The sequence below is a fragment of the Corvus hawaiiensis genome, chromosome 10 (genome assembly GCF_020740725.1).
Source record: "Corvus hawaiiensis isolate bCorHaw1 chromosome 10, bCorHaw1.pri.cur, whole genome shotgun sequence".
In the NCBI taxonomy this organism is placed as follows: domain Eukaryota; kingdom Metazoa; phylum Chordata; class Aves; order Passeriformes; family Corvidae; genus Corvus; species Corvus hawaiiensis.
In genome coordinates, this window is record NC_063222.1 from 4,732,575 (window position 1) to 4,854,470 (window position 121,896).

General features: G+C 49.2%; 9 protein-coding genes across 14 annotated transcripts; 4 read left to right on the forward strand and 5 right to left on the reverse strand.

The window, feature by feature from the left end:
• The first annotated feature begins 13,344 nt into the window (after nucleotides 1-13,344).
• On the forward strand, nucleotides 13,345-16,568 carry LOC125330894 (galactose-3-O-sulfotransferase 2-like). Its single transcript, XM_048314645.1, has 3 exons — nucleotides 13,345-13,450; nucleotides 14,134-15,052; nucleotides 15,729-16,568. Exons 2-3 carry the CDS (start codon nucleotides 14,291-14,293, stop codon nucleotides 16,566-16,568), a joined length of 1,602 nt encoding a protein of 533 aa, XP_048170602.1. The 5' UTR covers nucleotides 13,345-13,450; nucleotides 14,134-14,290.
• A 1,977-nt stretch (nucleotides 16,569-18,545) lies between these two features.
• On the reverse strand, nucleotides 18,546-21,674 carry LOC125330634 (aquaporin-12-like). The gene is made up of 3 exons (XM_048313936.1): nucleotides 20,876-21,674; nucleotides 20,328-20,444; nucleotides 18,546-19,453 (listed from the first exon to the last, which is right to left on the reverse strand). The coding sequence occupies exons 1-3, from the start codon at nucleotides 21,480-21,482 to the stop codon at nucleotides 19,272-19,274; spliced, it is 906 nt and encodes a 301-aa protein (XP_048169893.1). The 5' UTR covers nucleotides 21,483-21,674; the 3' UTR covers nucleotides 18,546-19,271.
• Nucleotides 21,675-26,295: 4,621 nt separating this feature from the next.
• PAK2 (p21 (RAC1) activated kinase 2) lies at nucleotides 26,296-68,474 on the reverse strand. 2 transcript variants are annotated; one of them, XR_007205644.1, is made up of 16 exons: nucleotides 68,389-68,474; nucleotides 47,550-47,761; nucleotides 42,400-42,500; nucleotides 41,768-41,918; nucleotides 41,167-41,198; nucleotides 40,698-40,805; nucleotides 39,302-39,434; nucleotides 38,763-38,826; nucleotides 38,272-38,320; nucleotides 36,503-36,615; nucleotides 36,220-36,337; nucleotides 34,256-34,355; nucleotides 31,562-31,758; nucleotides 30,764-30,901; nucleotides 29,237-29,827; nucleotides 26,296-28,621 (listed from the first exon to the last, which is right to left on the reverse strand). XR_007205644.1 is itself a non-coding variant. In XM_048313939.1 (15 exons), the coding sequence occupies exons 2-15, from the start codon at nucleotides 47,734-47,736 to the stop codon at nucleotides 29,741-29,743; spliced, it is 1,578 nt and encodes a 525-aa protein (XP_048169896.1). In that variant the 5' UTR covers nucleotides 47,737-47,761; nucleotides 68,389-68,474; the 3' UTR covers nucleotides 26,296-29,740. The 2 variants fall into 2 exon arrangements, 1 of the variants encoding a protein (XP_048169896.1); XM_048313939.1 differs by having other exon boundaries at nucleotides 26,296-29,827.
• Nucleotides 68,475-72,529: 4,055 nt separating this feature from the next.
• PIGX (phosphatidylinositol glycan anchor biosynthesis class X) lies at nucleotides 72,530-77,721 on the reverse strand. Its single transcript, XM_048313941.1, has 6 exons — nucleotides 77,638-77,721; nucleotides 76,980-77,043; nucleotides 76,422-76,554; nucleotides 75,414-75,627; nucleotides 74,141-74,241; nucleotides 72,530-73,103 (listed from the first exon to the last, which is right to left on the reverse strand). The coding sequence occupies exons 1-6, from the start codon at nucleotides 77,702-77,704 to the stop codon at nucleotides 72,960-72,962; spliced, it is 723 nt and encodes a 240-aa protein (XP_048169898.1). The 5' UTR covers nucleotides 77,705-77,721; the 3' UTR covers nucleotides 72,530-72,959.
• A 149-nt stretch (nucleotides 77,722-77,870) lies between these two features.
• On the forward strand, nucleotides 77,871-80,655 carry CEP19 (centrosomal protein 19). Its single transcript, XM_048313942.1, has 3 exons — nucleotides 77,871-77,974; nucleotides 79,289-79,477; nucleotides 79,762-80,655. Exons 1-3 carry the CDS (start codon nucleotides 77,881-77,883, stop codon nucleotides 80,121-80,123), a joined length of 645 nt encoding a protein of 214 aa, XP_048169899.1. The 5' UTR covers nucleotides 77,871-77,880; the 3' UTR covers nucleotides 80,124-80,655.
• Nucleotides 80,656-83,894: 3,239 nt separating this feature from the next.
• Nucleotides 83,895-89,683, reverse strand: NRROS (negative regulator of reactive oxygen species). Of its 2 annotated transcripts, none has more exons than XM_048313938.1 (4): nucleotides 89,464-89,683; nucleotides 87,027-87,137; nucleotides 86,445-86,568; nucleotides 83,895-86,210 (listed from the first exon to the last, which is right to left on the reverse strand). In XM_048313938.1, the coding sequence occupies exons 3-4, from the start codon at nucleotides 86,550-86,552 to the stop codon at nucleotides 84,252-84,254; spliced, it is 2,067 nt and encodes a 688-aa protein (XP_048169895.1). In that variant the 5' UTR covers nucleotides 86,553-86,568; nucleotides 87,027-87,137; nucleotides 89,464-89,683; the 3' UTR covers nucleotides 83,895-84,251. The 2 variants fall into 2 exon arrangements, with proteins under 2 accessions (XP_048169895.1, XP_048169894.1); XM_048313937.1 differs by lacking the exon at nucleotides 89,464-89,683 and adding an exon at nucleotides 87,842-88,319.
• A 7,254-nt stretch (nucleotides 89,684-96,937) lies between these two features.
• FBXO45 (F-box protein 45) lies at nucleotides 96,938-102,023 on the reverse strand. Its single transcript, XM_048314482.1, has 3 exons — nucleotides 101,733-102,023; nucleotides 101,094-101,450; nucleotides 96,938-99,409 (listed from the first exon to the last, which is right to left on the reverse strand). Exons 1-3 carry the CDS (start codon nucleotides 102,006-102,008, stop codon nucleotides 99,224-99,226), a joined length of 819 nt encoding a protein of 272 aa, XP_048170439.1. The 5' UTR covers nucleotides 102,009-102,023; the 3' UTR covers nucleotides 96,938-99,223.
• WDR53 (WD repeat domain 53) lies at nucleotides 101,378-107,334 on the forward strand. 3 transcript variants are annotated; one of them, XM_048314480.1, is made up of 3 exons: nucleotides 101,378-101,464; nucleotides 103,171-103,662; nucleotides 106,072-107,334. In XM_048314480.1, exons 2-3 carry the CDS (start codon nucleotides 103,186-103,188, stop codon nucleotides 106,657-106,659), a joined length of 1,065 nt encoding a protein of 354 aa, XP_048170437.1. In that variant the 5' UTR covers nucleotides 101,378-101,464; nucleotides 103,171-103,185; the 3' UTR covers nucleotides 106,660-107,334. The 3 variants fall into 3 exon arrangements, with proteins under 3 accessions (XP_048170437.1, XP_048170438.1, XP_048170435.1); XM_048314481.1 differs by lacking the exon at nucleotides 101,378-101,464 and adding an exon at nucleotides 101,815-101,900; XM_048314478.1 differs by lacking the exon at nucleotides 101,378-101,464 and adding an exon at nucleotides 102,156-102,227.
• A 6,007-nt stretch (nucleotides 107,335-113,341) lies between these two features.
• RNF168 (ring finger protein 168) lies at nucleotides 113,342-121,635 on the forward strand. Of its 2 annotated transcripts, none has more exons than XM_048314697.1 (8): nucleotides 113,342-113,464; nucleotides 113,770-113,881; nucleotides 114,392-114,735; nucleotides 115,783-115,859; nucleotides 117,005-117,181; nucleotides 117,848-117,972; nucleotides 118,258-118,345; nucleotides 118,841-121,635. In XM_048314697.1, the coding sequence occupies exons 3-8, from the start codon at nucleotides 114,435-114,437 to the stop codon at nucleotides 119,903-119,905; spliced, it is 1,833 nt and encodes a 610-aa protein (XP_048170654.1). In that variant the 5' UTR covers nucleotides 113,342-113,464; nucleotides 113,770-113,881; nucleotides 114,392-114,434; the 3' UTR covers nucleotides 119,906-121,635. The 2 variants fall into 2 exon arrangements, with proteins under 2 accessions (XP_048170654.1, XP_048170653.1); XM_048314696.1 differs by having other exon boundaries at nucleotides 113,343-113,464; nucleotides 113,770-113,840.
• Nucleotides 121,636-121,896: the final 261 nt, after the last annotated feature.

Consider the following 121,896-nt stretch of genomic DNA (forward strand, 5'->3'; position numbering starts at 1 on the left):
CAGGGCTGAGGGCCCCTCTCAGCTGGGGCTCCTCTCGAGGCTGAACAGCCCCAGCTCCCTCAGTGTTTCCTGGGCACGGAGATGCTCCAAGCCCTTCAGCATTTTTGTCATGCTCCATCAGACCCATTTCGGGTGCTCCAGGTCTCTCGTGTTCTGAACAGCCCAAAACTAGACAAAACTTAATGATGAGGGGAGGCTCATCCCACCTCTGCTGAGGAGAAGAGCCCATGGCACCCTGTGGTTGGGATGCCCACTTCTATTTCTTCTTCTGCAGACAGACCAGCAAATCCTCCCAGTAACATTTCTTTGGAGAAAAAGACATGGATAGTCTCAGGAATGGTTCAGATCCTGGATCCTACGAGGCCCTGAGGGATCTGGTCTAATATCAGTCACCCTAAAATATAGATATCTTTCAGCACCCAAGTGCTGCAGCCTCCAGAGGCTTCAAGGCGAAGCCCAGGTTTGTGAGGGATCACTGAATCTCTTGGAGGTCTCTGGCAAACAAACAAAACCAACCGAAAAGAAACAGCAAAGCCTGTTCCCCAGGTGAGCAGAGATGTGTTTGGTTGTTCAAAGGTTTCTGATAAGGTGACTGAGATTAAAGAACAAATAGAAGTATGATTAGGGCCAAAGTCCCAATCCCAACTCCAGCCAAAACCATACAGCCAGAGCAACAATGCACTCCTTGCCTAAAGCCATGCTTATCAGCCTTCCCACCTAAGAGGAGCCCTGCCCGGTGCTGGCACAATCTCTGCCTTGTCTCTGGGACAAGATCCCTGGGGTGGTGGGGTCTCACACAGCCCAGCAGCCACTGCACTCAACTCCCACCACGCTTTGCTCCCAAATTCCCAGCTGGATGCATTTGCTCCCTGAGCATCCTTTCAGAGAGCTGTTATTGATGGGCATGGCCCCAGGCTCACTTCAGTGTCCAGGAGAGCTGTTGGAGTTAATGGGAAATGGGCATGCCTTGCTCTCTTTGCTAAGTGTAAAATTAACTAAAGATCAATTTAGGTGGGTGCTGATGGAGCGCGGCTGCCCAGCGGCGGAAGGGGAGTCTCATGGGCTGATAGATTGGAGAACAACTTGGAATGCAAACTTGCACGTTGCTGATAAGGCAGAGTGCTGGAAACCCTGGAGAGAGTCATCCAGCAATTATCATGGGTCGGTCCGTGAACAGGTCTGTCTGGAAACTGGTCTGAAAAGCAAACAGAAAAGCTGCACAAAGGGTTTGCTGGCAGCGAGGGGACAGCTCGTCCCTCTCTCAAGTTCCTCTCCACTGGGAGTTTTGTGGGAATAACTACAGACCTAGGAAATTGGGGTGTCCCAGAACTCAGCTTCCCCAATCCGTCCCTGCATCTGGGACTGCCAGCTGACTCCTGCTGGGAAGGTACACATAGTCCTCATGTCTTTTCATCCCTCTTTGAGATCCAGCAACCTCCAAGCTGCCAGGGTACAAATGGTGTGGCCAAAGCGACCACGTGTTGGCAGAAAACGATGGAGATAAATCCTTCTTGAAGCAAAGTGCACGTGCAAACACACAAACACAATATAAATGTAAAAAGAAAAATTAAAGAATTAAATACAGGGAAAAGACATAGCTAAGCAATGTGAGCGGGGTCCTTGTGGTCATCCACAGGGAGGAACGGAACCCAGTCCCACATCAAGCATTCATTCCCTGTCTTATCCCAGTGGCAACAGCCTCCTTCCAGGTCCTCAAACTCTGGCTGCCTGCAGGAGGCAAAGGGACAAGTGCAGAGCCAGGAGACCTGGGCTCAGGCGCCTGGACTCTCACTCTGGGTGCAGCCAGTGCCACCCTGGTACTGCCCTGTGGGATGGCTCCTCGTCCCCTTGTACCAGCCAGGGTTCTTTGGAGTCTGCCCCAGCATCACAGCACTGCCACGAGGTCTTCCAGGCCCCTCTAATGTGAGCTCATGAGAAGCATTTTGACTCCTGGACCTTCCCAGGATAATTTCAACCCTGAATATGACTTTTCTGTATTGTTCCAGCTAATGGGTTCACTTACGCAGCATCGACTCCTTCTTTCTGATGTTTTTGTTTATTTTGCAGATGTTCTGCTTTGACTTCAGAAGCAAGGAGACATTTCCAGCAGGAGCTCCATCACTCTCCACTCCCTGCTAAGGAAACCTCTGCAGGCCACTCCAGACCCAGGAAATTCCCAGGGATTGTCCCAGTTGGCAAAGCCCTGCAGCAGTTTCATCTCGCCCAGGATCCCAGACTCTTCTCCTGACAAAGACACCTCCCTGGCTGCCTGTACCCTCCAGGCTGCAGCTGCCTCCCTTTGCCAACACTCACAAGGATGTCAGACTCCTCCTTAGCCAAGGAATTGTCCCAGGCAGCAACAGTGGCTTTTCTCCTGCTCCTCACTTCTGTCCTGCCATCCGAGCTCTCTCAAGAGAACAAAGAAGCTCTCTCAGGAGCTCCCCTGCTCCTGCCTGGAAGGTCCCTGTCACCTTTGCCAGGAGCCCTATTGTGCCACCCACCTGCAGGCGGCTGTTCACACCTTGGGGCTCAGCAGGGAGTGTTGTTGATGGCAAACAGAATCTGCCCTCAGCAAGCCCAAACAGAAACCGACACACAGCTCTCTGCCAGGTTTTTATGCTAGGGTGCTCCCCATCCAGCGGGAAATGGAATAAGGTGAGGATGAAGGGAGGCCGATAGCTGGCCAAGGTTACAGCGAGGCTCAAGCCCTTACAAACCCCAGGGCTCTCCCTTGTACCACCCATTGGTGGTCCAGCCCAGGGCTGGAAATCTGGCTCACAGGTCTGCTCTCCTCCTCACTGGAGGGGCAATCACATTCCCAGGTCACCTTCCCATGTGCTCCTCTTCACCTCAACCCCACCTACAAGTGCACCAGAGATGGCTGCTCTCCAGGTGCAGCTTGTCCAGCAATCCTGGGAAAAACCCACCAGCAGCTCCTCCGGGCCGTGGACAGGCCAAGCAGGAAAGCCATTGCATGAGAGTGGCAAGGTCCTGAGGGTCTTGAGGCCATGTCCTTGCTCATTGTCTTGCACAGGGACAGGGGACAGGAAGGGACTGGAGTCTTTGGGGCCCCTCAGCTGCCTTTTGCTGAGGTCAGCAGTGAACGTGCAGCCACCTAAGGAGGTGCCCAATCCCTCCTACAAGGGCACCTTGCTTCTCAAGAGACACAACTGCAAAGGTGCATTTACCTGCCTGTGTCCTGACCCCCACTCCAGCATCTGTGGGAGGAAAGAGACCACCAGGTGTAGTCCCAGAGGAGCGACATCCCCAGCGAAGCCCTCGGACACTGGTCCTGCCCAGGTCACAGTCCAGCACAGCCTCTGTAGGATGCAGGTGCAAGGTAGCAGCAGGATTCCAAGAGAGCTACTGAGGCCCCTCAGCTGCAGCCTCTGGCACAGGCAGCACACAGGCAGTGGAGAGCACACGTCATCCTTCCCATCACCACATTCCTGCAGGAACACACAAGTTTGCCTTTTGAGTTTTTCCTCCACAGGGGCTTCAAGTCATGCCCAAGGAGAGGCTGCAGACAGGAGTGGAGGATATCTTGAGCAGGATTACATACGGAAACTAGACCTCCATGGTGTCACTGTGGACAAACAGGTTTGTCCTTAAGGAAACAAGCGAGCTGAGCAGTGGCAAATCCCACCAGCGACCATCAGGCCAGAGGAAACAACCAAAGAGGAGCAAGATCAAGCCTGTCTGGACACCCTCATGCTGATGAGCCTCTGGATGCTCCCAAGCAAAGGTGCCCCATGCCCTGCAGCAATAGGATGTTCCCTGGAGATCCTGCATGGGGGATGCTTACAGACCCCTCAGCCATCCACCCCAAGCAGGCTTACCCAGCTTGGATTGCACGGAGCATGGCTGTGCAGAGGGAAGCACAGGGGAGAAGCCCTGACCCTCAGTCCCTGCATCACAGAGGATTTGATCCTTGCAAGCTCTTGCATGGCTCTCAGGCAGCCCCAGACTTCCAGGGAAGCTGCCAGCCTGGGCAGAGAGCTGGAGCCCAGGATGGGTGGAGAACATGAGAGCCCCACAGCAAACTTGTGGTTTTGATGAGGTGGACAGGGAGAGGCAGCGCCTGCCTGTACCAGGGTGAGGGGAACGGCTGCCTCCCTGCCAGCAACAGGGAAGGAGGGAGCTGGGCCCTGCTGTCCCTCCAGAGAGCTGAGGTCCAGCATGGAAGTGACTTATCCACCCTTTATGCACTTCCTGAGTCCTGTGGGCACGGGTCAAGGGAAAGCACACATGGCCAGAATCCTCTTCTCTGCACCTGGTCCTGCAGGCTGTGTGTGGCACAGCTTGAGCCACTGGCCCTCGTGTCCCACGTCCCAGCCACCCTCTCCACCTCCACACCACCCCAGGAGTCTGTGCCCAAACAGGAGAAGCACATGGTCCCTGCCAAACTGCCTGGGCCCCTGGTCACACAAGGGCATGGCTGATGCTGTGCAGGATGCTGCAATGAGCCTTGAAGGGCAAGGATGTGGCCAAAGGACCTCCATCGTGGAGGGCAGCCTGCCTGTCCTCCTTTGAGTTGTCTGTAGGAACCCAGAGTGCTGAGAATATTTCTCTGCCTGTTTTTAAGGGCTCTTAGCCCCCTGAACAACACTGTTTTAGCCTCCAACCTTGGAAAAAATTATCAACAGTCAGACAAGAACTAGAAAATACAGTGGTGTGAATTAGGTGATAGACTGCTATGTAAGATTGTCACAGGGTGAAAAATTTAGAGGTTTTTGGCTTCTCTTTGTAGTAAATAGATAAGAGTAAAAAATATCAAAATGAAGGATTGTTGTTGTTCTCTAAACCTCTTCTCCTTCTTCTACTACTCCATGTTCTGCAATAAAAGTAGTTTGGAATTACTGGATAGAGAATTCCCCAGCTCCTGGCCGTGTTACTGAATAATTGGTAGGAAAGTGAAAATAATGTACATTTTTAGTAACTATTGGTTAAACTATCTTTAAAAGGCTGTGTAAATCTTGATAGAGAGTCTTCACTCCTGCTTTTCTGTGCTCTATGCTATACCTGGGTCACACTAGTGGCTCTGTTCCTCTGATAAGACTTAATAAACAACTAACTGGAAGCATTGAAACTCAAGGAAAACTCTTGGTTTATCTTTGAAACTCCTTGCAAGGACTTTTAGAAAATTCTCTCCCATCAGGAGGGACTTGATTAACGGCACGGTTCAGTGTCAGTTGTCTTATGTTGTCCACCAGCCAACAAGAAGCAGACCCAGTTACCACCTTCCCACTGGGACTGGAAGCCAGTTGACTTCCTAGCAGGGCTGTCCTGTGCTGGTCATCCTGGCACAGCACAGTCCCAGCATGGGGAGTTGAGGACTTTGCTTCCCCTCATCACATTTACTGCTCCAGACACCACTTAACACATTGATGTCTTGCATGTGCCGTCCTCAGACTGGGCCCCCATGGCCCCCCAAGCCAGCAAAGGAGAGAGCTGGGCACTGCCACACGCCCAGCCCAGCGTGGATGGAGCCAGGCCGTGTTGGAGAGGACAAGCTCCCCGCCATGCAGGGGTGACCCAGCCATCACAGAGCCTCAGCAGCACCGACCCGGAGACATTGGGGTTACCAAGAGCTCGGCAGTCACGAGTCAGAGTCAACTCTGCCCCCAGCTTTGTCAAGAGGCAAAATCAGGACATGAGAAAGGAAAAGAAGGGATCAAAGTGCAATCCCAACAGCCATGGGTGAAACCAAGGAGTGGGGCGGGGACCCTGGACAGCCTGGCCACCACTCTGCATGACGTGGCAGTGCCTGGCAGGGGTGAAGGTGCCGCTCACCCTGTCAGAGGCCGGGCACTCCCTGGGGCAGGCACAGGGCTCTGGTGGGAAGGTCTGACACCGTCCCAGTGCCCCTGCTGGGGAGGGGCCGCTGGCTGCAGCACACAGTCCAGGCTTCAGGTGTTTGCTTTCCAGTCTCCTGGGCGGATGATAACCACCTGCTCCCCAGCCAAGGCTCCAGCTCACCATGCTGAAATTCAGAAGGTATTTGATCACGTAAGTGGAATCTTTTTATGTCTTAAGTAAAATACTATTTCCCTAAGTAAAATTCTCTTCCCATCCTACCCAGAGGTGATGTCCTTGCAGATCCCTCTGTGTTGGGAAACACAATGCTGATGGGAATGGGCAGGGCAGCATTTCTGCTCCACATCAATGCAGGGCAGTCTGGGGTGATGGGGCTTTTCCCGTCTGGTGATGCTCCAAGGGCAGCTGGAAAACAGCATCTTTTGTAAGGCCACAAAGGAAGGAGAGTGGCACAGACCTTGGCAGGGCAATAGGATGCTGGTCCCTCCTGCAGCGTCCCAGGGGAGGGATCACCAGAGGAGCGGGTGTGGAGCAGGAATGTGTCTCTGTGCAAGTCTTTCACATGGTCACCCCAGTGAGTGAGCTATGGTGAGGTGCCCTCTTCCACAGCCTCTGGTTTGGACAGGAGGGATGAGGGAAGGGCAAGGCTTGACCCTGCAGCAGAGCCCTTTGGCTGAGGGACAGCTGCAGTGTGAGAGGGCTCAGGGTTATTCCCAACCCAGCTGTCACGGGTAGGGTGGGCACTGACACAGGCAGGCAGTGCCATTGTGCCCTTGCTGTGCTACGTGAGCATCCTGCTGATCATTTTGCCCAATTTCTCATTTGCTGCCAAAAAATGGCTCCAGTGACTGGTCAGATGGAGCAGGCTGTGGCTGGTGTATGTATTGTGTACGTTAATTCCTTGTGCAACTTTGCACACTGCCTGGAGAATATCTGGGCACAGCAAAACAAGAAAATCTTTTTCTGCCACTCACCTGCCCAGTGAGCTCAGCCTCGGGACCTCCCAGAGCACTCACAGCCAGCTGGGACCCCGAGAGCCTGGAAACTTCCAGCCACAGACCCATCCTGGCTGGGGCATTTGTTTCTGTGTTGGACAGGGAAGGGGCACGGGTTGGAGGGAAGCTCTGCTTGGAGCAGGGGGGGAATAACAGAAGGGAAATCTGCAGTCTCGCTGAGAACAAGTGGCACCTGCTGCCAAGCAGCACCCCAGGCACCCTCTCCCCTGCTGGGGCTGGCACCGAGACACAGTGAGGGCACCATCCCTTGCAAAGATTCGACCATCAGTTCAGGTTGGGATTAAATTCCTTGAGCCAGCATAGGAGGATCCAGCTGCTCTGGCTCTTCCACTGAGCCCTTGCAGCCAAAGGCATCTTTGGGGTGCTGCATCCAACTCCGCACCCTGTTTGTCACTGCTGGAAGTGACAGCACACAGGCTCTGGTCTGAGGGGGCTCTTCAGCTGTAGCCTGCCTGCAGATGGAGACATCTCCAAAGACTCTGCAGGAGCTGGGCTCTCGCAGCCCAACCTGCCCTGCAGGGCTCCAAGTGCACCCTGGACACCTTCCTGGTGCTCTGGTCTCAGGTGTTTAACTCTGCCCTAAGACACACATGGCCCTGATCCCATCCCGGTGTGGAAATGGAGAGGAGGCTGTGCAGGGGTTACCCACGGAAGGCAGCTGAGCCTTGGGAAGGTTTGTTGCTCAGTTACATCTTACCTACCTGCTCCAGCCTCCAAGACAAGGGCTGCTTATGCACCATGTGCCATTAATTCAATGTTCTGCTGCCTTCAGTGCAACTTCTTGGCATCTTCAGTGCAAATTTTAGCACTGCCACTTTCTCAGCACACCCTCCTTGATGTCCATGTATCCCACGAGAGCCAGCCCAGAGGAAGGAAGGAAAGGCTCTGGCTTTGTGCCAGCCTGGTCAGCCCCAAGCAGCCCGACACGAGTTGTGCGTTCTCAGCTGGGTGGGTGTTCCACCAAAACAACACCTACCACAAAAGAGCCAAAGGACCTGGATCTTTCACAGATTCTCCCAGGCTGAAAGTTTAGGACCTCTGAGGAAGCAAGCCCGGAATTGTATCTGCACCAAATACAGATATGGGGGTGGCAGAGGGTGCTGCCCTCCCAGCACTGCCTGAGAGGAAGTTTTCCACCATTCTGCCTTTGTTACTGTGTGCTCCTGCAGATCCCCCCAAGAGTTTGTGTGTATCACTAAATATCACAGTGGTGCAGCTCTTCATTCCCTTCTTGCTGCTTGTCTTTCCATGGTCAGCCAGACAAAATTATGATCAGCCTTGCCTCGAGTGATGGGAGAGTTGGATCGAGTCTCCAACCAGATGCAGAGGAATCACTTCATTCTGGAGCAGCTCCTCCCTCACTGCCTTCTCCCTCTGTGGTCTCTCTGATCTTCCACATGGAGTTATTTCAACAAGCCTTTTCCTCACACCACCTCTGGGGCAGCCTCGGGTCTCTGCTACAACCCTCCCTCTTTAACACCTCTTGGCATTTTAAGCTCTGTTTAAGCATTTGGCATTTTTCTGCTCCATTATTTGTCACATCTGTTTATCTCTGACCTCACGAGAATCTCCTTGTGCTGCTGGCATGGCCAGGCAGTGACCCACACACGCATTTGCCACCTCCCATCTCACCTGAGCTCAGCAGTGTGCTCCTCAAGCAGCAGAGAGCATGGATCCCGCCAGGTTGCCATGGGGATGGGGGATGCTGTGATGCTGACAGGCAGTAATGACACCTTTTGAATCCTCAGTAGTACTGCCACAGCCTAAGAGCTCCCAACCTTTCAAGCCCCGAGTATTTTATACACTAAAATCCTCCTGGGAGGAGCTGAGAGTTTCAGCTCAGTAAAGGCACACTACTGGGAGCAGGGCAGAACCGTGTCCATGAGTGTCCAACCACTGCAAGCAGTGCTATCCTTATCAAACCACTACTTAATCAAGACAGCTGATGATTTTCCTGGAACAAATCCAGTTTCTCAATAGCAAACCTAAATTCCTGACCTGTACCAGTGGGATGCACGTGACCCCTTTGGACAGCCCACGTTTGTGTCACTGCTGCCTCACCAAGCCAGTTCTGCTCCCACGTGTCACAGGACTGCCTGGAGTAGGAGATGAAGCACCACGGAGATGAAGAAGCTCTGGGACAAGCAGGTCTGTACAGTCCCAGTCCCACTGTCCTGGCCCAAAGCTGACCACTGCAGGAAGCCAGCAATGCCAACAAAGCCGGGTTGGCTGCTGGAATGCGGCTTCCAAGCAGGCTCTGCCCAAATTTCTGCTCTCATTAATTCCTCCCATTTAGATCCTTGCTGTGGGTGACTCTCCCTCCCTGAGAGGGGAGAGCAGCCACGTGGGGCTGGCAGCCTGGACTTCCCCCACAGCAGAGCCCAGTCCCAGAGGGTTTAACCAGATCCTCAGTACAAATCATCTCCTGTTACACAACAATAAGCTTCCTGGGGAAAAACCAGCAGAATAATGGAACCATTCAGGTTGGAAAAGCCCTCTAAAATCATCGAGTCCAATCTTTCCCCCAGCACTGCCAAGGCCACCACCAACCCATGATTCCAAGTGCCACATCTGCTGGGACTGGACAACCTTTCTGTGAAAAAATAAAATACAAACAAATCATTTTTTCCAGGAAATTTAGTCCCTCGACCGATTCACTGATGATTAAAGCTACAATCAAGCTCCACAAGGGTTTGCAGCAAGCCCTACAAACAGTAGGAGCCCTGTGGCAGCATTTCCATGGCTTAAATACCACCATACACAACCCAAACCCTGACAGCACAATTCTGATGGCCTGAAGAAATCACACTGCTGTTGTAGATGTGGCCAAAATCAGACTAAAATCCAGGCACTGCTGGGGCCCCTATGGTGGCATCACATCTGCAGCCCCAGCTGGAGCCTGTGCAGATGGCAGTCCAACAGCAGAGCGTGGGGAGATGAGTGGGTTGAACCTGAGTTGATGGACAGTCTTTTAGACTAATGACGCTAATCACAATTTACATATTTAAACCTGCACGGAAAGGCGCGAGTTCCCTTTTTGTCGGAGCTCGCCGGCTGGAAGGTGGGGGGGGCTCCGAGCCTCCAGGCCCCGCCGTGCTGGGGCCACTGCCCCTTCCCCCTTTCCCAACACTGCGGCACGGACCCAGGGTCACTGGGGGGGACTGTCCCAGAGCCGCAGGCAGCTAAAACCAGCCATGGACAGCTCACAGCTAAACCCAGCCATGGACTGCCACACAGCTAAACCCAGCCATGGACTGCTCACAGCTAAACCAGCCATGGACTGCCACACGGCTAAACCCAGCCATGGACTGCTCACAGCTAAACCAGCCATGGACTGCCACACAGCTCAAACCAGCCATGGACTGCTCACAGCTAAACCAGCCATGGACTGCCACACAGCTAAACCCAGCCATGGACTGCCACACAGCTAAACCCAGCCATGGACTGCCACACAGCTAAACCCAGCCATGGACTGCCACACAGCTCAAACCAGCCATGGACTGCTCACAGCTAAACCCAGCCATGGACTGCCACACGGCTAAACCCAGCCATGGACTGCTCACAGCTAAACCAGCCATGGACTGCCACACAGCTCAAACCAGCCATGGACTGCCACACAGCTCAAACCAGCCATGGACTGCTCACAGCTAAACCAGCCATGGACTGCCACACAGCTCAAACCAGCCATGGACTGCTCACAGCTAAACCAGCCATGGACTGCCACAGCTAAACCCAGCCATGGACAGCTCACAGCTAAACCCAGCCATGGACTGCCACACAGCTAAACCAGCCATGGACTGCTCACAGCTAAACCCAGCCATGGACAGCTCACAGCTAAACCCAGCCATGGACTGCCACACAGCTCAAACCAGCCATGGACAGCTCACAGCTAAACCCAGCCATGGACTGCCACACAGCTAAACCAGCCATGGACTGCTCACAGCTAAACCCAGCCATGGACTGCCACACGGCTCAACCCAGCCATGGACTGCTCACAGCTAAACCCAGCCATGGACTGCCACACAGCTCAAACCAGCCATGGACTGCACACAGCTAAACCAGCCATGGACTGCCACACAGCTCAAACCAGCCATGGACAGCTCACAGCTAAACCCAGCCATGGACTGCCACACAGCTAAACCAGCCATGGACTGCCACACAGCTAAACCCAGCCATGGACTGCCACACAGCTAAACCCAGCCATGGACTGCCACACAGCTAAACCAGCCATGGACTGCCACACAGCTAAACCCAGCCATGGACTGCCACACAGCTAAACCCAGCCATGGACTGCCACACAGCTAAACCAGCCATGGACTGCCACACAGCTAAACCAGCCATGGACTGCCACACAGCTAAACCCAGCCATGGACTGCACACAGCTAAACCCAGCCATGGACTGCCACACAGCTAAACCAGCCATGGACTGCCACACAGCTAAACCAGCCATGGACTGCCACACAGCTAAACCCAGCCATGGACTGCCACACAGCTAAACCAGCCATGGACTGCCACACAGCTCAACCCAGCCATGGACTGCCACACAGCTAAACCCAGCCATGGACAGCTCACAGCTAAACCCAGCCATGGACTGCCACACAGCTCAAACCAGCCATGGACTGCACACAGCTAAACCCAGCCATGGACTGCTCACAGCTAAACCCAGCCATGGACTGCCACAGAGCTAAACCAGCCATGGACTGCCACACAGCTAAACCAGCCATGGACTGCTCACAGCTAAACCCAGCCATGGACTGCCACACAGCTAAACCCAGCCATGGACTGTCACACAGCTCAAACCAGCCATGGACTGCCACACAGCTAAACCCAGCCATGGACTGCTCACAGCTAAACCCAGCCATGGACTGCCACACAGCTAAACCCAGCCATGGACTGCTCACAGCTAAACCCAGCCATGGACTGCCACACAGCTCAAACCAGCCATGGACTGCACACAGCTAAACCCAGCCATGGACTGCCACACAGCTCAAACCAGCCATGGACTGCACACAGCTAAACCCAGCCATGGACTGCCACACGGCTAAACCAGCCACGGACTGTCACACAGATAAACCCATCCAGCGCAGCTTCTGGGGACAGGCGGGTCCTTCTCCTCTCCATGCAGAGCTGGCAGAGTCACCGAGAGCCGGCAGAGCCTCCTGTCTGCAGCCAGCACACTCCGTGCTGAACTGAAGAGGACACCACGCAGCCAGCAGCACAGAGGGAGCGAGGCTTTCTCCCCACCGTAAAGCCTGAACAAGAACACTCTTCAACACGGCGGCGTCAGAGTCAGAGAGCAAGAGAAAGTGAGTCCTGTGGGACGGAGCTGAGCATGGCGACGGGAGAAAAGAGGGCGGTGCCGCGATTCTGGCGCGGAGCTCAAAAACCTTCCTGCATGCCGTGGTAAGAAACTGTAATACCACAAACTGTTTGTCTCTTTGATCCATTTGAAGTACATGGGGGGATGGAGAATTCACGTGTGGCCCGTGAAGATTGTGAAGAGTGCCTATGCCAGGCTATATAGAAGCAGTGAGAGGCTGTTCGAGACTTGTGGCACAGAAAAGCCTTTGTGTGCAGGCCAAAATAACTTATCCTTAAAAAGATTAATAACCCCATGTGATGGCCCATGTTTTGTAGTGTGAAGGAACTGTGAAATTCTTCATGGGAGAGATGTTCTACACACAGCAGACTGTTTGTTTCCGGGCGGGTCTGCTATTGGTGGCAGTTTGGGAACCACGTGCAACTGAAGAAAACCCTTTTTTCCTTAAGCATAAGAGAGAGACTTTTCAAGAACTGGAACACTGCCTAACATCCCATGTTCTGTTATCCTTGGTGCGAGTTGGGTATAAGGAGAGAAGTGCTGGAAGGGGGGGGGGGGGGATTTGCTTTAATTTCTTGTTATTTCTCTTTACTTTTAATTCTATTAGTAATAAAACTCTTTCATTGTACTGCAACTGTTTAAGGTTTGTGCCTGCTTTGCTTTCTCCTAATTCTTATCTCACAGAAGGAAAATAAGTAAGTAATGAATATTTTGAACCAAAACCACTACACTTAATTGGTGTTTCCGCCCGGTTTCGAACTCAACCCGCTACAGGAGAGCAGGGAAAAAAGAGTTTTCTTGTCCGTGTTGATAAAGACAGGATCCTGATCCTTCTAGGCCAGGCAGGGCAGGGAACACACAGGCACTGCCCTGCTCCTGCTGCCTGGGGGGAGCTCGGGCTGCGTCCCTGAGCAGCCAAGGGAGCCAGTGGTTATCACTGTTTGCTTTTCAGCACAATATCTGTGGCCCATCTGGAAATTTCCACGAGGCTGCACTGCTCAGGCACTGCCTCGGAGGTTCCTTGGTTATCACTGCCTCTGCATCATTTCTGCCCCTGAAAATGTGACCTTATCTTAAATAAAGCTAATAAAAAAGCCTCAAGGCGCCTTTCCCTCCTGCCTCACACACACCAATGGGCTTGGCTGCTTCTCCCCACCAATGGTCTCAAACGTCTGTTTCCTTGCAGGAAGCTGAGTGCAATCTACAGGTGCCAGCCAGGTCGGCTCTGGATCTCCTTCAGCCTCCTCATCCTCCTCCTGGTCACACTTCAGGTTGTGGAGAAGCTGCAGTCTCCTGGGTAGGTCCTGAGCAGAATTATAAAACTGGAGCTCATCCTCCAGGCTTTCACTGGCCACTGAGGTGGGCTCAGAATCGCCCTCCTGAAAACCACCCAGCAGGGTCTTCCTTAGACAGGGAAGAAAATCCAGGTGACAGAGGATCCTCTGGGGGTCCCACATCTCACCCCCATGCCCTGGCCAGAGCTGAGCCCACCCTGGGGTCAGACAAGGCTGCTCTGGGCTTTGTCCTGGCTCACCACAAAACCCCACAGCCCTTGAGCCCAGTCCTCCCAGTCTGGGGTTATCTGCAATTGTTCCTCCAGCTCTTCTGCAGGCTACCAACTCTTCTCTCTCCTTGCCTCCTCTTGCTCTGCCCCTTCCACCAGGCCATCATGCTCCAGGAAGACAGAGACACTGCCACATCACTGCTGCCCTGTCCTTCTCTTCCTCATAGAATCGTTAAGGTTGTAAAGGACCCCCAAGATGATCAAGCCCAAGTTCTTGCACCCACTCCCACCCTCCAGGGCAGCAGTGAAGCCCCTACACCCATCAGCAATGCCACCCACCCCAAGAAAAGAAGGAAACACGTTTTGGGGTCACTTGGGGGGGGGGGGGCTCAGGGGGCTCTGTGGGCTGCAGAGGAGCTGCCTCTGCACTGTCCTCCCACCTCCTGCAGCTGAGTATTGTGCCCTCCCTGTCACAGGAGCTGCCAGTGTGAGCTGGAGCGTGGCCTGCAGCAGACCCCGGGCCACAAGCTCAGCTCTGCCCTCCACAGCCCCGACCTGCTGTGGGAGGAGGACTCCCCACAGGGGCAGAGGGAAGCTGTGCCAGACCCTGCTCCAGCTGAGGATGTTTTCAGGATGCACCTGTACTTCAGCAAGGAGACCCCTCCGGAAAGCAGCCAAGGGGAGCACCAGATGCAGCAGCCTGAGGAGAGCAGGGAGAAGGAGAAAGCCCATCTGTCAGCCACAGAGCTGAAACCCCAGCTTCCAGGCCTGGAAAAAGCAGCCAGAGAAAGTCCTTCTCCGAGCCCTCCCGGGAGGATCGCCGCAGTTTTGGCAGAAGCTGTCACCAGCAAGTTCATCGTCTTTGCAAACAGGCTGAGCACGGAGGAGCAGAGGGGAACGTCCCCACCTGGAATGGCGCAGGTGGAGGTACAGAGCCAGACTCAGCCTCGAGCCGTGGGTTCTCCCCACCCTGAGAGGGGCACCTCATTTACACAGCCCGTCCCAAACTCAGCTCAACCTCTCCAGGCAGAGGGTTCTTACAAAACAGACCTGGAGACAGCATTTTCCCCAAACTGGACAGAAGCCTTTAAGGCCCAGGAGGTGACACCTGGAGAAGGTCAGCAGGCTGCAGGGGTCACCTCTCAAGGGAAGACGTGCAAGCCCAAGACTGACATTGTTTTCCTGAAAGTCCACAAGAGCGCCAGCAGCACTGTCATGAACATCCTGTTCCGCTTCGGGGAGATGCACAACCTCACCTTCGCCTTCCCCCTCGGCGGGGGCTTCCAGCTCAACTACCCACACCACTTCTTGGCCAGGTTCGTGCAGGGCTTCTCCCCACAGAGCCCCCGGCGCTTCAACATCCTCTGCCACCACATGCGGTTCCTGCAGCCGGAGGTACGGGCAAACCCTTCAGAGGGACGAGTGGGGCAGGGCGACAGGGGCTCATGGGGCACAAGGAGGGGCACCTGTCGAGCACATAAACTCTGCAGGGATGAACTAAAGAGAGCCAGGATTGCCCACAGGTACCTGGCATGTCATTGGCATCTCCTGAGATGAGATCCTGCTCTTTTGTGAGCAGGTTTGATGAATCCCTTTGCTGTGACCCATGGCAAGATGGGAGACAGCATCTGTAGCAGGCAGCAACTCTCATCTCTTTCTTGTCTGGTGGGCCCTGGGACATGTCCTGCTCCCTGGACAGGTCCAGAGGGGACCAGCTGCAAGAGAAGAACAGCCAAAGGGCACCAGGTCAGGTCAGCAGTGCTCAGCATCCACCCCTCTGGATGCCACCTGAGGACAGGTGGGCATGGGGAAAGGGAAGAAGACGGGCAGTATCTCCATCCCAGCCCAGCCACGCAGCTGTGGCAGCCCATTGTGGGTAGCTCTGGTCACTGCTCTCCCCGTGTGACTCTTCTAAAGCTCCCCACAGCTCCTTTGATGAGCTACACCCTGAAATCCTCCCCAGCACCCACCATCTCCAGCCCCAGCGGGTGCCTCTGCTCACCAGCACTGTGGGCGAGAGGATCCCTTCTCCCTACCCCCCCTTTTAAACCCTTCTTCTTCTCCTCTGCAGGTGCAGAAAGTGGTGCCCAGCTCTGCTGTGTACTTCTCCATCCTGAGGAACCCTGTGCAGCTGATGGAGTCCTCCTTCGTGTACTACAAGGGAGCGTCGGCCTTCTCGCGCGTCCGCAGCCTGGAGGAGTTCCTCAGCCAGCCCTACCGCTACTACAACCCCACCAGCGGCGACCGCCACTACGCCAGGAACCTCATGACCTTCGATTTCGGCTTCAACCCCGACGGAGAGGTGTCCCCTGGGCGCGTGCAGCTCATGCTGAAGGCCATCGAGGCGTCCTTCGACTTTCTGCTCATCTCCGAGTACTTTGACGAGTCCATGGTGCTGCTGAAGGAGATGCTGTGCTGGGACCTGGACAGCGTCATCTCCTTCCCGCTCAACTCCAGGGACAGCAGCACCAAGTCCCCCCTCCCGGACAGCGTCGTGGAGAAGCTAAAGGCCTGGAACAGGCTGGACTGGGAAATCTACACCCACTTTAACAGGACCTTCTGGGAAAGGATCGACCGGGACATCGGCCGGGAGCGCATGCGGCGGGAGGTGCAGGCGCTGCGGGAGCGCCAGGCGGAGCTGGCCCGGACCTGCCTGCAGGGCACGGGCAGCGTGGTCCCCAAGGACATCAAGGACTCTTCCCTGCGGCCGCTGCAGCACGGCGCGGCCAGGATCCTGGGCTATAACCTCAAGGAGGGCTTGGATCAGGAGCTGGAGCGGACGTGCCGGCGGCTGGTGACGCCGGAGCTGCAGTACAGCAGCCTCCTGTACAAGAAGCAGTTCCCCCCGCAGCCCCCCGGGAACCTCCGGGCTTGGATCAGGAGCTGGAGCGGACGTGCCGGCAGCTGGTGACTCCGGAGCTGCAGTACAGCAGCCTCCTGTACAAGAAGCAGTTCCCCCCGCAGCCCCCCGAGAACCCCCGGGCGGACCGTGCCCCTTCCGAGGAGGCCACCCGAAACTGAGCCCCCCTGGCCCCTCCGGGCATCCTTCTCCATCCGCCCCTGCTGGGGACAGCGGGGCTCAGCCCTCCCGGCCGGGGGGCACCGGCGGGCTGGGGGTGCTGCCCACGCCAGCCCGGTCACCTCTGTCCGTGCACCCCTGAGCACAAGCTCTGCGCTCTGCGGGAGCAGGACGGGCTGGAGCAGGGGCTCGACAGGACTTTTCCAGAGGGGAATCCCCCCAGTCAGCAGCTGAAGCCTCAGCACAGCACCGGCTCCAGCAGCGAGGAGCAGATCCAGGAGAGCAGCCCAAATCTTCGGCCCCGCACCAGAGGCTGCAACAGAACAGGGCCAAGCTGTAAATCAGAGCTGTGGAGTTTGACTTACAGCTTGGCAATGGGTCTGTCTGTCTGTGCAGCTGCACCTCTCCCCTGCTCCGTTACCGTGCTGGAAAAGCAGCCTCTTAATTAAAAATAACAACATTCACTGTCACTCCTTAAATTCCCCTTATTTACATCAGTCTGCCCTGTAGATGACCTCCCCAAAAGCCACAGAAGCACACCCCAAACGTCTGAAAATGTCCTGAAAAGCAAAAGAAAAAAAAAATAAACAAAACCCCGAACCAAATCCCAAAAAACCCCAAACAACAACAACAAAAAAATCACCAAAAAAAAAACCCCCAACCAAGCAACCAAGCAAAAAAAACCAACCCCACCAAACTGGAAAATAGGGAGCCCCAGCATTTTTTTGCCCTGACTCTGTGCTTACAGGCTGCCTTTGGATGCTGCATTTATAGGATCAGCGTCCTACTCTGGAGCTGACACAGACACTGCAGTGTCAGACTCAAGTTCCACCCCTGTGTGACAGGGAGACACCTCATGAGCCTCTCTGCAGCCAGATATCCCAACCCACGAGTATCCTACACTCTGCCCGGGGAAAGATCCCACAGGAATGGCTCGTGGAGGGCAACTTGGCCTGACTTTTCTCATCCTACACTTCTCCTTGAATCAAAAGCAGAGCCAGCAAATCAGCTGGGAGGAATGGAGGCCTCATCTCTGTCTTTTCAGCACGGTTTCCAAACCAAAAGAGGTTCCAGAAAAATTGCCCAGGGGATCTGAGCATCCCAGGCTCTCCCTGGGGCAGGTGCAAAGAGCCTCAAAGGTTTCAGTTTCCACCCAAAGGCCTCCTGTTCAGTTTAGCCAGGAAAAAAGCCAGACTGTGCTCCCAGTCCCTTCCCAGGACAGTGCCAAGGGACAAGGAGAGGGCACCATTTGGGGAGTTTGCTCCACGGTTTTGGGGTGCTGCGTGTTCCATGAAGTTTCATCTCTGAGGCACATCCATGTATTGCTGTGTTGGTCCCTTCCCTCATTTCTCCTGTTGGGATGTGGGGTGGGCTCATGGGTTCAGAGGTCTGGGGTTCCTGGGGGACCTGCACATCCCTCCAGAGGGCAATCCCAGAGGAAATCAACTGGGATGGGCAGCCCAGAGGCCGTGCAGCACTCTGGGGTTGTCCTCCATGGACACAGCAGAGCGCAGGGAGGAGCAGGGCTGGACACTGGGTACCAAACCTGCATCTGACACTTCCACTCCAGGTTTTAATTGGGTGCCACTTCCTTATTCCCTGTTTGCACCTCAGGAAATAGGAGCAGGTCATTCCTGCTCAAGCTCCTGCCAAGATGACCCAGGGCAGAGACACTGGAACAGCCAGAGCATCACAAGGTCCTGTGCTCTTCCCTGAGGAGCGCCCAGCGTGCGGCTCCCATGGGGTGCCCTGGCCCCAGCACAGCCCGGGGATATCCCTGTTCCCAGCAGGTGTTTCCCCCCACACTCCCTCCCTTTCCTCACAGGAAGGACATCACTCACTCAAATGCCAACCACAGCGTTTATTTTAATTATTTTTTTCCACAAACTGTAATTTTACAGTTAGGAGTATTTCACGTAGACACGGAGCAGAGCCCAGGGATCCACTTGCTCAACCACAGCAGCTGCCTGGGTCTCTTTTTTTTTTTCTAACCACAGACCCTTTGTGCACCATTTCTTGATGTTTTACAGCACCAGAACCCAGGCTAAGCACATCCCCAGAGGAGCAGGGTCTCCCGTGGCCAGTGAACTCTCTTGCCTTGGAACATTTTTAATTCCTCTCCAAGACTTGCTGGGTTTAGCCTGTGCAGTTCAGGGACTTCAGGTCAAGTTTAACTCAAACCCCACCAATTTTTAACCAGTATCCATTAATACCTCGAAAGCTCAAAGCCTGTTTCCTTCCCATCCCAAGTGCCCAAGGCAATCACTGGTTTATACTTTGTTTTTAGGGCTGCAAGAGACCCAGTGGGGTTATTTCAGGCGTTGCACGATGCAATAACCCCCAGTTGCTCAAGCCTGCCCATGGCATGGCCCACAAGACAACCAGCAATTTGTGCAGAAGTGTTCAGAGTTTTCTCTCTGAGGCAGCAATGTGGGCCTGGAATATTTCAGGTTCTCCCAAAATTCCCAGAGGAGCTCGGGGGCTCAGGCATCCTGCAAGGGCTTCCTTTGTGATGCTTTAAGGACTGAACAAGCAGCAAAATCCTCCACACTGGGAAACCCTTTCCCAGGAAAAGGGCAGCCAGGACCCCTGGGCTCAGGCACAGGGCTCCGAGTTGCTCTTCCCAGCTTTCCTCTTCTGCTGGGGTTTGTCACTCTCCACCTGTGCTGTCACCTTTGCCTTGGGCACCTTGTATTTGCTCTTCTGGCTGTAGAGAAGGTTTTTCTGGAAGAGGCGTGGGATGTTGCCCTGGAAGAGCAGGAGGGCAGCGAGCATCCCTGGAATGAGAGCACAGACCCCCTCTGAGCGCTGTGTTGAGCATCTCCACCCTCCCCACGGCTCAGCAGCGGTTTTGGCTCCTTGTCACAACCTTCACCATGACCAAAAGGCAGCTCAGCACCACTGAAGTCCCCACCGAGACTGCTTTAAGGTGAATTTAACCACTGTGTCCTTAACATAATAAACAAGGCTTGTTTTGACCCAAAAGGGCCATCAGCCACCCCAGTGGTTTTCTGGCAGAGAATCATTAAGGTTGGAAAAGCCCTCTGAGCCCTTTGAGTCCCGCCATTCCCTCAGTGCTGCCAAGAGTCCATTAATCATGTCCCCAAGTGCCACATCCACATGGCTTTTAAACCCCTGCAGGGATGGTGTCTCCACCACTGCCTTCAGCAGAGTGTGCCAGTGCCTGACCACCCTTCAGGGAAGACATTTTCCCAATATCCAACCTAAACTTCCCCTGGGGCAGCTTGAGGCCGTTTCCTCTTGTTCCATTGCTGTTCTCTGGCAGCAGAGCCCGACCCCCACCTGGCTCCACCCTCAGGGACTTGTCTCCTCTCTCAGCACACATCCAGCTCCCCATGACCATCCTGGAGCTGAGGACAACCCCAAAGCATAACTCAGCCTGCCATTACCCTTCACTAAACCTCCCCTGGACTTTGGCTTCAGGGAGATTTCTGCCCCTGTACTGTGCAGAAGGTGCATTTTAAAAACATTGGATAGCAAAGAGATGACCCCAGAGACAGTGAGGCAGGATGAAAAATGACACTTGCCACTGGCAACCCCAAGTTCAGCCCTTTGCCAGAACAGTCCACGTTACACTGAGCACTTCTGCCTTGCCCCCATCCCAGCTCCTGCCTCCTGGGAAGATCTCACCTGCGAGGGGCCCCAGCCAGTAAACCTGGATGTAGTCCCAGAAGCTGTTCCCCGAGCAGTGGAAGGTGGTGGCTGTGGCCAGGGCAGGGTTGAAGATGGCCCCCGTGAATGGTCCAGCTGTGTGGGAAGAGAAACGTGGCCAACAGTCCCACCACATCCCTTGGAACGCTGACAGAGGGCTGGGACCCCTCCTGCCTGCCTGGGGCAGCTCTTGGACCGGGGAAATCCCACCCTCATCGTCCTGAGCTTTGTGGGAAGTGGAAAAAGCTCAGTGCAGGACCGAGGGATTGCAGTAGGGGACATTCCAGGGAAGTGATCCCGGTCTTGAGCTATGGCTGTGAGCTGACATTCACCTGCAGCCCAGACACCCTAAAGTGCCATCTTCATCCCACAGTGAATATTCCCCAAAAGAACAGAAAACAAACACCTCAGGAGCCTTATCAATCCCTACCTCTCCAGTCCTGGAAGATGAAAAAGGGGCTGTTCCTCCCCCACAAATGAGGTACTTTTCCAAACGACTTGGAAAAAGAAACACCGGTGCTGCTCACCTGTGTAGGTCAGGAAGGTGACAGTCACTGCCAGCGCAGGGACCCGGCACAGGGGGTGACTCTGTCGCACCTTGAGCAGGACAAGGTGGAACAGGAAGGAGCAGGAGCCTTCCACGAAGGCAGCGTGGGGCAGAGAGGCGCGGATGGAGGAGCTGCACTCGGGCGCGATCAGGTGCTGGATGAAATGCAGCTGTGTCAGCTCCCAGGACCAGTAGAGCCAGGTGAGAGCCCAGCCCGTCCCTGTGCCCACACCCTGGGCCAGCAGCTTGGCCGCCGTGGCTGCCAGGCTGGACTCGAGGAGCAGGAACTCCTGGAGAGACACGGTGGGGTTGGCAGATGCTCCATCAAAAGAGGCGCCGTGGACAGCGGAGAGGAGGAAGAGCAGCGTCAGGACCACGTCCAGGCCAAAGCCACCACCCCAGGGGCCAATATCCATCAGCATCCTCAGCTCGAGGCAGCTCATGCACAACTGGAGCGAGCCAGCAAATTCCCTGGCAAGGCAGCCGTGTGTTCCGGGGGACAGAAGCCTCTTGGAAAGCCACCTGAGCAGCTGGCACACCCCAACAACCAGGAAAAAAAAAGCAATGGAGACATTCAAGCCATCCATAGTGAAGGCTGTGCTGGGGGCAGCGTCTGGACCAAACCCGGGACGGAGCAGAGGAAGCTCCTGCACCTCTTTATAAAGCCAAGCCTAAGCAAACGTGGCACAGCCCGACAGGCCTGGGAAAGGCCACACGTGTGGCCCCCGCGGGGCAATGCCGGTGCCACGGGAGCTGCCGGACTCACAGCAGCTGCAGCAGCCACCAAGGTGTTTGTCTCAGCAAATCCCGGTGTTCTCTCCACCAGCACTGAGCCCCCAGCCGCCCCCCAGAGCTGACAGCTCTTCCAGAAGGAACAAAAAACTTCATTTTCTTTCTGCTTGGCTCCAATGCCTGTGGCTGCTCCATCTCTGGAAGTGTCCAAGGCCAAGTTGGACAGTGGGGCTTGGAGCAACCTGGGATAGTGGAAGGTGTCCCTGCCCATGGAGGGGGTGGAACGAGATCAGTTTAAGGCCCCTTCCAACCCAAACCATTCTGGGAATCCATGGTAAACAATCCGTGATGCATCTTCTGAGTCATTTCCCTGCTCTGCAGAAGTGCCACCGCCACCCTGAGCTCCCATTTCCCATCCCTTCAGGCAGAAGGGGCTCTCCTGCACCCCCAGGGCAGGCAGTGCTGGGGTAACCCAGCTCCTCTCAGTGCCCCGTCACACACAAAGAGCCAACAGCTTTGATTTGGGCCATTTTATTTCCCTCCCCTGCCATTTATATAAGAAATTACCAGGAAACACAGGTTTGAAGCACAGCACTTGAGCAGGGATGAGGCTCTTCATACAGTTCAAGCCATGAACAGCAGGAGCAGATGCTCCAAATCCATTGGAGCCTCTCCCCCAACAGCCTTGGACGGCAGAGAAGAAACACGACATCGTGGGGATGCCTGTGAAGGCCACAGCTCAGCCTCTCCCCCTGCACCACCGTCCCTCCTCTCATCTGCCTTCCCCCTCCTTTCCATCCCCAAGTGCCCACCCCAGAGTGGTTTTGGGAAGGGTCCCTGGCACTCACAGGGCTTGCTTTGCAAACCACGGGAGGTGTGGGCAAGGAGAGGGACCACGCTGCCAACTACCCATCACCCAAACCCTCCTCTCCTCCCCCTCTAGACTGCCCTGCTTTTGGTCAGCCTGCCTCAGAACCGCGCCAGTTTAACTCTTTTCACCCCAATTCTCCCTGCAGCTGACAGGACAAGCACCCATCTTTCACCTCAAATGAACAAATGACTTGGCTTGAATAACAGAAGATGAAACATTCTTGAAGAGTCTCATAAATTAGTAACTTTGTCCTCGTGAAATTGACCTCTGGCAGCAACAAAGTGCTGGCCAAAGCTACTCATCACTGCAGAACCAACCATAAAATACTTGATATCACAATCCACCTCATTTCACCTCCTTCTGTGTTTCTCAGGAACCACAGAGTTCCTGAGAGTAGAACCAGTAGAGTTTTCTCTTTAGAAATAAAACCTCACGAGGACCCAGCCTGAATCCAGCCCCTGGAAGAGAGCCACCAGATTATGGGACACAGACTGGTAAAACTGGGAAAGAAATTCCAGCATCTTTTCCTTTCCCCAGAAATGGATTTTTCCCTTCCTTTCAAGCATTGTAAGGGTTGGGCCTTAGGAAATAAATGTTCTAAGGTTTAAAAGCTATTTCCCACTCATTGCTTGTAATTCTGCCCATGGCACATCCTGCAGTTGTGGGACATTTAACCCAGGCTGGAGAGAGGAGCTGGGAGCTGTTGATTCCAAGGAGAACTATGGGATTAAACAATGCCAGGGGCTCGTTCCCTCATTTGTGTTAGTGCTGACAGCAGCCTCCACACAGGTTTGCAGGCCTGCTCTTCTAGGAACAAAAATGATCTAAAAATCCCAATATTCCCACCAAAACCCCCTTTTTTGTAGCTGGAACATCAGTGTCTCTCTAAACCAAACTTGCTTTCAGGGCTTAAAATGCAGATCTTTAAGTGGGGGGGGTGTTTAGCCACGGGACAGGAACAAGTTGGCACTTCCAGAGTTCAGCAAAATAAACACTCCCCAAAAACACTGAAGGGTCACAAGAGCTGAGCTCCCTCGCTATTTTCACCCTCCAAGAGGCAACAGCTACAGAACAAAAGAGTTACAAGGTTATTTAAGGGGAGTTTTAGCGGGCAGGGGGTGGATTAGAGCTTTCCAGGAGCTGTTCCCAGCTGCTGTCACAAGGCAGCAGGAACCCAGGGCAGGTTTCACTTTGTGGTCAAGCAGGGAAAAGGGTTCCAGGAGATCCAAGAGTTAATTGTGCTTCGTGAAAAGACCTGAATCCTTAGAATAAGCATTCACTGAGAGGAAAAAATAACAAAGATGGGTCATCCTTGACTCTAGAAAGCTCAAGGAGTTGCAGGAGGCATCTGTCCTGAGGAAGGTGTGGGCATGTCTCCCCTCCAGACCAGTCCAAGGAGCTGCCCTGAGTCCCATCAGTGCCCTCAGCGCTGATCCACAGTTGTACCAAGCTGGATTCACTGCTCACAACCCTCCAGGAAACACCAGGACCTGCAGCCCATGCACTGAGCCATCTGTGCCTTGACACAGACTGTCTGCTCTTCCCATCCCAGCCTCCTCTGCACTGACTCAACACAGCTCCAAAGCACAAGTCTGGGGGCCTGTTACGTGTCTGAAAGAGAATGAGCAACCCCTAACTTCCCACTGGGAAAATCCCATTAAAAAACCCAACCCATCGGTCCCTATGGGCTGTTTCAACACTCAGCTCAGCTGGGATTTGACATCTTGATGGATTGGACTTGATGATCCTAAAGGTCCTTCCCAACCTTACTGATCCCACGATTTTAAGTGATGATGTGCTGGAGGACATTCCCACTGCAGACACCAGCTGGGAAAAGCACAAGGAGCTGTGTCGGTGCTGCCCTGCTCCCTCCTGACAGGCTGCAGGTAGAGAACTCACAGAAAGTCATTGTTCTCACTTGGTGGTATTTCCCTCCCTCAAGGAAAAGAAACCTTTCCTTAGGTTGGATTCACAGTAGGGAAAACAGCTCTTGGAAGAATCTGCTTCCTCCACATATCTGGAGAGCAACACCCAGAGTTTGGCCGAGCTCAGCAAACTTTCACATCGCTTTCTCACGTGACTGAGGACGGCTGTTTTTATTAAAAATAACCTTGAGAGCAAAATGCAAGTTCTTTTAAAAAAGGGGGAAATGCAGCTGCACAAATCCCTGGAAGCAGGGATCTACAGACACCACCATGCACCAGCACAGGAGCCGCGGGAACTGCACTGATATCCAACAGTGCTCCTCAGGCACCACTGTGAAAACACCCTCTGCTATTGAGGATCCTCATTTTTCACCCACCCTGGTTTTCACCAGCGTGCTACAGGTGCAGTCCAAACAGCTGTGCTCAGCTTTGCAGTAACTCACTGCAGCCAAACAGCAGCCCTGAAAGGGACAAATTGCTGCCCCCAAATATACTGCATTTTAAATACCAATCTTGAATAAACTGATCTCAAAAAATGGGGCTGCCCTTGGGTTTAGTCTCGGGTAGGTACATGCAAGGGATGAGCAAGTTCACACAAGACTTTGGAGGATTTATCCAGGACTTGCAACTTTCAGCCGTGCAAGCCAAAATTAGCCAAAGCCCTGCTCTCCTTCAAGTACCAAAATCCTGATAATTCTGAGTTCTACTGAGCACCTTCTCCTCCTGTCCCCTCTTCCCCCAGAAATTAAATGCCAAATCACCAGTTTAAATGCACAAAGGGTCAATTACATGTACAGACAAAGATACTACAACGAATTGATAACCCTGAAGAGACAGGCTCCGTGCAAACCAACATTCTCATGTCTGGGTGCAGCAGCTGCTGGGCACAAGTGGTTTCTTCATTTCCCTCTGTCAGGGTATGAGCAAAGCCTGTGCAACATGCAAGAAAGGGGAAGAGCCCATTTCCCAGTAGCAGACAGGGAACACAGGGCACGGCGAGTCCTCACCATTCACGACTGAGGCAGAAACGTCACCCGGAACCAACTGACCCTCCTTGTCCTTGGCTTTAGCTGGACTGGCAGGCCAATATCCCACAGCCTTTTTGTAGGTTCAGTGGAAAACAGAAGTGGCTCTCTGCAGCCTTGGAGGCCAAGAGGCACCATGGATCTCATCCCAAGTCCTCGGAGAGCTGTTGGCACCCAGTGCCCTCACTGCCACGGTCAAACGCTGGTCAGCGGCGATGGCACAAACCCAGGAGCCAGATCTTCCCAGCAGGCAGCAGGACAGCTCAGCTCCCATGGATCCTGTGCCATAACCTTTATAAGCAGGATACTGGGTGGGACCCATGGTGCAATAAAGCAGAGCTGTTGGAACAGCTCCTGGATCATCACCACAGTGCCAGGTTCACTGGGCCCGTCAGTGCCACCCCAGTACTGGTGAGTGGATGGTGGAAGATGCGGCTGGGACGGGCCAGGCTGGTGTGTGCTCTGCTCCCTTGGCATGGAGAGCAAGGGACCTCTCTCCCACAGTGGGTGAAAAGGGTGTTCCAGAGCTGCTCTCCTCCCATCAGCGATCCAGAGGCTTTTTGGGAGGCACAGCCATCCGCCAGCAGCGCACAGCAGCAAGGAAAGCTTGTGGTGATCCCAAGGCTGGTACTGACACCGATGAATAATAAAACTTTACAAGAAACAGGCTGGTATAGCATAAAATTACATCCACCATCATTAAAGCATTCCTAAAAAGCTTAATTACAAATACATTCTGTTAATCTCAGGAAAACACCGACACGTGAACTCTTTCAGGTACTCTTGTCTTCAAAGGTATAAACTCATGACAGGGAAAAGGGGGGAAAAAACCCCAAATGTTTTTTAAAAGTTTATTTCTAGCCCTGAAAGAACAGTTATTAAACAAAGTCAACAAATACAGTAGTTAATATTGCAGTAACAATTAAATAACATAATGGGATTAAATTACACAAAAGGCAACATTAACATCTGAAGACAGTTAAAAAAATAAAAAGAAAGCTTGCACCTACTTCCATTCCCATCAACAGCATAAGGAACAGAGGGAAAAACAGACCAGAGAGATTTATTGACTCAATTCCAGCTGCAGAGACCCTTAATCACGTTTTTGCTCCCTCCCCAGCCCCTCTGACAATGGGACCCATCTGCTGTAGCCAAACCTTTGCACCTCCCTGCACGGAGAGCCAGGGGGGAAGGCTCCAATTAGTCTCATTAACACCTAAGGCAGGGCAAAGTGCACATTCCCACGGCTGTTTTTAACGAGAACTCTGGTTTGTTCGATGGTAACAACATCCCAGGAATCTCACATTCCCTGCACACCTGCACCTCAGCCACTGACACTTCAGAGGGATCACGTGCACAGCTGACCCCCACTCAGGATCTTGGGCGGGCACCCAAGAGGGATGCACAGGAATCCCCAAATTCGGATGCAACTCGTCCCTTCTCATCCTTTCCTCAAGCTCTGGCTGGTCTCCACCTGCCCCAGTGACACAGCAGAGCTGACAGCCCTGCACCCACTCAAGGACTCCACTCTGCTCCCACCAGGGAAAACCCACGGCTCGGAGCTTCTCACCTTGCAGACACCCTCAGAAAAGTGATGCCCGACCCTCCAGACACAAAAGCACAGCACAAAAACCTTCTCCTGCCTCTCCTCTCCTGCCAGCCCCACCCCTGATCCCCATGGAAACCACCCCACAGAACAGCTGCGTGGGGACAGGGAGATGCTGGCACTTCCCAGCCTCGGAGCTGAACACCCAGGTCACACACACAATTTGGGAATTTCGGGATTGGGCCAAGTTTTGTGCATTAGGATGGCTGAATCTTTGGAAATCGTCTCCTAAGCAGACTAAATTGGACAAATTTTGCAACAGATGTTTTAAACCGTTCTCATACACCAATAGAAGTGAACTAATAAGTTAAAATTACTTATGATTTCTTGTTTTCTATTAAAAACAGCTAAATTTATCTAGATTGTGCCATTAAAAAAAAACCCAACAAAACAAAAAGATGAAAGAAAGAAAAGCTCCCAGTTTAACTCTGGCACAAGGAGTTTCACCAAGTCCATTGCCAGCAATGGACAAACCATTGGTACAACAGGTTTTTTCCTCAGCCAAGCCTCCTCACTGCTCCATTTGACCAGAGAGCCAGGACACACTCAAACCAGGGTGATTACAGTGTCCATGACTCATAACAAACTTTTTTTCCAGGGAAATGCACTTGGATTTCCTTACCTGGAATGAGACACTTCCTTGGATTTAAAATTTTAAGCCATAACTGTTCTTACACTTGCAGCTAGAGAGATTTATCCCTGTGAGGAGCAGTTAAGATAATTCACCCAACACAGATTTTAACCATCACCCAGGAGCAGAACACAAGCTGAACCTGCCCAACAAGGCACCCTGGTGGCCCCACACGATCCCCAGGAGCTGTGAGACCCCAGCCCTGCTCCCCTACACTATCCCCCCAAACTGCCTCTGCTGTCCTGCCTGGCCACTCTCACCTGGAAGTTTGTTCTGTCATACCTTGGCTACCAGTCCCCAAAATGTCATTCTCTCTATATAGATACTGAAATTCTCTGAAAATTACTTCTATCCCCTGCCAGCAATGTTTGGGAAAGCGTGCAAAAATTTTTATTCAGGGTCCTCTGTCCACACCCAACCAATAGCTCTGTCTGTCCCAGGCCCTGCCCCGCTGGGAATGCAATACAATCCCACTAAAGTCATGGTTGTTCTTTCACAGACTCATTTGGCACATTGGTACTACTTGGCTCTTCCTGAAACACTTTTGGGGAGGTTGAAATGCATAGACTGTAGCACTAGAAGAGGCACAGGCTCTGCTAAACTCACCCCTGGCAACACCCCAAGAATTGAACCGCTCAGGATGTCGCTGTCCTTCAGAAGGAGGCACTTCTTGTTGTGTTGAAGGGTTGGCTGCAGCCATCCTGGCTGGTACAGTGTCCTTGGTGCCAAGGATCAGTGTGACACCAGCCAGTCCAACAGGCCACACGATGGCCTGACAGCACTGCTTCCCCTCTGCTTCATCTCACAACTTTGCCATGTCCAGGTGTTCATCATCTTCTCTTCAGATCACGGTTCCAAAATCCTGTATCGTCAGTGTCCTCAGATCTGGTTATTTGTTCTTCTGGTTTCATTAGTACAAATGGAGCACATACAAAACTGGAAAAAAATAGCTCTAATACTTTAAACTCTGACAACTCCATAGGTTGATGCATTATTTGCTTGGCAGGGGGAAGGGGGGGGGGGAAATTACAACATATACAAAAATGTATTTGATACAAAGAAGGGAAACGTAAAATAAAAAAAGTCAAAGGCACCAGCATAACTTCCAAAGCCCAAGTCAGAGCACAGATACATGTTTGTGAACCACCCACTGCACCAAGCACCTTATCCCTCAAGCTTCTGGCCAGCAAGTCTAACAGGGAAAAAAGAGCAGACAGGAAGACAGCTGGAATTTTTTCTTGCCCTGACTAGAACTGATCATTTGATCATAAATAAAGTATCTGACCCCAACCTACACATCCATAACCCACATCCAAAGACTTGACCGATCATTAGGTTCTACAAAGAGGCCACGTTTTTGATTTTAAGAAAATGTCCACAGAGCACAGGCATGAGAAACAGCTGAATACTTCTCTTCCCCCTCTCTCTCTCCTTACTCATTTTAAAAAGTGAAAACCATCCCCATACATTATGATTCCTTAAGTAACAGAGTTGTTGATTCTACAGTACAGCGACAGCTAATCCAAAAAAGCAATGAGGGGCAAGATGTACCTTCACATTCGCCACACCTGCCGTGAATCTGGTCACTGGGAGCTTCCCACAGGGATTGCAGGTAGAGGGGAGGAAGAGGAGAGTCAAAGAGATCAGCAGGTAAAATTAGTACTGCTCTCTGAAAGCTTGAATCTGTCATTCAAGTATTGAAAGTACCCAGAGGGTACAACGGGAGCTGTTACAGCGAAGTCGTTAAAACCCCTTAAAGCCCCGGGCACAGCAAGTGGCATTTCTGGGCTGTCTGGGAAACAAAAATCAGAATAAAAAAAACCCACAAAGGCCAATAATTCAGCCCTCAATTCCTTCTGGACCCCAGACAGGGATCTCTATAGAGTCGCCACAATGTATTTTGGGTGTCTTCTGGATGAGAGTTTCTTCCCTTTTGCAGATGTTTCCCACCCCCAAAAAACCCCTTCCCTCCCCCCCGAAGTGTAACAATTTCATATATTATAAAGATTTGTAAAATACAAACAAACAAAAAAGGAAGAAGGCTGTGGCAGGATGTTAGCGGTTACTCTTCATTGCTTCTTTGGCTGCCAGGATCAGTGGCGTCAAGCTGGACAGAGGTTTGGCCAGTTTCAAGAAGGGATGCTGCCAGGAAGACACAAACACAAGGAATCAGTGAAAGATATGCTTTTAAAAGTTTGATTTCCAGCAGGATTCATGTCTCCACAGAGCTAAGCAGGAATGACTCTGCATTTGAACTGCTGACTTGTTTCATGTGTTTCTCCTGATGGCTACAAGGACAAAATGATCCCAGGCTGGCTGGGCTCACACTGCCTTGCCCAATGGAGTTTCTCCTGGAATATCTCACTGTTTTTGGAAAATGTGAGTATTGAAGCTGCACTTGCAGTGAGCAAAACAAAGATCTAAACAAGAAATAGTCAGAGAAAGATAAGAAGCAGCAGCTGGCTTTACTGGGAAAGCCTCTGCATCATCTGCCTCAGATCTTCTACTGCTCTCCCCAGGAACAGCATCAGTGGGGATGATCACTCATTGTGTGAAGGAGTGGGATCACTCCTTCACACAATGCTGCCTTCAAGCAGATCCCATTTAACAAACCAGCTTTTTCCCAGTGCACAGAAAGTATTCAAAAATCAAAAATAAAAGGAGAAACGGTGGCACGATGGCAAGGACACTGCTCCAGCTGCTCAGCTCGCAGGGCAGAACCCTGGGGAGAAGGGAAACTTTTCTTTTCAAGGCTTGAACGCTGATGTCAGACCAGCAGATTATTTTATCTGGAGTTCTGATTCACAGCTGGACATTCACAAGTGTAAGTATGAAAAGCAGTGCAAATGCTATCAATGGCCACCTCCTGAAGGGAGTTGCTAAACTTTGGCAGTGGCAGAGTGAAGGCACAGATTATGATGGAACAACTTTGGAGTGTGTTATAGATCTCTCCTACCAACTGCTCTCACTACAGTTCACAGGAGAAAACACAGAAGAAAAACAAGGGTGCCAGTCTATGGTGTGGTTGACCTGAGTGTGCCTTCTGGACCTCACACTGTGAGAAAAGCTGAGTCTCACCTGTAGCAATTCTTTGGCTGATCCTCTTTTCTCCACATCCATCTCCAAACATCGGTTCAAGAAATCCCGGAATATCGGGGACAGTTTCTCGGGGTTCTGGAGTTCTGGGGTGCCATTAGTTGCTATCAAATATAAAGCCTGTAAAATGAAGAATAAGGTACAACCAAGCTTTAAAAGATGCCAAACTGACCTGCCTGGTGGCAAGCCCTCAGATGAGAGGGCTCTGCAGCCTACTTCTCCTCAACTTCAGAGAATGGAACTGTAAAAATGCCACAAGTGTAGGCAGTCATGACCTATTCTTGCTAGTAGCAAAATGATATTCAAGATCTTGTGGCAACAGATACTGACCCTAGCAAAGAAAGTATCAAGTTGTGACACAGCAGCACTTTCCATAACACCATGGATTTACTTTCCCTAAACTGTCACAGAGGCCTGAGGTCAAAGTCCTGTGTTTCAGTTACAGGGAGGCAAATCTTCTAAGTACCATCACAGAATCCCAGACTGGTTTAGGTTGAAAGGGGACCTTAAAGCCCATCCTGTTCCACTCCCTGCCTTGGGCAGGGACACCTTCCACTATCCCAAGTCCCATCCAACCTGGCCTTGGACACTTCCAAGGATGGGGAGTCAGGGTAAGGCTGACTGCAAATTCAAGACAGCTTTCTTCCTCTGGAGGAATTTTCTTGTACTGCTGAACCTTGTTGGTTTTTTCATTTCATTTTCTTTTTAATGCAGACACAATCAATAAACAATTACTGACAGTGGTGAACACCCAGTCCCAGCAACGCCAGGGCTTCTTACCCTCAGGGGGTTCTCGTTGAGGTACGGGGGCTCTCCTTCCACCATCTCGATAGCCATGATGCCCAGGGACCAGATGTCCACTTTGGGGCCGTAGGCTTTCCGTGTGACCACCTCGGGAGCCATCCAGTACGGAGTTCCCACCATGGTGCTGCGCTTGCTCTGCTCAGGGGTGATCTGGGCACAGAACCCAAAGTCGGCTGCAGGACAACACAAGTTGAAGAGGTTAAACTGGTGCATGCCAAGAAGTGGCTTTCCTAGAAGACTTCTCTATTGCTACACATATATATTTCATTGAGAGGGGCTTGGGGGCAGTTTCTTCTTTCCTCCCCCACAACATTCTCCATATTAAAAAAGCCAACGTGCAATGAAGATACAAAACCTGAAGGTGCTTAAGCAGGGCAGAATTCCATGGAGTGAAGACAAAGCTTTTGCCCTCTGGTTACAAGAATTACCCTGTAGAAGAATGGTGTTTTGCTCAGTCCTTCCTTCAAGAGTACCCAGAATGGTAACAGCCAAAATAAGCACTCAGGCAGAGCACAGGCAGAGAGTGTTCTGCACGTGGTGTGTTATACAGCCTGAACCAGAAGAAATACATCCACAATCCATGGCTTCTGCCCTGCTAAACAGATTGTACTTGTGCAGCTACTGAGGTCAACATTTCACAGCACTTTGGCCATCTATACAGGTACTACAGCTGACAGACATGGAAACAAGGCTCCAGGGAAGTGCAGTGCTAACCCCACTCAGCAGCAGGAACCTGGACAAACAAACCTTTCCACAAGGTAACTACCAAAGAGAACAACCACACTCAAGAAAACGAGAAAAGTCACCTATTCCTATAGCCTTCAGGTGCAGCAGCAATGCATGTCCCATCATGTTACTTTATCCAGCTGCAGCACTCCCACTTCCCAGGCATGTAAAGCATCAATAAGAACACAGTTAAGGCAGGAGACAGATATTACTTTATCATTGACACTAAGTTAGAGAAAGAGAGAGAGAGAGGGAGAGAAGAGAGAGAGAAATTTAAATTCCAGGGTGATTTTGGAAGTGTTATGCCAAGCAGTGCTAAGGAAAGAGCCAAGTCATGAAGTGCCAAGTTGTACCAAGACCATTTAACAAAGAACTACCCCACCCTGACAGTCAAAATGCTGCCTTAAAAAAAAAACCAAACAAACTCAAAACTAAACAAAAAAAATCAAACCTATAGGAGTCACCAAGCTCCTCCAGCACTTTTTGGCCTTATCAAGGTGTCACAGTCACCTCCCAGCACGGCCCATTTGCACAACCAGTCCAGCTGCAGTGTGTTCTCCTGACCTCCCAGCCAGGCCTCCAGCAGCAGCCACCAGCACAGAGGAAGAAGATGGGCAGGAACCCAGTTTCACCCACCAGCAGCATGTGTAGCTGCAGTGGTGAGACCTGTCCTGTCACCAGACTGCCTCAGAGAAGGAGAAGAGTTCAAAAAGAAGGTGCAGCTTCTCCCACTCTAAACTTTCGCTAAAGCAGTGTAATCACACAGCCCCAGAAGAGCTTGCTCAGCACTGATTATACCACCTCCCCTTCATACAGGGCATTTTTGCAGCTGACTCCTGTCCTCTGTGTCTCCTTCCTCCTCATCCTCCCCCGATCTGCTGGGGTGATGATTTTGGCTCAGCTGCTCACTCTGTCCTTTGGCCACTTTGCTTTGACACCTCCTTTGCAATTTTGATCCCTCTCCAGCTAACTCTTCTCGGCCACATCCTCTGCTCTAACTGTCCACTTCTCTTCAGCCTCTGAATCCACAGCTTGTGCACAGACACGTCACATCCTCAAAAAAAAACTCCGTGTGCAAGCGAGCAGCGCATCCAACAGTGCTGGTACACAAATCAGGTTGCTTGTAATCTTTCCTCACACTCCATCTCATAAACGAAATGAGACTGCAAACCATCTAGAATAAGGAATATTGCTAAGACACATTTTCATGGCACTTCAAATTCCTACTAAAAACACTTTTTACTTCACACTTTTTTGCCTTAACTCTTTGATTGTTACATGCTTTGTACATTCCTACATAGCAGAAAGGCAGATAATACACCTCATTCTCAACAGTCCTGACAGCTACCAGTGCTTTCACACCATTTTTATTTACACACACCAGAAAAGGATTTACTGCACAAGCCCATGCATGCATAACAATTACCTGAAAAGCAAGCAGTTTGGTTTGTCATGATTATATTAATGAAAGTGTACACTTCCAGTCCAAGAAAAGGTACAGAGTAAGAAGAGACTTCAATAAATGACCAATAATGCCCAATTTTCTTGTTAGTGGCCTTTTAATGAATGGGGCAAAGCATTAACATCAAGTCACAGCACCTTAACAAAGCAGTTTGCTGCAACTTTGCTCTTGCAATCATTCCCATTTTGCTTCACTGTCTGTGCCAGTTCCTTCCTATTTACCAACGTATTCATGGGGCCACAGGTTTGCTTCAACATCCTGCCTGGCCAACACGTTCACAGCCCCAGCCTGGGGGGCCCTCAGAGTATCAGTACCTGCTGTCCAACACACATTTTATAACAGAATTGATTTCTATTACTCGTAGCCAATACAAATCCACCTCCAATTTCCCTGCTAATTCTCCTTCTACCAATTTACACACTCAGAGCCAGAGACTCGTGGAAAAGGGAAAACAGAACATGAAACAATTGTCTGCTACTCACTTAGTTTAACTGATCCATCCATTCCTAACAGCACGTTGTCACTCTTTATATCCCTGTGGATGACCTGGTTGGCATGGAGGAACTCAAGCGCTTGCAAGCACTGGACAGGAGAGAAAAACCAACATTCAGCATCCAGAAACACAACTGCTGTATGTGAATACAAATTCAAAGCCATGTTCACACCCTCAGCCAGCTCTGAGTGCAAGAATAGAACAGTATTATTGAAGATAACCAGCAGAGGAAGCTCTTGGGCTAAAAAATTCCACTCTGGATTTCAGAAGGTCAAAAATTATTTCACCATGGAGTTTCCCTATCTTAACAAATGCATCCTTAAACTCCTCATCACCCAAGATGCTCTCAGAAATCCCTGAGGTTAATTTTGGTACATCCCACAGATTCAACAGTGGAACCATAAAGGATTAAGTGAGAGCTTTTTAGGCTGAGGTCTCAACAAGAGGAATTGGTGAGGCTTCATGCCCAACATCCACACAACTTCTACACTGAAGGCTGTAAAACATCTTCATTCTGAAAGGCACTAATACTGGTTTGTATTGTTTTCAGATGAAAACCTTTCACACTAAGTTTCTGCCCAAAACCATAATGAAATTTACTTTTGTTATTTGAGAATAAAAGGCAAAAGAAAAAAAGCCACATTTTTCTCTTTCCATCTAAGCAGAACATTTGCCATTTGCAGCCTGGCACAGATGTCCCCACTGAGCTTTTTTCATCTTGGTTTGCTTTAGCAAAGCGACACTGATTTGCAAAATTAAATGTATCTAAAACACTGGGCAGCAGAGTTTTGATGAAGTACAATAGCTCAGTATTTGATTTCTCTCTCAGAAAAGTTCATGACTGTCACAGTAAGTAGTTACTCTTTTGGTTCTCTGCTCCCAGCTCTGGTTTCTCTGGAAACCATTCCCTGTCCATACACGTTACTGTGCAAGTTTGCTTTCCCTCCCCTCCCTTGGGGTGAGTCACAAAAACACTCGTCATGCTGATGGAGTCAGATGGGCTTTTTAAAAGCCTCCCTTTCTCCTGCACAGCAGATAACACAGTTCTCCTTCTGCCACGATAAAAATCAAGCCTGAGCTGGATACCCTGGCACTTGCTCAGGGCAGAAACCACTGATAAGCTGTGATATCAGCTGCTTTTAACACTTTCATTTGAAATCTTACTGCAACCTCCCCGTTATTCCAACTACAACCTTCTGGAGCATCCTTTTCCTGAGAAATCCCTCAAGAAAGCTAAACTGGCACAGAACTACAGATGTCACACACCATGGGAATGACTGAAGTGGGAAAGGGATAGTCTGCATTCAGTTCATCTTTATTTTGGTACGTGTTTCTTAACGTACTCCTGTTTCAGCAGATCCACTTTCACACTGTGAGCAAACACAGTTCCCCTTCTTCCTTCTGGAAAACACTTCAAAGCTTTCAGGAGTTTTTATTTTACTTTTTTTCCCTTCTCCTTCGTACATTACCCATACATGAATATGCAGATTTTTTTTTTCTTCGTGCCTCTGAATGTTCTTTGTTAGTCCAAGTTAGAAAAGCCATTCCTTCCAGCTGCTAAACTTCTCTATTGCTCCTCCCTGAACTTTATTCATATTATTCTGTTAATAATAATCCACATTATTCATATCTTTCTGTTCACAGTGTCAGCAGGATAGGCCACCCCAGGTACTAAATCCACAGACTTTATTTGCTCCATCACCAAACATTCCCAAACACCCACCTCAAACACCACTGTAGCTCTTTTGTGTTACAACTTGCAAAGCCCCAGTTTTCTGAGTTAAACTAATTTTGTTATTTTCTGCAATTTTAATACTGATTTCTGCTCATGGTACCATTCATTCTTTACTCAATGGCTTCAGCAGTAATTGTGGCAATTAGTGCTAACCTAAAATAAAAATTAGGGGAATAGAGAGCACCCTTCATTCCTCCACCCAGCACCTCCACACTCACCTCTCTGCAGACAGCAGCAATCTGTGCTTCATCCATACACGTCTCTGTGACCACATCTGTTAGAGAGCCTCCAGCCAGATACTCCATCACCACAAACAATTCATCCCCTACGAGGTAACTACAAAGAGAAAACCAAAAGCATGTCCCTGTTGCCATCAGGGTGACAGTCTACAGACAGCCTCATTTGCTTCCAAGACCCTTAGGTAGAGGAAGAGCAGGTCTGTGTAAGGGATAACCTCCTGTAACCCTTGGGATGAGGAATCAGCCAGCTGGCTGCATTTACCTGTCCAGGAAGTTGACTATGTTGGGGTTCTTTAGCTCCTTCATTACCAAGATCTCATTAATTATCAGCTCCTTCTTGGGCTGTTTCTGCAAATTGATCTGTTTAATAGCCACCTGAATAGGGCAAAATAAAACAGCAATCTCAAACCTCAGTACCCAAACCTTTCAGTCACTCTTAATACAGTGAAAAGGCAGAAGGAATCCTGTAGCAACTCAAGAGAGAAAATGTGAGCCTTCCAATGCAAGGTGAGGCAATTTGTTGTTCTCTATTCTGACCAAATTGGTGTTTGGGTATAAGAAATGCTGAGAGGCAGAAAAAATTCCTCTCAAAGCCATTAATTCAATGAACTATCCCAGAGAGAAAAGGGAAGATAAAGACCCACCTTATCCAGGAAATAAGCTAACAAGGACAAATACTACAGTTTACAATGGAGAAGAATCATCCCAGCTCTGTTAACTTCAACACTCTGAGGAGGCAGTTTGGAGTTCTGCAAGACAACCTGCCCATGACTCCAAAACCAAACACAAGAACCAACACCAACCTGCAGAAATTATTGTTATATTGCCAAGGACATGAAAGGAAGAAATTCTCATCACTGTATGGCACAGAGTGACAAAGTAACTGTGATTGGAGGTGCAGCAGGTTGCTGAGGGTCTTTTGGGAGTTTGGAATGGAGACCTCAATGAACATATATTCCACAACCTCTCTTGAGCTCCTGTGTCATGCCTGATCATCCTGCCTGGGAGGGAAACCATTTCTAATATCTAACTCGAATTTCCCTTATGGCAATTTTTGTCTGTTCCCTCTGTCCTGTCGCTGTGTAGCTCTAAGAGGAGTGCTCCTCTTACTGATGAACAGACCTAACTCTATCCTCAGGCATGAAGCAGAGGAAACTCCAGCACTGCATGAAGGCTGCAAGCCATCAACTGCATGGCAAAGTGCAGAGGAGGTCAAAGAAAGGCCCTGGACCCCAAAATTCACTCTGCAGTCAGTAAGAGGACATGAAATACTGCAGTGTGTCGAGAGCAAACTAAGAGACACACACTGAGATGATGGCAAGGCTCGTGTTTTATCAAGATATGGTGCTCCACTGCAGGACTGCTGAATGTGGTTACTGCTGAAAGGGCATTTACTTATCAGTGACCTAAGGAATGCCTACTTGAGGATATTGAAAGGAAAATTTAGGAAAGAAAGAAAAGCATTGAAAGAAAATTAAGGAAATCTGATGTTAAATAGAGACAAATAATTCCTAAAATTCGAGTCCCAGAAGCCCTCTGGGTTGTCCCCCAAGACACAGCCACTGGATGACAAACATGCAGAGCATTGCTGATGCCACCAATTTCACTGGAGAAACGAAGGGATAAAGCAAAGAGCAGGACGTGGAGAAGACATTCTGACTACAACAGGGCATCACACAAGACAAGCTGCTACCCCAGAGACAGGCACAGCCAAGTGTGCAAAGGCTAAACAAAATTTCATTTCTCAAAACACAAGACACCAATGCCTGCAATTCTTGAAGGATAAACCATTTTCCAAACTCACATCTGGAACACCTCACTCCCTCTGCTTTTCACTGGAAAGACAAATCTCTATTTTTAGCTTTCATCATCTGATTACTGTAGAACAAGGCACACACTGTTACAAATGACTATGACAAACAGATCTGAGAGGTTGATAGCAGCGATGAGAGCCACTGAAGGAAATCAGTCAAATCATTCTAGCCACCTACAGAAGAACATTTAAACAAAAAATGAACACAGGAATCTTACCTCCTGCCCTGTTGCCACATCAATAGCTGTGAAAACTGTACCTGAAGCCCTGTGAAGAGAAAGAAAAATGTTACAGCAAGTTGCACTTCCCTGAGTAATGACATAAATGTGACAGTGAAGCCACAAACACAAAATTGTTTCAGTTTTCAATTCAAAATTTCCACCACTGTGTGACACCTTCACTGTTTATTTGCTTTACTCTTCATTGCCCAGAGAGGTCATGGCTGCCCCATCCCTGGAAGTGTTCAAGGCCAGGTTGGACAGGGTTTGGAGCAACCTGGGCTAGTGGAAGGTCTCCCTGCCCATGGCAGGGAGTGGAACTTTAAGGAATGGACTTTAAGGTCCCTTCCCACCCTAACTAGGGGGGGATTCTGTGATTTATCACTGCTGAATGGAAGCCAACGTCTCTCTGCCTGCACAGTAAGTGGTGTGAGGCAGAGAACAGCACCCTGCTGCTAACACTGGGAACAAAAGTTGGAGTCAATACTTACCCCTGCCCAATTTTTTCATATCTGGTGTATTTTTTCTTGGGATCTCCTATGCTTACAATAGTGCCTGAAAATAGGAAAAAAAAACCAATCAAAAAGTCAATCCAATTCCACTGTCCCCCCACAGCAGGGCTGGCCTGGCCAAGATACACCTGAGAGTGGGTCAGCTCAAGTAGCAAAGCTGGTGCCCCAACAGCCAAAGGTGCATGGGAGCATCAACAGGGTGAAAAATCATCATCAAGATGGTTATGGAACAAGCAACACCAGACACTGTTTTGTGTTACTATGGTTTGATTAAAGTTCAGCTGTGATACTGTGATGTGCATGTATGACACAAACCCAAACCTGTTGTACCACTGTTTTCCACCCCACAGGGCTCCAAGCATTACCAACCACCCGAGCCAATGCAGCGCTCTCAGCTGCTGCTGGACACAAAGCTACCCAAGCACTGCACTGCACACAAAGCAAGGGTGAGGGCAAAACTGGAATACAGTCCTCCCCCAGCCCTAAAGCCTTTGTTTATCTGAAATGAAGGCACCTACGTAGTTTTTCCATGATGTCTTCATCTGACATCTTGGTTTTCTTTTTCTGCTTATCCCCCGCTTTCGAGGCGCTGTCGGCGCAGGTGTCGCCGGCTGGGGCAGGGATGGGGTCAATGACAGAGCGGGTGTAAATCTGTAAGGGACACCAGAGACCTGAGCACCTGCTCTGCCATCACTGACCTTCAGATGAAACCCACCACAGCTCTGCAAAGATCCCCAAGCATCGTTTTACAACAGGTACGAGGCAGAAATCAGACCTGAGACACATTAAAGTTCCATAAATCAAGATGCTGGCAACATTACTGACCTCTGAAAGAGACCCAGGCACCTCCTGAACAGACTGGGTGCCAGCACATTCCACAGTGGGTTTCTCAGTTTTTTATCTGCTTATTCTTTAAAAGCCATACTAGCTAACAGAGCAGAAACCACTATTTAATACTGAGATCAACTTATACTAAGATCTAAAGGCAAAAGATTTGTGATTGCCATGAAAAGAAGGATGTGATTCTAAATTATTTCCCAGTTGTCCCCAATTTAAGGGGTTTTTTTAAGGGATTTAATTTCTTGGAGCTTTATTTAATTTCCTCCTGAGCTGTTCACAAACATACACAGCTACTCTAGAAATATCCAGCTGTGGACCTCTCACCTTTTAGATGTCTAAATCCCCCAAGAGTGGGAAATTATAAAGCAATATCCCTAGACAAATAAACGTAATTCACATTTGCACTCCTGGGAGAAGTGAGCAACAGAGAGGCAAAATGTACAGCTCCCACAGCCAAAAGAAGGAGCTGGAGTAAGTGGGATCCCTGGGACACCATGGATCCAAGGTGTGTAGATGAGGGCTACCCTAAAACTTCATGAACAACGTCTCAAGCATTTCACTGTTCCTGTAGTGCTGATGACTTTGTGAGTGAAAAAAGCTTTCAAATCTAAAATTTGCATTGGTTGGGGTTTAGGTGGTGTACCTGGAGAGGCTACCACACTGCAATCCAATCAAATACCACAAAGCAAATACATTACACCTGGATCACTGTGCTGTGCGAAGTTACACAAACTGCTTACTGGTTTTATTTAGGAATAAAAAGCCTCCTCCTCACATGTTGGGTTGAAGGATAAGCATAACTGGACGTCTTCAACACAAGCTGACAAAGAAATCAGCAAATTTCAATGATCTGAGAGGTCTTTTCCAACCTAAATGATCCTACGATTCTATTAACTACAGGATTTCTAATCCAACTGATATTCAGAAATGAGGTATTTTCTTAGCAAATTCAAACAACAGAAGTTTCCCCTAAAAACTTACAGCAGCTTGTTGCCCAAATTAAACACCTCCCTAAAAAGCAGAAGTTCTGTAATGCTGAGAAATGCAGGTCTGTCAGTTTTTACAGCTGCTCACCGATTTTGTGTGATCTGGCCGTGGAGCAATCACAGGAGGAGGAGCCTCTTCATCATCCTCATCATCATCTGCCACAGCTGTTGATGGTTCTGAACCTTTGGCATTGGTCTGCATTTTTACCAAAGTTTAAAAAAGACAGATAAACAAATTGTCTCCCCCACAGTATTAAAGACTTCATGTTTTTTCTTCATATTAAGATAAAAGAATTCTTACTGATGTCAGAATAACTTAAACCCCTCAGCCTAACCTTAAGTTATTACATTTTACTATGAGACTCAAACACTGTTGCTCCAGTGAAATACGTCATTGACCACCCGAATTTATGTTTTTATTCCACAAAAAAAATTCCTAATTTTTATACTTTTAATCTTTATACCGTTTAATACTTCAAGATTTGGGATATAACAAGTAGAGAAGACCTGAACTTGTATGCATCACAGAATATCCAAATAATAGCAAACACACTCACCGTTGGCGTTCCTGAAGGGAAACCGTCTTTTTCTAAACAGGACAAATAGCAGAATACATACAATCATCAGAAAGAAAATAATAATAAAAAGAGAACTTTGTAGAGTACAGGGTAAAAACGTTACAAAGCCTTACTACTCAGCTACTTTCAGAAAGAATTTGGAAGAAAAGTAGGTAAAACTGCACCTGTTTGTGGGACAGTCCTTCTCTCAGCCCCCCATCTAGGAGTCACAAATTATTCTGCACAGCTGATGTCACCAGCTGGTGACATCAAGTTCAGAGACAGCTGTGAGGAGCAAGGTCTCCAGCATGAAACCAGTTCATCCCAGTCCCAGAGCCCCAGCTTGATAAACACAGCCCATTCAAGTTCATTTTGGCTGCTATTCTGAATGATCCAGTTCCCTTTCTTCCCCTCTCCACTTAAAACAGGAAATTAACTGGACAACGCCAGTTTCCAGGCAGTTTTCAATCCATCTTTGTATATTTGTGCCTCATTGAAATGCACCTTGATTTTAGCACTTGAATCTTATTTATTGTTTTGACAGAGAGGAAGACTGTGCTCCAAATACCCAACTCCAGTGTCTTGCACACTTGGCTCTCACCTGGAGCAGAAAAACTCAGATATTTCTGTTTTGCTGTGTCTTTGGAGTCGTAGAATTTCAGCACATCTAGTACCGCCTGGGGGTTTTTCTTCTGTTCTAGCTTGGTGATATTTGAGGTCTGAAGCAACCGAGCCCATTGTTCTGGCATTCCCTGAAAAAACGGGGGATTTAAGCATCCTTTCTATACTCTAAAGGTTTTTAAAAAGCAAACCAAATTTCTTCCCTCTATAAAAGCATAACATGCACAGCCTTAAGCACACAAGCAAGTAGGATGGGGGGCCAAAGGTGAAAACACAGATCACAGTGCTGACACAACTCTTCCAGGTGTGCTGGGCCAGATGTGAGCGGTGGGAATACAGAAACACTCAACAGCTCCAGTGTTACCCACTAAAGACAGCAAACTGAAGAGGGTTTGTCAGGGAGGCCTCTCCCAGGTGACACAAAGCATCAGATGTGACAGTGGCACTGCAGAAGCACTAGCAGGTCACAGTGTGCTGTACAAACACACAGGAAAAATAGTTCTTTGGTAGAAACAAAGACTAACTCGCACTTTATCCTAAAGCTCTGCCTTGGCTTCGCTGCAGCCCTGACCCGTGGTGTTTCCTGAGGTGCTCCAAGGCAGGAATACTCACAGTGAACTCTCCAGTAACAGCATCAAAGCCAACATGGATGGTATGTTCAAAATCTGATGGTGGGGAGATTTCTGGCCTTTCCTTTTCCTTCTTCTTGCTTCCTGAAAAAGACAGTCAAAGATCTCAATGTTAGAAAGAAATTCTTCCCTGTGAGGGTGGTGAGGACCTGGCACAGGGTGCCCAGAGCAGCTGTGGCTGCCCCATCCCTGGAGGTGCTCCAACCCCAGCCGTGATGGGATTTTGTGATTCCAAGAACCAATACCTTGTTCCATTCAAATAATTTATATTATGGCAGCAAGAAAATAAGAGATTAAGAGCACCAGAGTGCTCTGTTGAGCACATGAAATCTAAACATATTAAGTGTTTACAATGCAAAAAAGGACATTTTAATATAGATTAAGAACAGCAGAAAAGACAACTTCATTCCAACCTCAAGTTCACCCTAAAGACACTTAAAACTCAGTTGACTCACTGCTTCAATTCAAGGTAATTAATGCAAACTAGGACTTCCTGTGATGAAGATAAGAGTTTATAGCCTCAGAGCAATTACCTAATTTAAATTAAAAGGGGGGGTAAAGCATAATAAGTACCAGAAGCAGGAACAGATAATTAAAAGGGTCACATGCACAATCCAACATAGATTCAATTGAATTGATATTTTCTAACACCTGGGGCTTCGGATTTTTGTTTGTTTGTTTTGGGAGTTTTCAGGGGGCGGCTCGGGGTTTTTTTTTTAGTTTTTCCTTTATTTTTCTGCTTTGTTTTTAAATTCACCTTAAAAGTCCTCTTGTTTCAGTACGGAAAAAGCAGGTAAAGCAGCACCACCCTCTTGGTTACTACGAGGCAAGCAAAGATGGTGCTGCTCAGAGCCAGGAATCCGTCTGAAATCCCCTCAGGCTGGCGGGAAGGGAAGGACGGGGAGCAAGGACAATACTCCCAAATGAAAAGCCATGTGGGCTGCCTGCAGCTGAACAATGCCGTGGAAAGACACGGCTGTTATAAACAGGATATCTTTAATATGGCTGCACAGGGCAGAGCCAAAAAGCCAACGGGCTGTCAGACGTTTCATTAACGGCGCTCAGTCACAGCACAGGAGAAACTCGCTGCTGTGAAAACCAAGGAAAGCACCAATTCTGCCCTATTTCTTGCAGTTTTTTATGTGGAAGCAAGGGGAAACATATGTATGTATAGAGAGATATATATATAAAAAGTTGTATTCCTCAGGAAAGCTCCTGTTTAGGAGCACTTGACATGCAGCGAACAAGAGCTGGTGCTCAAGCCCTCCAGCACGTGCTGGGTAAATAAACCCACTCCTTCCAAAAATACACAGATCCCATGAGTAGGCAAGGCAAGCAGACTAAAACCCATTGCTCTGCCCACAGGAACAGCAGTGCAGCACTTCAAACAAACAGCCCCAGCCAGAGGCAAGCCCGGTGAGTCATGAGCTGGCAGGACATCCTCGAGCTCCGAGAACAAGGCCACGCTGAGGCCACGCTGACTCCAGCCCCCGGCTCGGGCTCCGGATTGAGACGGGAATCCCTTCAGTGAAGGGCAATGCTCCTTTCAAACTGCACGTGGTGGTCTTTCTACTGACATGGCTGAGCCCTAAAGACCAGAGTCTGTAAGGAGAACATGAGAAGCTACTACAGGTTGGTGGCAGCACCCTGAGAGAGACTCCAGCCCTCTGAGGGTGCTGAAGGTGGCAGGTCTGGGTGCTGTCAGCTCGGTGCAGTGCAGTATGTCTGGAGGAAGTTCTGCCTTAGCCCTTCAATCCTGCAGAAATGGGTGTTTTACCATTTCATTATTGGTCATGGGACCCAGAATTTGCCCCTAGGCCCTGAAGAGACAGCAGCATAGCCCCCCGTTCCCAAGAGGGGAAGACACACAGGTCCTCTGGAAGGATTTGGTGAGCTGGAGAAATGCTCTGTCTGATTAAGAAGGTGCCTCAAATACAACTGGACTCTTCCCCAAATGAAGCCACAGGCATTCAGCAAGGTGCCAGCCTCGGTACTTCCCAGGGCAAACCCATCCTCAGGCTGCCCTCACTTCCCCCCAGCCAAATTCCATACACAAGGCAAGAAACACAGCTGTTTCCCAACAGCTGGAGGTAGCAGGCAGCTGACTCCAGATGTGCACCTGGAGTTGCTGAGCCCCAGCTGAAACCACACCGAAATGTGCCCTGAGCACGTGACATGCAGGATCTGGGTGATGCCCTCAGCACCTCCTTCAATCCTTTCTGCTCAAACATTTCTGGTTTTAGGGGACTATTTTAAAGCTTTCCAAAACCACACAGAGGTTCCTTTGACTTCAGAAGTCAAGCCAAGAAAATTCATGGCAATAAAGTACTCTAGTAAGAAGATGACTATCACTTCATTTATCCTAAACAATGGAACCAGGGGGGAAAAACCCTCCATGACTGGTGGTTAAATAATCCCTTCCAACCCTTATGATTATTTCAGCACAGAACTAGCTCAGACTTGGGACAGAAACTGTGTGATTGCTAAACCTCTTCATCTGCAAGTCCCCCAAAGCACAAGAACCTCCCAAGGGAGGATCCAGGAGCAGATGAAGCTGGCCAGGAGGGACCTTGCAAAATCATATGGACAGAGACGTGCAGACAAAGCCAAACAACATTTCAGGATAATGGCAAGGATTTTTTCATTTTCTGAAAAGGAAAACTGAACATTTTTGTACTGATTTGTTAACTTAAGTGCTGCCTGGAGACATTTTTCCCATGACAAAACTTCTACCCCAGGCTGACAGATTATTTTGCATCTAGTCCCAATGTATTTTTTAAATCTGGGCAGGAAGTTAGTATTTCTGTAAAGCTTCCCAGCAGATTAACTTAAAGAATAAAAGGATTTAAATGGGCATTTCTGGGGAGGGTGCGTCCCAGCCATGCTAATGAACAAAACAACTAACATCTGACTATTGTGTGAGTGCCAGAAAGACACTGTGCCCACTTCTGTTCTGCTTACATTTGACAGCCAGTTTTGCAGACTTGAGGGCCAAAATCCCTTCTTTGGATATTTACATTAGCCTTGCTGCAGCTCATCCAATAGAAAAGTTCCTTCCAAATTAAAAAAATACAATTTTCAGATAGTTTCTTTAAGTTAGGTAATTCAATTTCCATTTTTCCTAATACCTTGCCATGCAGGAAAGCCTGCTTTTTTTCAGGAGGACATTACTCGAATTACTTTTTAACATCTAGAAAACACAAACTGACACCCATTTCCTCTAAAACCTACTTTTCTCAGCAGAAATTCTTTCTTCTATTTTTAGTTCGCAACACTAAGTACCAGAAGGTAGATGCTAAACAAATAGGCAGATTAATTTCCCTAAATTAGGTACATGTCAATATCTAGAGTGGTCTGAATAAGCATCAAAGGACTCCAAAGAAACTTCAAATGAGCCAATGCAACTTCAGATAATTCTTCAACCACCTCCCCATTCCAGCAACAAACAAACCCACCATCAAAACGAAAAGAGAAAATGTCCACGGAGAAAAAAAGGTGTCATGGAATGTCACAATGCTCACCAGCTGTACTTGCACCCACTTGCATTCATAATCCATTTGTTACTAATTCAGAGCAAGGAAAACCTTCCTTCACGTGGGGTTTATGTTCTACTTCATTATATCCCTGTCTGTAAAGGGGCTCAAATGCTCTGATGAACCACCAGTGAAACAGCATAAAGACAACTGCCATCCCAGCTCCTAAACTGCTCTCCTTGCCTGAAGATGGACAGATTTGATCCTTCCATGCTATTTCCTTGCAGAACTCACCAAGACAAATTCTGGGTATTTCCTTGTGCGATCAACAACAAAATGGTAAAACACCGTTTCTGCAGGATTGAAGGGCTAAGGTAGAACTTCCTCCGGTCACACAGCACTACACTGAGCTGACAGCACCCATATCTGCCACCCTCAGCACCCTCAGAGGGCTGGAGTCTCTCTCAGGGTGCTGCCACCAACCTGTAGTAGCTTCTTATGTTCTCCTTACAGACTCTGGTCTTTAGGGCTCAGCCATGTCAGTAGAAAGACCACCACAGCTACTGCCATAGTCCAGCCACAGACAGGCTATTTCACAGTAAATGACCTTGTGAAATAACTATTCTGCCTCCAAAAGCTATACTGGCCAAATTCTTCCATCCTCCAAAAAGAGAAACACACCTACTGTTGAGAGCAGAAAGCCAGATCTCAGGAACAGAAGGAAGCCTGTCTCTCTGGATTTGATCTCCAGGGAGAGGCATGGCTGCAGAGCTGCTCACATAGCTGAGTGAGAGCAAAAACCAGCCCTGGGAAAAACACTCAGCCAACAGAATAATCAACCAGAGGAGCAAAATTTCTTCTAACAACCAAACTTGTGTCGGCATGACTGAACCAGTCCTGCCCAGCACACCAGCAGCAAGGCACAGGGAGCCAAGTGCACAACTAGGAAGGCATCAAGAGCAGCAGGGTCTTCTCCAAGGTGCATATTAAAAGCAATGTTAACTAGTAGATTAATAAAATGCTTAGCAGATTCAGGTCAGGCTTAAGTCCCTGTGCAGTTTTACCACCACAGATGTTAGAAGGTATTTCTATCTATGCATTATTTTGTTGTACATGGACACACATTCTGGAGGGCCAGGATGAAGGGCTCCACTGCTGTACATGCATTCCCCATACAGAAAAGAGGACAAACAACACACAAATACAGTCTAGTATTCATTATAGCATTTTTTTTCTCAGAAATAATCTTTTTTACAGCAACCCAGGTTTATCTCCACTAGTAATCAATCCTAACAGTGCAGTTTCACAGACAAAAAGATGTAACTTCTCTTAGTTTTCCCTCACGCAACTGCACCTTCACCACTATTTCTCTACTGACTTTTTTTTCTCCTCAAGGTGCCATATAAATGATCATCAACATGAAGTAACCTCCAAACCAGCTGGGTGCCCAGTTTAAACTGGAAATCTGCATTTAAGTAACATGATCCCCAGGAATGCCAGACATTGATTGGGGCTGTTTGGAAATGCATTAGTTCAAACTGGGCAGCAAATAAGGGGTGGTTTTCCAATCCCCTACACTTGGACAGGCTGGACTCTGACATCTAAAGCACTACCAAAAGGAGAGTAAAGGAATGCAAGTGGAAAAAAGGAGGCATCTTACCTTTTTCATTGCTATAGAATATGGAGATGATTTTATGCCTGGGTTTCCTCTCTTCTGGGACAGAGGGCAGGGGTTTATAGCTGTGGTTGGTTGCCAACTGATCTTTGCCCCCTGCACTGAAGATAGCACTGCTCATCCGGACAGGAGGGGCAGGGGGCTTGTCTTCCAGTTCTCCGTTGTCAGACATGGTTCTCAATAGCTAGGGGGAAGCCCTGGAAGAGAAATGGGATTTGAACATAGGAAAAGAGCATGGAATACATGAACGTACCATTCCTTCTGCTGGCAGAGGGGAAGGAGGCGTGAATTCAACTCTGAGGAACGCAGACACTGACGCCTCCACCAAAGGAAGCAAATCCCTTCCTCGTTCCCACTTCTGGGCCACCCATTCATTTGTGCCAGCAGCAGCATTTGTGGGATGGAGCGACAAACATTTCCAGTGATAAAAGTAATCCAGACCAAATGAACAATTCCCAGATCTGGTTCTCTGTTCCCACAAAGGGCCTAAGTACAACATCCTTTAGGGGTAGTTCTAGTCCAAAAAGCTTCATGCTCTAGTGCCAAACAGCTTTAAAAGCCTTAGATGCTTTCCTTCTTGTCATTTATCAGAGAAGATCTTGGGGGCAAAGGAACAGCTTATGTTTGTAAGCCATAACTCAGCACACCATCCACATTAAGTCGCACTCAGAGCATCTCTACCCAAATCACACAGCATTCGAGAGCACAGCACTGAGATCCACAGGATGCTCTCCACTTCTGAATGAGGCTTGCCTTGCTTCCCCACTTGGTGCCAAACTTTCTCCACTTGCAGAAAATAACATATAGTATCACCACAATCCTCTTTGAATCCTCAATAAAACCATGAGCGAAAACAAGGACAAACAGCTGCTACAGCTACAACCACAGCACAATAAAACATCTACGTGACACATTCCCCATTCAAAAAGATCTCTGCTAGCATTTCCTCCCTCCTCGTAGTATTTTGGAGATTTTTCTCTGATCACCAGGAAACAGGCAGCCTCCCTGCTACAAGTAAAGAGTACAAAGAAAGATGTACAGAAATTACCTCTCAATGACAGGTAACAGTAACAAATGTACCCTCGATTCCTCTGTTCACTCAAACGACAAGCTACCTCCTTGGAACAGGAGCCAACACATCTGTGTTGACCTCCTCCTCCTCTCACAACAGTTTGGGAAATGAATGGCTTCCTGGCACCCACCAGCTTCCCATCACATCTCAAGGCATGTCTCACCTTATCAGTGTCATTCACAAGAGCCACGACAAGGAGTGCAATCCCCTCTCAATTATTGTGCTCCCAGCAACACAACACCTGCATCCTGCCCAGCAGCAGAACTAAAACAACGTGGGCTGTCGTTCCCTGGCATTTCACAGAGTGGGTGAATGCTGCCAAACCCCACCAGAGGGACGTGAGTCAGGCCAGCAGCCTGGACTGGAGCAGCACTCTGGTTTATGTTGTGGAGTTCAAGGGAGATTAACATTAATTATCCCCATAAATGCCCATGAAAGAACATAATTTCTGTAAAACACCATCAATGGCACAACGTTCTGGCAGTGCAGTAGAAACTGGACATGTGCTGGTTGCTCCATGACCTGGAGGCCAGGAGGAAGAGCACTCCAAGCTGTGCAGCACCCACCTACACGGCCCTGCCTTGAAGCCCTTCTCTGCTGACAGAATTATAAACAGACCTGCCACCTGAACGTGGCTGCAGGGATGCAGCTGTGAATCAGGCAGCGATTCCCAACACTTTTCCAAATCCACTTACTGATTGCTCTTTCAGATGTTGCAAGGCATCTGCAAGATTGCCTTGTTTTCCAATACCTGCACCGTAATATGGGGGACAAAAGTTAAGTATCCTGCAACCCAACAGCAGACCTGAGCAGCCAACCCACAGGGATTTTAACTCCAAATGCTTCCCATACCAGACGTTGCAACACGTACATGCCACCCATTTGAGATGTATAAATCAAATAAGGTATTTGCCTTATAAACATATAGATACAAGAGATTCACCAAATCAAACTGATATATATATATGTATATATTCCTATACAGGTATATTCATGTATACAGATAAATATTGAAGTTGGGTTTGGAGTGGTGGTAGTACAGGGGACCATAATCTGTGTCCCTTCTGTCCATCAAACCTCAGAAAAGGGGTGGATATAGGGTCCTTAGGTATCCAAATAGGGACAGACAGGTTAAACAAACACATTCCTTCTTTGCAACAAATGCAACCAGACAGCTAAATAAACCATAGCAGGTAAATAAGTGCATCACGTCAACTTGAAAGCCAAAATGATACACTGTGCAAAGAAAGCAACCCCATGAGTAGCCTTTTGTACTTTTCTAAAGCAAACCCTATTACTTCCTCCATCTGCGCAGTTTTTCTGTGCTGTCTGATAAGAGCAAGAGCAGGATGTAAGGATAAACAACTCACCTGCACCTGAAACTGGACAAGAACAGACTTGGCCCTCCAAACCCACAGTAATTCCCCACACACTCCCTTAGAGAGGCCAGTCACTAAATTAACAACACTGTCATGTGGTATTCAGGCTACAAATTAAAAAAAAAACCAACCCCCCACACCAAAAAAACCCCAACCAACTGCACTTCTGCTGATGTAATTTTAAAATAAAATTCTCACTCTAGTAAAAATCCTTCATTTTCAGTGACACAAGCAGCTCATTACATACTCAGCCTTGATCCAAAACAAATTAGTCCTTAGTATCTCATGTGCTCCAGAAAAGAAAGAGACTGTGAAGTAATAAGTTGGAAGGAAGGATACGGAAATCCAAATCTATTTCAAAAGAAAACCAGGCACTTCAAGGAACTGGTGGACAAGAGATGCTGGTGTAGCAGCATCTGAGCAGAACCCTCAGAGCTGCAGCTCTGATCAGCTGCTGACTGTTCAAAGTGTTCAGAGATCCTTGACCTCGCTCAAAGTACAGCCCAGGAGCTCCACAGCAGGAAAACAACCTGTGGGGCTGGTGGAGCAAACTGGAGAGACAGAAAGAGCTCAGGCATCAGCTTCCCACCTTGGGGACTGGCTCCAGCACCAAAATCCTTCCAGCTCATTGCATTTGTGGTCTAGGAAAACCTCAGCTTTAAGGAAAAATTTAAACTGTGATTTATTTAACAACACATGGCAGAATTTCTGAGTGGCTGTTTCAAAGATCATTGCTAAAATAAAGTGCTGAATTCAAACCTAGTTTGCACAAAAGCCCATTTCAAAGCACGGCAGCTTTGAATTCATCATTTAAATAAATGACAACAGCTCCACTCACACCAAGCATGTCACGAAGCACAGTTCCGATCCTTCAGTCGTCATCGGAAATGAAAAATCAATCATTTTGTCCAGGTTCAAATCCAAATAGCTCTCTCTCTTCTGCACTCAGCCAAAGAACAGAGCAGTTCCCCTCTCCTTTATCCTTATCCTGCCTTCATCATGCAAGGAAAATTTCCACGGCGGCATCAGGAAGTATTTGGATATGGCTACGGAGGTTTGGTATTATGGGCAATAAATGGAGCAGGGATTTTAAAAAAGGAAAAAAAAAGTTTAGAAAGAAGAGTGCAAATACACCCCGAAGCTCTGCTTCTGCTCTCTCAGCCCCCAAAGAGGAGAAGAAGCGTGTTCAGATCACAGCAGCCAGATGGAATCACTCCTGCACCATCACCCACGTGCCTGCCCTGCTGATTCATTCCTTGTGCAGGGAATTGCAAAGACATGGGGAATTTTTTTTCAGTGCCTGCCGGGAGTCTGTAACCCAGCAAAGGGGATGTCAGGTTCGTATTTCTCTGACACAATCAGACAACACAAGTAATGGTAGGGTTTTTTAGCCTGGCTGAAAGACATTTACTAAAATAGTTCGCCTGAGTTTGAGCAGCCTCACAAAAGCATGCTAAAGGTAATACACGGAAGAGGGATTCACTTTGATCTTTGCCAGTGAAGGAAATACCAGTAATAATAACGTATTCAGCACATCAGCAGCTCCCCCACAATCACTACTCACACTACACTTAATACAAGAATTAGAAAGCAGTGGACTGAACCACAGAGATGAGCTGAGAAGCTACAAGTAATACTTAACTACAGCCTTCAGATAGGTTCAGTCCCACCACAGGACACAACTGCAGCCCATCACACTCCCAACAAAACAGACACAAGAAGAGCTAAAAGCTTTTCTCCCCACAGTTCTGCTGTTTAACCCACAAAACACATTCACAGCTGCCAGTGCTGTGACCACAGAGCTCTGATTCTCAGTCCTCATCCCCAGTACATGACACTCTTCCCAGCTGCTGTCCCTTCCTTTTGACAAATATTTCTTGCCCTGCACTAGGGCAGTGAAAATGAAGTGCTCTGTCCATCCTAAACAGCCAAAGAACAAACGTACTCTTCTGCAGAGGGAGAAGCAAGTGTCCAGCAGGGCCTGGGTGTCCTAAATCCCTCACCACCAACGCTGAGAGACCTGGAAACAGGTTCCTCCCAACTGCAACTCCTCTCTCCCATCAAATCATTTAGCTTGGAAATGATCTCTCAGATCATTAACTCAGCACCATTAACCTTTCCACCTTTGCCCAGAGAGGCTGAGGCAAGCCACGCACAGGGATCTCCTTGGGTAGCTTAACCCACCTCCTGTCCCTCCCAGCCCCCGAACAGACCTGCCCACCACGTTCACATGTGCCGAGTTTCATTTTTACAATCTACATCCTGCTGCTCTCTAGCTCCTCTTTTGGGGATGGAAAGGGCCCAAGAACCCACGGTCATAGCCAGGTCACAAGAGAGGCACAGCCGTTCCTGTCACTGCCACTGGTGGGAAAACACCCAGAGAAACGTAACCCCAACAACGAGTAAAAGCTGAAGCGAGGCCTGGGCAGTGCTTTCAGAAAGCTGACAAACACACACTGCTGCAGCACGTTAGTCTGAATGCTTTGGCTTTGACTTGCCCTTTTTTGTTGTTTGTCCCCCCCAGTTCCCCTTGTGTGAGGATAAAGCTGGGCTGCTTCCTGAAGGACTTCCTAAGCACGGCTCTTGTGCCGGCCCCGGCTCCCTCGTGACAGGGATGGAGCCTGACACGCATTCCCAGCCCAGCTGAAGCTCTGCATTGCTCTTCAGCTCCTCTGACTTCTAGAAAAGGACAAACATTTCTCCTCTCAAACTTGTTTCCAGACAAGGAAAGGAAATAAAAGGAAAAAAAAGGAATAAAAGGATGAAAGGAAATAAAATAGAAGTCAATCATTCTGCTATCTGCTATAGTGCACGCTCACATTTTCTCTGGAGCACTTGTATTTGAGCAGATTCAGTTTTAAATCCCGATTACAGTGCACACACATGAGCCTCATAAAGCCCTGAGCAGGGGTAGGAAGATGGTACCGTGTGTCAAACCAAACAGCTGGTGTAGAAAGTTCTCACATCACAGTGACCTGAATTTGTCTTCTTAAGATGTTCAAATTAATGTATTTGAGCAGTCTAGGCTGCACCTGTACTTCACTGCCTGGGATATGATTCAAAGCTCCATTGGAATACTGCTTGGAAAAAGAAACCAAAACAAAACACATCCAGCTCAGAGCAGCTTGATAACATGTCCCTAAATTCCTGCTCCTGGCACACAGTGCTGTGCTTTACACCGCCACTGATCTCTGAGGAGCCAGAACTGAATCAGTGAAGTACATCAAATAAATCTGTGACAGGAGCCTCAGAGAGCTGCCAACTGAACTCAGCTCTTCACTGCAGGTAGAAATTACTCAGCTCACTTACTATCAGCAGCACAACACAGAAGGAGCAGCACAAACGTCACATTTAAGTCCATTTGGCAGGGCTGACCAAAAAGGAGGAGTAACAAATTTGAGGCTAGCAGCATGGCATTAAGAAACACAAACACTTTGCTTCTGATGTGCCACTACAGCTGCAGGGTACTTTTTGGGACAACACCTGAACTACAAAACATTTGGGCCATGGACACAGCTTGAAGGCAACACAGCAAAACTGTCTGTGGTCTGACAGAAGGAACTGAAGAAAACAAAACAGGCCAAAACCGCAGGAAGGGCTGCTGGTGGGTGCAGTCCCTGCAGAGGACACCAGGGCTGAGAAGAGTGAGTTACCACTGCAGCATCTCCAGGCAGCAGCTTCACCACTTCCCGGGGAGCCTTATGGGGCCACTGGCAGCACTTGTCACTGCATCCGGGACAGCCAGGGCCAGAGCAGAGGAAAAGAGCAAAGGAGATGTCTAGGAAACAAATCTCCAAGGCAGAAGATGTCACGTGAAAAAGTGCACAGAGCCAGTAAGAACAATACAAAAGCTAGTGTGTGATGCTGCAAGAAAAGACTGGTGTGACAAGGCAGATTTAAGATAGTCATGTCCCACTCTTGCTTCATATTCTAAAAATCCTTGCTGAAAATGCCTGGAGACTCATTCCCATTGCCCCCAGGCCTGCAGTGGGTTTGGCAGCTTGTTTATACACAGCCTCCCCACACCGCCGCCTCTTAATACCTGAAAATCACCATACTGGAAGAGATGAGACTTGAGGCTTCATAGTTCTGGGAAAGAGGTGCAGTTTTTAAGTGCAGATTGGAGGGCTGCTCACTTCATCAGATATTCCATTTTCTTAGATTGAACAGATTTTGGAGCCCAAAAGCAGAATGAAAAGTCTCCATGGGTATTCTTCTTTTCTCCCTGCCCCCTCCTTTTTTTTTTCAAAGGCTCCTGTTGAGCAATAGATTTCCTGTGATTAGCTCACTTAGTGCTGATTATAGCTCACTTCCTCCCAGGGATTAGCAGAAAGCAGCTTTCTGACAAGTTTTTATTCAGATGGTGCTACCTAGCCACAGCTTCCTGCCCCATCACTAACAGCCTCTTAGTTCAGCAGCTCAACAGCTTCAAATTATTTCACTGCTGCAGAAAAATTCACAAAACCAGCACATCTCAGACTGTCTTCTCCATGAAAAACAAAACAAGTCTTTTGGGATGCCTAGCTTTCCAACTTGAAGCATTTGGAAGCATTATTTGAAGCATTATTTAATCAGATCCAAAAAGGAGGTTTTTGGAACAGAATGAGACTACCTTCCAAGACCGAAAATACTTATCTCATCATTTCAACTAAGAAAACTGTGCAAAAAAACCCAGCAGCGGCAGACAAAGAATTGCTTTCTTGCAGACTTGGCAAATGTAGTCCCAGATCTTCTGCTTGCCAAGAGAGGACTCGTGCAAAAGCATGGACAAGAGTAACTGTGATAGTGGCCAGGAAGAGCCAGCGGGATAATCTGTTCCACCTACGGTTATTGGAAACGCCTGCGGATGCTCCAACGCAACACGCGGCGCTCGGAGCCATCCCACCTCTGGAAAGGCAGGTACCAACCTCCACAGGACGTGCTGGAACCTCTCCATCCAGCTTTAGGGGGTCTCAGAAAAGAGGATTTGGTCAATGCCAAACCACACACCGGCGAAAACCAAGTTATTTTTATTTAGCTTTTCTTTGTTTAGCAGAGGAACCTATCTAACCTAGAATATTCCAAACAAGCTCAGATTCCCTAATTTACAATCACAAACAGGCAAGAGACTCACCCTACAAATGATGCAGTTGAGAGAACAGCTGAAAAAGAAACCCAGAAATAAAAAAGATCTGAGCCCAACCAATTTGTCATTAAGATTTACAAAGGGACACAGCAACCAAAGCAACCTCTCTACAAGCAGGTCAGGTCCCCCCTTACCATCTTCCCTTTACTGCTACAGGTGACAGAGGGAAAACATAACATTCCCACTCTTAACAAGGAGGAAGGAGAACCTCAGCCTGATTTGGCAAAATGAGACTGGATGACACATAGAACATACCCAGCTAAATTCTTTCCAATTTGTCTTTTTCCAATCCCTTGATTTCCTTACGATTTTTGCTGAGTCACACAAATAGAAGGGAAACACAGCACAAATAACTGTTGTTTAATTGCCAAGTGATAAAGAGATTTGGGGGAAAAAAGAAGATAAAAATCACAGTTGAGTGGAAGGAATAAAAAAAGCAGAGAGGAAATTATCTTTAGCACAGAAGAAGGAATAGCCAAAACTGTAATAGATGTGCTTACCATGAACTGAGTTACACAAGACAAATATCCTACTGAGGGGTATTTGAAAGGGTTCCTAAGGGTCCCTAAAGGAAAATATTCTTCAAACCTGTTGCCAAAGTCCATTACAACCTGGAGCAATTATTGGCTGTGTAAGGCACTGAGCAGATGTGCAAAGTCTTGCACTGAAAATGAGCAACTGGGCTGCAAAAATGTCATTTTTGAAATCAAAAGGGATCTCAGCCTTTTGAGGAAGATCGTGACTGAAAAAAATTAACAGGGAAAATCTGAGTAGGCCCAGACTACTGCCAAGATGTGCAAGAATCCTGGTAAAAGCCCATTAGTAATAGAAAATTTAAGCAAATTAACAATATTTAGCTCACTGAATACTGGGGCCACCTGTAAGTTGCGATTCATCTGCGCTTTGTCCCTTGAACCCTGCAGAGCACTCAACGCCCACCCGAGTCGTCACTTCTGCTTCGTGAAGTAAATGTGGTTCTGCTGAACTGTGGTGGCATTTTGCCACCAGCAAACCAGGAACCTCTTCTCTGTTTTATCACCTCTGAAACACCTCAAACACCACAGATGACCGTACCGGATGGGCCTCAGAAGTGACTTCCCAACTGCCTTGATTTCCCATTTCCCTTAAGTTTGGCAGGAAAAACTCACTTTGGAAGGCAGCTGATGACAGCAGCACATGGAAACAAGGCAGAGGGATGAGCTAATGGACACAGATGCCCATTCCCACCTTTCTCTGAGGCAGCCCTTGCAGGAACACAGAGGTCTAAGGAGCGTGGTGGAGGAGGAATGAAATCCAAAGGGATCCAAAGGATCCATTCCCACCCTCTGCCACGGGGCTGGGGAGTTGCTGCCTACCCACCAAATTTAGGCCACGCTCCGCTTTATCCAGCCCGCAGCCAGAGTTTTCCTTCAAGGAACCACTGTGCAAAGATGCATAATGATAATACGTGCTCCAGGGTGTTTGAACCAGCCTGTTCAGCAGTGAACAAGGAAATTATCCTTGTTCTGCCTCCTGAAAATCCTGAGTCAACTAAAGGCAGACAAGGCAGCCGGCGGCGGGCATAGCGCATGCAAATCCGTGAGTCGAGGTGTTTGTGCTTACTCATATTTCACCACCTAGCAGACACTTTTCTGCCTTTATTTTTATAGCTGAGGTTTTCTAAACATCAAAGGAGAATAGGGAAAAGGGCAAGTAGGGAAAGTTTACAAGAAAATTAAAAAAAAAAAAAAAGAAAGAAAAAGGTCTACATCTCATTGTTGAGATTCTCTCTTAATTAAAGCTGACATTTACAGGCAGGGAGGGACCACGAATTCCAGAGCAAAAGTTATTTGACTAAAGGCTGCCCTGCACGAGGCACCTGTAGAGCTTGGTGCATTTCTGTGTTAATAACAGCGTTCCCAGCTCTTTAACCTGGAGATTCACCACGCCAAGAGAGCTCTAAAAGCCTCAGGCTGCTGGCAAAGTGCAGAAGGGTCACCAGTAACCCCAACACAGAATGAAAGTGCTTTTGTAACCTTTTTTTTTAACTCCAGAAATATTACTGGGCGATGGTAAGACAAGGCCATGGCTTCCCCTTCCAGATTAGAGGTAACTGGAAAGAGAAGAGGTAATACAAAGTGTATGTGAAGGTGGCAAAACCAGAAAGAATCCAAGGTTAAGGGATCTTGGCACTCCCTCATCATTCTGGTAGAGCTGCCAGATGTCAGCTAAGGGAAAAAGGAATAACAAGGGAAAAGACAAAGGGGAAAGATGAAATGTCTCCCTCCAGAAGAGCTCTCTTTTTCATGGGCACTCAGAATAGAGCTCTTTGTTTCTCTCTAGGGGCTGCCCAAGGCTTGCTCCAACCACTGTTACCACAGTGGATGGTGGGAACTTCAGCTTGGCTGAGCAGCCCTGGGGCCAAACCCTTGATTCTTCTTACAGGAGTGTCAACCTGCCACAAGGAGAAATCCCAGGGGACACCAGTACAGCTGCCAACCAGACAGTCACAGCCCCTGGGAAAGGTTCACCAGTTTGTTGAAACCCCTGCATAACCCAAGCTCAAGATGCTTCCTTTCTCATACCCACACTGGACACAAATTCGGCCAGAGAGAGCAAAGGCTCCAAGAAATCAAATGCAGGAGCTGTGAATACCAAAAGCACGTGAGCACAGCAAAAACAAATCCCCCCCCCAGAGATGGCTTCAGTGGACACAGCTCATTTCCCAAGCGTATTCCAGCAGCACTACACAGAAACTAGAGACAATTTCTACTGGGAGAGTTCTATTCCATTTGTGCCACAACAGACTACACTGACTTCTCCAAACATGGAAACTTCTGCAGGAGTAGGGTTCCCTGCAGCATCCCACTTCTGCACCACGAAGTTCACTGCTGATAGCTGAGAAAGCTGTTTGTGGAAGGGACCTTAAAGCTCATCTCATTCCACCCCCTGCCATGGGCAGGAACACCTTCCACTAGCCCAGGTTGCTCCAAGCCCCATCCAACCTGGTTGCTCCTGCCCCATCCAGGGATGGGGCAGCCACAGCTTCTCTGAGCAACCCGTGCCAGGGCCTCCCCACCCTCCCAGGCAAGAATTTCTTCCCAATATCCCATCTAAATCTCTCCCCTTTTATTGTAAAACCATTCCCTGCTGTATTATTGCAATCTGCCCGTGTAAAAAGTCTCTCCCTCTTTTTTATAATCCCCTTTTAGACACTGGAAGGTCTTCCGTGGAGCCTTCTCTTCTCCAGGCTGGAGACCCCCAGCTCTCCCAGCCTGTGTCCAGAGTAGAGAAGCTCCAGCTCTCAGAGCATCTCTGCAGCTTTCTCTGGACTTACTTTAACAGGTCCATGTTTCTTCTGCTGAAGACTCCAGAGGGGGATGCATTATTCCCAGTGGAATCTTTTAATTAAATGAGAAAGCAACAAGCTCAGGAAGGGTCACCCCAATACTTCCCTGCCAACAGCTGCTCAGGATGAAATCAGATCTTAGTAAAATACTCGCAGAGCTCAGCTGCGGAACCTCGCTCACACTTCTGCCACAGCATCTGCACGAGTGTTTCAGGACTGTCACATTCAGAGAGAACTTCACTGATGAGGTTTGAAGTTTTACAGATTTTATACAAGGACACAAGCCCTCATTTTATTTTTTCCTGGCATATTTAGGTCTATTAGGAAAGGTGAAGTACCTAGATGAGGTATACAACCAATTCTGCAGCACCCCAGGCAACCCCTTCCCCATTATTTCAAGACAAAATAAACAGTACAAAAAGTACAAAGCACAGCTGCCACAAACTCAAATTATCCTGAATACTCAGATACAGCTCTGAACATTAGACCTGGATTCCTCAACAGAAGAACAAAACACTGTAATAATGTTTTCCTTCAAAAAGCGGAAAGATGAGCAAGGCAGAGGTGCTCTGGCAATCACTCACCGCAGTTCACACTCCAGTACTCCTGTTGTGACATTGTCTGAGTTTTCCTTCTGTGCTGTTACAGATTTTCTACTTTAAAATTATTTGTACACATACAAGCAGCACATTCACTTACAGCTTAATGCAGCAAACTCCCTGAAATTTGGGCTAATGTTCTTGTATGCCTTTCAGGGAGTGAGAGCGCTCATTTGGACACTGGAAATAACAATTTCCACTTAAAATGCTGGCTGCCAGATTGAGTTTTTAAACTAGCTTCCTAATTTTACTTTTTTAGGTCATTCCTACTAAAACTACCTTTCTCACTCTTCTCATCCATAAGTAGATTTTCATCTAAAATGCCAAAGAAAACTAATCCAAACCAACTAGAACTGGTGCACAAGCTGCAAATCAAAATATACTAAACAGCCAAAAAAGCATGAAACTGTATCATAATTCAAAATATAGAAATAATTCTTGTGATGATGTGGAAATTAATTTTTGCCAAGCCTACAGGACAAGTACAGGAGCCAGGAAGTAGGGAAAAAATATGAAAAGCCCCAACATTTTAATATGACCACTCCATACACCGCTTACAACCGGCAAATCAAATGATCAAAATACCCTAAACATAGATATTTAAATAAATGTACAATGGTTTAAATGCCAATTGTGAGTGGTTAAACAAAGTGAATTTTCAGAGTGATTTAATACATCCCACCAATATTAGTACACTTTGAGGGAGTTACTATCCATGGCTGTTTATATAGGATGCTGCAGCACCACAGCCACAAAAATTGATTTTACAGCTAAAGAATGAAATACTTCTTAAAAAAATAAAAATACAAAATGAAGAACACAGTTACCAACTGAATAGACAAAAGGCCTGTGAAAACTACAACCAGGCAGGATAACCAGCACCCTGGGAGTCTGAAGAGCTTCCAAAGGAAGCTGTCAAGTTAAAATAATATTGAAAGAGTTGACAAAACGTAATATTGCACTTAGAAAGCTGCAAAGGGCTTGAAAAAACCTACTTACATTGTACAAATTCTGAGTTTACCACATAAGCACAGGTGACTGTGCCTGCTCATTAAACCATGAATGGCATTCCTATAGGCAGAATTAGACGACTTCAGTGAAATATGACAGAGCAAGAGTAAAACTCCAGAAAATGCATTTTCAGGAGGCTCAGGCATTTACACACCAAAAGGATGCAGTTGTCAGACCTGGTTCTACCTTATTGTCTTGCCCCAGTAACTGTAGCTGTGCAATTATAAAGCCAATGAAGATGTTTGTGAGGGTGAGACTGAACTCACATAAAACAGACCTCCAAGACCAAGGTCTGACATGCACAAAACACAAACTCAACCATGACATGGAGGTGTCTGTCCATGACATCCTCACGCACACACACCACCCCAATTCCGAATTAAAGCTATTTATTTTAACAGAAACAAGAAAGACAGCACTTATCTGAGGGGTCTAATTCCACTGCAAGGGATGCATGGTGATAATTACAGGAAAACATCAGACGTGGCTCGTGCTGTGCCATCAGCACAAGAACTGAAGACAAATCTCAGCATTGCCTTCACCTCCAGCCTCCCTGAGCCCTCATCACAGGAGGGTGAGGGGAGGCATTCATAATCTATTCCTTCAGCCAGAAGAACACAAACAGCAGCCCAAGCAAATCCTGGGCCACATCCCAGCTCCAAAAACCCACTTAACAGAGTCCTCCCACTAAGCCAGTATCCATCACAATGACACTGCAGTCACCACATCGGGCAACTCACATCACCCAGCACAACAATTTGATGCCTTCCAAACCTTCCTCTTTTTAATTCACAATACCAGTAGCTGCTACCAATGAGGGTGAACACAGAAACAAGGGCATAAAACATTTCTGCTGCAACAAATGAGCATGGAGGACTTACACTTTTTGTGTTTATGAAAATCCAAATACATTTTTTTTAATTAAAAAAAAAAAACCAAACAATTATTCTCCTCTCATAAATTTTACTGTAACTATAGATGAAGGCCATACCTTTAGGAGTGGCCAGCTTTCCAAGAGTTTGTCATCTAAAGGAAAATTTTCTCAGGTCCTTTCAATTGTTAAGAAAACAGGAAGCAAATTTCAGTAAGCCATTTCAATAGAGTAAAACAGAGATAAAGATCTCTATTAAACTTGGCAGCAAAGGTAGAGCCCACAGATAGTGGTCTGAGCAGCCCCTTGCCACCAGTCTGTGCCACTCTGCTCACTGGGAAATGGCCCATCATCCACTGTCGACCAGCTGTGGCTGCCCCTGGATCCCTGGCAGTGTCCAAGGCCAGGTTGGACAGGGCTGGGAGCAACCTGGGCTAGTGGGAAGTGTCCCTGCCCATGGCAGGGGGTGGCACTGAATGGGCTTTAAGGTCCCTTCCAACCCAAACCATCCTGGGATTCTACAACCAGGTTCGTGTGAGTGCAGAGGCAGCGAGCGAGAAACCAGAAGAAAGCACTGATGGCCACCCACATCTCATTTAGGAAATTAAAAACATGACCAAGAGAAAGGGACAATAAAGGTCCAATAATCCAAGTACTGAGGGTTATTGACAAATTATTTGACAAAACATTTCAAGGTTGGGCAGCAAAAGCTGCTTCAGCAGCACAGGAAACACGGTCACTCTTGCAAAGCAGAGCAGTAGGGAATGAAAGTCACATCTATTTCCTATCTTGACCAAGACCCTTGAAACAAAGATCTCTCCAGCTCAGACGTGTTTAAATTCAGAAAGCTGGCATCTTGCTTTGGTCCATGGGCTTTGGAAGTGCTGAAGAAGTAAAGTGCATCCACTATCAGACTCTTAGCCAAGTACAACCAGGCAAAAAGGTGCTACCAAAGACTTACTGCCAAAGATCTTCAATCCCAGAGCAAGAAAGATCTCCAAGGAGCCCTGCCCGAAGTGTTACAAGATAAAACTCAGTGCCACTCGTGTGTCTGACAAGTACCTCTTAGGCAGCAATGAGGGAATGAAAAAAAAGTAATTTAAATCCTGACGGTGTTAGTAAAAATTTTGTTTTGCTGGAGTAACAAAGTCATCACTGCCACGAATTAAATCAAATTAAAAACCATTTCATCTCAGTATTTTCACTTACCCTTTGTTCTTTCAGTTTATTCCCTAACCCTTCTTTCTATTTTTTTTTAAGACAGTAAAACTTTATTATAGGAGATACTCCAAGTTCTAGTCAGATTGATGTGGATGTATAGGTTTACCAGGACTCTTAACTTCTTCCACAGCAAAACTCCATCCAGGTTTACCAAGAAGGAGTACATTTCCTTGTGCTGCAAAAACTTTCCAGCACGCACAACAAGCCAAGGAGAATGAGACTTACGGCTTTCAGAAGTAAAATATTTTACAATGCAATAATTATTAATGAATAAGAAAACAAAAGACATCACAACCACACATTAAAACACACAGCCCTGCTTGCAAAGAAACCACCCAAACCAGCTCTACTAAACTATCCTGAATTTTTATTTTTCGTTTCCAGCAGCTACCTGGGAAAATAATCTACATCTAAAAATCTCAAAACCAAGTCCCTCTAAAAAAATATATAATATATAAAATCCCAGAAGGGCTGAAAAGAAAAAGCAGCCGTCACAAAAGCAATGAGTCTTCAGCCAACACATACTTTGGTTACTGTGAAATAGCCTCATCCCAAAAATCAGGAGGAGGTACTTGCCTGAATTTCCTGGCTGCAGGAGTCAAGGCTCTCTTTACCACAAAGAATTACTTCCTAAGCTTGGACATTGGTATCAAAGAGCCTTAGCACATTGACATCAGATTAAATTAACTGTTCTTGTTGCTAAATAGCTTTGAAAATCCCAGACTTCACTCTTCCCTTCACTTTTTCCACTCAGGGGTAGAAGCAGAAAATGTTTCACACTCGGTGATAATGCCCCAGCTCTGACAAATCGAAGATTTCACATGATTTATTTCTGTAATAGTGACAGCTAGCATTTCACACATTGAAAAAGAAAAGGCTGTTTCAAAGCAAAAAATCATTTAACAACATTAGAAACCTATTTGCTACGCCACAGAAAACGATGGCAGTATTTCATGAGATCTTGTTCATGTTTGTGTTTGATCTGAAGCAGCACTCCCAAAAGCTCAGCAAACACGTGAAAAAGGCAGGAGGAGGAGAAAGCCAGACACATTCCCAGTGTTACAAACCATTAGTGTCAGATCACTCAGCAACATTCGCAAGCCAAGTTTAACATCAGGGATTCCTTTTCCAGCAGCCAGTTCCCTGACTTGGATCCCCACACCCACAGAGGGACATCGGGATGACTGGAACAACTGGTTTGAGGCTGGGGGAAGGCAAAACCCAAACTGTGCCTGGTGCCACTTGCCCAGGTGGCCCCAAGGAACAACTTCATGGTCACAGTTTTGTCGAAATTATTGCCAGCAGGTGGATTTAACGTCCCAGTAAAATCTCAAGCACTCAGCTTATTTAACACAAGGATAAAATACCAAGTTTACCTTTTAAGTAATGGGTTTGAATTTTAGAAGTTGCTCACTTTCAAACATTACCATAACTTACTAAACAACTGGTTATTTTTCACCCTGAAGCAGATAATTCACAAGCTGAAGCCCCTGCCAATGAGCTATTTCCACAGGAATCTGCCCAGCCAGGTCCTGCCTGGAGCCCAAATCCCCAGATCCCTTTAAACAGCCTTTTGCTGTAGACAGGCTTAGGGGAAAGATGCTGTCATTCTTCCAGGTTCTCACTTTACTGGAGACCTTTTCAAAAGGAAATGGGTTAAATATTCAAAGGTGATTCTAAAAAGCATCTTCCAGAAGCAGCTTTTTCTTGCTCTTGCCCAGGAGATACCTCTGCTAGCTAAAGCAGTTCTAAAATGACTGTAAGTGAAAAACTAACGCAACGTAGAGTAGAAAACATCCCATTTCTAAAATAAACCCCACGCTATCAGATAACTCTAATTTTACTCGTTAAAGAAGCTGTGGGAAAGCTGACAGTGGGTACACGCTGAGTTAAACATCCAGCACCTAAACAGGAAGCAGAAAACTTTAGGGGGGGGAAAAAAAAAGTAGAAGTGGAACTGGAAAAATTTTTCAATGTATTTCCATTCCTTACTACACCTGCCCTCACTGTGATTCACACGATGTTAAATCCCTCTCTGAACACTAAACACCACTTAAATTACACTCACCACTGCCCCAGTATGTTGGCTCCTTCCTGCAGCTGCTTCTGCGTTAAATCAAACTACAGAATTAAAAATAATTAAACCTGTCTTATTGAAATAAGTCCTCGAAAGATATAAAACAACTTTTGCTAATTAGCTGAGCGAACAGCCCTGACCTAAGACTCAAATATCGCTCAGCTTTGGGCTACACCAACACCACTGCTGGGCTCAGATCTTTTGGGAAACAATGACCTATCAATTATACAAAGCCCCCAGTATTTCCATGAGTGTTAAAAGTACTGTCTTTCCCTAGTAAGGTGTATTCATTCAAACAATTTTAAGCACCGATATATCATTAGCAGCTGAAGCGAAGATTTTTTAAAAGCATTTTCAAATTCACAAACAGAAATTAGATACATCCATCTGAGAATTTCAAAATCCACTTGTTTTGCCTGAAAGGAAAGAGCTGCCTCACCAATTTTTGGAGCATTTTCAATGTACTGTAACCTTTAGAGAGCATGAGGAATTCCTGCTATGAATTCACAGTGTATCTAGTCAAAACTTATCTCAACAGAAAAACTGAAACTCAGTTTTAAGTCATCCTCTTAACACTTACATCCCGGCCTGCCAGGTGAGACATTTTCAAAGCCTGGTTAATCCCCATTTCCAGCTGAGAAAATAGAAAGAAGCTGAGAAAACATTAAGAATGATCCACTTAAAATGCTGGCAAGTCAGGTAGAGAGCTAGGACCAAAACCAGCATTTCCAGCTCTCAGTGACAGACACTGCCCACTACATCAGTCAAAATACAAACACTGAAGTGTGTATTTTCCCTTTAAAGGAAACAACTTTAACAGCTTTAGGTAAAACCATGCTCTGAGCTCTCACAAACCTTGAAGACTGAAGTAAGGCTTGAACATAAACGCTGAGCTCCATTTGCAGGTCACTGCAAATTACCTGGTAGGTCACTAGGACATTTCTTCTCACCTGAAAACATCTACTACCTCTTACCACCTGCATTTAATTGCAAATAAGAGCTTTCTAAAGTCTTATCAAGCTCAAGACACAGGAAAGCACAGCATGATAAGAATCCTGAAGCCTGCAGGGAACACTGCAGTGTTTCCTTGCTAAAATGAACCAGTGCCCTGCCCAAGGCTTTCTTGTCCTTTGCCCCAAGGTGAGCGCTCTGGACTCCTTCTCTCCTCCCCACCTACTCCTGAAAGCTGGGAGGAGATGCTGCCTCCTCCATGGTTTTTTCCTGGTCAAGCTGCCCTTGCCAAGAGGCAGAACCAATCCAGCTCTGCATTAATTGGACTTTTATCTTTTCTTGGAGCCAGCCTAGCACCCAGTGACTGGTTATCTCTGGGAGGGCAAGTAGCAACCTCGGCAGTGGCAACATGCAAGGCACCTGCAAAGGTTCAGTCCCTGGCACGACAAGTACATAAACCTCTCCGCGAGGACACTGTGCCCTCCAAGCCTGGGGCCAGACAGTCCCATTTCATTTAGATTTAGGAGGGAGGTGCCTGCATGGAAACTGAAAATGGAGCATGGTACAGCCGTGCTGAATCAATCCGAGCCCAAAGGAGTGCCTTTGCTTCGATCACGTTTCTAGGAAAAGAAGGGAAAGTTCCACAACCACCTTACTTCGGCCTTTTCCCAGCTGCCAGCAGCAAGCAGGATGAATGTAATCCATGGAGTCTGGCTGCTCACATCCCCTCCTTCCCCTTGCTCTCCCCATCACCAGGCCTCTGCTTCCATCTCCCCATGGATGCCTTGGAGACTCAGCTCCCTTCCAAAGCCATGTCCCGGTGTGTGAGCCAGGACTTGGAGCTCTGCTGGTGCTGTCCCTGGGCCGAGCCATCCGGAGCAGCCTCTGTGACTCGGGGTTGTTCGCAGAACAAAGAGCTGCTTCACAGACACGTCAGTAACTGTGTGTGTTGTGAGGAACAAGAAAATACTGGCACAAACCTCAGAGCCCAGAAACCTCCTCATGCAGAAAACAGATAAAAGGGGGAAAAACCCAAACAAAACGAACCCAAGACAGGTGAGAGGGCTCTGAAGCAGAAGTATTTTATTAGTAACACACAGACCTAGACTGGGGTCCCTACGGCTTTTCTTGTCACAAGAACAAAACCAATACCCTTAGTTCAGCATCAACCAATACCCTTAATTCTGAAGTTATTCTGAAACCAAAGCTGCTTCAATAATTTCCCCCTTTAAACACAACCAAAATGTTGAGCAAAACACAAGCACACTTGGGATTTTAAAAGGTGATTAATTTAAAATACGCCCAAGAGTGGAGCTGCCTTACGTGGTCGAAGCATCCACCCACCTACCCCAGCATCCAGCCTGGAGAGGGAGCACAAGCAGGTGCCTCTGGGAATAAATTCCCACTGTCAGCCAAAGGTCCAAGCTGTATCCCAGCACAAATTTCATCCCACTAAATCAGCCTCTGGCAAGCGGCTGCCCAGCAGAGCACAAGCCTCAGATGCACTGAATACGCTGCACGGTGATAAAAAGTGCAAAATATACAGACAGAGCCAATATTCCACAGTTAACAGCCTGATATTTTTGTTTTAACAACCACATCTGTACAAAGATGAGCCCAATTCCATATGCAACTTAGCACAGAAAATCCAAGTTACTCTCCCCTCAAGCATTTCTGTTCTGGCCTCCAGAACTGCAATACCCAACCAGTGAACTTTAGAGTGAGATGCTTCCTGCCTCTAAAATACATTACCCAGAGCATTTTGTTTAAAGTGCTCCTACTATCTCAAAGATTCCACTCAAAAATTCATAAAACAGTGACTTTGCATTTTTGTATTTCTACTTTCCTCCTATTTTATTTCAGTCTGTAGTGACAAACCAGTCCCCTGGCAACATATGCTTTAACCTGCCTCCACAACATCCCTGTAAGTTTAATTACTTTTGTCTCTAAAACGAAGAAACTGAAGCACAAAGTAGCTAATCCCTGGTTTTGTTAGGGAGATATCACCCCAGGACTCACATTATGAGGACGCTCCAACTGCAAAGCAAATCCCAGACTCTCTAGAGCAGGCCCTGCTTTCTGAGGTATTAAAAAAACATCAAAAAAAGGCAAAACCAGAGAAAGAGAGAAATGATAAAAACTTCACAATATACCATGTTTGAATTGCACCGAACACTGCTATTTCTGCAGGACCTCCAAAGCAATGTTTGTATTACATATCCAGACATCACTGGCCGTAGGGCAGCTCGTGAACTGGTTTATTTTGTCTCCAGCAAAGCCCAGCCTTGCTCCTCGAAAGCAGCTGATGAACTCTCTGCTCCCAAATCAGCCTTTGGGCAGTTGCCACATGGACCAGGCTAAATCCAACTTTACTCTCCTCACTCCCCACTGCCATTAACCTACTCAGAGTACATTTAGATCAGATATTAGCAAGGAATTGTTCCCTGTGAGGGAGGTGAGGCCCTGGCACAGGGTGCCCAGAGCAGCTGTGGCTGCCCCGGGCTTCCTGGCAGTGTCCAAGGCCAGGCTGGATGGAGCTTGGAGCACCCTGGGCTAGTGGAAGGTGTCCCTGCCCACAGCAGGCGGTGGCACAGGATGGGCTTTAAGGTCCCTTCCAACACCAGCCATCCCGTATTTCTGTGATTCTAACCCATCCTGCTTGGCTTTGACGGGATAAACACAAAAAGCAGCCACAGCAACGAGGCAGAAACACAGGGAGCTGTAAAACCAGGCGGGTGCGGGGCCCGGGGAGCAGCAGCTTTTCAGAGGGATGGAAAGAGCGGGCCCGCGAACCGCCGGGGCCAGCGGGGCTCTGACAGCCCGCGGGGCCCGGTGCGCGGCTTCCCCGCAGTTCCTCATGACGGCGGCCACAAAAGCCGCGCTGTCCCCGCGCTGCCCCCGCGCTTACCGGGGCTCGGCCCCGCTGCCCGGGGAACGCAGCGCCCGGCGCGGCGCTCCCGCAGGCGGGGGCCGAGGCGGAGCCCGCCGGGGCCCGCAGGAAGCGGGGCCGAGCCGCGGGGCCGCGGCCGGGGCGGGCAGGGGCAGCGGGGCCGGGCCGGAGGGAGCGCGGGGAGAGCGAGGGAAGGAGCGGGGGGCGATCCACGCCCCGGGCGCGCCCACCGCAGGCCCGGCCCGGCCGGGGCCGCACAAAGGGCGGGGGGGCGCGGCCGGCAGGTGTGAGCGGACTCACCGGGTGGGGCGGCGCCGCCGCCTCGGCGGACGGACGGAGGGACGGACGGAGCGGGACGGAGCGGGGCAGCGACGGGACCGGGACCCGGCGGGGCGGCGGCGGCGGGGCCGGAGGGGAAGCGGAACCGCCGCGCGTGGCCACAGCCCGCGGGGGCGGGGGCGGGGCGGGGCATCGCCGCGGGGGCACCGCCCGCCGTGCGCCGGAAGGTGCGTGCCGCGGGGCATGACGGGAGTTGTAGTTCGCTCCGTGCTGCGGGGAAATGTGCCTTACAAGGTAAATCTAGAATTGGTGGTTATTTATTTATATCTATTTTTATATAAAAAACTTATATTTCTCTGGACCAGAGTCAGGGAAAAATAAAAGAGCCTGAAAGCAGTAAAAAATTATATATATTATATACATAAATAATATTTATATAACATTTTATAATAAATGTTATGTATATCATATGTATTATATATGATATAATAATATATAATGTATCTATAAAATGCACTTATTTAGTATACATATAGCATATAGTATACAATATATATTACATACAATGAATGTTATGCATAACGTATTACATATAATAAATGTTGTAACATTTATTATATAATACATATCTTCTATATATTATATAGCATGTAATAGATATTGGTTTACTATATATGTTATATATAGAAATATATATTTTATGGATAACATTTCTCTTTTTCTAGGCTGTTTGGATCTCCTATTTTTCTCTGGCTGTGGACAACAACCAGCTGCAGGGGGTAAAGGCCACCACCCTAAAAAATCCAGCATCCATCTAAACTGGCTCTCCTCCGCCCTCACTTCCGTGTTGTGGTGCTTAAATGCGAGTTTATTTTGTGAGGAAAACCAGTTCAGCCCCACACGGGGGTTTCCTGCTGTGTCTGAGTGTCTCCTCCAGGTCTGTCCCGGCTCACGGAGGTACAGCCCACCCTGCTCCAGTAGTGTGGAGGTATCAGAACACCACGGGGCTTTGTGGAGTCATGGAATGGCCTGGGTTGGAAAGGACCTTAAAGCTCATCCCCTTTCACCCCCTGCCATGGGCAGGGACACTTTCCACCAGACCAGGTTGGCCTTGGACACTTCCGAACACACAACGACAGCGATGGGGCAGCCACAGCTTCTCTGGGCAAACTGTTCCTGTTCCTCCTCTGTGCTCCACTCTCTCTTCCTTTTGCACTGGAAGGGGCTCGTTTTGTCTCTTCTGTGTGAATACAGCAGAGAAAAAATTAACCCTCCTCCCACCAACCTGTCGGGTCCCTCTCAGAGCCCATCTGGCGGGGGGGTCACATCACTGGTGACAGCAGCAGGACACCCAGCAGCAGGACACCCAGCAGCAGGACACCCAGTAGCTGGACACCCAGCAGCTGGACACCCAGCAGCTCTCCGTGCTGCCACTTCCAGTGGCACAAGCTCCCAGCTGGATTCGCAGCTTCCAAGGAATCCAGTAGGAACACACCTGGGGGAAGCAGCGTACGTGCCCTCAAGGCTTCTCCCCCAAAATTCCTGGGATCCATTTAATCTTCCACATGACTTCTCCAAGCTTCCACCTGCCCTGGGGGCTGGATCTCACCTCCTTCTGTCCACCTGGGTTTGAAGCAATATCCGATTTTCCTTTCGGAAGGAGCAGGACACACAGCAGGCAGCTCCCCTTCCCCAGGTGTTGGGGGAACGGATCCGCGGACACCTCAATCCTCCCTGCAGGTCCAGGCACACCCGAATTCCCCGCTTGTGGGTTCCAGCCAACACCTGTTGGCTCTCTGCTCCCTCAGTCCCCACAGGACCTCTGCAGAGCCACAGAACACTTGTCCCTACAGAGCTGCCCATTTTCCAGGAACGCTATTCCCAAGTGGTGCTGAGGTGGCTGCGCTCCGACCCCCTCCGGGCACAGCCGTCCTTTCACTTCTCTTTCCATGCTCGCTATTTTCCCTTTCTGACTCAGCTCAGCCGCTGCTAACTCACCTCTGCATCACCCCTGGAGAATCCGCAGCAGGTTTTGGCTTCGCCGTTCCCTCACCTCTTCTCGCCATCCCTGTGAGGCTCCTCACCTCTCCGTGCTGCCTCGGCCTCCTACTCCAGCCCCTCTCAGGTCCAGCTCCATTTGCTGAATCCTGACCCCCCCTCTCCCATCCTTCTGTCTCCCTCCCCAGGCACAGCTTTTTAAATAAACTAGGAGGGGTTTTTTGTTGGATTTTTTTTTTGTTATGTCCATTTCTTTGTGATTCAGAAAGCCTTAATTCCCAACACGGCCTTTAACACCCCATCCCCTTTTCTTTCTCTGCTCTCATTCAGTCCTTACACACATTAAGGATGGATAAGTTTGTGTCCAACCCTTGTAGCGGTGCTTTCTTGCCAAGAACTCCTCAACACCTTATTCCTGTCTCCAAAACTGCCAGAATTTTTGCACAAGCCTTACAGCTCCTCCTCTGATCTCTGTGATTCCTCTGGGGCTGGCACTTGAATCCTCCTGCATGGTACACCTGCTAAATTCTGTGCTGGCTTAGTGACAGCAGTTTCTGCTCTGAGAGAGAGATTCACTACCAAATTCCTTTGTAATTAACACTGCTATAGTTATCAGACTTATTTACAGCTTGTAAGGAAAAATGTGTCTGCTGTATTTGTAATGTAAGTGCTGTGGATTTAAACCAGCAAATATTTGTCACAACAAAAACCACCCCTTGTGATGCTCTGCCACTCCTCTCATATTTTACAGTAATCAGAATCAATTACTTAAGTTCAGTTGAAAAGTTGATTGATGGGAATTTTGATATATACTTTACTTCCATATTTTTTCCACTTGAAATAATTTTTCTCATTTGCCCAGAGGACATTCCTATTCCCATTCCCTTGGTTTTGTCAGGGAGATTGATTTAGCTGAGGGATTCAACCTGTGATTTTCAGGTGTTACCTGCTGTTAAAAACCAAGCAATGAAGTCCTGTCACTCAGCTCTGGCAATCTGGGATGCTGCCATTCCAAGGGGGAGGCTACAACACGGAGCTACCTACGTAAGACAGAGCACGGGAACAAACTCAGCTCTGGGAGATAAAAATCCCACTAGGAGACAAGTGATACAGTGCTGGTCCCAGTGCCGACAGGGTTAAACAGCCCAAATCTCTCTTTGATTGTTTCCAACCTGCCGTGGAAGTAGTCACAAGGAACTCACCCTGTTGAATTCCAGCAGGAGAAAGATGCCCAAGGGAGCCTGAGGCTGCAGCTGGGCATCGATGAAAGGCTGCACACCGAGCCCTTGAAGGGAATTTTCATTCACCCCCTCACACACACACACACACACACTCCCCCAAATTACTTACTTTGACTAATTTACTCGAAGTTTGTCGGGAATAGAATGTATTTTCTCCACACGGGGGTTACCGTGGGCTCCCAGTGCCACCTACTGACAACTGCGGACAGTACCCGAGCTCTGCCGCTCCAGAGCCTCTCGGCTCTTCCATTAGGTAATTTCCTCCCTATTTCCTTCTATTTATCAACTGTCCTGGAGACTGAATGTAGATCTTCTAAATACTTGCTTCTAGTCACTATCCTGTCCCTCACGTTCATCTTCCAAGGGGTCTCTTTCCACTCATGGAATACGGTGAAATTTCAAATATTCTCCAACACTTTCAACTCTGCCCAATTGTTCAGCCTGGAGAAAAGGAGGTTCAGGGGACCCTTCTCTCTCTCCACAACTCCTTGACAGGAGGGTGGCCGGGGGGGGTCGGGCTCTTCTCCCAGGAAACAAGGGACAGGTCAAGAGGAAACAGCCTCAAGCTGTGCCAGGGGAGAATTAAACTGGATATTGGGAAAGGTTTGTCTTGGGAAGGGCTGTCCAGCCCTGGCACAGCTGCCCAGGGCAGTGGTGGAGTCCCCATCCCTGGAGGGATTTAACAGACGTGTGGATGTGGCACTTGGGGACATGGGTTAGGAGTGGCTTTGGCAGTGCTGGGGGAATGGTTGGACTCAATGATCCTAGAGGGCTTTTCCAACCTTAATGACTCTGTGATTCTAATTTGACCAAGAGCAGCCAACCCCTCACAGTTATTAGAAGGGGAGAGATTATTGACCTGTCCAAGGTACGCACAGAATGCCTCTTTGCAAATGCATACATAACCCACCTGCACAACAAGCTGAAACTTCAGAGACTTTAATGATTCAATAATGTTTTTCATACCCTTAATAACCAATCCCTGAGTCAAGAAATACAAACAACTCTGCAAGAGGCAGCACTGTACTGGAAGCAGGCTCTGGGCCAGCAGGAGGGAATAGGAGCCCCAAAGCCACTCCTGACTGTTGCCTCATTGCCCACGGCAGTGCTTTCAGCTTTTTGAGGCTTTTTCCTACCCTCCATCTGCTTTGAATATCGACAACACATCCAAAATGTCTCCTGGGCCGTGGAAGGCATTTGTAAGCATTATGAGCCAAAGGAACTATAATCCATTATGGGACCCTTGCACCCCCTAAGACATAAAGAACAGTAGAGTAGGATCCATTCAGGAATCCAGTGTAATATCCAGTCAGTTTTGCTGGATGGAGGTCAGACATTCCATGTTTCCTCAGGTCACTGGGAGAAGTGTCCGTACTTGCAGGCAGCAGCGAGGATCAGGCCAGAGCAGAGCCCCGTGGTGAGCAGGGTCAGGGCACACACCAGGGAACTGTGCTCCCTGAGCCCCACAGGAACCCTCAGCATCAATTCCTCATATGCCTACAAAGGAAAATAAATATATAACACACATTTGACCAGCTGTTTGTTTTTTTGACTGCAATTGAGAGGATTAGGAACCAGACCCTGATTTAATTAGCCCTTGGCTAAGGCTTCCTCTGAGATTCAGTATCAGAACCAGGATGGGTCATCCCCTTTAAGTCACAGCAAACACAGTGCCAGCCACAGATCAGGAAATGGATCTGCTACCATCTGTATCCCTGTATCTCTGCTCCTACTCCAGCCTTGCCACTGAGGGTGTGTATGGAATACTGCATGGAGAGCAGCTCTCACAGTGAGCTCAGATCACTAAGGAGATAGATTTCTCCAAAGTGAACAATTACTTGGTTTTTCATGGATACAGGAAGCTCCAAAACATTTATGGACAAGAGCTACACATGTCCCAATGGTCTGCAGGTAACTTAAATATAGGAAGGCAAATGTGTCACAACAACAACAGATTATTTTATTATATGAATTAGTCTAATTTCTGAATCTCTACACTACTGTGGCACTTTTGAGCATCAAAGACAGTTGTTGGCCACACTAAAGACCCAACTTTCCTTGGTTTTGAACACAATAAGAAACTTCACCTTTTCCTAAATACTCACCCAACCAGATAACAACCAAACAAATAGGAGTGGCCTTTTTTTTTAGGATGCTATTCCTTAAATCTTTGCAGTTTTACCATTACTTTAGTTAGATCATCATTTTCCACCTTGCTACTCCTCTAAAGCACCAAGGTTGTGAAGACTTTTCTTAATTTGACCAGTGCCAATTATATCCTAGGGTTCCAAGTAGGGAGAAAAAAAAAGGTCAGGAGAGCAGCCATGCTAAAGGGCCAGAAGAGCAGAGAGTGACTGTAAACACAGCAGAAGGGCAGGATGACCCCCACTAAAAGCCAGTCAGAAAGGAGAAAGGAGCCTGCCAAAGGGGGAACCACCCAGCTAGTCTTTTACTGATTAATTCCTGTGCTATGGAAGGTGTTAATCACAGAAAAAAGGCAGCAGTTGTTAAAAAGAACCAGAAGGAGAACTCACAGGTCTGTGTTTTGTGCTGTGCCACTGACAGGGACCGGTGTCGTCGGATGAGCAGGGAGCATCCACTTCAGCAGGTTCCCAGCATTCTGCAGACAGGTGACCTAGGGAAGGCATTCCTGCATCACCAGGAGCCAGGCAGGATAAAGCAATCTGGCCTCTGAGATTTTTTTCCAAGTAAGGAATCTTTTCCACCACAACAGCTCAACAGAATCTACTCCCTGGGAGCCAAGTGGTGAAACACCTCTGCATGGCCAAAGTGATGCTGGGTAGTCCTTGCTGTGAACTTTGCAATTCTTCCCTTCCTGATACAGCAGGTACCCAAGAAAGAATCTCACCTGGCCCTTCTGTCCTTAACAAGGCAAAGAATTCCTGGTTAGCCTGCAGACCACTCAACTTTAGCCACGTAGCTAGAATTTTCCCCAAAATAAGTAAGTCTTTCTTCCAGTTCTCTTCTTGGCCTCCTGTCAGCACATAAAAGACCTCCCTTCCAATACTTTAAATCCTTTTCCATTAATAATAAATGTTTCCATGCTTGTAAGTAGTAAATGTGGCAGAAACCCAGGAAGATTCAACATCCTTATTTTAAATGACTGGGTAGTCCTGCCTGCCCCTGTGCTTATCCCAGAAAATCATTGCTCAAATGATACACAAGTAAAGAAAAAGGAGCTGAAAATCATTAGTGTGCTTGAGTTGGCAGGAATGATTTTGTGAAGGGACTCAAAATTTGTACCAAAAATATAGGATTTCATTGTTCACATAACTTGAAACATTCACTGTCAGTGGATATCAGGTTCTTGTTTCATCAGAGTTTGAGACGCTGACCATTCCAAGCTTCAGGCACAGCTTCCTACATTCCCCCTTTATATAAAGGGAACGCAGCAACACAGTGTGAGAAACCATCTGAACACTTTGATTACTCTAAATAGGTGACAGTGGCTATTAAATACACCCTGCACAGCTCCAGCTGCCAAGGGAAATGCAGTCAGAGCAGGCCCTGCTGGGATCGTGACTAACACGGATCGTGACAACTGCCACGTCCTCCAGCTGGAAGAGCCCAAGCAGCACAGGGCTACAATGGCAGCAGCACAACACAGAGCAGGCTCTGACAACCCCCTGCCTTTGGCCAGGCAGCACCACTCAGTAAGGAAGACAACGAGGTCTTTATCAGGGCCACGCTTTCCGCTTTATGTTCACGCAACTACCAAGAGCTCCATCTCAGACACAAGCACATTCCGAGCTCTGGACTGCCCAAGAACATCAATGAGAATCTCACTGTGGCAGCAGCAGAGCAGCACCTCTGGGCTCTCCAGAACAACCAAGGCCTCCTCTGTCCCCTCGGCCGGCCGGTGGTACCGCGCGTGCACGGGCACAGCAGCTCGGAAGCAGCGGGAACAGCGCACGTCCGGCTCCAGGAAGAGCAGCAGGAGAAGAGCCCTGGCTAAGTACTCAGGAGCCTCCACATCAATGACATCAGGAATTAACACTGCCTGCAAGCAGGGAGAGAGACACGTGGGGTTGTGATGGAAATCGAGAACCATTTGGCTCATTCTGTTTTCTAACGCTGAGCTTGATTTTGTGGTCAGGATGATCAAGGTGGGAATTCCAGCTTTAAGCTGTTCCAAAATACCTTTTCATGACTGTCTTCAATGAGTGATTCCTACGTGTGCAAAGTGTCACTGTGCCTACAGCCAAACCTGTGAGGTGCCAGACGGAGGTGCTGTGTGTCAGCAAGGGCAGACCTGCACCGCAGGCATCCCAAGGGCAGGAGCTGCCCACAGCCTTTGCATCCATGTTGCAGCCAAATTAAGCACCTAAGGAGATAAAAGCCACAGCCTCTGCACATCTCTCTACCTAAAATGTGAAGCAAAGACTGGAAAGCAGCACAGAAAGCTGGGATAAAAACAAAGCTGGGAAGCTGCTCAGTCCAAACACACAGGACATGACTCACAGCTCACCAGCACCTCTTTGGGGGTTTCCCTTCCACCTTCTCCTTTTACCCTTTTACCTTTTACCACCCTTTTACCACAGCTGCTCACCTGGGGCTAAGAGAGGAGCAGCAGCTCCCTGGCACACTCCCTGTGTGTGAGAATATCAGCAGCACAGGGCATGGGGATGCTGAGCGAGCTGAGCTACAAGGAGACACCAGGAAGATGATCCTGCTTGGCACTTCCTTTTAGGAATTAATCACCTTGGTACAACGAGCCAGATAATGACCAGATAATACAACTCCCTGAGTCCTTATCTGAGTGGATGCCAGATCTCCCTGCACTGGGGCCATTACCTTTGTCAGATTGTGCTGCTGCAGCGTTGCCAGCTCGTAGGGATCCACGTAGATTCCCGGCGGAAGATGCATTCTAGCTGCCACTGCACATCCTCCTGCATCCTCCCCGAGCTCTACCTTCACCAGCAGGTCCCTCCAAACAAGAACAGGAGCAAAACATTTATACCCACACTTCAAAAGCTGGCACAAGAGCCCCCAAGAGACATATCTCAGACGAGATGAGAGGCAGCTCTCACACTGTGGGCGACTAATCCCAATCATACTTCTCTGTCGAGCCTTCCTCACCCCAACTCCACATCCATGGCCAAAAGGAAGTTTCACGTCTTTGTTAATATCTCAGAACTACCAATGGCCTCCACACAAGTTTTAGAAAGGGGTCTCCTATTCTCTCTCCACTACAGATTGTTAATCCCTTGATCCTGTTAGTACATTCCTGACACATGCTCAGGGATCACGCCTCAGGGGGGTGATACAACTGCACATGAAAGGAAGAGAAGCTTCTTCCCACAGAAAATCACGTGGCACATTATGCTGACGGAGGGCAGGGGGAGGACTCACCTGTGAAACCCCTCTTTCAGGAGCTCCTGTGTGACAGTGGTGTCCCGACAGGCTGCCTGCACATCTAAGGTGACACAGAGCCAACAGTGTGATCACAGGCGCCGGCAACTTCAACAAGTGAAGTTTTATAACTCATGAATGTCTCATCTGCAAACCCTCTCCCAGCAGAAGGGAAACAGTATTTGACTGTGATCAAAGAGCAGAAGAGGTTTCTTGGTTCACTGGCCGAGCCATACTTCCCAAATCCAGAGTCACGGGATGGTTTGGGTTGGAAGGGACATTAAAGTCCTTCTTGTTCCAACCCTCTGCTTTGGGCACCGACACCTTCCCCAAGACCAGGGTGCTCCAGGTCTGTTCTTGAACGCTTCCAGACACAGCTTCTCTACGCAACCTGTGCCAGGGCCTCACCACCCTCACAAGGAAAAATTCCCACCCAATAACGCACCCAACCCTGCCCTCTTGCAGTGGGAAGCCATTCCCCCTTGTTCTCTCACTCCAGGCCCTTGCCCAAAGTCCCTCTCCAGCTCTCCTGGAGCGCCTGTAGGCACTGGGAGGGACTTTAGGGCCTCCCTGAAACCTTCTCTTCTCCAGGTGGAACACCCCCAGCTCTCCCAGCCTGTCTCCACAGCAGAAGGCCCAGTCCCCCGCGGGCACTCACGGAGGGCGCAGAGCAGCGCGCCCAGCCCGGCCCCGACCCGCACCGGCTCCCGCCGCCCGCCCGCCATGGCGGCCCGCTCCGCACGGCCCCGCGCGGGCTGTCCCCAGAGCCGCCTGACCGCCCGGAGCCCGCCCGCCCGCTGTTCCGCGGCGCCGTGTTCCTCAGGCGTTACCGTGGGCAGCCCGAAAGGGGCCTTCAGCGAGGGGGCCTTTACCGCTAGGACTCGGCGGCGGCGCTGTAGCCATGGCAACCGCCCAGGGAGGCGGGGCCGGCCCGAGGGAGGAGCAGGAGGAGGAGGAGGAAAAAGGGGAAGAAGTGGTTTTCTGCGCTGCCCGAGGTGAGGGGACAGGGCGAGAGTACAAGAGGGATATGGAGCTGCTGGAGCGGGGCCCGCAGAGGCTGCGGAGATGAGGAAGGGCCTGGAGCATCTCCGTGTCCAGCACAGGCTGAGGGAGCCGGGGCTGCTCAGCCTCGAGAGGAGCCCCAGCTGAGAGGGGCCCTCAGCCCTGGGTGGCCCTGGCTGCAGGGAGGGCTCCGGGCAGGGCCCGGGCTCTGCCCCGGGGACCCAGCAATGGCACCAGAGCACCGGGCAGGGACTGATCCCAGGAAGTTCCACCTGGACATGAGGAAGAACTTTCCTGGGCAGTGCCCGGGCCCTGAACAGATCCCAGAGAGGCTGTGGAGTCTCCCTCACTGGAGATATTCCAGTCTGTGCCGTGTGCTCTGGGATGGCCCTGCTGGAGCAGGGAGGTGGCACCAGGTGCCCGCCTGTGGTCCCTTCCAGCCTGGCCCATCCTGGGATTCTGGGAAGGGCAGGAGGGACCAACCCGGCGCTGCCCCGCTGCTCTTCGTGCTCAGAGTTCGGGCCTCGGCCGCGCCTCCCGGCTCTGAAGGGCACCGGGCGCTGGCACGGCCATAAAACCCCCGGGCTGTGCTGCAGAACCGCTGGCAGCCGCCCGCCACGCCGGCAGCGAAGGGCTCAGCCCGGCTCACCAGGAGATCCAAACGCTCTTTCCCGTAGATCCAAAGAGCTGCTCGCGTTTCTGTTTCTCGTCTTCGTAGAAGCCTGGAATGGTTTGGGTTGGAGGGACCTTAAAGCTCTTCTCGTTCTAACCCCTGCCATGAGCAGGGACACTTTCCACTACACCACATTCCTCCAAGCCCCGTGCAACCTGGCCTTGGAAATTTTCACTATTAAGGACGTTACTGCGAGTTTGAAGTCTTTCTATGTGATTTTTTACAAAGGAGGAAGTGTTTCCAATTCTGCCTCAAATGATCTTTTGAACGTTAATGTGGTTTTTCTTGATTTGGAGAAGTACACTGATTTTTTTTGGGTAAAATATGTTGCTTTGCTGTACTGCAGTCTGTAGGGCAGTTGGAGATCACCTTCATGTTTGACATACTTTCACTTTGTTTAAAACCAGAATAAAAGTAACACCTGCCCTCAGTGCTGTCCACTGAGCTGGGAAACAGGATGTGCAGCAGCTTTGGATTTTTAACTCCCCTCTAATTTAATTTCATAATTCATTTCCATGGGCTTTAAGATCCATTCTGACCCAAACCACTCTGGGAGTCTGTGATTTTGCTGAACCCTACTCCTGATAAATAGACCAGCACTGAGAGACTCTCCCACTTGTTTTCCTTTCTCCAGGTCTTCCAGAGAGCGTTGCCATTGTTAAGGACTCTGATGGAGCCACAGCTGGCACCACAATGACTTTCAGCGCTCAGAAGTGTGGGGTCTGCTTCCAGCCCCCATCCATCATCCTCATCTACAAAGATAACAGCCAGGATAAGACTCGCCAGCGCATCATGCCCATCAGGAATTTCTCCAAGTTCTCAGGTGAGGTGCATTCATTCCTGTCTTGTCCCCCCCAGACCCATGGAGAGGAACTCATTGGTAACAGCATTGTTAGGAATCACTGAGTACCCTCCTAGCAGCGTGCAGGGAGAGGCTGTTTTGGGGTAATGTTGTCTTCCCAAGGAGGCCAAGGCAACATCTCAACCTGAGCAATGGCTCTCTGAGCCTGGACGGTTTGGAGAGACCCCTGGGGAGGGTTTGGGAGAAGATGTGTCTGTGGGAAGGGGTTTGTTGCAGCTGCAGGTGCCCGTGTTGGCTCTCCCCAGACTGCAGCAGGGCTGCCGAGGAGCTGAAGAACAACCCTCGGCACAAGGCCTACCTGGAAGGGGTCTCGCTGCGTCAGCTCCAGAAGCTCTACAGTTTGCTGAGAGGTCATTTGAAAGGACAGAGCCTGGCTGAGAGCTTGCAAAAGTTTCAGCAGGAAGAGACCATTGACCCAGAGGAGGATATGAACAAACTGGATGACAAGGAACTAGCCAAAAGGAAGAGCATCATGGATGAGCTCTTCGAAAAGAACAGGAAGAAGAAGGATGACCCCGACTTCGTTTACAACGTTGAGGTGGAGTTCCCACAGGATGAGCAGCTGGAGTCCTGTGGCTGGGACATTGAGTCAGATGAAGAAATCTGATTCCAGACAAAGATGTCCTGGATGGGCAGTTCAGAGACAAATCTCAGCATCCAGCAGAGTGAACAGTGTCATCATACACGTTCTGTCCCACAGAACTGATGCATGTTGGCTCAGGACAATGTGAGGGGCCACACCAATCCCAGGCTTAAGTGAGCTTTGTTTAAGAACCCAGACTTGATTAAATGGAAACTGGGCAGCTGGAATTGTTGGGTGGTTTTAGTCTTTTCCTACGTAAAAGAATTTTAAATTATTTAATCTTTCAATTTTTTTACATTTCAGTCAGCTTTGGCTGAAAATGAAGCATTAAATATTCATGTCCTGAAGACACTGTTAAAGCTGTACTGTACAAATAGGGTGATTATTGTTGCCTGCTGGGAAGTTAAATATGTGTCAGTCATTCTGGATAAATCAACTCTGCATTGAGAATATTACTCTCACATTTCCCTAGAAATGTTTAAATCTCCAGTAAGAAATGCTTACACTCCGTGTAAGTTTTAGCTTACCCAAAAATAAATCCTTACATGTAAGAAAAGGACTATCTTGAAAATCAATTAGTCTTGAAAGTGCATTTGAAAACACAGTGATTTCAAACTGCTGCAATGGGATGGTTGGATCCTTACACTCCTGGATGATGCTTCCTCATAAGTGCTCAGTTCTGGGAGAATGTGCTTAAAGAATCCAAAAAAACCAAAGGGGTAGAAGTGGTCAAAGTCTGGAGGTGGTTCTAGAGTAAGACAAACTCACCCCACTGAAGGTTTTAATCCAGCTGTCTACCTTGGCTGGTCTGTACTAGATCAGTCCTGCTCTCCTGTAAGAACTGGAGGACTAAGATTAGGATTCTTGGGGAAATTTTACAACTCCAAAAGCTTCCTGGGTTTTGGCTTTCTGAACCCAGGCAGCTGTGAAGGCTGTGGATGAGATGGGTCTTCATCCCAAATTGAGGGGCCTCAACAAATTGCTGCCTGACATAACTTAAGAGGAGCAGCTGGAAGAGCTCTCCTCCTCCACCCCAAAACTAGAGTCTCTGCTGTGAAAAACATAGAACAAGTGCCAGTTAAACCACAGTGCTTTGCCATCGCTAGGGAGGATGAGGGAGCTCATGCTTGGTCAAGGAGGTCTCCAGTCAAGAGAGAAATGGAAGCTGAGGCCTCACTTGCCAAAATTTAAAAAATGTGAAGGCTGACTCAGCTCTCCCAGGACCGGAAAGGGTGTGCAGGGGTCTGGCACAGGCCTTGCCTCAACAATTGCAACATAACAACACAGAAGGATCTCCCACTCAGGAGGGAGAGGGCCCCTGGGAACCTCTCCTCCACTGCCAGCCTGCCCCCAGCTTCTCAGAGCATGTGGCCTGTGCCCAGCCCTGGGCAAGGCCTCCTCTCCAGTGAGGGCTATGGGAGGCCAAGTGGGTGCCTGGATCATGAGGTTCCTGCTGGCCTGTTCCTCCAGCCCACCCCAGAGCTTCAGCATGGAGCCCTACTGGTCTTCCCAGTTTGGGATCCTCTGTGAACTTGACAGGAAGGCACTTCACAGCCACCTTTAGATCATGCATAAAGACATGAAATGGGACAGATCCCAAAACAGTCCCCTCAGCAGCCGCCTGATAGAGCACATCCTAGTAACCACAGTGCTCTGCACTTCACTCCCACTGATCCTGACCTGCCTGGCTGCCCACCCATCCAGACCGAGACACCTGCACTTGGGTGAAGAACGTTGTGGGACACTGTGTCCAAAGCCTTGCTGAGGCAGATGGAATCCACCACTCTCCCCCTGCCTACAGATCCATCCATTTCATCCTGAGAGGAAAGCAGGTTGGGCAGGCATGACTTAGCCTCAGCAGTCCATGCTGACTTCTTCCAGCCACCCTCTTTTTCTAGAATTGTGCTCCAAACAATGAACATTCATTCCATGGTTTTCCCAACATGGAGGTGATGCCCTGTTGCTCTCTGGGATGGCCTTTTGGCCATTACTGAAGCTGGGTGGGACCCTTGGGTTCTCCAGTCATCAAGGACCTTCCCTGATCACCATGGCCTTGCAAAGATGGTGAGAGCAGCTTTGTAAGGACACCCACCACTCAGAAAGCAGAATCTCCTCTTGTTGTCCCGCCATCCCATGCACATCACAGCTCCAGGCGAGCCGTGGCTTTCCAGGCCCCATGATGAGGGAATGCTGAGTATCCCCATCAGCTCCATACAGTTAAGAACACCCCCTTTTAATCCATGCCCTGGGCAGTGCCAGGTGCCTGGGTTCCTCCCTGTGTGTTCTCCCATGGCTGCACCCTGCACCCCACGCTGGATGGAGCAGCAGCAGCATTGGCTGTGGTGGTGGGGAAGGACACACATCCCCCTCCAAGCCCAGCACCAGGGAGAGGGGAGCTCGCAGGGAGACGCCGGGATGCAGCCAGGGGACAGAGCAGGGATGTATTTATAGGTCACTGGTGTCCCCCAGGGTGCAGCTTACGGGCAAAAGAAGGGCTGAAAGAGGCTGAGGGATTCCCCAGTTGGGGCCTGGTTTGGTTTTGGCTCTTTCAGTCTAAAATTGGGGCAGAAAGTGGCTGTTTCTGAGCCAGATCTGACATCTGGGTTTCCAGGGCCTTTACTGCACTCAGCCCCAGTGGAGCTGCCAGCTGGCCTAGCAGGGTCTGACCCACACCATTTCCCAGCCTTGCACAGCCACCAGCCACACCAGGCTCCCCCATGAGCCCAGTCCCACCCCTGTGCCTGGGAGGGGTTTGCCCTGCTGCCAGCCTTGGCTCCCCCTGCCTGCACCATCCCCAGCATCCTCCCAGTCCCACATCAGCCTCGGACATCTCCCTCCATCACCTCCCAGGACAACTCCACTGGGCTTGAGTCATCAGCACCGGCTGAGCCCGCCCACATCCTGGCAAGGACAAGCCCCCAGAATTCCCCCTCCAGCTCTGCTGCACACTTCCCTGTGCCCCGTTCCCGTTAAATGTGTTTCACTAGAAAAATCCCAGCAGTGCCACAGGAATAAAGCCACTCCAGTTCTCAGCAGGGCTTCAGAGTTAGCACAAACCACCATCACTTCTCCTTTCCCCTCAGTGACCCCCGAGGAACACTTCCCCAGGTAGTGCCTGCTGCTCTGAGAGAGCCAGAGCGTGCTGTGAGCAGAGCTGGGTGGAGGAAACTCCCGGGCACTGCTGGAGTGACTGCCCTGGGAGCAGAGCTTGCACAACAAGGAGGAAGGATTTCTCTTGTTTCCTTTGTATGTTTAATCCAGCAGTCACTGGAGGAATACAAATCCATGATAAAATATCACCGAGGGATATAATTTACTCTCCTACTTCTCAATCAATGTTTCACTTTGTTGCAACTTGGGCTGTTTTTAATGGACTTTTCTAACCCAGACTGTGACTTAGTGAAGAAACAACACCCCAAAATGTGTCTTTCAGCCCTGCTGACAACACCTGTCTTATCAGCATATGCACATGGTGCACGGCCAGGGCTGCCTGCAAGTTTGGCAGTGCCGGCAAGAGCAGTGTGGAAAGCTGTGGCTACAGAGACCCTTCTCCACAGTGCCCAGGTGATGTTTGCTCCAGCCTGGGGCACTTTGTGGAGGCTGGTTGCAGATGTGGAGGACATTTTTAGTTGGCTACAGATGGGAATAAATAAAGGGAACTGCCTGAAGGGGGGAAAAAGCAGCGCTGGAGAAAACAGTCACAGAATCCCAGAATGGTCTGGGTTGGAAGGGACCTTAAAAACCCATCTGGTTACAACCCTTGGCATGGGCAGGGACACCTTCCTCTAGACCAGATTGCTCCAAGCCCACTCCAACCTGGCCTTGAACACTTCCACAAATGGGGCAGCTACAGATTTTCTGGGCAACCTGTCCTTTTAGCCAAGGAATGTTTGGTGTTGTGTCCACTCAGCTCTCACCAACACCAGCTGAAGGTTTCTGCTGAAGACACGTTCCTTGGGGATTCCCAGCGCTCCATCACCAGACACGACCCACACCCTTTGGGTGCCATTAGGGCAGGAATGGCAGCTCTCCCAGCACCTCCTGTCCTGCACCATCAGTTTTCCATCTTGACCACCTCGGAGGGGTTACCACCTGTACTCCTGACCACTCACTCGTATTGACCGTTCCCGAGCCCTTCCTCCTCCTCAGCCATCAGTAAGGGCTGGACACCCCACACCGGGTTTTCACCATTTTCAGCAGCTTCTCCTTGAGCATGAGGAAGATGACAACGAAGGCCACCAGGAGCGTCAGGCAGGTGGGCAGAGCCAACACCAGGTAGAGCAGCGCCAGGTCGGCCGTCTGCCAGCGGCAGCTCTGCAGGACAGGCTCGGGCAGCGCGCCGGGGCTCAGCGCGCGGGAGCCGTGGCTGCAGGTCACCTCCCGCCCGTCAGGGACGTGCAGGCCCTCCGCCTGCTGCAGGGCGTCCCACCAGCCCAGCGTGCAGCAGTTGTAGGGGTTTCGGCTGAGGTAGAGCTCCCGCAGGCTCCTCCCCAGAGGCACCTGCGCCACGTCCGGCGGCAGCGCCGGGAGGCAGTTGTCCCGCAGGTCCAGGCTCCGCAGCCTCAGGGTGCCCAGCGAGCTGGGGAACGCAGCCAAGGAATTCCCTGAAAGGTCCAAGCACACGAGGTTGTTCAGGGCAGAGAAGTCCATGGTGGTGGAAGAGAGGCTGGTGTTCCTCAGAGAGAGCACCTGCAGTGTCAGAACGAGGTCCTGCAGCCACGCCCGGTCCCCAGACAGCGCCTGGCGGTTGTCAGAGAGGTCCAGATGCATCAGCGATGTCCCCTGGAAGGGGCGGCCGCCCAGCCCCTGCAGACCACAGCCGGCCAAGGAGAGATGGGTCAAGGTCTCCACACCCCTGATGTCCACGCAGGGGGGACTCTCAGCCTCACCTGGCTGGGGACAGAGGGCAACCCGGTTGTGGCTGAGGTCCAGGGTAGTGATCTTCCTGGTGCGGGTGAAAATCCCGGGAGGAAGCGCCTGCAGCCTGTTGGTGCTGAGGTTGAAGAGCTGCAGGTTGGGCAGGATGTCCCCAGTGCCCACCTTCACCCCCAGCTCTACCAGCTGGTTCTGGCTGAGGTCCAGCTCTGTCAGCATGGCCAAGGGGTCCTCCTCTGACAGGTGAAATGCCTCCATGCAGTTCTGGTTGAGCTTCAGGTGGGTCAGGGACGGCATCTGGGCCAGGAAATCATCTGGCAGGCCCCAGACCTGGTTCTGGCTCATGTCCAGGAGGTGCAAGGAGGAGAGGTTGCTGTGGCAGAGGTCATCCCAGAGCCTGACCGTCGTGATGTTGGTGGAGTTGCCATCGATGATGAGGAACTGCACGGTGACGTTGGCCAGGGAGGTGCCGTTGGGGAGGCGCTGGTAGAAGCTCATCCTGTTGTCCTGCAGCAGCAAGGAGTGCAGCTTGCTCTGCCGAGGCAGCACAGGGAAGAACAGGAGGCGGTTGTGGGACAGGTCCAGCACCTCCAGCTCAAAGAGGTCATCACTTTCCAGGGTCAGGAACCACTCAATGATGTTGTTGCTGATGTTGAGTACCCTGAGCTGGGTCAGGCCGAACCCCACCAGACATGGGAGGTAGTTGTAAGCTATGTTGAGCTTCTGCAGCCTCTGCAGCCCTTCAAAAGCATTGTCAATCTCGAAGATGTAGTTCTTCTCCAGGTTCAGCTCCAGCAGCTGTGTCAGGTTTGTGAAGATGGACGAGTCCAGCCTCATGATGATGTTCCTGGCCACAGACAGGGACTCCAAGGAAGAGAGGTTGGAGAGTAAAACCGACACCATGTCCTCGGTGAGCTGGTTTCCAGCCAGATCCAGTGTCCTCAAGGCGGGCAGAGTAGAAAGAGCGGCTGCTGTCAGCGAGTAGTTGGTGAAGAGCAGGTTGTCTGTCAAGGAGAGCACCTGCAGGCCTTGGCTGCTGAGGAAGGCACCGGGCTCAATGAGCTCCAGCCGGTTCCTGGTCAAGCTGAGAAGCCAGAGCTGAGGGTACAGGAGCAGAGAGACATTGCCCAGGACCTGGATAGTGTTGTCATCAAGAAACAGCTCCTCAGTATCGCCTCGAAGGTTTCCTGGGATGGAACTCAGCCATCTCCCAGTGCAGTCCATGATGCTGTGCACCTGAAGGAAGAGGAGAATGTGTAACACCACCAGGGGAGGCAGGAGATGAAGAGAGAGAAGTCTGGAGAGCAGAGTAAGGGGGGAGGAGGTGGCTCTTTGGTTATGGCCTTGGCACACCAGTCCACTCCAAGCCAGTAGCTGGGATGGAGAAGGTCTGGAGATGCTGAGTTGCCTGGGCTTTGCCAGGCAGGACCAAGCACTCAGAGGGGTGAGGGTTCACAAGAGAGGACTTACGAGCTCACAGCTCCCAGGAGATGGTGCCCAGGCTGCATCCATCCTGCTTCCCCATCCCACTGCCAGGAGGAGAAGAAGCAGGGAGAGACCAGGGAGCGGGGCCTCCATCTCAGTGGCGGCACTCCTGTGGAGAGGGAGGCAGAGGTGAGGAGGTCAGAAGCTGCAAACTGTTCACCCCAAAAGGCCCAGGTGACCTGGGCCACCATGAGCTGTCCATAGAGAAAGGGCACAGAGCTTTGGCACCGAGCCCACCCACCCCAGCAGAAGCTCTCGTGGGGCTCCCCCAGTTTGAGCCTGGAGGGCAGGGGAGGAGCAGGGACGGGGGTGGCAGCTCAGTCCCACCTGGGGCAGCACACAGGGGGAAGGCACCGTCGGTGCTGCACAGCTGCTCGTGAAGGCCATTGAGCTGCATCCTTCGAGCAGGGCGTCCCCCCAGCAGGGCTCCTGTGCCCCCTCTTGGCACCAAACACTCCCCCAGGGGACACCAACCCACCCCCCACCAAGTCCCCCCAGTGCCCATCCCTGCTGGGGGCCCTCCCAGGGAAGCAGAGGCTCTCCAGCAGGAGCTGCCCCATTACTGACCTGGTGGGACCGGAGCTGACGGCATTTGCATCTGGGGAAAAGCTGAGACGCAGGCAAATGAGCAGCGAGGGCTCGGCGAGTGTTTGGCACGCGGCACTTTCACAACTGCCACTGCGTGAAGGAGAAACAGGGTTATTTTGGGCAGCCCAGGTAGCCAGAGCCTTGCAGCACAGAGGGAGCAGGGCATGTCCCAGGCTGTCTCCTTCTTTGGGACAGCCGAAGCATTGAGCTGGTGACTTATCAAAGCACGATTTATTACTCTGGGGGGGATGGAGAGGATGGATCCCCCTTCCCCAGGCTGCAGCTGACACACAGCACCTTTGGCTGTCTCAAGTCCTTGGAGTCCAGCAGCACCTCATACCCAGGCACGGTGGCAGGAGAGGGACCCTGCTGTGTCCTCACTGCACCCAAAGAACAACAGTTTTGGTTCTGGCTCCTGAACCCCTCTGCAGAGAATCCCACATTCCTTCACCCAGCTCAGCCTTTCTTGGCTTCTTCCAACACCAGAAGCTCCTCCATCCTCCCAGTGCTCCCTGGAGCTGCTGGGATAGCACCTGCCCAGCCAGGAGAGGAGGCAGCAGCCCCCAGCAGGAAACCCTCACCCGCAGCGCTACACCCGAGCCCACATCCAAGAGCTGCTCTGGGAGCTCCCGGGGTGCTCCCCACACTTCACACCAGCCCCGGCACGGCCCCACGCAGCCACGGCTCTGCGAGCGTGGGCATTAGTGATGCACAGCCACCACAGATCCCCAGACTGGCACAGGGAACCCCCGTGGTGTTTTCCCCCGGCACAGGTGTCGGGGAGAGTCACTCACCGCGTGGGCTTCGGCACGGTCCATCCTGCGGCCCCTCAGCTGCGCTCAGGGGGCTGCCGGGGCCAGGGGTGGGGGTGACCCGCGGGGTCCGTGTGCCACCCGCGGGGTCCGTGTGCCACCCGCCGGGGCCGTGTCCCACCGCCCTCTCGCCGAGCACCAATTTAGCCTTTGCGGAAGGAGCCAACGGAAACTGCAGTCACATGGAGGCAGCGAGCGCGGCCCGGCTCTCGCTTACTGATCTCAGCACTCCCGGCCTGGCTCATGCACCCGCACACGGCTCCCCGGCAAGGAGGAACCGCGGGGCCCAGCAGGCAGCGAGGGTAGAGGGGGAACCAGCCCCACCGGGGTCACGCCGCTCCTGGGGACGAGCCAGCACCGGGGACAAGCCTTGCACGGCCACTCCTCTGCACAGCTCCAGCAGCAGAAGCCTTCCTCAGGGTTTCAGGCCACAGAGATGGCGGCTGGGAGTGGTGCTGTCCTGCACAGCCATGCCACCGATCCTGCGGGGTGGAGAAATGACACCTCTGCACGGCACCTATTCCCATTGTGTCCCTCCAGACCCCTCTTGCCTCCAGCGCCCAGCTCAGGGGTTCGACAGGAGTCCGGGGACACGCGTCCCATGAGGGAAGAAGGTGCTCTGTGTTATGTCCTGTTGCATCCCAAGCCAAGGCTGGATATGTCCCAGGTGCTGAGTCCCCAACAACTTTGGGATGCCAGTGCCTGTCCCTCACATTGTCTAAGTGAGATTCAGAATGCTCTTATCCCTCTGCCCCCAGATCTTTGGGTGTCCTGGGGCTGCTCAGAACTTTAGCAAGCCCAGCACCCAGGGCACAAGTCAGAACCACCCGGATACAGGGACCTCCTGAGTGCCAGTCCCTGTGTGAAAGTCAGCGGAAATGGCTTTTCCTGCAGCTGCCAGGAAACAAAGATCCACATTTCCAAGGCAATATGAAGAGGGACATCTCCTTCCTCCTCACCCCCATCTACCCCTGCTCTCCATCTCCACACCCCAGGTCTCATGCACCCCCAAGTCCCCAGCAAATCCAGCCTCTGAGGAGGAAAACTTTTGCCCAGATCTACCTAGCTGGGAAAGGGTTCAAAGCTGTGGAGAAAGGCACCAGCCCTGCAGCAGGACCCTGTCTGGGATCAGCAGGTCCATGCTCCACATGCCACATGTTCCATGGTGCCAGTGGGATATTTGCAGAGTCGGGAGTGAACTGTGTCACTGCAGCACACCAAGACCCCCTCCAAGGGACACCCCAGCCAGGGTCCCCCCTCCCTGCCAGACCACGTGGCCCCCAAACTCCCGAAACCAGCACAAATGGCCAGGGAGATGATTTTCTTGCCTTCCCCCTAAATTTCATTTCTTCTCTGGGAGGAGGCTGACCTCTCCCATGTCACTCACAAAAAAGCCCTGTGGTTTCATTTCCTCCATTTTCAAGGAAGTTTGACGTATAAAAATCAAGAAGGAGAAGAGAGAAGCGAACAGGAGTGGCAGAAGCTCACAGCAGGGCAAAATTCCCATGAGCATTGCTCAAGGGCACACGAAAGGCTGAGCTCAGCTGATGACCACCAACTCCTCATCCCAAGCCCTGCCACGAGCCCACAGTCAAACCCCTCACCTGGTGCTTGGAGACACGGTAGCTGGCAGAGCTGCAAAACTTGGGCATCCTCAGCTCCGCTCTCTGGATCAGGAGGCTCCTGGGAGACCTTCTGATGAGATTCCTTCTTGTGGTGCCACCATCGAGGTGATGCCCTGAGGGTCAAACCAGCTTCCTCCTGCAGCCCAGCAGGAGCTGGGAGAGGAAACAACCTGCTTCATTCCCTGCTTTGCCCCCAGCCCATCCCCAAAGCCACGCCAGTGTAACCCCGCTCCCTCCCCAGCAGCACCATGGGCTGGCAGAGCCCCTGCCCAGCCCACGCAGGTTTCCCCCACCCCGGGGTCCCTGGAAAGCAGCTCCGCTCTCGGGCTGAGCCCGCGGCTCCGCGCTGGGGCATCGGCAGCAGAGCTGCTGCTGCTCTTCACACTTTCCCCACATCCTGCAGCCGGATGGTTCTGAAAACGTCCTGAAGCTGCTGCTTGGTCCCCTCCTTTTCCTCCCCTCGAACCCCCAACCAGCCCTCTCGGTAAGGATTTGATGTGTGCTTTGAGAGGGAGTAATTTATTTTTTAAGATCAGCGCAGGGAAGCAACAGGGATTGAGATGCCAAGAGCTGCTGCTCTGATCAGCTCTTCAGGAAGCTCCGGTGCAGCTCAGTGGCACAGGTGGGTTAAACTGAAGGAGATTCAGCTGCTTGGAGTAGATGGGTCTACGTGCAGCTGCAATTCCTGCAGCTGTAGGAGAGGACTGGGAATCCCCTTATGGTTTTACATTCAGCGAGCTTCTTCCGTTCCTCCCACCTCCTCTTCCTCCAAACCTTCTTTTTCCCTTAACAACCTTCAAATTGTCAAACACAACCCAAGAGCAAAGTTGTGACAAGAGGGCAGGCTCCCAGTTTCTCCTGGAATGCACCAGGCACAGGACCTTTGGGAAAGGGGAAACAGCAACCTCATTACTGAACATGTGTTTTCCTGCAGGAAATGTGATTTATTCCCGAGTGGAAGCACCAGAAGGGTCACTCACGGTTCACACAGCAGCAGGACCTGGTGAGTGGGGAAAAAGGGAAACAGAAATGTTTCTCCATGGGCTTCTTTGACTCCCACTGAGATGGAGAACCGGCCAGAATTAAACAAGTGGTTCTGCAAGGGATGATGGTGCAAAGCACCATTATTTTATTTTATTTTATTATGTTTTGTTTTGTTTTGTTTTATCACACCACCTGCTCTAGATAAAACAAGGGAAGCTTGAGGTCTCCTGTATCTCAGGAGCTGCCAGCAGCAGTAGTTGCCTTTAATTTAAGAGGAACTCTGAACACAAAAAAGAAAACGGAATTTGTTCTATGGGCAAAAGGGAAAAGCTAAAATGGACAGCTCGATGCCTGAAGTTTAAACTTGAGCTCTGGAGTTTCATCTGGCGGAATTTCCCAATGGCAATCCACGCAGTTTAACCCCAGGGGGTAGCTGGGGATGAGGCCCATCCCAGGAGGGTGCCTTGCTGTCCAGGAGCGTGGGCTCACAGCAGCAGGACTGCAGCTCTGCAGGAAGCACAGCTCCCCCCGGGGCACCTCCTGCAGGGGAAACCAAGGGACAAAAACCAAGGATTTATAGTCAGCCTCAAAACCATCTTTTCAACCAAGCTGCGGCCAAACCACCTCCCTGCTGCTGCTCCTGGGGCCAAGGAAAGGCACGTGCCAGCTCTTGCATCAGTCACTAAAGCTCCAGGCTCTGGTTTTGCAGTGACTTGTGTGTCTGGGAGCCCCTGGAGGCCCAGCACCCTCCTCTGGGACGACTCCCCCACTCCAGCAGCTGCCCACACTCCTGGCTCCTCCTTCTCCACAATTACACATTTAGCCACAGCCAAGCTCAGCCTTTCTCCCCCATTCCACAGAATCACAGGAATGGTTTGGGTTGGAAGGGACATTAAAGCTCATCCCATTCCACCCCCTGCCATGGGCAGGGACACCTCCCACTAGCCCAGGATGCTCCAAGCCCTGTCCAGCCTGGCCTTGGACACTGCCAGGGATCCAGGGGCAGCCACAGCTGCTCTGGGCACCCTGTGCCAGGGCCTCACCTCCATCACAGCCAAGAATTTCTATATATTCCCAGTTGTCAGGAATCTCCTAGCTCTTGACAGGTTTTCTGATGGATAGCAGGGTTCAAAGAAGACTTCTTTGAAGCCAGGATTAGTTCTGGGCTGTTCTGAGCAGAGCCCTGGGCTTGCTCACCCACCCTTGCAGCATCGTGCTGGCTGCCGACACCAGAGGAGTTGGGGCTGTGGGAGATCGGGGAGGAGGGGGGAGACAATAACCCCCAGACTGACAACATGCAACAAGCCTACAGGGATCCAGCTGAACTGCAGCAAAAACAATTGAGAAAATTATGTCTTTGGGCTTGGAAGACATTTGATCAAAAACTTAAACACCAGTCAGGAGCCCCAAAGCAGGAACTTCATAGAGGATCCCACCTGTGACCCCTCAGTCCCCAAAAGGTGCCCATTTCCTCTATGGGACTCAGAAGAAAGGTTTTAGTGGGAAGCAAACCCATGTTCCCGCGAGCACAGGGCAGGAAGGGAAGAGGGGAGCTGGTCAGTGGCTCGGCCACAGCCCCTTCCCAGATCCCAAGCTGCGGGTGAGGCTCCACCCGGTTCCCTTCCCGCAGGGAGCTCCAGCCCGGGCAGCTCCACCCGCGGTCACGGCTCTTCCTCCTCGGCCTGTAAATGAGGAGGAAGCGGCTGGAGAGGGAAAGCTGCCGGAGGGATCTCATTTCCCCCCTGCTCCCGCCCTGCGGCCGGGCTCCGGCACCGCTCGCAGCTGTCACACACCCGCCGTTCCCAGGCTGGCATTTGAGGGCTCCTCGGGATCCACCACCACGAGGCTGAGGCGAATCTGCTCCCGGGAGAGCGGGACAGCATCCGGATCACACGGTCTCCACAGCAGAGCCTGGACGTGTCGGGTGCTGGAGCACCTGGTATTTCTGAGCAACTGGAAGCCAAGTGCATCCCCTCCCTTATGATCCCAGACAGCCGAGATGCTCTAGAGAACGGCCTCTGCAGGAGAAGCCAGTGCCCAAAGCCAGAAAATGCCTCTGATCTTTTGCCAAGAGTGGTTGTGGCTGCCCCATCCCTGGAAGTGTCCAAGGCCAGGCTGGATGGGGCTTGGACCAGCCTGGGATAGTGGAAGGTGTCGCTGCCCTTGGCAGGGGGTGAAACAAGATGGGCTTTAATGTCCCTTCCAACCCAAACCATCCTGGGATTCCATGGTTTTCCTCCTAGATCTCCTCAAGGGCTGGGAAGCCCCACAACCAGGTTGCTTTCATCGAGTTTGGACTTTGGTTGCAGTTAGACCTGAAGGAGCTGCCCGAACTTTTCCCATAGGATTGCCAAAAGTGTGGATAAATTGACCTTTTTTGTACTGTACAATAAAATAAACCATTGAAAGCAATAAACCCCCCTGACCCATCTACTCCAGCACATTAACCAACGTTTTTTATCATAGAATCATGGAATGGTTTGGGTTGGAAGGGACATTAAAGGCCATCTCATTCTACCCCCTGCCGTGGCCAGGGACACCTTTTGCCAGTCCAGGGTGCTCCAAGCCCCGTCCAACCTGGCCTTGGACACTTCCAGGGATGGGGCAGCTTCTCTGGGCACCCTGTGCCAGGAGGGAAGAATTTTGTCCTAATATCAAATCTAAACCTCCTCTCTGTCAGTTTTTAGCCTAAAACTCTCAAGGCTGGAGGCTGTGAGTCACCAGAAGGAGAAGATCTGGACAAGTCACCGCTGTGACATCATTTAGGAATGCAAATTGTGACAAAAAAACCTGCTCCCATCTGCAGCCCCACAAACTCCCTCCCTGCTGCTGTTCTGCTTCAGAGGAGTGAGTAATTCTGTCATGAGCACCAAGGGAAGTGAAACTCTCTCAACTCCTTGCAGAGCTCAGCATGTCCCACCCATCTTCCTCTCTGGCCAGAAGGGCCAACATCCCTGTGCCACAGCCTGGGCTGGCAGGCAGATCTCCTGGAAGCAAATTCACACTACAAAGTCGTCTTCTCCCAGATTTTCAGCCATGGGGCTCAGCATCCCTGCTTTCTAGCACGCTACCTGAGGGACAAGGGACAAAACCTGTCTGTGGGTTTTGGGGTTTGGAGTTGGAGCACACTCTTGCACTTAGGACACATCCCTTGGTCTTCGGTAAGAAAACAGGAGAACTGCCAGGATATGTTTCTGTGGGTTTTGAAAACAAACTCTACCACGTGACATCATTGTAACACAGGTGACATCATTGCTCTATCCAAAATGCCATCCCTGCAGCTACACCTGGGAGAGGCTCAAAGCAGTTCCACCTCTCAGCCTGGGACCTGAATCAGCACAGGAGTGCAGCAGGGGGAGGTTCAGCCACACACACAGATCAATACTCAGATCTCCCCTCCTGCTCTCCTCGTTCCTGCCGGGAAGAGCAGCTCACGCTGCCAGGAAAGAGGCACGTCCCAGAGCTGTGCAGCACCATGGTGTGAGGTGGGCACGTAAAACCACCTGGTTTCCATCCTGCACACTCTCCTGAGTCCCACTAATGTTCCAACTCTGATCCAGTTCTGCTCACGTTCATTATTTTTCCAGGAATAGATACAATCTTATGCTGAAGCTGAGATAAAATCTTTTGGCTGCTTCCAAAGCAAGATCCCACCCTCCAGCTCTGCTCTTGCACAAGACCCTGCAGAAGGGCTCAGGTGCCCCATGTCAGATGGGATCTGGCATGAGGAAAGTGGCCTCTGTCACCTGAGCACAGAGAAACAAACAGAAAGCCATCAAAGAGACCCAAAAGGTGATTTGGAACTGGCAAAGGCTGTACAGCCTGGTCTAGTGGAAGGTATCCCTGCTCAGGACAGGAGGTGGAACTGGATGAGTCCTTTCCAGACCAAACCAATCTGGGATTCCGTGAAAAATGTTAACCCTTGCAATATTTGAATACGATAAAAAAGCATTTTGGCCAACAGCCATTTCCTTACTGGCAGGTTTGTCCAGCACTTTATAAAGCTACATATTGGAGCTGGCAGAGTTTGCTCTCTTAGATTGCTATTTAAACGTGATGGGATATGGCTGAGTTCTCCTAAGCAAGGGAAGCTCAGGATTAAAAAGACAAAATAAATCAAGCAGACATGAAACCACTGCAGGTAGCTCACACCACACCTGCCAGTGCAGGCATGAAGGCAAAATCCATTCAATTCCTGACTTGGTAAAATTGCAGAAGAATGAACAACACTTGTAACATAGAGTGAGTTTTATTTCAAAATCCCTTTTCAATGACTTTGATTTTTTAAAAATCATCTTTTGCTGATATCACTATTTCCTTATCATGAACACCTGAGGGGAAGAAAAGCAAGTCTGGGAAAAAGTGGACCTTGAACAGCAACCCTGACAGTTTGTTTGAGCCTCTCAAATCCCTTTCAATCCTTTAAGGTGATCTTGGAGCTTTGGCTCAGCTTGGTGTCACTAAAAATCATTTTCTGAAATGCAAGTATTTGCTCAGCCTATTTCAGGACGCTGGGTTCAAATGAAGGAACAAACTTTAAAAAATGCTATGTCCATCATCCACTTCTGTTGAGGGTTTTTAGTTTGGTTTGGTTTTTGAAAAGAACGGGAAGTAATTGTTAAGGGAGAAGGTTCCACATTAAAAACATTTATTGTACTCAGCACTTGTTTGAGCACAAGTTAAGGCTCCCCCAGCTTTGCCCTCTCGTGGGGAGATGGGAGAGTTCCTTCAGAAGTCACCCAGCATCATCCAGCAGTAGGAAAAACACCTGCTTAAGGGATTAATTAGTAGGTCCAGCAGCACTGCAGGAAAAGCTTTGTGTGTTCATTCAGTGCTTCATTCGTTTTTTCTTTCAGTCACACTCTAGCACAAGGTGGGCCACTGTCACTTACAGAGTCCAACACGGCCACTGCCAACCCCCTGAAAACCTGCTTTGTAAATGCAGAAAGGATCCTAGTGCAATTTCAATAATGCTGTTTTCTGTCTGCAGATTTCACTGCGTGTAAGTGAAAAAAAATTTCACTTACACATCTAAGAGCTGTTTATAACATGCCAAAACTGAAATACCCACATGGAAATACATAGCTTAAGGAATGACTGAGGGCCGCTCACCTCTCAAATACTTTAAGAAAACCAGTTTTGCACAATCAGACTGTGATCAGGCCCAGTGTTATTTTAACTCATCGCTGCTGTCATCAAACCCAGTGAAAATGGAAGAGGAAAAAACATAGAGGCAGCCATCTGGAAACACACCCGTGTGCACAGGGAATTTAGAAATGTAGATCAGAAATAAGCAGGGAGAAAAGCTGGATGTCTCGCTGTCAGATTCCGAGGCAGGCAGGGAAGAGCACAGCCACAGCTCCAGGGCCATCTGCTCCTGCCTGGGTTTGTCACCTGAAACGTGGCCAGGAGGGATGGGACCGAGTGGCCTTTGCCAGGAGAAGGTGCACACAAGCCTCCCAAAAATGTACACTTGCTGCAGCCTTTCAACTGGGATAAAAGCATTTTCCAGGAGGGAGTTTCCCACCCCATCTTGATTCATCTGTTTGTCAGCAGCACCTGAGGAGTCCACAACTGGCTTAGGGCCAGCACAAGGCACCACTGAGGCCAAGAACAGCCTCTGCCCCCAAACTAGTGACCATATCGAGCTCCTCACCTCCTCAGAGATATGACAGGGACAGAGGACCGAGTGTTCAGCTCCCAACAGATTTCACAGCACACTCAAACCACAAGGAGTTCTGAATTTTATTAAAATGACAGATAAAATGCTCACTTATCCCAAAATCCTGTAAGATTCTGAAGCCAAGACTGATTTCTGTACTGGGGGCTGTGAACACTTGATGTTCCCCCTGACCAAAGTCCTTAAATCCCTTGTCAGGGTAGGAAAAATATCCCAAACACTGCTCAGCTGACCCTGAGGTACCTCAGGTTAAAAAAAAACCAACTTTGCTCTCTTGGCAAGCCAGCACCAAACATCTCTGCTCCTAAAGGAGGTGTCAGCCAAGATTTGCTGCTTAAAAGCAAACCCTTGGTGCAGAGAATTTGGAAAGTGCCTCAGAGCTCAAAACCACAATACTTCTTCCTAAAAGCACCATGAAATGTTGAACTTCCATAGGGAAAGCTAAGGAAACAGCAGGAAGCTGAGGGAGGAAGGAGACCCCTCGGTGCAGCAGTGGGGCAGTGACCACACCACCCCAACTCCAATCCAGAGGCCTCCAGGAGGCAGGAATGCCTCTCCCACGGTCATGAGTGAGCATCCCTGTTTCAGAGGAGGCAATTTCCCAAGCACAGGTACCAGATCCCTGAGATTCCAAGCTCTCCTTAACCACTCATCGGACTCTTTCCCAGCAGTCACACAGCAGATCACACAGGCCCAATGCCTCCGTCCTCTTGGTGCACCAAACTGCAGCTCCCTCCTTCCCATCTGGGGGATTCCGCAGGTGCCATTCCAACAATCCACACCACCAGATCCTTCTGAATGATAGCAGAGTTTATTTTAATATTTTGTACAGCCAGCATTGGTCTCCAGGAATAAGTTATAATCTTACATAAGTGAGTCCACCCAAACCCACCCTTAAGGAATGTTCTCAACTTTCAGCATTTCTGATTTAGAGGGAAATTATTTAGAGGGTAAGATGCAGTCTGAAGAATGGGAATCAATCTGAATTTGTGATTAAAACTCCTGGGAATTCTCAGGGTTTCCTTGCCTCTAACTGGATCATGGGCAATCGCAGAGGTTGCGTCTTTCAGGACTGCACTGAGAATACATTCATCCTGGGGACTATTCATTTTCCTAAACTGGGCAGTTTCCTTTATCCCCAACTCTATGTCCCATGGTTCTGCTCTGCAGACACACTTTACAGTCCAGTACAATCAATGCCTGTAACAGATTTGTCCGGGAGGTACTTGGATGCCCGTCCCACATCCTTTATTTGGCTGTTCTCAGCACCACCAAAAACACCTCCATTGCTCACAGCACATTCTGCCTGATGCAGCAGGAGGAACAGACCTTGAATTGCCTTTCAGCAATGAACACACAAAACAAATAAATACTTTTAAATCCTTTAAATGGTAACAACTTACACAGTTCCAGGGCAGAACCTGGTGATCTGCCCGGCCAAAAGCACTCCAAGGCAAAGCCTCACTCACCTCCTTGAGGAACAGGGAGGGGGATGAACAACAGCCCAAGAGGGATTCCTCTTTCTTCCATGCTCAGAGAATTGCCAGTGTCTGATACCAAGCAACTCACATTCTCAAAACAAAACAAAAAAAAAAACCCAAGCAAAAAGAGGTTGTATAAATATTTCCTTCTCCCTCTCCAAAAAGCAGCTCTGAAACAGCACAGGCAGCTCTGGGAAACACCAACCAGCACAAAACCAGAGTCACGAGCCAGCCGTGGGGCTCACAGCCTTCCTGCCCTGGGGGTCCCTACAGACCTTCCAGCCTCACAGGAAAGTGGTTTCACCAGGAATTCCCTCCTCACTACACCTGGCAGCTTCCCAGCCTGCCCATGCCAGCACATGGACACGCCTGGGGGGTCTGTACATGGCTTTGAGAAAACCAGTGAAGAGCACAAACACTGAATGTGATCCAGAATCCCCATCAAAGGGCTGGTGAGAGTTTTACTAGTCCTGGGCAGGTGAATGCTGGGGTACTGGGGGATTTGATTCAGTTAAGAAAGGTTCAGGCAAGCCTTAAAGCCTTATAAAGCCACTGAAGCTGAAGGTAAGGTCTGGTTGCAGAAGGCCAATGCTCCTTCCACATCATTTTGAGACATCTCACAACAGTGATGAGCAAGTGTAAGAATGCTTTGAAAAGGTGGTGTTTTTGACGTGGAAAGGAAGGCAAGCTCAGTGCTGTGCTCAGCCTTCCTTCCCCCAGAGGAGCGCAAGTTCTGGTGAAAGGAAACTCGTGGGGAAAACGTTTCTGTTTCCTACAGAGAACAAACCTGTCACTGAAGCCATGGAAACTTTCACAGGAAACAACCCAAAGTAGCACCGCACTCCACAAGAGCATCCCAAAACACATTACAACAGAACTGCACTGACATGAAGGCTGTACCCCTGTCCCAGGTGTGCATTCTGGTGCCAGGGAGGGGGGGATTTTTTCCTTTAAGAAATTCTGTACCCAGTTAGAATAAAGCAAACCCTTTCTTTTAGCTGTTCTTTCAACGTTTTCTTTATATACAACCCTTAAAATACACTTAAAAATAGCTGCACACGTGTTGTATGGTTATACCAGAGAAGGGCAGTTGCACAGCCCGTGCCTCTCAGGACACCAGAAACTGTAAATACCCCCAGCAGCCCTGCTCTGCTCCAGCCCCCACGCTGGCCCCAAGGAGGGAAGGAAGGAACAAGCAGTTTGGAAATGGGAGTCTCTCACAAAACACGCCACGTACAAATCCCAGGGTAATTTCCTCAAGCATTTTTGTATCAAGTCCTTTCTTAAATGTTTGAGGTCACACTGCCATTTTAGCAATAAAATCTGTTGCAACATGCATGTGTCAGCTTCCCACTCAACCAACTGCAGCTCTGAGGATTTTTCTGGCCTGGTAGAAAGAGGAAATGTAACACAATTTCTGAAGTACGGCTGGTCCTCTGTTTCCAAACTCCATGTGGTTCCCTCGATGGCTCTTGGACACACACACACACTTTTTTGTTGTTTTTTTTCCTCTAATACACGTTTCCCTCTAACCAACATGCAGATTTCTCCTCCCAAACATCCACATCTCGACGTGCCAACGAAACAATCCATGTCATCCATCCAGAGGCTTTCCCAGGTAGACCAAAGTCACTTCTGTGTTACCATACACAGCAGACACTGCTGGATACAGGCAAACTTTTGGCAGTCCTCTGAAGGCAACTCCCAAGAACTCATAGCCCCTCTCAAACGCTAATGTTTTGTCTTCCATGTCCAGGATAACTCGAATCCTTTCACCTATCTGGAAACAGAGACAGGAGGGGGAGTAAAAATAATACACAGAGTCAGCATGTTCAGATGGATGCAAAAATAATGCAAAGTATAATACAGCAGAGAATTTTAAAGCAAGGCTGTCCTGTGTCTCACAATTGATTGCTCTTAGGATGGGAATTTCTCAATTTCACCATGATCCTGAGTACCTCTGAAGCAGAGTATCCACCTGTATCCAGCACCTATTTATGATAATAAACATGGCCCTTCCCATAGGAACCTCTGAGACCACTGAGAGCAGGCACTACGTGCTGTGTGCTTTGGAAACACTGCAGAGCTTTGGAATCTTTGCTATGGTCTCCAAGTTACCTGAACTCTGTGTTCAGCTGCTGCTGTCGCTGAGCAGCAACTGCTCTGTGAGGAGCATTTTTAAAGACAATGGATTTGTTTAAGAAAGGCAAGTGCCACCTACAAAAAAATCCCAGAACAGACTAATATGCAGGTGCTGTTGCTGACAGAGGTGTTCCCTCACCAAGGCAAAAAGAGATTTCAGTACAAAATGTAAAATGAAAACCCTAAAATATATATATACACACATACACAAGTGAAACCAACATTGACCACAGCAAGAGTTTTGGATCCAGGCAGGCCCGGAGCTCCCTGCATTTATCTAGCACACATTATTTCAGACATCAACGAAAGTCTCAGAGGACAGCCACAAGCACAGCAGGCGCCACACAAACTCCTGACTCTTCTCCAGCCAGCCCCAGCACTGGGAATTTCTTCCAGCCAACACTACCACACACATGTGTTTCCTGTAAGCACGTTTTCTACGAGCAGATCACTGCACATGTCTTAATAAACGCCAAAGGATCACTGATTTGACCTTTCACACAAAATTTAGGAATATCAGATACAAGTTACTACACAGATCTTCACCCACAAGTGAAACATAAGCCAGTACAAAGCCACAGCACTGGGGGTTGGACGGGATGATCTTTAAAGTCCCTTCCAACCCATTCTCTGAATATGAGATGGAAATTACAACGATCCGGTTTAAGTTGTAACACGAGCAAATCCAGCAGTACAAAGGCAGTTGTGTGAGCAGGCAGAACAACAAGACAAGCACTTCTATAAGGACAAAAAGGTAGGGTGGCATCTGCTCTTTAATACCCTGAAGTTATCTGAACATCAGATTCCAAATCCGGGATGTCACCCACGGGAACGTAGCCACTGAGCAAAGCAGCAGCTATCAGCACTGCTGCAGGTTTTTGCAGGAAGACTCTCACCTAAGTACTAACTTCAGCTCACCCTGCCAGACAACAAAGGGGTACAAGCCCTCAGACACTCGCCTTGCTGTGGGGCAAGTCGCTACTTCAGAAAGCTACACCAGTCTTTTCAGGTTTTATTCCAAAAAGCACCACGATGTCTAAGCAGACACCCACAGTACAGGTTTCACACTCAGTGGTTTGAGATTAAAGTGTGGAAACAACACAGGGTCAGGTGCACTGAACACCAGACAGGTGTAGCCTGCAGAAGCAGTAAACGAAGGGGGAGAAGGCTCACAAGGTGGAATCATTTGCCTTCTGCAGGGAAAGCAAAGAGACCTTTGAGGGTCACTTAAGAGCAATTCAGCAGCCAGCCGGGACAGCGAGGAACAGCCAGCACCTCCCCTAGCCCCGGCACAGCGCCCAGCCCACACCAAGCCCCCTCACCTGGTATTTGGGCGCGTTATTGCACTGGGGGAAGCTGCCGTTCACCTCCCCGTTATGCAGCAAGTTATTGTCCACCAGGTTCCAGCCCCAACTCTGGTCGTCGCTGCCCAGCAGGGCCACGTAGCCCTGGCACTGCATAGCCGCGCGCTTCGTGGCGATGCCGATGACGGCCACGGTGCCCAGCGGGCCCTCCCACCACACCTCCCAGGCGTGCCGGCCCTCGCTGAAGCCGATCTTGGTGCGCGCCCCGTCCGTGCTCTGCGCGATGGGGTTGCGGTGCAGCGTGAAGCCGTTCTTCTTGATGTAGACGTTCCTCGAGCAGTCGTTGGTGCTGAACGCGTGGTGGAAGGCACGGACCTGGGCGAGAGAAGGTGGGTGGGGGAGATGGACGGGGCTTGGAGCAGCCTGGTCTAGTGGGAGGTATCCCTACCCGTGGCAGCTTTAAGGTCCCTTCCAACCCAAGCCATTGTGGTTCTAAGAGATAAAACCCTGTCATGTTTTTCAGCCTCCCGCCCCCTTCGTTTCCAATGGCGGGTGGGCCGGAGGGCTGTGGGGGTGTCCCCAGGCGGCAGGGGAGGCGGTGAAGAGGTGTCCCGGCGGGGTGGGGGTGTCCCCGCGGATCGGGGGTCCCGACCTCACCTTGCCCTTGTAGGTGGGCACGTTGCAGAGGATGTCGGTGCGCAGGGCCTCCTCGGCCAGGCAGCGGGCGGCCAGGCTGCGCCACACCTCGCTGTTCTCGTCGCCGTGCAGGACGCGGTGCCACAGCTTGCAGACCAGCGCGCAGCTCCGCAGCTCCCGCAGCTCCAGGTACGAGAACACCAGCTCCAGCACCCTCCCCGGCAACCGCCAGCCCGGCCCTCCCCACGACGCCGCGGCCGCCCCGGGGCCGGGCCCGGGGCCGGGCCCCGCCGCCATCGCCCCCCGCGCTCCCCTCGCCCGCCCGGTGTCGCCGGGGCCGCCCGAGGCCTCACGGCGCGGGGGCGCGCGGCGCCGCCATCTCGGCCGCGGGCACCGCCCCGCGCGTGCGCGGCGGGCGCGGGGGGCCGGCGAGGCGCGGGGGCGGCGGCGGCGGAGCGGAGCCGAGCGGAGCCCGGGGGAGGCGAGGGGCGCCCAGCGGAGCTGAGGGGAGCTAAGGTGAGAGCTGAGGCCCCCGGGCTTCCCGAACCCCCTCCCCCGGGACGGCCCCGGCAGCGCCGCGCCCCGCGGGCCGGGCCGGGGGGCGGCCCCAGCACCGGGCCTGCCGGGGCGGGGGGCGGTGGGACCCAGCTGCCGCAGGGCCCGGGGGTTGGCAGGGAACGACTCACCTCGGGCCCCCGGGGACCGGCGGCCGCGAATCTGCCCCGACGCGAGCTGCGGGGAAGGTATCGGCCCTCTCTGTAGTGTTATTTAATCGCCAAGACCGAAGTTCCTCTGGTGGAATGAATGGGCTCTGGCTGCTCTTTAGATCTGGGTCTACAAAAGTCATATGGAAAACATAACATGGTAAAAAAAAAAAAAAAAAAAAAAAAGAAGAAAGGTAAAAACACCAGAAACAAGCCGTTTATTGCCTAATAGTTAAATAAATTCACGGACCTTAGGACAGCGAAGCGGCTGCAGGGCTGTCACACAAACCCCGTGTGCCTCTCTCCTTTGCCCCGCAGCGTCCCAGTCCCTCCAACACTTCTGTGCTACCTTTTTTCGCCCCTCACTTAATTTTTGCTGATGTGCTTCCCTAAGCAGTGCTGTGACGCAGGCAGCTGTGGGCAGTCACGCCTGGGAAGGTTAAGCTTGGTGAGCGCCATGGGTGTACTCTGAGAGCCAATTAAATGTGTTGCAACCTGTTTTAAATTAGTAATTTATTTAAAAGAGACTCACTGTATCATTTAGGTCGGAAAAGACCGGCCAGCGCTGTGGTTGTGCCTGGTGGCTTTGCTGTTTGAGCGAAAGCTCCACTTGGGTACTGAGCTGCCGAGGTGCTTGTTTTAACTGGACACTGGAGTTTCAAGTAGTTTGCAGGATGCTCTTGTTCCTTGCTAAGTTTCTGCTGTAATGAGACCAACAACCACCTCAGTTCAGGAGCTGTTTTTGTTCGTTTCAGGGGTGTCCCTGAAGCATGGCAGTCAAGTGGAATGGTGGACATTCCTCCTCTGTACTGTGCCTGAACGTGAGCGCAGAAGGGCTGGTGGCCTCCGGCGCGGAGCGGGGCGAGCTGGCGCTCTGGGATGGGGGAGGCTCGCCGGTGGCTCAGCTGCGGCTCCCGCAGGCGGAGGACGTGACCTCGGTGGTGTTCTCCGCCCGGCGCCCCAGCACGCTGTACACATCCCACGGAGAAACCATCAGCGTGCTGGATGTCCGCTCCCTCCAGGAGCCCCTGGAGCGCTTCCACGTGAACGAGGAGGAGATCAACTGCCTCTCAGTGAACGACACCGACAGCTTCCTGGCCGCGGCAGATGACTCGGGGGCGATAAAGGTTTTGGACTTGGAAAGCAAGAAAGTCAGCCGGTCCTTGAGGCACTCCAACATCTGCTCGTCTGTTGCCTTCCGACCTCAGCGGCCTCAAAGCCTGGTTTCCTGTGGACTGGACATGCAGGTGATTTGCATACATATGCACAGCTATTAATGAAGTGAAACAGTAATTACCCACCTGTGTAGTGAGGTGCTCACAGACTTTCACCGAGTGTGAAGGTGCTCAGCCTGCAGTCACCGGAAAGCTCCCTCACTATACCGAAGTAGTTTTGGCCCGAAAACTAAGTGTTGAGGCTGTTGGTGCCGTGTTCTACTGAGCAGCTTCTGCCCCTGTTTTTATCTTCCTTAACATTTATAATTCAAAAGTGAGCAGGGTGGGGGGAAATCAGAATATGCTGCAGAGCTCACTCGTGCCATATTAGCTCTTTGTTGGACTGAGCAAAACCAGCAGCTGTCCCTAGGGATCAGTTGTGGCTGCAGACGAGATGCAAAGGATGGTGAGGACAAGGCACAGTGCTCGAGGCAGGCAGGTAGGGCAGTATCTTTCCAAATTTAATGTATCACTGTGAGGACAAGTGATTTGTATAATTTATCCTTTGTTCTGTTGATACCTTGGAAGCATGAAATGTTCTTTGCCTTTTACACTTCTCTATCCTCATCAAGAGGAAACTTTGTCTTTTGTGTTCTGAGAAGAACCATGCTGGGAGTTAAGTCCAGAGCTGGCCACCCAGAACAGATATTTTTCAGTAATTTCTTTCCCGTGGTTGAGGTCTGACCACATTCCTGGTTTAGCCTGATTTGAAAACTGTCACTTCTCGAAGGTTTCTGTGGTTCGTGTGACAGCGTTGAGCAGTTTCACCCTGTGTTCTTGAAACCAAAGTACATCTCACACCCATTAGAGCAAATACACGCTGATATTTAGTATAAACTGTATTTTTCTGTGTTAAAGCCATGATAATAGAGCCTTTCTGGGAGGAGTAAACACTCGGTGCCTCAGCTAGCTTAATTCTGGTCCCTAAAATGCAGATACACAAGCCTGTGGCTGTAAACTTCTTATCAGAATTGGAAACGTTTATGTACAGCTAAGTACAAGTGAGATGATTATTTTTTGTGACTTTTTAGTATTAGTTTCATTTATTGTAGCTCAGCAAGTTGGTTTTTAGGTGAAAGTCAGTATCCCAAAACGGGATTTCGTTAGTGTATTTTTGTACAGTGAAAAGAGCATCATTCTGCATTGAGGCTGCATTTAAGATACATCATTTCCCTAAGGGGAGCTTAGCTGCAGAACTCTGAAGCCCTGTGCTGCACCATGCCTTTGGACAAGAGATGAGCTCTACGAGCATCAGGGCTTGTCAAGCCCTCTGGGAGGCCGTGGCTGAGGAGAATTGAAATTTAGGTTGCTGGAGTTCTTTCAGGAGTTCTGATGAAGCAGGGAAAATGCCATGAGGGCAGAAAATACTTAGTTTGCAGAAAACTTGTCAGCAGTTGATGGATTCATCAGGCTCTTGTGTCTGTGATGAAAACAGGAGTATTTTCTGTAAGCATAACCCAGCCCCTCTGATTTACAGTAAATCACAGTTGTTGTGGAAGTAGTTTTAGTGCAGCAGCAACAGCAGACACTGAAACAGGAAAGTGACAGAAAATGTATTTCAGATGTGTTATTGTGATTTGGATTCCAGAAATGCAGTGCCAGGCTCTTTTGTGAACTAAATTTAAAGACTCCTGTACTTCTTATTGGTGATTGCTGCTGAAGGAATATTTTTATTAATAACAAATTGAAGCTTAGCTTTGTTAAGTTAACAGTACACCAGTGTTGCATTAGACTGACTTGTGCTTTTTGATCTGTTTGCCTTGGGAATGCTCATTGTCAATTCAGATCCAACAAAAGTCTTGAGAGAATTATTTTTAATTGGTATAAATCTGTAATGCTTGAACTGCTGTACGAGAGACACAGGATTCTTCACTAGGGGCTTGGAGGTGGGCTGGCATGCCCTACTCCATAGCACAAACCAGATCTACTCATTGGATATAAAAATAAATACAAATATGCCTGTTTAAAAACAACAGCCTCAACTACTGTTTGACTTTTGCTGTCCCGTTTTTCAGACACGTTCTTGGAAGTGACTATTTTAGGCCAAGTAGCAGAGACAGAAATCCAGAATGATAATGATCTCTATTCACTCCTAGCATTTCCGTGTCCCTCCTTCTAAAAAATTGATGTGCAGTACATCATGATTATTACTGCTGAGATGAAGGCAAAAGCTTTTAGAGCAGTGTTTGCATCCCTTTCGTGGTCTAAAGGTCTGAGTCATTGACTGCGGAGTATGGTGGTTGGGGTTTGGAAAGCAGGCCAGAAAGATTTGCTACATTTATTAGGGCAAGTTTAACCTCACCACACACCTTACACCTCTTGGAGTTGTGCACAGCCTTTGCTCTGCTAGGGCAAGAAGCGTGGCTGTCTATTTTTAGTACTAAAGGTCTGATTTTATGTAAAACACAGAAATTATTGATTCATCCTGTGTTTTTTTTCCAGGTGATGCTGTGGAACCTGCAGAAAGCTCGCCCCTTGTGGACCACAAACCTGCAGGAGTGTGACGTGGAGGAAGAGAGCCCGCAGTCAGCCGGGCAGCTCTTCAACCCGCCGCTCGCACATTCCCTGTCCGTCGCCTCCTGCGGCAACATCTTCAGCTGCGGAGCTCAAGACGGTAAAGTCAGAATATTCCGAGTCACTGGTGTCAGGTTTGAACGTGAACTGGACTTCCAGGCTCACAGCTTGGGAGTCTCACAGGTGCTCTTTATGCCAGAGGCATACTGGTTGTTGTCTGGAGGAAACGACGGGAAAGTCTTGCTCTGGGATGTCAGCAGCAGGGTCGGAAAGCAGCAGAAAAGTCCAGCAAAGTCTCTGCACAGGAGGAAGGCCCAAGCAGCTGCTTCCAGCGGAAAAGATGGGAAGCTCAGCAAAGTGGCCTCAAATGAATACCCTGGAGTTGTGCCAAAGCTCACCATTGAGCACGGAGAGAAGGTGAACTGGCTCTCGTGTGCAGAGATCAAAGGCTCCAGGAGAGTGTTGGTTGCTGACCAGACCAGCTCTGTATCAGCCTATCCATTGCCAGAACCTTAAGGCACCCAGGTGTTTACAGAAGTCTGAGGGACAAAACCACTTCTTGGAGCCAGTTGCATCTACTGACAGTGAACTGGACAGTGAACCCCTCTGGGTCCCTGGCAAGGGGAAGGGGTTTGCCGTGCACTCGTGATGTCCCTGGCCTTGTGCTGGTTCTTCCTGGCTGTCGTGTTCACAGCCACTGTCTCTTGGCAGGGTTGGCAGTTTGCTGCTTGAATTTAAGTGAAACGGGTCTCTCTATTTAGGGGTAACATTAGTTCATGACTAAGCGGACATAATTAAGGGTGGAGGAGGAAATTAGTGCTAAGGAGACACCCACAATGCTAAGTGAGGCTGCTGAACAGTAGCAGGGCTGTCACTGGCCCAGCTCTATGTGGTTTGGGCTGTTGCAGTACTCGCTGTGGCTTTTCCCATGAAGCTGTGTCCCAGCTGGCTTAAACTGGTCATAGCAGAATCTGGTTTTCATCACTCTGTCAGCAGCTGCATAGACTAGAGATGCATCAATTAACAAGTAATCAAATGAGTTTCCCTGTGGTTGCCAACTGTATTTTTTCACTGCAGCCAAGGAAGGAGCAGGGGAACTGTTACACCTGTTTGCTGGGTCAGTTGTCAGTTGTGTATCCCAGGGAAAAAGAACTATTACACGTGTCTTAATAAATGCTTTCTCTCTCGCTGCTCCCTTGTCCTTAGACTCGCTCTAATAGTGCCAAACTCACACAAAACTGTGTCAAAAAGTGCAATGTACCCCCATCACAGGGGGAATACGAAGGGCTGAAGGCACAGCTTCTCCTTACCCAAATATACTTCCTGTCTTCCCAAAGCTATGAAACACAGTGAGCAGAACTTGGCTTGCTAGAAGCTTCCCTTCACTTGCAGACTGAAGGTAGGAAGACCTAAGTGGCAATGCATGTTCAGTTCATGCTGGATTTCCCATAAAGTGGGCAAATAATTTTAAAAAAAAGATTTTTCCCAGGCTGTCCTTATCCTGTCACAGAACTGAATTCCTGGTGCTGGCTGAGGACTTGCTGCACTGACAGGGGGTTTGTGCTGCTGTGTTTCACCAGATGGACTGTTACCAGACCCATATTATTATGGAAAAATTTACAGCTCTTTTTTTTTACATACCCAGCTCTGGAAAATCATTATCCGGTTGTGCTGCCTCTCTCCACCCTTTGTGGAAGAGATTCCAACTGTCTTGGTTTTGCTCAAAGCAGCTCCCTGCAACCAAACACAACTCATTCTCATCCAAATCAGATATTACCTTCGTACCTTTTTAATTAAAAAAACCAAAGGCAATCTGCTTGTACAGCCTTTCCCAGCAGGAGACTTTGGCCCAAGACATGATCTGGGGGGCGCAACAGCAAATTGAAGCCAAAACACAGCAAAAAAAAAAAAAAAAAGCAGGAAAGTGTAGTTATTCCCTTTTGTGCTACCTGTGAATTAATTTATTTATGAAGAGACAGGACCAGTGGGGCAGAGGAAGGGGTCGGGTCAGACTGTGTGGTTCAGTGTGTGATATGTCCATGAACGTGTGTTGGTGCATCCATGACCTATATTTGGATACACAGGCTATAAAAAGCCTCGGAACAAACAACCTCCTGCAGGACTCGGATCCCCTGTCTCTGCTGTTGCTGCCGGCTTCAGGAGACAGGAGCAAGCCCCACTCCAGCTTTTATTTCTTCTGTTGGTGTTCTCCAGGAGGATGGCGAAAGCCAGCATCTCCCTGCGCTCCCTGAATGAGACACTGAACAGGTCCTGCCGGGGCTGGGCTCACACCGCGCGAAGGGACGGGGAGGGCGCGGAGGGCTGGGGCATGGGACACCACACCAGACAATCCCTGAGCACGGCAAACCTGTGCTTCCCTGGAAACTTCGTGGGCAACAGGGTTTAAATAGACATTGTGTGTATACAGGGAGGGAGCAGTTCATGAGTAGGGTTAATCTCTCCTTCACTCACTGGGGAGGAAAGAGGGACAGAGCCGTCAGCTTCATGGTGGTGTTCATTCCATGGCTGCCATCCTGGCTGTTTGCTGTAGGATTTGGGCAGTTGCTCCATCACCCATAGCCTGCAGCTGCATGAAGTGTCACCAGGCCATGAGGGCACTTGGTCTGTTCAGCCTGGAGGAGACTGAGGGGAGACCTCATTGCGGTTTACGACTTTCTCATGAGGGAGGGAGGAGAGGCAGACACTGATCTCTGTGGTGCCCAGTGACAGGACCCGAGGGAATGGCCTGAAGTTGTGCCAGGGGAGGTTTAGCTTGGGTATTAGAAAAAGGTTCTTGCCCCAGAGGGTGCCTGGGCACTGAACAGGACAGTGGTCACAGCACCAAACCTGTCAGAGCTCAAGAAGCATTTGGACAATGCTCTCAGGTACAGGGTGGGATTGCTGGGGTGTCTGCGCAGCGCCAGGAGTTGGATCCTTGTGGATCCCTTCCAACTCAGCATATTCTGTGATTCTGTGAAATTTGGGCTTGCTGTTCCAATTGGAGATTTGAGGTGAACTTCTGATTTTCAGACCATGCCTCAGTCTGGAGGGTTCGAAGATAGGGAGTAAGTGGTTATCATTAGCAAAAAGAAAACTAAAAATGGACCTTTCTTATAAGTTTAAGGAAAGCAAATCATCATCACTGGGGAATCAGGACATGGGTGACGCTTATTCACCCTCCATTTCCAAAGCCTGCACTTGGCAGGTTCACAGACTTCCTGTAAAATAATCCGGCCTCAGCTGCCCCTGCTGGCACTGCTTGGTGCTCGGCTGTGCAGCAGCAGGCACCAGTGGTGCTGGCTCAGAGCAGATATAAAGATATGAGCATGGATGTTCAGGAAAAAGAGTCAAAAAAGGGTCTGAAATTCTCAGCAGTTAGAGACAGGCAGGATACTGTCCCCACTCTGTGGATTTTCACATCTGGATTTTCATGTTGCTGTGAGGGTGGGGAGGCCCTGGCACAGGCTGCCCAGAGAAGCTGGGGCTGCCCCTGGATCCCTGGCAGTGTCCAAGGCCAGGTTGGATGGGGCTTGGAGCACCCTGGGACAGTGGAAGGTGTCCCTGCCCATGGCAGGGGGTGGAATGAGGTGGACTTAAATGTCCCTTCCAACCCCAACCATTCTGGGACTCTATGATAAGTTACCTTTACAGGCAAACTCTGCAAACTGTGCAAACAGTGTCAAGACATTTTAAAAGTCAAATCAGGTGGCGTACATACTACTGTGGTTTACCTGAAGTAAAAATAATCCCTATCACAGCTGATGGGATGCAGTACTTCTGCTTAGGAAATGAATGATTATGTGTTCACTAACAGCTGACAGACTTGGAAAGAAACTGCTCCTCTTGTCAAGATACTGTGGATACTGTTGGTTCACCTACAGCCTTTATGACTCTGATTCACACAGTGGTGAACACAAAAGTAGCTTTTGGAGACGTGACCAGAGGGAGAAATAATGGAACCACTCCTGAAAGAAAAAAAGTGAAAATTAATTCAGTGGGAAGCTGCTTGAAGAAGTGTGTGTCTAACGTACCATGGAGTGAGTGGATGGGGAGAGTTTGGAGAAGTGTGGGGTGCTGCACTGGTCCGGAAAACAAAACCCACGTGACAGCTCTAAAATGTCATTTTCCGTAAATGCCTGATAGCAGAAATAAGGTTTCACATAGAACCACACTTCCAGAGAAGTGGGAATGCTGGAGCTTCTACTGCATGGCTTCCAAGTAAGTTCTGTGTGCTAACAAGAGGGGAGTTTTAGAAGCTTGCTGGTAAAGAATGGGGATGTGGTTTGTGTGTACGCTAGTCAGAGTTAGAGGTCACTGACTTAGCGGTAACTTCACTTACACTAAAAGAAAAAGTGTTCAGAGGTCATGATGGAAATGAAAGCAGGAGGTTTAATCCATTCTTCCCCTTTTCATTCCAAACTTAGATGAAGAGGCAGCAGCACTCAGTCTATCAGAACTCAGTAACAGCTGTGGGAGATCAGTTATGGATCTACTGTGGTATAACTGAACAGACATTTTTAGATCCAAAATTAGCAAATGCTGAAATGTTTGTTGCAGGTGCTTGAAAATACAGGAGATTAATTTATGGACAGGCAATCACAAAAATGCTTGAGAGACAAAACTGGTCAAATAGCAAAGCGTTGGACTGAATGCTGCTGAGAAACTACTGCTGCGCTGAGAGCAGCATTAGTGATGGGCTCTTGGATAACTTTACTCTTACTTGTAGAGAAGGAAGTTGGAAATGGGGCCATGAGGAAGCTTATTTACCATGATAAAAAGCTGCAAACCACGAAGCAATTCATCAGCAAGGTCACTCATTATCTGACAGCCCAGCTCTGAAACTCATTCAACAGCAAACCCCAACTCACCTCACCTCAGTTTCTGCACTTGCTCTCCCTGTGCTGACAGATTCGATCCAATTATGACACATCAATCCTTCCAATTCGTCGGAACTCCCTACATTTGTACATGACACCATCTTAATTTTCCAATTAAAGTTCTATTTTAGTCCCAAAATTCTTGCTGAAGCAAGAGGAGTCCCACCGCAGTAAGACGAGCTTTCACCAGGCTGCAGAGGAAGCCTCGTAGCCTCAGGAAACAACAGAAAATCGTTAGACAAAGGATGTGCACAAAGCGGTCAGACAATGAATTAAGGTCGGGGATGCTTAGTAAAATATGCCGCTGTTGATGTCTTTTTATTTTCTCCTCATTCAGGTCAGCTGCAGACAGAATGCAAAGTAGGGTTTGGTTTGGAGAAGGGGGAAGGAGGAGTAGAGGCAGGCAGGGAGAGGGAGGAGCTGCTGACAGGAAAAAATGGCATTTTTGGTCTGTCTCTTATAACATCAGGCTTTAAAATACTGTGGGATATGTGTCAAGGAACGGAAAAATGTTTGAAGAGTTTTGTTTTGTTTGGGCTTTTTATTTTTTAATGACACCACCTGAAAGCTGCTGTGTATTTTATCCTTAGAAAAAGTTTAGTCAAAGATATACACATAATAGGGCCACAACAAACAAGGCAAAGACATGAACGGAGTGTTTAACACAGGTAGGTCACAATTCAGAACTCAATTCCCTGAACATTAAAACAATACAACAACAACAACAATAATAATAATAATAACAGAAGCAGTGGAGCGAACTAGGGATGAAAAAAGAGAAGAAAAATATGCAGGGTCTTCTCTGTAATACTATTTGCTGATGGTGTAGTTATTGTTAGCTGATACAGCCTGCAGTTCTGCCAGTAAAATAAAAAGAAAAATCACCAAAAATTCTGTAAGGAGTAGGTGATGTTCTGCTAGTAAATCGCTACTGAGTACATAGTGCTGAGATAGTTGTTCAGTATTTAGGAAGGAACTTTGAATTATTTATATTAGCTTTGAGATCCTCAGGATTCTCAAGAACACGCCTTGATGTCAATCAGATAACTGAGGAAAACGTGGAGAAAACTGTCTTTACAAAAACCACCCGAAGTGAGAGAAGCCCAGAACACCCTGTATCTCCAGGAAACAGAGAGATGGGTAAAAACATAAGATACAAGGGAATGCAAGTATTTGCCTCAACACAGCAAGTTCTTTTAAACCAGGCAGTTTTCTTCAGCAGAAGAGGAGTAGCTTAAAACTCAAAACCTCATCCTTATAATTTACAATTTTAAACAAGGAAAAATACAACAGGTACCAAATAATGAAAAAGCAGTTAATAAATACAAGCTATGAAGCAATTTTTATCAAAGTTGTTCCATGGAAGGACACTCCTATTAAAAGGAAAAACCAGAGCAGGATGAACTGCTGGGAGAGAAAAACACTGCCAGTGGCTTGTTCATTATTTGCCTAATTTTTGACCAGAGGAGTAACGAGAAGTTCTGCTCAATGTTAAATGAAAATGGTTCAAAAGACCATAACATTACAAATAAAAGCGTAAATCACCTCAAAATGTGTTAGAGAAAAAACTGTGACACTAATAATGCACAGCTGAGAGCTGCAGATATATCTCCATGCTGGCTTTGCAGCTGTGTTTGGAGTTTGTAAGATCTCTGCACCAGAAAAGGGCCAAAAAACGTGGGATGTGACAAAACCCCTTGACTTTTAGTGGTGTTTGTTCTCACAAAGCTTGGGAGGACCCTCAGAACGGGGTCTGGAGCTGTTCACACTGCAACGTCACGGCAGAGAGCCCCAGATCCTTCCGAAATTCCCTTACTCTTCTTTTCCACCGCCCAGAGTAGAAAGCAGGCTGCTGTCCGTGGAGGCTCGGTTCGCACAGCTGGACTCCAGCCTGCAGACCCTGGCGCAGGAGTTTGACCTGCAGGCGGAGATGCTGGAGGAGGACCTGAGGCGGGACATGCCCTGGGCTCCTGCGGCCAGGTGAGCACGGCCAGGGAGCAAAGCCAGCGACCAAACCCCGGCTCCAAGCCCGGCCTGGGGCACTACCGGGGACGGGGCAGCCACGGCTTCTCAGGGCAGCCTGTGCCAGCGCCTCACCACCCTCACAGGGAAGGATTTGTTCCTAACATCCCACCTAACCCTGCCCTCTGACAGTGGGAAGCCGTTCCCGCTCGTCCTATCACAACAGGCGAGCCCCCCTTCCCCCCTGAGGGCCCGCGGCCTCTGTCTCCCAGCAGCCTCGACGGACCAGGTGGAAGAGGAGAAGGAGGAGATAGAAGAAGGGGAGGAGAAGAAGGAGGAGGAGGAGGAAGGAGAAGAGGAGAAGGAGGAGAAAAAGGAGGAGGAGGCGGAGCCCTCAGCCGGGCGGCGGGAACGGCCCCTCAGTGAGGGGCGGAGCGGGGCCGCCATTGCGGGAGCTGCGGCCTTTCCTGGGCACCGGAGTGGTGGGTGCCGAGTCCTCGCTGGGACCCCCTCAGGGGCTGGGGGTGACGGGGGCCGGGGGGGCACGAGGGGTCCCTTTTCGCTGGGCGCCGACGTCCTGGGGCTTATTTTTTGTCAATAAAAATAGCGGAAATAGTAAAACCCGCCTTAACGTGTATTTGTCTCCATGGCGAGTTCTCTGTGAGGAATGGCAGCTTTTCTTTCAAGGGCCTCCTGTCTCTGAAGCTGCCTGTTTAAGAAGCTTGTAACTTAAAAATCAGTGGGTTTCTTCTTTTGTTATGTGTGTCTTTTGTTTTCTCTCCCACAGTATTGCTGGGTCAAGTGGAAAAACCGTGTGAGGAGACAGATGACCCCCACAGTTTCAAGTCATACAGGAAGGTGCTGGAGTCTTAATTCTTAATTTATCTTAAGAAAAAAAGGTATTTTAGCTTTATAGTCCTAGCTTAAGCGAGCGAATGAATGAGAAAGAAGCTGCTCTTCTCTGATGTATTTCACATTCAGAATGTGCTGGAAGCAAGCTTGTGCCAAAAGCAGCTCTCAAAGGATGTGGATATACTGAAAAAATGAGTGAATGGAAGGTTAAAGTAACTGGAATAACGTATCCAGCATATCATAGATAGGGAGTGGTGGGAGGAGAGGGGAGTAACAGAAGTGACTGGAAGAACTCTCACCTTCTTTTCCCCCCTCTCCTTACCACCTCCTTGCTATCCCCAAAGCACCTGTTACAGTAGGAAAACCTGGTAGTTTTTCCATGACTTCTGTAAAGATCTGCTTCTTCCTCAGGAATCTCTCAGGTCCTGAGCAAAAGCAACCGCTTAAGCAGGCTTCTAAATCCACGAATGTTTTCTTAAAGTAGCTGTAAAACATTTTGTATTTTCCTTCTTTTTTGACTTCCCATAAGGAACATAAATGTTTGTTTTTGCTTTCAGGCCCTGATGTTGTCCTAGTGCTGTTCCTGTAGCTCAAGTCAATATGTCGACGAAATCCAAGGCCCCGCTTTCCTTGTCCGACTGCCTCTGCCAGATTTGCATGGAGATCTTTGTGGAGCCTGTCACGCTGCCATGCAGCCATACCCTCTGTAATTCCTGCTTCCAGATGACAGTGGAAAAGGCCAGTCTTTGTTGCCCCTTTTGTAGGCGTCGAGTCTCTTCCTGGGCACGGTACAATACCCGCAGAAATACTCTTATCAACTGGGAGCTCTGGGAGAAGATTCAGAAGAATTACCCGGAGGCGTGCGAGCGGAGGATTAATGGGCAGGATTTGGATGAGGAGAGTAAGTGAAATGTCTCTTGTCCTGGGATGTCTCTGCTTTGCCATGGTAATTACTGTGGGTGGACTTCAGATGTTGGGAAATACGGAGCTGTGGGTAGGCAGCTGTGAGACAGAGCTCTCCTGCAAAAGGGGCAGGGAAGAGGTGGGCAATGCCTTTTTCATTTGTAGTACAGAGGATGGAAATTACATTGTCTGGTCATTTCAGTGGGTATTTGTTTATGCCTTTGGTGCAAGGTATTGGTGTGTGGCTGTCTAGCCTTGTTCATTGCTCATTTGCAGCTGTAGCATGTGCAAGCAGAGTGTTTGAGTCTGTGGGTGTGTTTCTTTATTGCTGTCAAGTAGATGAAGTGATTAAAAGATTCTTAGGTGTTAATTAGTTTGGTTGAAATTCCAGGGGTTCAGTCAACGCAGGAATCTCTGAGCTGAAAATTGTGTCAGAGAGAAGGAGGTGAAATCTGATTAACTTTTTGAAGAAGGATTTTGGGGTTTATTATGTTGCAAGCTCCCTTGGGGGAGGTTTTTGATAGGTTGGCTGTAGGGCAATTTGTTTCACTTGCAGTGTGCTGAGGTCTTTTTAATAAAAAAGAGTGAAAGACACAAGTTATGGTCAATGTACCAACAGAGAATGAATGAGGGAATGGTTTGGGACCTTAAAGATCATCCCATTCCACCTCCATGGGCAGGGACACCTTCCACTGGACCAGGATGCTCCAAGCTCCATCCGGCCTGGCTTTGGATGCTTCCAGGGATGAGGCAGCCACAGCTTCTCTGGGCAGCTTGTTCCATTGTATTTGCTTTATATACAGTGCTTGGAAAACACAGCCTGTTCCTGCCACTGTAACACCGTGCTTTTCTGCTGTGTAAACTTTGTTCCTTGGTATTTTTTGCTTTATTCTTTCCTTTTTTTAATCACAGTGCTTGATTTAAGTCAAATCATTTCCAGGGTATGGAGTTAAAATCCTTTGTTGTTGTTAAAATCCTTTGTGGTTGACTGTTATGACTTTGTGTTTGTTGACTTTGTTTTTTTCTTCTCCTTCCTCTTGCTTAGTCTGTGTCCCCAAGCCACAGCACCAGCTGAGCAAGCCTGGGGAGCTGAGGCAGGAATATGAAGCAGAGATTAGTAAGGTAAGTCTAAAAATACATTTAAAAAGCATAAATGCTTAGTATCCAGTTTTTTGAATTGTTCCCACAAACAGCTGTAATGTTATTTAATAATAAAGATACTTAAAAGGGCACTGCAGCTGCAAGAACCTACTGGTCACTCCTGAATCATGAATTAAATTGATGGGAGGGATTTCTTTGTATTTGACATGAGGTAACATTTCTCAAGTTTTCTTGATCTATAACCTCCTACCTCACCTTTCGGTCAATGTACATGAAAGTAGCAAATGTAGAAATTTGGAACTGTTTGGGCTTTGGGTTTATATTTGCTGCCTTGATTTCCCTCCAAGCAAGAGGCTGCAATTAGATAACCTTCAGTAATGAACATACAGGATTTTCTTTCTTTGTTCACTCTGTTACCTGTGCTCATTTGAAAATCAGAAAAGATTTTAAAGAATTCCCAATTTTGCCTATTTAAGGATCCTTCTTCCAATTCAGACATAGTAGTATTAAGATTTAGAGTTGGCAAATATATGAGAATGCACCTTTCCCTGAGAGCCCCTTGCTGGTGGTGACAGGAGCCCATGAAGCAGAGGACTGGGGGGAATTTCCAAAAAAAGCTTTATTCTTGAATTACTTTGCTGTCCTCGTGGAGTTGCTGGTAACTGATCTCTCAGCACATGTCTGCTGTAAGGAAGGCAGATTTAAAATTCTTGGCCTGCTGCTTTGGGTTTTGTGTGTTTCAAGACTTCTAGAAGGGAGATGTGCTGTCTTTGGGATATATAATGATGAAAGCAGGTTGAGCAAATGCTGTGGAATAGCTGGCATTCAGCCTTAGAAAGAATTCTAATCCCAGTTTCTCTGTAGATCCGTGTATTTGGAGATCTTAGTTTTTGTTACTTACAGTAACGGAGTTTAGCCTTGCAGCTGAGCAAGGTTAATGGTATAATCTTACAGAAACCAAAAGGTTTGTCACTGTGGTCAAACCCAAGGCTGTACACACAATATCCATGTGATTCTTACACCTTTGAGACTCGTGCAATGAAATACTGCTGTATTTTTGTGAACAGCGAATGGTTCACGTTTAAGGAGTGTCAGCTGAGAGGTTCTGGTGTAAAGTGTGGTCCTGCAGTAGTAACCAGGTGGATTTTTTAAAACATCTGGTTTAGGTGGAGGCAGAAAGGCGAGCACACGAACAGGAGGAGAACAAGGCGAGTGAGGAGTACATCCAGCGGCTGCTGGCAGAGGAGGAGGAGGAGCACAGGTTGGCAGAAGAGAGACGGAAGGAGATGGAAAAGCAGCTGAAGCAAGATGAAGAGCTGGCCTGGCAGCTCAGTAACAGTCTGGTGAGTTAGCATCGAGGGGGACAGCAGCAAATGTCAGTATAGTGCAAGCAACTTGGATTTCTAAGAGCAAATGTTAAAATTTGGAATAATGTAAATTTATTTTAGTTGTAGTTGGAAGCTGTCATCACCCCCCAAATACTTTAAAGCCTTGATTGACCATTAATTTCTGAAAAACCAGTGGGAGGGTGAAGCCTGTGTAATACACACTTGAAATCCAGCATGTGTACTGCATGTTTTCATTGTGAAACATTTTAAAACATTGATTTTCTGCTGTATGCTTCCTTTTCCTCATAATTTTAAAAATGCTTCTTTGGAAGAAATGAGTATCTGTAACCTGTACTGGAAGAAAGGAAAGTACAGGAAATATGTACCTTACCTTTTGGAGGTTTTTTTGTTTGATTAATTTGTTTTGGTTAGTTGAATTTTTGCTGCCTAGTGATGAAACCTGTGTACTTATTTGAGCAAAGCCTCCTGTCCCTCAGTGCTAGATCCAGGAAGGTGTATGGAACAGGGAACATGTGTTTTTCCATAACCATCCATTACAGTTCTAGAATTCTTTGGACAAAAGTAACTAATTCTGCAGCAAAACCAAAGTAGTTCCCTGAGGTTCCTGCAGTTTGTGTTGTGTTTTGTTTTATCTAATGCTGTTTTCACTTGTCATGGAAGAATGAGGATTCTGAGGGACACGTGCTCGGCAGCCCGTCACCAGCACACAGCCTCTCCCTTCAGACATCCCCACTGAACTCGGGCAAGGCAAAGAACAAACCAAGCAACTCTGGAGACATTCAGAAGTAAGGCATTCAGCCAAGTGTTTCTTCTTTAATTATTGGCCTGTTTCAGTGTCCCTCTGCTCCATTTGCTTCTTTGGAATGCTGTAGGCCATCTTCCCTAGATAACTGGGGACAAATGTGAAGTGTTGAAGGTTAAAATGTTTCCTCAAAAGAGGAGAAGGGAAACACTTGCCCTTGTTGTTGTTTTTTGTTTGTCAGAATGAACCTGAAGATCTTGAGTAATGCAAAGGACTGATAGTTCAGGGACAAAATGTTTAAAGGGGTATCCTTTTTTTTCCTTTTAAGGTATCTGTCTCCAAAGAATTATGGTATGTTGGGATCAGCATCGTTCTCTAGTACCACAGGAGGAGGCAGGAGCAACTCTGTCTCTGCGGTAACTGGAATCATTCTGTTATAAATCTCAAAGTTAGTCATTATTGGGATATTTTCCCCTTGCCTGTAGGATTCCAGTGCTCTATTCCCCTTGCACATCAGCACTGGGCAGGTTATACTGCCCTTATTAAGCTTCCCAGTTCTGGAGCCTACTGGAAGAGGATGTACCCTGATTTACATCATTCTGTGGCTGTCTGTCTCATCATTCCTGTGATGCCTCTGAAGATGATGAGCAGGCCTGCACAGCTGGTCTGAGTCACTGATAAGAGGAAAATGCTGCAGTTGTGGTTTCAGTCCTTTAGCTGGCCTGCTGCAGTTATTTTAAGTATTTTCATTATTATTAAACAGTTAAGTATTTTTTAAAAAGAGAAGTATCTGAGTTGCTATCCCAGAGCACTCAGGGGCAATGCAGCCATGAGAAGTGAATTTGGTATTTATTCACACCCATGGGCTTTTGATAAATTTACTTTATTAGTGGTGTCTCCCTTTCCTTCAGGAGACCAACAGCAATGAAGGCAGCAGTTCTGCGCTGCAGGATGAGCAAGAGGAAATGCCAACCCTGTCTCCACAGCTGACCAGTGTAAATAAAGATTCCGGTGCTAAGGATTCATTTTTGGAATCATGCATGAACTATTTCAGTGCCTCAGCTTCAGGTGAAACTGCCACTGTCAAGCAGGAAAAAACACCAGGACCAAGTAGTTTAGAAGATGGAGTTCCAGATGCACTTCATGGGACCATAGAAGGGGAAGGGTCTAGAACAGTTCTTTCTACATCCAAAGAAGATGATGGAATTGAGTCAGACAGTGGCAATTTAACACATGTCCAAAGGATAAACCTTGAAAAGTCTGATGAAACTTGTACCTCTGTTGAGTTAGGGATGAATTGTGTGATGTCTGACAGCCAGACTGCATTGCATGATCTGGGGAAAGAGGCTGGACACTCAGATGTAGAGACACCAGAGAGGCCACAAAACTCTAAGGAGGTTCCCAAAAGGAAGTTACTGGAGGCCCCAGCTGATGTCACGATTGACTTGGGCATTCTTGATAAGAGGAGAAGAACCTTTTCAGAAAGTGTAGAAGACCAAGGAGAGCAGATGAGTGATTTTAACTTGCAAACACAAAGAGCCTTTGAGCAGCAGTTCTATGAAAGGCGCAGGCAGGAGGAGCAGGACAGGCTTCTGGCTCTGCAGCTACAGAAGGAGCTCAACAAGGAGGAAAGGACACTTAACCGACAGAAGGGCTCTCCAGACGAGTATCTTCTTCGCACCAAGCCACCTCTGTCTGTGAAAGACTCTCCTGCCAGAAAAGGAAGTTCCAGGGTGGCAAAAGACTCAAAGGGATCAAAAACACAGGCTGAAACCAATCACCACAAGACTCGGAAAGGTTCCTGCAATGAAAACTGGCAATCCCCTGCCAGGGTCCGGGTGAAATCCCCCAGCGTCAAGGAAGGAAAGGTTTTGAATTGTGTGGTTAATACCAGTGACACAAATGATATTTGTTCACTGCCTAAGAACAAGCAAAAGACAATCCTGCAGATGTTTAAAAGCCCTGTCGCAGAGTAGATCAGCAGAGCCATGGACATGTGGTGGAGTGGGAATGGTAACTGGAGTGGGAATGTGGTGATGTTCTCCTGTGTTAGGCAAAGCTTCCCTAAGCAGTTCTGAGTTGTTGCTTTGGAGTGGAACCACTTTGGGCAGCGGTGCTCTGAGTTCTGAGAAGTTTTAGTAACATACACCCCCAGAATGTAATATTTTTTAATTGTGCTTTTCTTGAATATTATTTTCTAGCACTTGCAGCGCTTCTTGCAGGACTCGGAGCATTTCTTATTTTCTAGCTTGCATTTACATGGTTTGGAGTGTGAATACTGGTAGTGTTGAAAAACAAGGATAACTGATGGTCTGATCATAAAATGAGAATCTGAAGCCTTTAATGGAAAAGATGCACATTCTGTGGAGGAAACAAGTGAAAAATGAGTCTGTATTCCCAGCTGGCTTTCAGCTGCAAGGTTGAAGCTTCCCTCAGCACAACCACTGTTCTGTAAATTGAAGCATGTTGCTGGAATTTAGGCTGTTTCTGGAATTGCATTGTTCGCACACCCATTAACACGAGTGTAACCAGCCAGCCACTCTTTGCCTCTCATATGCTAACCCCTCCCTCGGACAAAGAGGAAAGAAACTGGTCATTCTCCACTTCCAAAGCCAAGGGTCTTTCATGGATGCCAAGGCTGTGGGCTCCCATTCACCTCCATTCAGAGAGATCCCTCCTGCAGATCCCATTTTCCCTGTTGTTAAGAACAAGAACAAGAGACTTTTGTTTTCTTATTGTTAATGTTCTGCAACTTTACTCTTGTACAACTGTGTTACTGTATTTAATGCTGTTTAATTTTCATACTCAAACTGGTTTGAGTGTGATTACAGCAATAGTCCAGAAGTCAGTTATGATGGAGAAAGTTAAAAGGAAAAAAGCAACTGACAACTGGAGTTGTCAGTAATGACATAACTGTAATTAGAGGTTCACATAACTGCCCTGCCTGGCTGTAACTGTTCCCCTCCCTTTTTAGAGGCACTACCAAATACTGTTCCTGTTGGGTTTAAAACTAAAATAACTCAAAAAATTTTATAATTTAGACGTGGAGGTGCTGAGGCCTGTAGGAGGTTGAGGCTGGTCCAGAGGCAGCCAGATCCTACTATGCAGAGGAAGTTTTCCTGCTAATTGTTTCATCTGTTGTTTTATGAAGCCATATTTTGGCTTTTCTTTGCTTCTTCAGAGCTACTTTTGCACTGTCTGTATTTGAAATAGAGCCAAGTGCCAGCTGCAGTGCTGAAGGGTGTGTGCTAGTCACCAAAGTCAGCAAATGTTTGAGTTTTGTTCATTTTTGGAACCCCATTGGTGAATTTAATTCTGTTCTGGGAAATTCCTAACAGACTTGTTTCTTCATCATCATCTTCTGATGGTTTAAGTTTTAAAAAACCAAATTTTATGGAAAGCATGACCAGCACACTGAGCCAAAAATATTAATTGTTGGGGTTTTCTTTTTCCCTGAAGCCTGTGTGTCTCTATCATTGTTGGGCTTCTCACAAATAAATGTTCTGTTCAGAGATGTTTTTTGAGACAGTTACAGCAGGTGATCAGTGGCAAATCCTTCGATTTTTCTCCTGCTGCCTCAGCCATTGTTCTGGAAGCCTTCCTTCAATATGGATCTGTTTTTCTTTAATCCTTACCACAGTTGGGATTATTTTCTGTCTTACCCATGACATAAAAAAAAATTAATTAAAGTTTTTTTTAAGGCAGAGTTAATGTCTGTTTCCATCCTGGTGACCTTCAGCCTCTCCAGTCAGGGTAAGCCTGTTTGTGAAAAACAAACTCATTTTTCAAAGCAGATGAGGAGAGTGTTTATTTGCTGCCAAAACTCTTTAAGTTTATGCCTGAGAGACAGCTTTGGTACCTGGGGACTCCCCATGAATTAATTCCAGATGTTAAAGGGGTAGGGGAAGCGTTAAGGGGGAAGAGGGTGAGGGAGAAGGGACCGTTTCCCTTTCTGGCAGCACTGTGC

Bases quoted from the DNA above. Each gene is read 5' to 3' on its own strand.
- FBXO45 (XM_048314482.1), bottom strand. From the start codon at position 102,008: ATGGCGGCGGGGCCCGGCCCCGGGCCCGGCCCCGGGGCGGCCGCGGCG. The intron at 101,451-101,732 runs GTGAGGTCGGGA...TCTCTCGCCCAG, and splicing joins TGCCCACCTACAAGGGCAAG to GTCCGTGCCTTCCACCACGC. The intron at 99,410-101,093 runs GTGAGGGGGCTT...CTCTGTTTCCAG, and splicing joins ATAACGCGCCCAAATACCAG to ATAGGTGAAAGGATTCGAGT.
- CEP19 (XM_048313942.1), top strand. From the start codon at position 77,881: ATGGCAACCGCCCAGGGAGGCGGGGCCGGCCCGAGGGAGGAGCAGGAG. The intron at 77,975-79,288 runs GTGAGGGGACAG...TCCTTTCTCCAG, and splicing joins GGTTTTCTGCGCTGCCCGAG to GTCTTCCAGAGAGCGTTGCC. The intron at 79,478-79,761 runs GTGAGGTGCATT...GGCTCTCCCCAG, and splicing joins GAATTTCTCCAAGTTCTCAG to ACTGCAGCAGGGCTGCCGAG.
- LOC125330894 (XM_048314645.1), top strand. From the start codon at position 14,291: ATGCACCTGTACTTCAGCAAGGAGACCCCTCCGGAAAGCAGCCAAGGG. The intron at 15,053-15,728 runs GTACGGGCAAAC...TCTCCTCTGCAG, and splicing joins TGCGGTTCCTGCAGCCGGAG to GTGCAGAAAGTGGTGCCCAG.
- RNF168 (XM_048314697.1), top strand. From the start codon at position 114,435: ATGTCGACGAAATCCAAGGCCCCGCTTTCCTTGTCCGACTGCCTCTGC. The intron at 115,860-117,004 runs GTAAGTCTAAAA...CATCTGGTTTAG, and splicing joins ATGAAGCAGAGATTAGTAAG to GTGGAGGCAGAAAGGCGAGC. The intron at 117,973-118,257 runs GTAAGGCATTCA...TTTCCTTTTAAG, and splicing joins AACTCTGGAGACATTCAGAA to GTATCTGTCTCCAAAGAATT.
- PIGX (XM_048313941.1), bottom strand. From the start codon at position 77,704: ATGGCGGGCGGGCGGCGGGAGCCGGTGCGGGTCGGGGCCGGGCTGGGC. The intron at 77,044-77,637 runs GTGAGTGCCCGC...GTGTCACCTTAG, and splicing joins CGCGCTGCTCTGCGCCCTCC to ATGTGCAGGCAGCCTGTCGG. The intron at 76,555-76,979 runs GTGAGTCCTCCC...TCTTGTTTGGAG, and splicing joins CTGAAAGAGGGGTTTCACAG to GGACCTGCTGGTGAAGGTAG.
- LOC125330634 (XM_048313936.1), bottom strand. From the start codon at position 21,482: ATGGATGGCTTGAATGTCTCCATTGCTTTTTTTTTCCTGGTTGTTGGG. The intron at 20,445-20,875 runs GTGAGCAGCACC...CTTCCCACACAG, and splicing joins CACCTTCCTGACCTACACAG to CTGGACCATTCACGGGGGCC. The intron at 19,454-20,327 runs GTGAGATCTTCC...CTCTCATTCCAG, and splicing joins CTGGCTGGGGCCCCTCGCAG to GGATGCTCGCTGCCCTCCTG.
- PAK2 (XM_048313939.1), bottom strand. From the start codon at position 47,736: ATGTCTGACAACGGAGAACTGGAAGACAAGCCCCCTGCCCCTCCTGTC. The intron at 36,616-38,271 runs GTAAGATTCCTG...TGCCCTATTCAG, and splicing joins ATGTGGCAACAGGGCAGGAG to GTGGCTATTAAACAGATCAA. The intron at 29,828-30,763 runs GTGAGACTCAGC...TCTTCCTGGCAG, and splicing joins CAGCCAAAGAATTGCTACAG to CATCCCTTCTTGAAACTGGC.
- NRROS (XM_048313938.1), bottom strand. From the start codon at position 86,552: ATGGAGGCCCCGCTCCCTGGTCTCTCCCTGCTTCTTCTCCTCCTGGCA. The intron at 86,211-86,444 runs GTAAGTCCTCTC...CTCTTCCTTCAG, and splicing joins CTCCTGGGAGCTGTGAGCTC to GTGCACAGCATCATGGACTG.
- WDR53 (XM_048314480.1), top strand. From the start codon at position 103,186: ATGGCAGTCAAGTGGAATGGTGGACATTCCTCCTCTGTACTGTGCCTG. The intron at 103,663-106,071 runs GTGATTTGCATA...TTTTTTTTCCAG, and splicing joins CCTGTGGACTGGACATGCAG to GTGATGCTGTGGAACCTGCA.